Genomic DNA, 144,179 nt, shown 5'->3' with positions numbered 1-144,179 from the left:
GAGTGGACCTGCGCTTCTTATCAGCTCGGGTCTTGGTGCAGACCAACGCCTGAAGCAGAGACTGATGTGTCTATTTCCAGATCGAGTTGAGGTCCTGTACAAATTTTTTCACCGCAGGAACATCCGCAAAAATGGGCAGAGGAAGAGGTGGGCGTGGAATTCGTCCAAAGACAATAAAGAAGGGGGCAGTGCCTGCAGACTCAGTATCCAAGGAGTTCTAATAGAACTCTGCCCATGGTGACAGAGTGGACCAGTCATCCTGACGGGCAGGGACAAAATGACGAAGGTAATAGTCGAGAGTTTGGTTGACTCCCTCTACTTGCCCGTTAGTCTGAGGATGGTTCGCATAGAAGAAGTCCATCTTGACCTACAGTTGATTGCAGAGGGAATACCAGAATCTGGAAACAAACTGGACCCCATGGTCCGAGTCAATGTGCAGAGGGAGCCCATGTAGCCGAAAGATATGGAGGAAGAACAGACTAGCCAGAAAAGGAGCTGACAGCAGACCTGGCAGCGGAACAAAATGTGACATCTTGAAGAACCGATCAGTTGCCACACAGATGACGGAATTCCCAGAGGAAGATGGTAGATCCTTCATAAAGTCGATAGCCACGTGAGTCCATGGGCAAAGGCAAAAGGAGACTAGCAGGTTTTAGGTGAGATGGCTTTGTTACGAGCACAGGAGGTGCAGGAACCCACAAATTCCAGCACATCTTTGACCAGGTCTGGCTACCAATAGTAACGAGAAATGAGGGCTACTGAGCTCTGCACCCTGGAATGCCCAGCCACTTTAGAGCAATGTCCCCAAGTCAATATCTTTTTCCATAGAGCAGGTCGGACATAAGTTTTGCCAGGAGGGAGCTCCCGCATATCCAGTGGAGCAGCGAGAATCAGTCTTTCAGGAGGGATAATATGCCGTGGAGCCAGTTCTTCCCCGACACCATTGGAGTTACGAGTGAGAGCACCGGCCTTGACATTCTTCTCAGCAGAGCAGAAGTGGATCAGGAAATTGAAGCATGAAAAGAAAAGGGATCAGCAAGCCTGTCGTGGGTTGAGGCGCTGAGCAGTTTGGAGATACAAGAGATTCTTGTGGTCCGTATATACACAAACTGGATGATGAGTTTGCACCATTCTTTCAAGGCAAGTTTGATAGCCAGAAGTTCTCGATCTCCAATGGAGTAATTCCTCTTGGCAGCGGAGAAGGTTTTAGAGAAAAACCCACAAGTGAGTGTTCGGCCTTTGGGCCCTTTCTGGGTGAGAACAGCTCCAGCACCTACAGAGGAAGCGTCCACCTCAAATTGGTATGGTTTCTCAGTGTCAGGCCGTGTAAGGACAGGGGCAGAAGCAAAGGCAGACTTAAGCTTGGACTAATCACAGGGAAACAATGCTGGGAGACCAGAGCAGCATCCACGAAATTCCCTGCAGAACTGGAGTCCAGGAAGGCCAAGACCTGAACAGGATCACTAGTTCCAAATCTGAGCAGAACTGGAAGATGCAGGCATGGGGAAGCTTAAATCTCTCCTAGGGATGCTCCTCCTAGGTGTGCATGACTTCCTCGATGCTGGCAAAGCAGATGCAGAGATTTTCCTGTCTACATCTGGAGTGCTCGTGGGGTGTTTGCCGGGTTTTACCCACCTGCATGAGCTTTTCGGTAGCAGACGGAGGAGATGGCAGAGGTGATCTTAGGAAAACTGAAAAACTAGTTCAACCTGCTGCTCTTCCTTGAGTTCAGAGAAGTGGATGTCTGTCCGAGTGGCAAGGAGATTAGACCATTCAGGGTAGACGGCAGGTTCCGTGCAGGACATCTTTGATCTCACTAGACAGTCCCTTTTTAAATGGGGCAACCAAGGCTCCTTCATTCCAGGAAAGTTGAGAAGCGGAATTGCACCATATAGTCACCCACAAAGGAGTTCCCTTGGCACAAGTTTAGAAGGGCAGTCTTAGCAGAAGACGCCCGGGCTGGTTCCTTGAAGACGGTTCATAGTTCAGCAAGGAAAGTGGTGATGTCTGCTGTAACTGGATCTCCCTTGTCCCAGAGGGGAGCGACCCATGCCAGGGCTTTCCCGGAGAGAAGACTGATCACGAAAGCCACTCTCGACTATTCAGTTACGTATTGTGAAGGCATTAGTTCAATATGCAAGGAGCACTGGGTAATAAAGCCTCTGCACAACTTGGCATTCCCATCATATTTGGAAGCCATAGAGAGCCTCAGTGAAAGGTAGACAAACTGGGCTAGCAGGTGGAACCGCAGGAACTTGACATGGCTGCTGAGAGGTCAATAGTTGCTGTAGAATGGCAATGGCTTTTCCTAGCTATTGACCTTGTACGGCAATGCACTGGAATGCTGGGCCAAGATGCTGAAAAGATCAGCCATTTCTGGTAGCTGAACCTTGGCGGGATTTTCACCAGAGCTCACCGCAAGGTGGGATGGACTTGTGGCGGCAGGGTAACAGAAGGTCACTCCACAGGCGGCCAATGCGTGGTATAAAGTCATGAGGAAGAATCGTGGTCGGGGACAGACAGGAGATCGAGACAAGCAGCACGGGATCAACGTCAGGAACAAAGCAGGAGGTCAGGAATGGAACCGGGGTTACAACGGGAAATTAACAGACAGGCACTAGGCAGTGAAACAAGCTTTCTTTAAGGCATATAGCACAGACGCGCCCTAGGAGGCGGGGGTTTCGCACTGGGCTGCAAGTAGCAGAGCAGGACCATGGAAAGGTAAAACAGCAGAGCAGGGAGCTGGGGGCCAGAGAGGGGCACGGGTGTTCCCGCGACCTGAGGCGTGGGTTGCGGGAGCACCCATGCCAGCCCCGTGGCAATTTCTTCATCAGGCAGCCTTCCCTTAAAAAAAAAATGATTTATATATTTGTACACTCACTCATGTTTATACAATCACACACATTTATGCACTCATATGTACACACATTTATATACTTATATATAAACACTATACAAGTACTATAACTTCCTGGTGGTGTGGTGGGTGTATGGAGAGAGCTGACACCCGCCTGTTACTACCTCTGTTGGTGCTGGCACCGATCCGGGAGTTAACCTGTTAAGTGTTGCAGTCAAACCCAAATGCGTCACGTAACTTACCATCCCATGCTCGCCACCATCTTGGATGGCCAATCTTCGCCACCCTTAGCGTCATCAGAGGAAGGTGATTGGTTGCCGTGGCAGCCTACAGTCTCATTGAGACTAGGCTTGCCATGTGTAATGATCTCTAATAGTGAGCAGATGACACACTATTAGAAATCAGCAGTAAAACTACTCAATACTGCAATACAATAGTATTGCAGTATATAGTATTAGCAATCAGGCCCTGCAGGGTTAAAGTACCCCGGAGGGTCTGAAATTATGGTACTTTAAAAAAAAAAAAAAAGTAAAAATGTTAAAAAAAGTAAAAGTTTAAATCACCCCCCTTTCCCTAGAACACATATAAAAAATAAATAAACATAAAAAATCCTAAACATGATAGACATCACTGTGTCCCAAAGTGCCCATTCTATTAAAACATAAAAAAGGTTATTAAACCCCAAAACGGAAAATAGCGCCCAAATATCCGAATCCCCACTTTTCGATCCGTGATTATTTGAATAAAAAATATCAAACAGTCATATAGGTCCCAAATTGATACTAATTAATACACCAGCGCGTACCGCAAAAAAAAAACACCTTGCATAGGTCTGTACACCAAAGTGTGAAAAACTTCTTGGCCTCAGAAATTGGCAAAATGTCAAATATTTATTATGTAGAAAAGATTAACATTGTTTAAAATATATTAAAACCTATATAAATTTGGCATCCCTGTGATTGTAGCGACCCAAAGAATAAAGTCAGGTTGATCAGGTTGCTAGCACTTGCGATTATTTTGCCCTCTCTAGTAAGGGCGTGAAGGGGTGACTTTTCATATGTGAAGCCTCTTGATGTATGCTGATTCAAAAATGCAGCGGCGGGGGTTTTGATGGAGCACGAGCGCCGTATGATAAATATGCCCCAAAGAACAGAATAAAACCTCTAACAACCTGTTTTGTGGGTTACTCATAGTACTGGAGATTGTAGGACCAGGACAAGCTCCAGATATTTGTTCTACAATTCTTGTTTTTTGACTACGATTAAAACTACCTATATATTGTATATATTCTATAAATACACTACATAAGTAGTGTCGCACTTAATGAAGGTATATATTTTGTAATTCTTGTTGTTATATAATGATGTGACATTAGAGATGAGCGAACATACTCGTCCGAGCTTGATGCTCGTTCGAGCATTACCGTACTCGAAACTGCTCGTTGCTCGGACTAATACTGCGCCCGCTCGGGAAAATGGCAGCTCCCAGCGTTTTGCTTTTTGGCGGCCAGAAACAGAGCCAATCACAAGCCAGGAGACTCTGCACTCCACCCAGCATGACGTGGTACCCTTACACGTCGATAGCAGTGGTTGGCTGGCCAGATCAGGTGACCCTGGAATAGACTAGCCCCTGCCTGCGCTGCTCGGATCATTCTGTGTCTGGATGCCGCTAGGGAGAGAGCTGCTGCTGGTCAGGGAAAGCGTTAGGCTGTTCAATTAGAATAGTGTTAGGCAGGAGTGATTCTACAAGAACCCAACAGCCCTTCTTAGGGCTACAATAACGTTATACTTTTTTTTTTTTATTTGCAGCTAGTACCATATTGTGAGGAATTTGCAGGGGGACTTGCTACCGTTGTGTTTAGCTCTTAGTGACACACATATCCACCTCAAACACCAAAGTGGGAAAATTTATTAGGGGTTTGATTTCAATTAGGCACAGTCTGCCATTTACTTTTTATTTTACGTTTATTTTTTCATAACTCAGCGTCATCTCATCTGGCATAGCAGTGTGCTTTCATACTTGGCTAGAAAATAGCCATAGGAGAATCCAAACGGCTTACATACGCCTACAATAGCGTTATATATATTTTATTTCTGGTTGATCTGCTGGTGGCTCTCCTTGCTGCAGTGCATCTACTACCAAATTGTGAGGAATTTGTAGTGAGACTTGCAGCCTTTGTGTTTAGCGCTTAGTGACGCACATATCCATCGCAAAGACCGAAGTGGGAAAATTTATTAGGGGTTTGATTTCAATTAGGCACAGTCTGCCAGTTTCTTTTTGTTTTACGTTTATTTTTTTAATAACTCAGCGTCATCTCATCTGGCATAGCAGTGTGCTTTCATACTTGGCTAGAAAATAGCCATAGGAGAATCCAAACGGCTTACTTACGCCTACAATAGCGTTATATATATTTTATTTCTGGTTGATCTGCTGGTGGCTGTCCTTGCTGCAGTGCATCTACTACCAAATTGTGAGGAATTTGTAGTGAGACTTGCGACCTTTGTGTTTAGCGCTTAGTGACGTACATATCCATCGCAAAGACCGAAGTGGGAAAATTTATTAGGGGTTTGATTTCAATTAGGCACAGTCTGCCATTTACTTTTTATTTTACGTTTATTTTTTCATAACTCAGCGTCATCTCATCTGGCATAGCAGTGTGCTTTCATACTTGGCTAGAAAATAGCCAAAGGAGAATCCAAACGGCTTACTTACGCCTACAATAGCGTTATATATATTTTACTTCTGGTTGATCTGCTGGTGGCTGTCCTTGCTGCAGTGCATCTACTACCAAATTGTGAGGAATTTGTAGTGAGACTTGCGACCGTTGTGTTTAGCGCTTAGTGACGCACATATCCATCGCAAAGACCGAAGTGGGAAAATTTATTAGGGGTTGGATTTCAATTAGGCACAGTCTGCCATTTCCTTTTTATTTTACTTTTATTTTTTCATAACTCAGCGTCATCTCATCTGGCATAGCAGTGTGCTTTCATACTTGGCTAGAAAATAACCATAGGAGAATCCAAACGGCTTACTTACGCCTACAATAGCGTTATATATATTTTATTTCTGGTTGATCTGCTGGTGGCTGTCCTTGCTGCAGTGTATCTACTGCCAAATTGTGAGGAATTTGTAGTGAGACTTGCGACCTTTGTGTTTAGCGCTTAGTGACGCACATATCCATCGCAAAGACCGAAGTGGGAAAATTTATTAGGGGTTGGATTTCAATTAGGCACAGTCTGCCATTTCCTTTTTATTTTACGTTTATTTTTTCATAACTCAGCGTCATCTCATCTGGCATAGCAGTGTGCTTTCATACTTGGCTAGAAAATAGCCATAGCAATAGGATAGCATCGTTTGGTTTTAAAAACAAAAAAACACAAAAAAAAGGTAAAAAAAAAATTAAAGTTATAACTTTCATTTTCAAAATGTTTAACCCGAGGGCTAGGGGTAGAGGACGAGGGCGGGGACGTGGGCGTCCCACTACTGCAGGGGTCAGAGGCCGTGGTCCTGGGCGGGGTGAGACACCACCTGCTGATGAGGGAGCAGGGGAACGCCGCAGAGCTACACTCCCTAGGTTCATGTCTGAAGTTACTGGGACTCGTGGTAGAGCACTGTTGAGGCCAGAACAGTGCGAACAGGTGATGTCATGGATTGCCGACAATGCCTCGAGCAATTTGTCCACCAGTCAGTCTTCCACGCAGTCCACCCATGTCACCGAAATCGGCACTCCTCCAGCTCCTGCACCTCAGCCTCCTCCCCCCCAGTCTGCCCCCTCCCAGGAAAATTTGGCATTTGAACCGGCATACTCTGAGGAACTGTTTTCTGGACCCTTCCCACAGTCACAAACCACTTGTCCGGTTGCTGCTGAGCAATTTTCCGATGCCCAGGTTTTCCACCAGTCGCAGTCTGTGGGTGATGATGACCTTCTTGACGTAGTGGAAGAAGTGTGTAAAGAGGTGTCCGACGATGAGGAGACACGGTTGTCAGACAGTGGTGAAGTTGTTGTCAGGGCAGGAAGTCCGAGGAGGGAGCAGACTGAGGGATCGGAGGATGATGAGGTGACAGACCCAAGCTGGGTTGAGAGGCCGGGTGAACACAGTGCTTCTGAGACGGAGGAGAGTCCTCGACCAGAACAGGTTGGAAGAGGCAGTGGTGGGGCCAGACGGAGAGGCAGGGCCAGAGCAGGTGCATCAGCGCCAAATGTGTCACGTAGTGAAGCTCCCGTGGCGAGGGCTCCCGCGGCGAGGGCTAGATTTTCAGAAGTCTGGAGGTTCTTTAACCGGTTAAGGACTGGGCCCTTTCCTGTTTTTTCATGTCCATTTTTCACTCCCCACCTTCAAAAATCTATAACTTTTTTATTTTTACACGTAAAGAGCTGTGTGACGGCTTGTTTTCTGCGTAACAAATTGCACTTCATAATGATGGTATTAAATATTCCATGCCATGTACTCGGAAGCAGGAAAAAAATTCCAAATGCAATGAAAATGGTGAAAAAACACATTTGCGCCATTTTCTTGTGGGCTTGGATATTACGTCTTTCACTGAGCGCCCCAAATGACATGTCTACTTTATTCTGTGGGTCGGTACAATTAAGGGGATACCAAATTTGTATAGGTTTTATAATGTTTTCATACATTTACAAAAATTAAAACCTCCTGTACAAAAAATTTTTTTTTGATTTTGCCAACTTCTGGCGCTAATAACTTTTTTATACTTTGGTGTACGGAGCTGTGCATGGTGTCATTTTTTGCGAAATTTGATAATATTTTCAATGATATCATTTATAGGACTGTACGACCTTTTGATCACTTTTTATAGATTTTTTAGATTTTTCAAAATGGCAAAAAAGTGCCATTTTCGACTTTGGGCGCTATTTTCCGTTACGGGGTTAAACGCATTGAAAAACCGTTATCATATTTTGATAGATCGGGCATTTTCGGACGCGTCGATACCGGATGTGTTTATGATTTTTACTGTTTATATTTATGTCAGTTCTAGGGAAAGGGGGGTGATTTGAAATTTTAGGTTTTTTTATTATAATTTTTTTTTTTTAAACTTTTTTTTATTTTTATTTATACTATTTTTCAGACTCCCTAGGGTACTTTAACCCTAGGTTGTCTGATCGATCCTATCATATACTGCCATAGCTATCAGCACATTGTAATGAAGGGGTTAAAACGAAATAGCCTCGGGTCTTCGGAAGACCCGAGGCTACCATGGAGACGGATGACGTCACGGGGAGCGGCGATCCCAGGTAAGATGGCGGCGCCCATGCACCGCTATCTGTTTGAGGCTGCCGGCAGCTTTGCCGGCAGCGCACGCTGTAAAAACACCCGCGATCGGTGCTAGCACCAATCGCGGATGTTACCGGTAAGCCTTTGCTGCAATATGCAGCAAAGACTTACCGGCTATGGAGGGGCCTCAGCCCGTGAGCCCTCTCCATGCAGCGCGACGCGACCGCCGCCGTGAATACACGGCGGGCGGTCGCGAACCGGTTAAGGAAACACCGGATGACCGACGGACTGTGGTGTGCAACCTTTGCCAAACCAGGATCAGCAGGGGTTCCACCACTACTAGCTTAACTACCACCAGTATGCGCAGGCATATGAATGCTAAAGACCCCACTCAGTGGCACCAAGCCCGTTCACCTCCGGCCGTGCACACCACTGCTCCTTCCCCTGTGTCAGCTGATAGTCAGCCCCCTGCCCAGGACCCTGGCACACAAACCCCATCGTCGCCTCCACGATCCTCCACAGCATCCACCAGCGTTCAGCTCTCCATACCCCAGACGCTGGAGCGGAAACGGAAATATAATGCAACCCACCCGCACGCCCAAGCCCTTAATGTCCACATCTCCAGATTGCTTAGCCTGGAGATGCTGCCCTATAGGCTAGTAGAGATCGAGGCCTTTCGCAACCTCATGGCGGCGGCCGCCCCTCGGTATTCGGTCCCCAGCCGCCACTACTTTTCCCGATGTGCCGTCCCAGCCCTGCACCAGCACGTGTCAGACAACATCATCCGTGCCCTGACCAACGCCGTTTCTGACAAGGTCCACCTGACCACGGACACGTGGACGAGTGCTGCCGGGCAGGGCCACTATATATTACTGACGGCACATTGGGTTAACTTGGTGGAGGCTGGGACCGAGTCTGACCCTGCGGCTGGTCATATACTGCCGACGCCGAGGATTGCGGGGCCTACCTCGGTCCAGGTCTTTCAGGCCTACTATGCCTCCTTCTCCTCCCACCCCTCCTCCAAGTCCTCCTCTGAACTACCATCCGTGGGCATGGCGCCATCAGTCGCTAGCTCTAGGCACAGCAGCAGTGCCGTCGCTAAGCGACAGCAGGCGGTGCTCAAACTGCTGAGCCTAGGCGATAAAAGGCACACCGCCCAAGAACTATTACAGGGCATCACGGCGCAGACTGATCTGTGGCTGGCACCGCTGAACCTGAAGCCAGGCATGGTTGTGTGTGACAACGGCCGTAACCTGGTGGCGGCTCTGCAACTCGGCAGACTGACACATGGGCCATGCCTGGCCCATGTGTTAAATCTGATAGTTCAGCGTTTCCTCAAGACATACCCCAATCTGTCTGATTTGCTCACGAAGGTGCGCCGCATCTGTGCGCATTTCAGGAAGTCCAGCACAGATGCTGCCACTCTCAGGGCAGCGCCGCCTCCAACTGCCCGCTCACCGACTGTTGTGCGACGTGCCCACGAGGTGGAATTCAACATTAACCATGTTATCCAGAGTTTACCAGCAGCGCAGAGCGATTGTAGACTGCCAGATGTCAACTTCCACCAGAACTGGTAGTCAGGTCAGTCAGCTTCCTCAAGTCTACAATGAGGAGTGGACGTGGATGTCTGATATCTGTCAGGTGCTGAGTAACACAGATGGTCAGTGACGATGCCGCCATCATCAGCCTCACCATCCCGCTGCTTGGCCTGTTGAAAAACTCTCTGATCAGCATGAAGTAGAAAGCTTTGTGCTCGTCACAAGAGACGGGGGAAGAAGATTCCCTTGTTGATAGCCAAAGCACCCTCAGGTCTGTTTCTCAGCGCATATCGGAGGAGGTGGAGGAGGATGAGGAGGAAGAGGAGGAGAATGTTGGCGAGACACAAGAGGGGACCATTGTTCAGTCCTTCACTGTTCAGCGTGTATGGGCAGAAGAAGAGGAGTTGGAGGAGTTGGAGGAGGAGGAAATGGACAGTCAGGCCAGTGAGGGGAGTGAATTCTTACGCGTTGGTACTCTGGCGCATATGGCAGATTTCATGCTAGGCTGCCTATCCCGTGACCCTCGCGTTCAAAGAATTTATTCCAGCACCGATTACTGGGTATTCAGTCTCCTGGACCCACGGTACAAGCAAAATCTTTCCACTCTCATCCCTGGAGAGGAAAGGAGTGTGAGAATGCATGAATACCAGCAGGCCCTGGTGCACAAGCTGAAACACTATTTCCCTTCTGACAGCGCTAGCGGCAGAGTGCGTAGTTCTGCGGGACAAGTAGCGAGGTAGAGTAGGCGAGCAGGCTGCTTGTCCAGCACTGGCAAGGGTACGCTTTACAAGGCTTTTGCCAGCTTTATGTCACCCCAGCAAGACACTGTCACCTGTCCCCAGTCTCGGCAGAGTAGGGCTGATCTTTACAGAAAGATGGTGAGGGAGTACGTAGCTGACCATACCATCGTCCTAAATGATCACACAGCTCCCTACAACTACTGGGTTTCAAAGCTGGACATGTGGCACGAACTGGCGCTGTACGCCTTGGAGGTTCTTGCCTGCCCTGCCGCTAGCATGTTGTCCGAGCGGGTTTTCAGTGCAGCTGGTGGCATCATCACCGATAAGCGTACACGCCTGTCGACTGACAGCGCTGACAGGCTGACGCTTATTAAGATGAATAAAGCCTGGATTTCTCATAATTTCCAATCTCCACAAGGTGAATGAAGCTCAACCTGAATAATTTATGCACTCCTCCTCCTCCTCATTTTCCTCCTTCTCCTCCTCTTTGTACACTAAAGCAGAGGAAACTGGCTATTTTTTGACAGGGCCCACTGGCTCTAGCTATAGTACTTTATGCATTTAATTTTTCTGGAGGGCCACCTACCCGGTCCTCTGTTTTAAACAATTTTTGGGAGTGCCACATACAGGCACACAATCTATTCAATTTTTCTGGAGGGCCACCTACCTGCTCCTCTGGTTTGAAAACTTTTTTGGACTGCCACATACAGGCACTCAATCTATTTCATTTTTCTGGAGGGCCACCTACCTGCTCCTCTGGTTTGAAAACTTTTTTGGACTGCCACATATAGGCACTCAATCTATTTCATTTTTCTGGAGGGCCACCTACCTGCTCCTCTGGTTTGAAAACTTTTTTGGACTGCCACATACAGGCACTCAATCTATTCCATTTTTTTGGAGGGCCACCTACCTGCTCCTCTGGTTTGAAAACTTTTTTGGACTGCCACATACAGGCACTCAATCTATTTCATTTTTCTGGAGGGCCACCTACCTGCTCCTCTGGTTTGAAAACTTTTTTGGACTGCCACATACAGGCACTATCCAAATTAAATTGTCTCCATAGCAGCTTCCACACGTTGTCTCCATTGCTACCTCCAAAAGTCGTCCATATAGCTGCCTCCATACATCGTCCCCTTATCAAAAGAGGTGTGTCAGGCAGAAATTTGTGTTGTTTTCATGGATTCCACATCAAAGTTGTTAACTTTGTCGCCACCCTGCTGTGTTATCCACAAAATATACTGGCAAACTTTTACCATTTACGGATATTATTTCAGCGCTTCTTGCGCATCTGTTTACAATCCCCTCACCCGCCATATCCCAAACTTATAAGAACGCTACTACACTTAACTTGGTGCAGGCTGGGACCGAGTCTGACCCTGGGGCTGGTCATATACTGCCGACGCAGAGGATTGCGGGGCCTACCTCGGTCCAGGTCTCAAAGGCCTACTATACCTCCTCCTCCTCCCACCCCTCCTCCACCTCCTCCTCCTCCGAATTACCATCCGTGGGCATGGCGCCATCAGTCGGTAGCTCTAGGCACAGCAGCAGTGCCGTCGCTAAGCGACAGCAGGCGGTGCTCAAACTGCTGAGCCTAGGCGATAAAAGGCACACCGCCCAAGAGCTATTACAGGGCATTCCACATCAAACTTGTTAACTTTGTCGCCACCCTGCGGTGTAATCCACAAAATATACTGGCAAACTTTTATCATTTACTGATATTATTTCAGCGCTTCTTGCGCATCTGTTTACATTCCCCTCACCCGCCATATCCTAAACTTATAAGAATGCTACTACACTTGATCTTATACAAAAGGTTCTTAGAAGTGCTGTTTGGGGAGTAGCCTAGAGACAGGGGCTTGGATTGGCGAAAGCTCGCCTGGCAGCAGAGCGCCAGCTCCATGCCAAGATCCAACTAACATAGTTTTAACTGCAGCACCTTTAATCTACTACTAGTTCACTGCCTCCATACATGGTCCCCTTATCAAACGAGCTGTGTCAGGCATAATTTTGGGTTGTTTTCATGGCTTCCACATCAAACTTGTTAACTTTGTCGCCACCCTGCTGTGTAATCCACAAAATATACTGGCAAACTTTTATCATTTACCAATATTATTTCAGCGCTTCTTGCGCATCTGTTTACATTCCCCTCACCCGCCATATCCTAAACTTATAAGAACGCTACTACACTTGATCTTATACAAAAGGTTCTTAGAAGTGCTGTTTGGGGAGTAGCCTAGAGACAGGGGCTTGGATTGGCGAAAGCTCGCCTGGCAGCGGAGCGCCAGCTCCATGCCAAGATCCAACTAACATAGTTTTAACTGCAGCACCTTTAATCTACTACTAGTTCACTGCCTCCATACATGGTCCTCTTATCAAACGAGCTGTGTCAGGCAGAATTTTGGGTTGTTTTCATGGCTTCCACATCAAACTTGTTAAATTTGTCGCCACCCTGCTGTGTAATCCACAAAATATACTGGCAAACTTTTATCATTTACCAATATTATTTCAGCGCTTCTTGCGCATCTGTTTACATTCCCCTCACCCGCCATATCCTAAACTTATAAGAACGCTACTACACTTGATCTCATACAAAAGGTTCTTAGAAGTGCTGTTTGGGGAGTAGCCTAGAGACAGGGGCTTGGATTGGCGAAAGCTCGCCTGGCAGCGGAGCGCCAGCTCCATGCCAAGATCCAACTAACATAGTTTTAACTGCAGCACCTTTAATCTACTTGTTGACTTTGTCGCCACCCTGCTGTGTAATCCACAAAATATACTGGCAAACTTTTATCATGTACCGATATTATTTGAGCGCTTCTTGCTCACCTCCTTTGGTTCCTCTCTGCCACCCATTGGTTTGAAGCCTGAGTCCATTTAGGGTATGTCGCCATGCCACTCTCTAGCCTGCCGCTGCTGCCGCTGCCTCTGCATGCCGTCCCCTATAGTGTCAGGGTCAATTATTGGATGTTTTAGATGCTATCTAGCTTCATTCTGTCACTCTGTCATGGCCATGCTGTTGCCCATAATTTTGGCATAATGGTGCATTTAAGCAGCCTCAGAGGCATCCATGCATGCTGCCCCTGCTGTTTCCTGTCCATTTCCGTGGTGTTTCCATCCTTTTCTGAGGTTCCCAGGTGTTTGGCCAAGCTTCCCTGTGCAGAGCCTTGGTCCCCTTGAAAAATGCTCGAGTCTCCCATTGACTTCAATGGGGCTCGTATTTTGAGACGAGCACTCGAGCATCGGGAAAAGTTCGTCTCGAATAACGAGTACCCGAGCATTTTAGTGCTCGCTCATCTCTATGTGGCATGTGTTTTTTATATATATTTAAATACAGAACACTTGAAACTCCGTGCCTGTGTTAACAACATGTAATGTTTTTTCTGAAAAACAGAATAAATTAGGGGAGAGAATATCACATAAAGTAGGTTCATTTCTAGCTGCAAAGCGAAAAACCTATTTTAATAATGTCATACAGGGTGGAAATTTGATATAGAACTGGAAAATTTTATTTTTATTATTTGTATTTCTTTATTGTAATCACTTGTATAATTTGTAGTAAATGCAACTTGATTTGCAATCTCTTTGAATTTATTACGATAAGACATCAGTATGTAAGAGTTGTCCCATGGATTTGTCCCATCCAGAATCTTAAAGGGGTATTCCAGGAATATTCCATAATTCATATACAAATGGGTCCTTAAAATATAAGCTAATGTGTAATTAGTTGTTATTTAAAATTCTGTTCCCCTTAGCTGAAAAATGCTGTTGACATACACTATAATGGAGAAGTAAAATGCTACTGGCCAGTGCATCCAGTATGGCCAGTGTTGTGGTGAGACGCCATCTCAGTGAGGTACTGTGCAGTGATGGCGGTTACACATCATTACTATGGTAAAAAAGCAGGACAGTCTGTCATCATCACTGGCAGCAGAGCATAAGAGGGAGGTGGAGTTAATGAGAACTAAAGGATCATGAGACTTGTAGTTTCCAGTGGCGGCCAACATGGTGATAACTCTACTACAACATTAGAAAGTCCACAATATTTTGTAAATCATAAAATCAAGCTATTTAACCCCTTCCCGATGGGTGCCGTAGTAGTAGGCCCGCTTCAGGTGCAGGTGCATAGAGAGGGCTCATGGGCTGAGCCCTCTCCATAGCCGGTAAGTCTTTGCTGCATATTGCAGATTTACTCGCATGGGCGCCGCCATCTTGGTGACGACCGTCGAGCGTGACGTCATCAGGGAGCAGCAATTTGTTGCCATGACAGCCTCGGGTCTTCCGAAGACCCGTGGCTGTCTCGTTTTAACCCATTCATTACAATCTGCGATTTGCACATTGTAATGAATGAGGTGGAAAAGCCCCATATACTGCCATACTGTAGCATGGCAGTATATGGTAGGATCGATCAGACAACCTAGGGTTTATGTACCGTAGGGGACTGAAAAATAGTAAAAATAAAAAAAAGTTAACAAAAATTATAATAAAAAAACTAAAAATTGTAATCACCCCCCTTTCCCTAGAACTGATATCAATATAAATAAACAGTAAAAATCACACATTAGGTATCACCGCATCAAAAAATGGCAATCTATCAAAATATAATAACAGAAAAATTATCAAAAGGTCGTACAGTCCTAAATATTGTAGCATTTAAAACATTGTCAAATGTTGCACAAAATGACACCACCCGAGGCTCCTTTCATGGAAGTATGAAAAGGTTTTTGGCGAAGATTGCAAAATCAAAAAAAAAATTTTGTACAGGAGGTTTTAATTTTTGTAAATGTATGAAAGCATATACAAACCTATACAAATTTTTTATACCCATGATCTCTCCGACCCACAGAATAAAGTAGACATGTCATTTGGGGTGCAAAGTAAAAGCAGTAAAATCCAATCCCACAAGAAAACGTTGCAAATGTGTTTTTCATCATTTTTACTGCATTCAAAATTTTTCCTGCTTCCCAGTACATGGCATGGAATATTGAATACCATCAGTATGAAGTGCAATTTGTTACACAGAAAACAACCTGTCACACAGCTCTGTACATGGAAAAATAAAAAAGTTATAGATTCTTGAAAGTGTGGAGTGAAAAATGGAAATGAAAAAAAAAATGGCCAGGTCATCAAGGGGTTAAGCTCCATTTTATAACTAATGACATTGATATTTTAATCTTCATTTATTTATAGCATTTTGGGTGTTAGTATCAGACATTCATATTGTGTGAATACATCTTTAAACACTACCGCATGAGATAAGGGAGGCCCCTGTAGGACCACATCATGAAGTATGTAAAGTGGAATGCAGAGATTCTTTATATCAGGATAAGTTAGGGTCCAGTGAGGGGGTCATGTAAGGAGTATAGGGGCCATGAGAAGTTTTTTATGGCATGTATTTCAGATGCAGTTTTTTTTGTTAAGCAGTATTGTGGCTCTGGTCCCAATATGGCCATGAATTGAGGGTTCACTAGCTTACTTAAAAGTGCTGTCATACTTTCTTGAAAACGATTTACAGCCAGTAGAGTGGCAGTCTATTTAGAAAAATGTAGAAGATTTATACATTTAGTTAAAGATCAGATACATTTAAAGCCTCTACATCTTAACAATGATCGGTGCATTTGTTGTTACCTTCCACTAGAGGGAAATGAATACACAGAGATATTTTTCAGCTTTCATTTATTTCAGATGCCGCTGTATTAATTTCACTTAAAATGCAATAAATCTCTGTATGTTGTAGATTTTTCAACGTACTTCTAAAAGTTTTTTTATTTTATAAGTAATGTTTATATAAATAGGGCCCCACATGATAAATAAAGATATATACATAGTGCCTTGAGTCCCATTAGTTCTATAAAACTTATATAGGGCTTTTTTGTGCTGTGTTGGGGATATTTTATATATATGTGGTGTTGTGAAGTGTAAATATTATTTTGGTGAGTACGTAAAGTATTCAGACCCCCTTAAATTTTTTAATCTTTGTTTCATTGCAACCAATTGGTACTATCAAAAAAGTTCTTTGCTTTGCTCATTAACCCCTTCCCATCACAGCCCTTTTAAGTTTTTGTGTTTTCACTTTTCACTCCCCACCTTCAAAAATATATAACTTTTTATTTTCCCATGTACAGAGCTGTGTGATGGCTTGTTTTCTGCGTAACAAATTGCATTTCAAAATGGTGGTATTTATTATTCTGTGTACTGTGAAGCGGGAAAAAAATTCCAAATACAGTGAAACGCATTTGCAACATTTTCTTGTGGGCTTGGATTTTACGGATTTCACCATATGCCCCAAATGCCATGTCTATTTTATTCTTTGGGTCAGTATGATTACGGTGACACCAAATTCTCATAGGTTTTATAATGTTTTCATACATTTACAAAAATAAAACCTCCTGTACAAAAAAGAAATATAATTTTGCTATCTTCTGGCGCTTATAATTTTTTTATACTTTGTGGGTGGTGTCATTTTTTGTGACTTTTGATGATGTTTTCAATGCTACTATTTTTAGAACTATACAACCTTTTGATCAATTTTTATAGAATTTTTTATATTTTTTAAAATAGCAAAAAAGTGGTATTTTCCAGGGTTAAACGAAGTGAAAAACCATTATTATATTTTGATAGATTGGGAATTTTTGGACACGGTGATATCTAATGTGTTTATGATTTTTGCTGTTTATTTATATTTATATCAGTTTCAGGGTGATTATAATTTTTAGGTTTTTTTATTATTATTATTTTTTATTTTTTATTTTTACTATTTTTCAGACTCCCTAGAGTACATTAACCTTAGGTTGTCTGATAGATCCTATCATATACTGCCATACTACAGTATGGCAGTATATGAGGATTTTCCTCCTTTTCATTACAATGTGCTGATTGCACATTGTAATCGAAGGGTTAAAACGAGACACATGGCGACGGAACACTGCTCCCCGATTATCTCAATGGGAGTGGCGATCCTCACCAAGATGGGCGCTACCATTTTTTTTCCCCCATGTACAGAGCTGTGTGATGGCTTGTAGATTTTTTTACTAATTTATTAAACAAGAAAACCTGAAATTTCACATGATCTTAAAGACATCTACCACCAGGATGAAATACTGTATGCAAATGAGTCTGAGGGGCTCCAGGCTCTATTAACATCTATGTAGCATGTAGCCCCGCAGGCTCATTTGCATACAATCCTTCATCCTGGTGGTAGATGCCCTTTAAGTATTCAGACCCTTTGCTGTAACACCTCATTGAAGTCCAGCTGTGTTTATATAAAGGGAACCTGTCACCACATGTGCACATATACAGCCAGTGACATGTTCCTATAGAGCCCTATAAACTGACTGACACCCTTTTTTTAGCAAAAAATTGTTTCGCTTATAGCCACATAAATCACCTTTTATCTTCTATTACCTGGCTTCAGAGGGGGCGTGTCCTGCTCAGCTGGCCCTCTCATCTAATCCTCCCCATGCCACCTTACTGGTCACAGTTCATGTCATGTGACCAGAGTACTTTAGCATCTTAATAATAGCACACTGTCCCCTATGTATCTATCTATGAAGTCTCAGCAGCCTCCATGGACTTCTACTCCTCTCCATCCTCCATGGAGGCTGCTGTGATTTCATGTAATCATATACATGGTGTGCAGTTTGCTATTCTTAGGAGGCTAAAGGACATGCAATGCTGTGACTGGTCGCATGTCATGAAAGTAACACAAGGCACTGTGTGAAAAAATTGACACAATATTTCCCATCTGTACATAGAGCTTTATATGTCTGTAGTTGAATTTTAGCAGACGATCCCTAAGTACAGGGAGGCAGAGCAGGGATTTGAAGAGACACGGAGCTGTCAGTCACAATAATGGGGCGTGATTCACTGTCAGAGATAGAAGAGTCACAGATACCAGACATGAGTCACAAAAGCTAATTTGCATATCAGAAAAACATCTGTAATTAAGATATAGTGCCCCAATGGCAGCTAATTTTAGGTGCTATGGGGAGGACTTGTAACCCTTTATTAAGCAGGCATTGTTTGTTTGGTGGTCAAAGTCTGGTGACAGGTCTGATTGGACTTGATTAAGAATGGCACACACACCTGTCTGTCAGGGCTGTGAGTCTAAGGACCCTCTGGACCACTGCGGGAGATGGTACTAGCCGACACCTGGGACCGGAGTCTAAGTGGCACCTGGTCTTCACCGGGGCACGCTGCAAAGCGGGATGGTCTTGCTGCGGTGGGGTATCACCAGGTCATTCCATAGGTGCAACTAGCCTGCCCTAGGTGGCAGCCAAGGTAGTAATGCAGGAGGCAGTCTGTACCTGGGGAGACAGCAGGAGAACAGCACAGAAAGGCACACTAGGACTCACGTCAGGAATTGCAGGAGCTGGCACACGGATCAGGAACACAGCAACGGACTGGCACACGGATCAGGATACACAGGAACGCAGGATACACAGGAACTCAGGATACATAGGAACTCAGGACACACAGGGGGCTTTCTCTTCAGTGGATGGCTTGAAGATCCGGCAAGGGTCACAGGAAGGGGCAGGAATTTATGGCAGGCGCCATTTTGGCCCTAGGAGACGTGGACGTGCGCAGCAAAATGCGGGAGCCGCAGAGATCCCCGCTGGAGCCTGGAGTGGTGAGTTCTGCTGGGCTCCGGGGGCACACAGAGGGACATAGGTGCGCCCGCGATCCGAGACAGGGATCGTGGGCGCACCCATGACACTGTCTACATGAGAACATGAAAATCATGAGGTCTAAGGAACTGGCCAACGAGTTTAGAGACTGAATCTGGCCAAGGTTACAAAAGAATTTCTGTAGCACTCAACAAGATTACGAGCACAGTGGCCTCAATAATCCTTAAATGAAGAAGTTTGGGACTACCACAACTCTTCGTCGACCTGTCTGTCCAGCCTATCTAAGCAGTCGTGGTAAGAGAGTTAAAGAACCCCAAGATCTCTGCGGATGAGCTCCAGAGTTGCAGTAGGATGTTGTTAGAACTTTCCACAAAGTCAACTATCCCTGCAGCCCTCCACTAGCCCGAGCTTTATGACAGAGTGTGCCAACGGAAGACATATGAAAGCCTTGCATACAGTTTGCAAAAATACCCATGAAGTACTCCCTTACTATGAAAAAATGTAATTCTCTGGTCTGATGAGGCAAAGATTGAATTTGTGGTATTAATTCTAAGCTGTATGTGTGGAGAAAACCAGCAACTGCTCATCACCTGCCAAATACAATCCCAACAGTATCATTTGGTGGCAGCATGGTGGCAGCAATTTGCTCACTACAAGACTTTATATAGCTTGTTACCTGGCAATTGTTACCCTTTCCCCTGAATTAGTGTAATTATTAGTTGTACAAGGGCAAAGTTGTTGGTTCGAGCATATGTTGCCCTATGCCACTAACAGAAAAAATATGATATGGTTACATTGTGAATACAATGTCATGCAGGTTTCTCTTGGCAAGGATGATTAATCACCCCTCTTCATCAGCCTTCTTCTCTCAGGAAAGACTTTAACCGATTTTGTTAGTAATACAATTATTTATTTGGTAAATTATAATATTTTTTATGTATGTCCTTGTGTTGCTACTGGTTACTTCTGGTTATTGATTATTATCATCATTATTATATTAACCTCTAAAGCGAAATTATATATACAAACATCGTATTTTTGACTTAATTAGCACATCCTGACATGCATGTACTATGCACAATGGTGACCTTATTGGCTCAAAAGGTTTGCACATATAATCGCCACATTAGTGTAATTGACATCCTCCAAAGACTCATTTTGATGTTACTACAAAGACATTAAAATAAAAGTTAATGGGGCACATTAGCTTACCTTTCCGACAGAGTTCACCAAAAGTGCATTGTCTGCCGATACTAAGATCGTGCGCCCCATATCGTCCATGTGTCACTTCCCTATTCAGGTCCGACGGAGTGCACCTTCTTCTTCGTGGTGCATGTAAGTGCATTGTCTCACAACACAATTGAAATCCCGTGCCCAGTCCGAATCAGTTGGAACGTCCGACGGCATGCCCCCCAATTTGTGCCACATGAATCCAGCGCAACTACGCCAAAAAACGATTGTGTGTGACATAATCCCAGCACTGACACCTGTTACATACCTTTCCAAGCTGTGCAAATCCCGAAAAAAAGCGGAACAAAAGTGCTATCCGCTACCCTTAGAAAATGAACCCCAATGTTCCGATTCTTGGAACATGAGGATGATAAAAAGTTAAATAATAGTTCTTAAAACCCAAATACGGATGGCTGTAAACATAACAACACGTAACCTCTACAAATATGTTAAACAGAACAAATACAAATAAAAATTCAACCCCTTGAGTGGCGTATCTAGAAAAAGGCTGCTCCTCATAGAAAAAATTTGGCATGGAAAACACTTTAACTCTTTTGCTTTCCAAATAACATTTAAGTTGGGACTGATGGCAAGTTCTGCATTTGTCAAGCCAGCAACAAACGTGCAGTTTCATGTGTGGGTAAAAAAATTATTTATTAATGGCCACTAGATGTCACTGTATTCAAATATAAACCCAAATATCTGGCTTCATTTTTAATGTTTAGTATGATGATGAGTATCTTCCACTGTTTGTTGTCGAACATCAATACACACAACTCTTTCTGCCCATCCTATTTTCAGAAGAAAATTTAATGTCATGGTTCAGATTGCGTGGCCCTTCATCATTGTCTTCATTCAGAATGGTGTTGAAAAAAGAAACTGCTACAGACTGGAATTATATTATCTTTAGTGAAAGGTTCTTTTTGGGATCTGTTAATGCTTCTACCTATGTAGAGAGGCCATGTGGTGAATGTTTTAATCCTGTCTTTGAAGGATTAATTTAGACTTGCAGGTATCTTAATCAGTGTGATGATCTGCAGCACAATAGTGTTTTCCAATAGCAAAATGCTTAATACACATAGTAAAGGATTCCCAGGAATGCCTCTATGGTCACCAGATTTATCAGCAATTTTCTATGGGACCAATTGGTACACAAGCTTAACCAACTTAACAGTGTGCAGGATCTACAGAGCTAGCTTTTACACATGTGGCAATGTACCGCAGGACACTATACAGAACCCCAATGCTCTCCATGCCCAATCATATCTCACCATGTATCAAGGCTAAGGACGACCCAACAAGGTACTAGAGCCTCCATTTAATTCTACAGTTAACTCCAATAAATATTTTAATTTTCTCTAATTTTGTAATGACTAAAGAACGTATATAATCACTGCAGTCATATATAAAGTTTCATTCAATTCCAACTTATTTGTGGTGCAATATTTTTTGACAGAAGTAGCAAATATTGTTACACCAAAAACAATGACATACACTCACCGGCCACTTTATTAGGTACACCTGTCCAACTGCTCGTTAGCACTTAATTTCTAATCAGCCAATCACATGGCAGCAACTCAGTGCATTTAGGCATGTAGACATGGTCAAGACAATCTCCTGCAGTTCAAACCGAGCATCAGTATGGGGAAGAAAGGTGATTTGAGTGCCTTTGAACGTGGCATGGTTGTTGGTGCCAGAAGGGCTGGTCTGAGTTTTTCAGAAACTGCTGATCTACTGGGATTTTCGCGCACAACCATCTCTAGGGTTTACAGAGAATGGTCCGAAAAAGAAAAAACATCCAGTGAGCGGCAGTTCTGTGGGCGGAAATGCCTTGTTGATGCCAGAGGTCAGAGGAGAACGGGCAGACTGGTTCGAGCTGATAGAAAGGCAACAGTGACTCAAATCGCCACCCGTTACAACCAAGGTAGGCAGAAGAGCATCTCTGAACGCACAGTACGTCGAACTTTGAGGCAGATGGGCTACAGCAGCAGAAGACCACACCGGGTGCCACTCCTTTCAGCTAAGAACAGGAAACTGAGGCTACAATTTGCACAAGCTCATTGAAATTGGACAGTAGAAGATTGGAAAAACGTTGCCTGGTCTGATGAGTCTCGATTTCTGCTGCAACATTCGGATGGTATGGTCAGAATTTGGCGTCAACAACATGAAAGCATGGATCCATCCTGCCTTGTATCCACGGTTCAGGCTGGTGATGGTGGTGTCATGGTGTGGGGAATATTTTCTTGGCACTCTTTGGGCCCCTTGGTCCCAATTGAGCATTGTTGCAACCCCACATCCTACCTGAGTATTGTTGCTGACCATGTCCATCTCTTTATGACCACAATGTACCCAACATCTGATGGCTACTTTCAGCAGGATAATGCGCCATGTCATAAAGCTGGAATCATCTCAGACTGGTTTCTTGAACATGACAATGAGTTCACTGTGCTCAAATGGCCTCCACAGTCACCAGATCTCAATCTAATAGAGCATCTTTGGGATGTGGTGGAACGGGAGATTCGCATCATGGATGTGCAGCCAACAAATCTGAGGCAACTGTGTGATGCCATCATGTCAATATGGACCAAAATCTCTGAGGAATGCTTCCAGCACCTTGTTGAATCTATGCCACGAAGAATTGAGACAGTTCTGAAGGCAAAAGGGGGTCCAACCCGTTACTAGCATGGTGCACCTAATAAAGTGGCCGGTAAGTGTAGTTAACTAAGGTAACATATACAAGCTCTCAATAGTTTCTTTCTCTGTTATAAATACATTTATAAATTAGATGTTGTAAAAAGGTTTTGGACCTGCACAGATTACAGAAATTATTACAAACTCTTACATGCCCTGTGATCTGTTTTAGCCATATGATGTTGATGCCAATAACTTGTTTTATATAAACAACATAGGTGCCCAGGCTTCATCACCATTCTCTGACTGTAAAGTAAAGGAGATGATGAACTGCTGAGTGTAAGTTTGTATTTTTTCCTGCACTAGTCTGAACACTGCTTAAATTGATTTCTTCTGTAACTGTCTGTCTTTTGCTGACCTTGCTCTGAGCTGCGGATGGTCAAGCAGTTTTCTGTGTAGTGGCAGAATGTGGCATAGTTTTTGCCTCCATCTGACCAGTATACGTTGCATCCGGTCAAAAAGGCAGGATGGAAAGACGTAGCAAGCTACATCTTTACATCCTGCTTCCTCTTGCTGAGTGACGTATAAGTTCAGCGGAGGCAATAGAAGCCTATGGGGAGCAGAAGCAACATGTTGCATCCCTCCTCCAGGCTCGCTGAGCGGATACTATAAAGTACTTGTTATAAGTCTTCCTTGGAGCTCACTGGCGTTTTCTGTGTTTCCGTATTTTTGATCTTCTGACCTTTGCTTGTCTTCTGATCAGTTTGATACTGTCTTGAATCTGTACTTCTTTATGCTCTTGATTGTGAACCATATTAGTATGACGATTCTTCTGTGTTTGTTTAGTTCTGTTTTTGTCTCCATCTGTTCACTTTGGCCTAGGAAGGGAATTAGATCAGTTTTCATCAACTGTGTGGCACTCCACTACATAGGCAGGGGAATGCCAAGTATGAAACTCTATCTGTAATATACATATGCTCATATAGGGAATGTGGGCAGTGGTTGTCCAAAGGAGAAGATTTTACAGGTAAAATGTGCTTAATATGGTCATTTCACTATGATGCATCATAAGATAAAGGAGGTTGAAACCAAAATGGGTAGTTGTACTTCATTAAAAGTGACTGCAGGTCTGGCTGACCAGTTGCACCCACACTATATATAGGTTTAACTGTATATGTATTTAGGTTGAACGGTATAGTCAGATATAGCATCATCTGTCAATATTAGTTAATTGTGAGGAATGAGAGAAATCACACCTTTTTACAGCTCTACTTGATCTATCCTATTCTCCAAAAGTCATAAATAGGGTGTAGAGGTGGAGTGGTTGGGGTGGTGGAGTGTACAGAGCATCTGCTCCGTTCTATTCACTGTGGATGACACAGACAGAATGTGATGATGTCATGCTTCCTGCGACTCCTCACCGAAGACGCTGCTGGAGAGGGAGAAAAGGGGGAGAAGAAAAGGGGTGAGTATTTATTTTATTATTTTACTTCTGGCAACATATTTCATGTTACATGAAAATTATACTTAAAGGGGTTGACCAGTTTCAGCAAATAATTTATATTGTTTGCGTGAGGAAAAGTCATACATTTTCCAAAATACTTTCTGTATCAATTTCTCATAGTTTTCTATCTCTCTGCTTGCTGTCCTGCAGTAGAAAGCTTCCAGTGGATAGAAATCTGTCCATGGTCATGTGATAGACACGCCGTTACATGGCTCATTATATCAAAGAGAGTAATCAGATTCGTCTGATTTAACGAGCTGTGCACTTTTGGTGCACTTTGATCATGCTACAGAATTGTGACAAAAGTCATTAATAAATGTGGCGCAAACTTGAACTAAGCACCAACAGTGATTTCCAGTGCAAAGTCAGACAGAAACCAGTGCAAACACTTTAATAAATGTGAGCCAATGCGTTTGCTTTGTGTTGTGAGACGCATTGCAAACACATCACACAAAACCCTTCCTAAACAAGTGTTATGTAAGTATTAACTTGTGTTTTGCTTATTTTGTTTTTTTGCCTATTTTGTTATTTATGTATTTGTTGATGAGTTTTGCTTGATAAGTTTACAATGAGTTTCAAAACACAAATTTCTTAAAGCATTTTTGCCAGTTTTCTTCTGTTTTTTCACCGAAAAGAATGTGCAATCTGAATGCACATGTACTTATAAAGGGTCTGCACCAGTATTGTGTCACAACTGCACTGTCGGCCACGCCACCAAACTATGCACAGTGTGAATGTAGCCTTAGGCCCGTTCCACACTTGCGAGTGTGATGCGATGAACTCGCATTACATTCGCAATGCATGCTGCCCGGATCACACGGCCTGAATGCTGCAAACCAGGACTGAACTCAGCATGTCAGTTCACTCCTGGTTTGCAGTGTTCGGGCGGTGCGATCCCGGCAGCTTGCGTTGCGAGTATGACGTGAGTTCATCGCATCACACTCGCAAGTGTGGAACGGGCCTTAGGGGTGTATATTGATTAATTAGTGGAATTTGTATATGATATATGATAAATAATTTATTCTATATACTGTAAGTCACTGTGGTATTTTTAAGGGCACATTGTGGAGATGTTCTGCCAGAAGCAAGTGATCTAGCAGCGAATTCAAAAGTTGTAATAAAGTCTTCTACCTGAATGGAGCACATGATATCCTGTAAGGTAGTAGATGCTGCTTCTGCTTGTGTCACTAACTAAACTATATACTAGTGTGTGAAACAGCATCAGCATGTGTAGTGTCAGTCATGGAGGGCAAGGGAGCCTGTGTTGATGTGTTAATAATTTTGTCAGAAATTTTAGATTAGGATGTTGACGTTTTTCAGTCTAAATCAGCCCTGCATTTACCTATAACAAGCCTACAGACTCTGCTTGCCACTGCTCCCTCCTACTCCATATTGGAAATTACTGTGTTTGGTATTTCAGCTCAGTCTCATTCACTTGAATGTGACAACAATACACTGCCCTCAAAAACCCCCTACAGATGTAGACAGTAAAGAAGCTGTTGTGGAATTTTTAAAAGCAGGAAAAAGCCTAAGTGGGGAAGAGCGGGGACAAAATACTGTGAGCAAGCAAAAATTTCTTGCACACAAAGTTGAGTGCAAGGTAGTAGATTCTGCTTCTGCTTGGGTTCACTAACTACTGAGTTTAATCGCAAGTAACTTAAAAATGAACAGTTTTGCTTTTATTTACAGTATATAAATCTATGCTGAAATCTCATAACTTTTACTCAGGCATAACTTTTTACTCAAGGGATAAGCAGTCATACCTGAAGATGAGAGAAATTAGTGATGGTGAGACCAGCTATCATGTTAGTTTTAGCTAGATGTAGCAGAAAGAGAAAAACAGTAAAGAGTATTTTAGTACAATCCGTAACATATACATATCTTGAAGAGTAGCTGTGTGGAGTTATTAAACTATATGATCCTACAGGGATCATATAGTTTAATAACTCCACACAGCTACTCTTTATGTTAGCTAACATGGAAAATAAATTTTATATACCGTATATACTCGTGTATAAGCCGAGTTTTTCAGCACAAAAAATGTGCTGAAAAACGTCCCCTCGGCTTATACACGAGTCAATACTACCAAAAATGAATTAAAAATGGACTAAAAAAATAATAAACTTATATACTCACCCTCCGGTGACCCCGATGCGCAGCGCTGCTCCCCCGATGTCATCGCGGCTCCTCTTCTGGCTTCCCGGCTGCTCTTCTTGCTTCAGCGTGCTGGGTGCCGCCATGTTCTTCTCGCAGGCCGCCAGAGAAGGAACAATGGCGGCGCAGCATGCCAAAGCCAGAAGAGCAGCCGGGAAGCCAGAAGAGGAGCCGCGATGACATCGGGGGAGCAGCGCTGCGCATCGGGGCCACCGGAGGGTGAGTATATAAGTTTATTTTTTTATTCTGGGCTGTGCTGTATACTACTGGGGGCATGGCTGTATACTACTGGGGGCAGGCTGGGGCAGACTGTATACTACTGGGGGCAGGCTGTATACTACTGGGGGCAGGCTGGGGCAGGCTGTATACTACTGGGGCAGTGCTGTATACTACTGGGGGCAGTGCTGTATACTTCTGGGGGCAGTGATGTATACTACTGGGGGCAGTGCTGTATACTTCTGGGGGCAGTGCTGTATATTATAGGGGGCTGGCTATATACTAGGGGGGGGTCTGTGACCAATGCATTTCCCACCCTCGGCTTATATTCGAGTCAATAGGTTTTCCCAGTTTTTGGTGGTAAAATTAGGGGTCTCGGCCTATACTCGGGTCGGCTTATACTCCAGTATATACGGTATATATATATCTATTAAAAAGTAGCAGCAGCACTCCTGAGTAACATATTTGGGTGCACGTCCCAGAACGCGGACAAACAGTCCCTCCAAGATTTAAATGAACAAAAATGGCAGCACTCCGAGATAACTTGTGAAAACAAGGTACTAATTTATTCCAACATGTGCCAAGCTACGTTTCGGCTCCTATGGCCTGGAGCCTTCTTCAAGCTTGAAAAGGCCCTTGGTTCACAAGTTATCTCGGAGTGCTGCCATTTTTCTTATATATATGAAAATGATTTACTACAATAGCGCAACTACAACCAGACTTGGCCGTACCATCAATGGACAGCAATACACAGAAGAAGAACATGTGTGTCAACAGGCAACAAGTACTGTGTAAATAATGAATACTTTATTAGAAAAGACAAACAATACTATCCTGACAATCACATACATGTTAAAATGACTTAAAAATGTACCAGTACATGTAGACAACACCTAGTTAGATTGGCCAGATAAGCCCAATCAACAAACCCCCTCCTCTATTAGTGGTAATGTAAACAACTACCCCTCCTAGTAAACATAAACCTATAGGTTACAAAAATATAAGTAGTATGCATATACCCTATGCATAATGAGTCAAGACCAACCTACAAACACATGCAAGGGTTAAAAACCCTGTCATACTTTACTTTAGGTCAGGCAATGGTAGGTAATTAATATACAAGTCTAGGTCAATTGGTCAGGTCACGGGAGTAGAGCTAGGTAGTTATCATCATTTCTAGCGTTTTGTTTTGGTAAACACATTATCTTTCTTGTTTATTGCTCGCATTACAGTAGTAGTTAACCACATTGTTTTTTCTTGTTTATGCTTCTTCCTATACAGTGTGTTTTTCACAGAAATGTGTTTAACCCTTTCAGGACCTGGCCCTTTTTTGTTTTTTCATTCATTCATTCATTTTTTACTCCCCATGATCAAAAATCCATTACTTTTATATTTTTCCATGTACAGAGCTGTGTGACGGCTTATTTTCTGCGTAACAAATTGCACTTCATAGAAATGGTATTGAATATTCCATGCCGTGTACTAGGAAGTGGGAAAAAAAATTCCAAATGCAGTGAAATTGGTAAAAAACCGCATTTGTGTCGTCTTCTTGTGGGCTTGGATCTTACGGATTTCACTGTGCTTCCCAAATGACATGTCTACTTTATTCTTTGGGTCTGTGCGATTAAGGGGATACCAAATTTATATAGGTTTTATAATATTTTCATACATTTAAAAAAATTAAAACCTCCTGTACAAAAAATGTTTTTGGGATTTTGCCATCTTCTGGCGCTAATAACTTTTTTATACTTTGTACGGAGATGTGGGTGGTGTCGTTTTTGCGGATTTTGATGTCGTTTACAATGTTATCAATTTTAGGACTGTTAGACCTTGTGATCACTTTTTATAGAATTTTTTTATTTTTTTAAATGACAAAAAAGTGCCATTTTCGACTTTGGGCGCGATTTTCCGTTACGGGATAAAACACAGTGAAAAACCGCTATCATATATTGATAGACCGGGAATTTTCGGACGCGGCGATACCTAATATGTTTACGATTTTTACTGTTTATTTATATTTATATCAGTTCTAGGGAAAGGGGTTTGATTTGAGTTTTTAGGGTTTTTTATTGTAATTTTTTTCTTAAACTTTTTTTTATTTTTAGTATTTTTCAGACTCCCTAGGGTACTTTATTCACTGGAGAGCGTTGTTGGTATAGTATCTCAACCACACTTTAGCACAAAGGGGGTCACTGACGTGGTTTATTGGAGATTATAATTTAAAATGTAACTTTTATTTATTTTTAATAAAAAAGTTATAATTCCCTCCCAAAAATAACAAAAGAATAAAAAAGGTGTATATTACAGGCTAGATATACCCGGTAATGTATAGACTTTAGAGGAGCTTTTTACTCTCAGTCTATTGTAAATGTGTAACCTAGGTAGCAATCCACATTTAGTCATAAGCAGGATCAAGCAGCCATCCAAAGCGGCACATTCGTGCTACCTTGATATATTTGGCCCGACTATCAGTGAAGGGGTTCGGCTGTCATGCATATGTTCATTATACAGCTTTCATACCCATCTGTTCTAGATATTCCCTTCTAGCGTGACTAACAGAGTTTTTTATCCTGCACTGCTACTACAAACATGGACTATCTCGGAACCACGTTCATTCTCACTATCTCTCTCCCAACGCGTTTCACCCACCGTGAATTGGGCTCATCAGGGGAGCGTTATGGAGATAGAGTTTGTCCCTAATCTCTTTCATGCAAACATACAGACAGTGTTTTAGAGAGATGCGCTGGCGTCCTGATGGTGGGCGCCAGCGTTTTAGTCGTAGCTATCGGCGCTATCGAAGGATGACTCCGCCCCTTCCTTCCGAGACCGCGTTTCTATTGGAGGGTGTAGTTTCGTCCCTCCGAACAAAGGAAAACGCCGCTAAACCATACGCCCCTCTCTTCCCATTGGTTCCCATCCCAGGGAGGAGGGTCTAGAGGCTGGGTTACGGCGATCTCTTATCTCTGGTCCTTTCTATAGGCAGGATGAGTTACTCGTAGAGCAGAGGTATAAGGCACATGGACAATGGGGGCTCCACTAGGGAGACCTTATTCAATAAATGGTGCAAAAGATATGGAGTCGTTTAAGCCATCCGGTTTAACGCATTTCATCCGAAAAATCCATTGGGACTCTTTTCTTAGGATGCTGTTGTTCCAGTCCCCTCTTCTCTGGGCTGGACGTATTCTTTCTATGCCCTGAAACCTTAGGGCCTCTAAACTTCCATCATGATGTTGATGGATGTGGTTGGCCAGGGGGGTATCATCCCCTCTCCTCACATTGCCTATATGGTCCAAAATCCTGACCCTAAATTCTTTTATCGTCTTGCCCACATAATTCCTAGGGCACGGACAAGTCACCAGGTAGACTACTCCAGCCGTTCTACAATTAATGAACTCTCTATTATCGTAGATGGTACCCGTAGAAACACTCTGAAAGGTTTTACTTTGGTAAATAAACTTGCAGGCTTTACAGCTGCCACATCTGTAAGTCCCCTTGATGTTACATTTTTTTAACCAATTGTCTTCAGAGATTACTGGTCTAAAGTGACTATGGACAAGACGATCTCCCAAATTTCTTCCCCTTCTATACGTAATGGAGGGGTAGGGTTCAATTCTGTTTTTGAGGTCTCGATCGTGTTTCAAGATTCCCCAAAATTTTTTCAGGAGGTTTTTGACCATTGGTGCTCTATCGTCATAGGTGCCAATGAGACGGATTATATTCTTTCCTTCCTCCCTCGGTTTTGGAACCAACAAAGATGACCTATCCTTTTCCTTTGCAAAGGTTTTTGCCTCTCTTAGCACTTTATCTGAATAACCTCTGTTGAGGAAACGATCTTGTAGTTCCTCAGCCTTGGTTTCGAAGTCTGAATCCAGTGAGCAGTTCCTTCTAATGCGCAGGAACTGTCCCTTTGGAATACCCCTCTTCAGGGGTGGTGGATGGTGACTTTTCCATGATAGGAGGTTATTTGAGGCGGTGGGTTTACGGTAGGCCGTTTTTTTTAGAGTTCCATCGTTCATGATGGAAATAGTGAGATCTAGGAAGGAAATGGTTTCCAATTTAAACTCCGATGTCAATTTTATACCCACATTGTTTTCATTGAGAGTATTTACAAAATCAGCAAAAGTATCCTTTGTATCCGTCCAGAGGATCAGGACATCATCCATAAATCTAAGCCATAGGCTTATTTTGGAGGTCCATAACTCCATGTCTTCTGTAAAGACTAATCGCTCCTCCCACCAAACCAGGAATAAATTTGCGTATGTGGGAGCCGCAGGGCTCCCCATCGCAGTACCCCTGAGCGACCTGAAGCGACCATCGAATAGGAAATAGTTGTGTTCCAGTATGAAAGCCATCAGATCCATAATTAGTTGGTTATGTTCTACAAGGTGAGTACCCCTCATAGAAAGGTAGTGTTTTATACTCTCACATCCTTTACCGTGTGGGATCGAGCTATAAAGAGCCTCCACATCGAGGCTTGCCAAGGATGTACCTTCCGGGACAGAAATGTCTTCCAGCCTCCTGAGCACGTCCATCGTATCTCTCACATACGACGGAAGTGCCAGGACGAAGGGACGGAGTATTTTATCCACATATGTCGAGATACCCTGTGTTAGACTGTTAATCCCCGATACAATTGGGCGGCCCTTCAAAGGGGGGTACCCCTTATGGACCTTGGGGAGACAGTAGAAGGTAGCAATTGTAGGGTATTTCGGCATCAGGAAATCATATTCCTGTTTACTTATCAGGCCCTTCTTCAAAGCAGGTTCCAAGATGTTCAGGAGTTGTATAGCGAATGTTTTTGTGGGGTCCTGATATAACGTTCTGTAACCCTCGGAGTCCCCCAAGATTCTTTTGCACATGATTTTATAATCGTTTCTTTCCATCATAACCAGGTTACCCCCCTTGTCCGACGATTTTATTACTATCGATTTAGCACCACAAAAAATGAAAAATACCCACCAGTGTCCCATCGAAAATGAAAGCCATCCTACTCCCTCTGTCCCCCAAGATCAAAAAACGGAAAATCCGCAGATAATTAATCTTTCCAAACTTGAGTATCAGGTTCTAAGCAAAGGTTTATCCTTTGTCCCCACATCTAAGTTTGATCTCTTCACATGGGTGAAAGACCTTGCCCTATTTACGAGAAAACTACGATGGGCAAAATATATGGCGATAAATGATCGCAAAACATTGAAGAATCAGACCTTACTAATCTTAGAACCTTAGAAGAGCTCTGGGATCAGGGACAAAGAAACCCTGGGGAAGGTCCATTTGCGGACTTAAGGGTAAAAAGTATAACTACCCCTCCTGTGTTTGACACTAGCACTATTGACATCTTTGAGGAATTAGTGATCAGGGAGCTCAAGATCCAATTTGGATGGAAACGAAATACGAGCTCTCCTGACACTAGAAAAAGACCAATTGATAGTAATAAAATCGTCGGACAAGGGGGGTAACCTGGTTATGATGGAAAGAAACGATTATAAAATCATGTGTAAAAGAATCTTGGGGGACTCCAAGGGTTACAGAACGTTATATCAGGACCCCACAAAAACATTCGCTATACAACTCCTGAACATCTTGGAACCTGCTTTGAAGAAGGGCCTGATAAGTAAACAGGAATATGATTTCCTGATGCCAAAATACCCTACAATTGCTACCTTCTACTGTCTCCCCAAGGTCCATAAGGGGTACCCCCCTTTGAAGGGCCGCCCAATTGTATCGGGGATTAACAGTCTAACACAGGGTATCTCGACATATGTGGATAAAATACTCCGTCCCTTCGTCCTGGCACTTCCGTCGTATGTGAGAGATACGATGGACGTGCTCAGGAGGCTGGAAGACATTTCTGTCCCGGAAGGTACATCCTTGGCAAGCCTCGATGTGGAGGCTCTTTATAGCTCGATCCCACACGGTAAAGGATGTGAGAGTATAAAACACTACCTTTCTATGAGGGGTACTCACCTTGTAGAACATAACCAACTAATTATGGATCTGATGGCTTTCATACTGGAACACAACTATTTCCTATTCGATGGTCGCTTCTTCCACCAGCTCAGGGGTACTGCGATGGGGAGCCCTGCGGCTTCCACATACGCAAATTTATTCCTGGGCTGGTGGGAGGAGCGATTAGTCTTTACAGAAGACATGGAGTTATGGACCTCCAAAATAAGCTTATGGCTTAGATATATGGATGATGTCCTGATCCTCTGGACGGATACAGAGGATACTTTTGCTGATTTTGTAAATACTCTCAATGAAAACAATGTGGGTATAAAATTGACATCGGAGTTTAAATTGGAAACCATTTCCTTCCTAGATCTCACTATTTCCATCATGAACGATGGAACTCTAAAAACAACGGCCTACCGTAAACCCACCGCCTCAAATAACCTCCTATCATTGAAAAGTCACCATCCACCACCCCTGAAGAGGGGTATTCCAAAGGGACAGTTCCTGCGCATTAGAAGGAACTGCTCACTGGATTCAGACTTCGAAACCAAGGCTGAGGAACTACAAGATCGTTTCCTCAACAGAGGTTATCCAGATAAAGTGCTAAGAGAGGCAAAAACCTTTGCAAAGGAAAAGGATAGGTCATCTTTGTTGGTTCCAAAACCGAGGGAGGAAGGAAAGAATATAATCCGTCTCATTGGCACCTATGACGATAGAGCACCAATGGTCAAAAACCTCCTGAAAAAATTTTGGGGAATCTTGAAACACGATCGAGACCTCAAAAACAGAATTGAACCCTACCCCTCCATTACATATAGAAGGGGAAGAAATTTGGGAGATCGTCTTGTCCATAGTCACCTTAGACCAGTAATCTCTGAAGACAATTGGTTAAAAAAATGTAACATCAAGGGGACTTACAGATGTGGCAGCTGTAAAGCCTGCAAGTTTATTTACCAAAGTAAAACCTTTCAGAGTGTTTCTACGGGTACCATCTACGATAATAGAGAGTTCATTAATTGTAGAACGGCTGGAGTAGTCTACCTGGTGACTTGTCCGTGCCCTAGGAATTATGTGGGCAAGACGATAAAAGAATTTAGGGTCAGGATTTTGGACCATATAGGCAATGTGAGGAGAGGGGATGATACCCCCCTGGCCAACCACATCCATCAACATCATGATGGAAGTTTAGAGGCCCTAAGGTTTCAGGGCATAGAAAGAATACGTCCAGCCCAGAGAAGAGGGGACTGGAACAACAGCATCCTAAGAAAAGAGTCCCAATGGATTTTTCGGATGAAATGCGTTAAACCGGATGGCTTAAACGACTCCATATCTTTTGCACCATTTATTGAATAAGGTCTCCCTAGTGGAGCCCGCATTGTCCATGTGCCTTATACCTCTGCTCTACGAGTAACTCATCCTGCCTATAGAAAGGACCAGAGATAAGAGAGCATTCTGCAAAATGGTGCAAACTGTGAAGCAAACCAGCCCCCTTTTTATATTAAAATCCCCCTTTTTTATATTAAACTCCTTATCTTTTCAGCGTATATATCTTTGCACACTTCTTTAATATACTCTAGGTCCTACACACTAATCACCGCAGTTCCTATTGTACGGGACTAAAGCTCTTTAGCTTCTCACCTTGAAACATCAATAAATACTGCGGCCTGCGGGAGAACTATCTAAAGCACTAGAACTTCTCCGCAATCCAAATTCTTCTGTTTTAGAGTCTGGAGGCTCCATCTCTAAATCCATATCTGAAAACACATACTTACTCTTTAACACTCCTCCGACATTCAGCATCCGAGGTAGATCGCCGTAACCCCGCCTCTAGACCCTCCTCCCTGGGATGGGAACCAATGGGAAGAGAGGGGCGTAGGGTTTAGCGGCGTTTTCCTTTGTTCAGAGGGACGAAACTACACCCTCCAATAGAAACGCGGTCTCGGAAGGAAGGGGCGGAGTTATCCGCTTAAAAGCCCAGCTGATCAGCAGCGCCGATAGCTACGACTGAAACGCTGGCGCCCACCATCAGGACGCCAGGGCATCTCTCTAAAACACTGTTTGTATGTTTGCATGAAAGAGATTAGGGACAAACTCTATCTCCATAACGCTCCCCTGATGAGCCCAATTCACGGTGGGTGAAACGCGTTGGGAGAGAGATAGTGAGAATGAACGTGGTTCTGAGATAGTCCATGTTTGTAGTAGCAGTGCAGGATAAAAAAAACTCTGTTAGTCACGCTAGAAGGGAATATCTAGAACAGATGGGTATGAAAGCTGTATAATGAACATATGCATGACAGCCGAACCCCTTCACTGATAGTCGGGCCAAATATATCAAGGTAGCACGAATGTGCCGCTTTGGATGGCTGCTTGATCCTGCTTATGACTAAATGTGGATTGCTACCTAGGTTACACATTTACAATAGACTGAGAGTAAAAAGCTCCTCTAAAGTCTATACATTACGGGGTATATCTAGCCTGTAATATACACCTTTTTTATTCTTTTGTTATTTTTGGGAGGGAATTATACCTTTTTTATTAAAAATAAATAAAAGTTACATTTTAAATTATAATCTCCAATAAACCACGTCAGTGACTCCCTAGGGTACTTTAACCCTAGGGTGTCTGCACGATCCTATCATATACTGCCATACTACAGTATGGCAGTATATGTGTATTTTACTACTCATACATTACAATGTGCTGATAGCACATTGTAATGCATGGGTTAACCCGAAGTAGCCTCGGGTCTTCGTGAGACCCGAGGTTACCATGGTGACGGATCGCCGCTCCCCGATGACGTCACGGGGAGCGGCGATCCTCGAAAAGATGCCGGCGCCCATGCAGCTTTGCCGGCAGCGATCAGCGGGAAAACACCCGCGATCGGTGCTGGCACCAATCGCAGTTGTTACCGGTAAGCCTTTGCTGCAATATGCAGCAAAGACTTACCGGCTATGGAGAGGGCTCAGCGCATGAGCCCTCTCCATGCACCCGCGGCCGACCCGTGACGTGCTAATACGTCACGGATCGTTAATGGGTTAAATCCTTTTTATTTACAAGTAATGCCGTTTACAGTTGATTCAGTTGGGCATTGGGAGTCATGAATAATGTACAACATACCTTGTTCCACTCCTACTACAATATACTACGTGGCTACTTTGAAGAACCTAGAATATAAGACCTATTTTCAATTGTTTCACACTTTTTGTGTATATACATGTGTTAATTCATAGTTCTGATGCCTTCAGTGTGAATCTAATTTTTTATGGTAATAAAAATACAGAAAACTCTTTGAATGAGAAAGTGTGTCCAAACTTTTGGCCTGTACTATATGTTCTGTGCATTAATGATTACGAAAAAGGTCTACATAAATATATTTATCTATATCAAAGTTGCAAAAAGTTTCAAAAGTTTCCTACTAGGACTTAAAAAAGAGGAACAAGAAGCAAAGTTGATAATAATGTACTGTATTGAAACAAAGAGTAAAATCACATTTGATAAAAATTTACCTTCAATAAATCTACCTTTCTAACTAAACACTGACTTCTCTATGTGCAGCCCAACAACATTTTATCAGTTTTTTTTCCAAGTTGTATTCTCATCTGAGCCCTAGTAATTGCAATTGAGCTGTTAAAAATTGTTTCACCACCTATTCACCATACCAGTAAATACTACTTTATGGTGCATGTATCTACTTCTTATCATCTTGATTTAAATTAATCATTTTTATTGAAGGGTTGTCCATTCACAAGATGTTATCTCCTATTAATAGGATAGGAGATAACTTGCAGATTAGTAGGGGTCTCAGTGGTGAGACTCCCATGGATCAAAAGAAAGGGGGTTTAATGAAAATGAATGAAAAGGTCTAATGTAAATTAATTGAACTTTCACCGTGCTGGTCCATTCACTGTCTGTGGCACTGGTGGAAGTAGCCAATAGCACTTTGCTATTTCCATCAACACCAAAAAGATAAATAAAGCAGCAGGGCATATTTGCAACCAAGCACTGTATCCTACTGGGTTACAACCGGCCTTGTTCTCATGATCCTTGACAGATAGTGTCAAGTGTTACCATGACCGGGCCTACTGGTAGAGGGTACCCATCGCTGTCATCACCCAGAAAGTGCACAGAGCACATGTCAGTAACAGAAATTGTGATTATTTCCCCTCATATGCCAAATGCACACTAGCTATAACTATATTATATGCCAGCACTGATGGCCACCAAATACATCAGGAAGTTGCGTATGTGATGATACATGTGAGTATATATCGAGGCACATTTACTTACCCGGTCCCTGCACGATCCCCGATCCGGACTATCCCATGAGGATGAACTCTATAAACTCAAGAAGAAAAAGGGATGCACAAATGACCAAAAATGAATAGACAAATCTTTATTGAATATACATAACATACAATGAATAAAACCACTAAAAATGTAACCAATGTGTTACACAGTACACTGAGCTCCTGGATGTACAAAGCAGGGATACAGTAATACTCCGCTCCAAACTGCCTAGGTAAATGCAGACAATGATACAATGGGGGTCATTTACTAAGGGCCCGATTCGCGTTTTCCCGACGTGTTACCCGAATATTTCCGATTTGCGACTATTTTCCCTGAATTGCCCCGGGTTTTTAGCGCACATGATCGGATTGTGGCGCATCGGCGCCGGCATGCACGCGACGGAAATCGGGGGCGTGGCCGAGCGAAAACCCGACGGATTCGGAAAAACCGCCGCATTTAAAACAATAAAAGTGTCGCTTGGGACGCGCTTACCTTCACTTGGTCCGGCTCGGTGAACTTGAGTGCGTTCAGATGCTTTTCAGCACAGCAGCGCCACCTGGTGGACGGCGGAGGAACTACCTTGATGAATCCCGGCCAGACCCGAATCCACCGCAGAGAACGCGCCGCTGGATCGCGAACGGACCGGGTAAGTAAATCTGCCCCAATGACTCAAATAACAAAGAGAATTAAAGGCACTTCAAGAAAAAAAATTTGGGGGTAAATAAGGATCCCCAAAGTACTAAAGTAATGAAGAGAGCATACAAACAAATACACAAATAGCAACGATAGTGTCTAGCAGCAGTGCCAAAATAAACAAAATGCAAAGTGTAGCAGCAATGAATGAGATTCTCTCTGCCGCAATTCATGAACATTGTTCGCCCGATTTCCTGCATGTGTCGCTTCCCCGATCAGGTCCACCGGAGTTCACCTTCTTCTTCCTGGTGGATGTAAGTGCATGGCTTGTGACACAAATTTAAATGTTAAATCCTGCCGTAGTCCGAATCCATCGGATCATGTGACGACCCGCCCCCTGACTTGTGTGGTGTGAAAGCCGGCGCAATTGCGACACAAAACGATCGCGTGCGATACAATCCCCGGAGCAACCCCCAAACCGTTAGGAAAACCGACAAAAATGCGGCCACGGGACCCTTAGTAAATAAGCCCCATTATGTCTGTGGTGGATACATGTGTATGTAATATGTGTATATCTATTTTATGTGTGTGCAGTGCATATATTTTGAAGCGGGGGTTGACCAGCATATGTGGAATAAGGCTATAAGATGGAAATTATTTATTGTTTGAGGCGGATATCACCCACCTTATGACCTCCCCCCCTTCTGTCCCCTGCACAATAAAATGCCCATCTGTATTTCATTATTGGGTAGTAGTAATGGTGGCAAGCATGATTAGAGGGGAGGGGGGCCTAATATAAATATTGCCCCCAGACTCTATTGAGCTCTAGTTACTGCACTATATATATAGAGAGAGAGAACAAAGACATGTGAATCAATGTTGCTTTACTGGCATAAAACAGTAATCTACAATTATGCCAATAAAACTACAGGCCATGTCTTAAAGTTCTGAAATAGCAATGCAAACAACAATATATAAGATTTGTGAAGTAAAATGCAGTAGTCAAAATTTGCATTGTTCTCATGTCAAAGGGGGCTTTGTAATACATTTAGTTTCCCTAACTGGACCAATTCTGGTAACAAGAACAGGATGACCTTTAAACAGTTTACTATTAGTTTCTTTGAAGGAGGTCAAATGTAGCAGTAAATCTTCGTAGATGATTTCATGCATGCACAACTGGTTTCTGAGAAAGAGAATATCAGATGATATATCTGAAACTCATAGTCAAGGGTGGAATAACTAGGTGGCAGACAGTGTCTCTCTTTAGTTATCAATTAGTTCTTCAGAAATGACAATACTGATGAGGCATGTCATTCCACATGCAGATTACTGTATACATGCCTGGAGATCCACTTATCTATTTTAGCTTACCTTGTTTCATTTTTGGTTTAAAAAGGATTTTGCAAGACTATTTTGTAGAACAAAAGAAATAAACTAACTTGTGATTTTATTTAACATTACTGTAGATTTATACAAATTGACTTCTTATCCAACTCTTATGTTTGGTCCAGAGTTGAATGGGATTCTCCCATATTTTACTTATTTGTAAAGACACTTTACAAATATGATATAGTATCCTATGTATAGCTCAGAAAATTTCAAGATCAAAGGGATGCAATAGTGACCCAAATAAAGTCAAAACAACATACAGGTGATAAAAGCATCTAAAAAATGCAACCCAATGTGTTGCATTACACACTGTAGATGACACTGAGGAAGTCACATTGTTGACGAAACGTGTGGGGTCCTGCCTCCCCCCCACCTACCTACTACTTATTGTGAGATTTTGCCACTTTTCATTTTTTCATTTATCATTATCCAATCCATAGCATGTGGAAAGCATCTATTTTCCACACGCTTGACCTCTTTGCTGCTACACTCTTGCACTTTACATTGTTTCCATCTCTTTGTATTGGTCATTGATGTTATTTGTATATTTATGCATTTTGGTCGAGATTACTATAGGAGATATTATTGGATTTGTATAGATTGCTTTATTGTTTTGAGTTGGCTTGCTCTTTTCGTATCTTAGCATTCCTAGGTGGTGTTGAGGGGGATGTCACTGTAGCCCTGCCTTGTACCTTCAGGAGCACAGTGTGTAATGCAACACATTGGGTTGCATTTTTTAGATGCTTTTATCACCTGTATGTTGTTTTGACTTAATAAAGATTTATTTCTTCTATTTATTTGGGTCACTATTGCATCCCTTTGATCTTGAAATTTTCTGAGTTATAGCATTGATGCATGACCATCTTCTTATGATTTATTGTACTCATTAGTGCCTGCCTTGCTCTTGTTGACTAGAGTATCCTATGTATAGGCAAGCCCTGGTTACTTACAAGATACCTTTGATAACTCTTACAGTTGATCATTGCAGCCTGGGCCTAAATTTCAGTAAATTACTTCAGTTATTTACAGTACTTGCGCTACATGTCTTTCACTAAACATTTGAAACATTTTTTAAAGTAAATAGAGCAGGTGATAATAGTAAAAGTTGTAATATACTTCATTCTCTGTGTCTTGTTTCTGCTCTACCTTGCTCAGTGAGCAGTGTATCTAAAAACCTTCAAGGAGATAAGTAGACCAATATTTAAGTTCCATGTCTAGAACATAGTTCCCTTGATTATTTCAACTCTCTGAGGAGATTTGACTATTTAGGGACTGTAACGATTCAAGACATTAGAGACTTTATCAGGTTCCTTATCTGAACATCAATAGAGTACAGAGAGGGAGCTGATTTACACAAACCACTTAAAGAAGATAGAAAGGCAGAGGTACCTATTTATTTAATAATGTATAGTTCAATGTTTACTATTATCATCTTTACTGTTGATTGATAAAAATCTGTAGTTACTTTTTAAATTATTACATTATTGATATCTTATAATGTGAACAGATTATGGCTGCATTGACACTGCCGTTACACGCCATACAGCAGCACGGCGGGCACACGGCAGCGCCGGTGAGAGGAGGAGCGGGTGCGCGCTGCCCCTCTCCATAGATGAACCTGGTGCATGGCGATGTATGCCGAGAAAAGATAGGAAATCTGCACCGTACCGCCCCTGTAGGGCACTGTGTGCCTATTGCTGTCTATGGGGGACGTGTATAGGCCATATATACATATGATTACAACTATACATCAATCTGTTCTATTCATCCTAGTCTGCAAATTGATTCTCATGACAAAGTACAGTACATTAAATAAAACAAAGTTGACTAAGGAAAAAACACAAAAGACAATGTTCTAGTCCCTATTAATAGTTGTATGACTTTTGCAAATAGATGAGGAATCTCTGAAGAGCACTTTACATGCCAGTAGGGAAATAGCGTACATTAGGTTGTACGCCTAGCACTCAGCTCACTTTACTGCATTTTTTGCACAACAATCTACCTCGAGCATGTGGCTTATGTATTGCTTTGTGTGATCTATATTGCAATGTACCCTACCTCTCATTTCCGTCCCACATGTTTTTAACGCTCCTATGTGACAGTCTCATTGTCCCACATGACTTCTCCTGTTGATCAGTCTATGTATTGTGTTGATTTGTTTTATTAAACATGTAATAAAAGTAGTATATTGTTTTCCTAAATTGGCTAAGTGTTTTTCGTTCATGAAGAAAAGACTGTAAAGTTGTTGCAATGTGTAAATCAAAACTTTTATCTATGGTGAAGTATGAAGCAATTCTGAAATCTGCACTTCATATTAGAAAGTAGGGCTTCGAGTAGGTGGCTAGGTGGGAGGGTTCACAGCATGGAATTTAATAAATGTGCCTCACACAGGAGAAAGGGCATTAAAACACACTAAAATGTTAGCCTACATAGGAAAGATCGGATATTGCAAAACATCTTTAGGCAGAGCTCTATGCACCTGAATTAAACTGTATATTTAAAAAAAAATACTTAAAATATTTGATTAAAGTCGAAATTTATAACTTATACCATAAAAGTTTTGTCTTGTTTAGTTTTAAGATAAACATACACAAATTGTGAAATGCATATTATGCAGTTCTATCATCAACATAAGCAGGAGACATGATATTTACAATGTCATAAATTATTTGAAGATTTGAATATTAACTGAAGTCATAAAACTGTGCCAAATCCAATGGACAGTGCAGGGAAGTAATTGAGAATGGCGTTTTAAAGGTTTCCCCGCTGTCGATCTTGCCTTAGTAAATACAAGTGCAAACTCGGCCAGTGTGGACCAGGATTGAACTGGCAGTTTTTTTTGCAAAAGTCTCCATTTTCTGGTCGGTTGTAAAACCCTGAAAACTGGTGGGGAGGGGAAGATTCATGAGATATAATGAATCTCCACCAATATGCATTTTTGACTGCAGCTCCAAATAAAACTGCATATGGAAATTTCAAAATCATTAATTTGTGCCTTTAATATTTCATTGTGGTGACATTTTATAGCAACTCCTATGTCGACTAATGATAAATGGTAAATTATAAATTAAATTGGTGAATAGGATAGATAGGTACTCTTTCAATTTGAAAAATGATTCTGTGCTTTTCTATATTGTGGTCCATTGTGGTCCATTCAAATAAATAATGTTTCCTGTAGAAATAAACATTTAGAAACATAATACGTATGTACTTTCATTACCTAATTCTGTTCAATAAGAGGGTTGAGTAAAGATCTATGAGCAAACCTGTTTGGATTTTATATGGTAAAACATCATAATTAAATCAGTAAATTATTATATTAGTAATCTGAAACTGATACATTCTTAAACAATGAAATTGAAAATCGACCCCTTGCACATTTCTGCATTTCTGGTAAATCTAGTATGAAAAGTATTCAGACCCCAATAAATGTCATTGCAGCCAATTGGCAAGATCAAAAAAGTTCTTTTTTACTCATTATTGTACACTCTGCACCCCATCCTAACATAAATGTAGATATTTTTCCTAATTTAATAAACAAGAAAAACTAAAATATAACATGGCCATAAGTATTCAGACCCATTGCTCAATATTGAGTAGGAGCTCCTTTTGAGCTATTGAAGCCCTAAGTCATCTTGAGAATGATGCAGCAAGGTTTTCACACCTGGATTTGGAGATCCTCTGCCATTCTTCCTTGCAAATCTTCTCCAGTTCCCTCAGGTTGAATGGTGAACATTGGTGGATGGCTATTATTCAAGTATCTCCAGAGATGCTCAAGGGGGTTTAGGTCAGGGCTCTGGCTGTGCCAGTCAAGAGCCACAGCTTACAGTGCACGTCAGAGCACATGAGAATCATGCGGTTTAAGGAACTGACCAAGAAGCTCAAAGACAGAATTGTGGCAAGGCACAGATCTGGGCAAGGTAAAAAAGGAATTTCTGCAGCACTCAAGGTTCGTAAGAACCCATAATCTTTAAATTAAAGAAGTTTGGGGCAACAAAAACTTTTCCTTGACGTGGCTGTACAGCCAAACTAAACAATCATGGGAAAAAAGCATGGGAAGAACCCTAAGACCACTTTGGCTGAGCTCCAGAGATGCGTGAGAGAGATGGGACAAAGTACCACAAAGTAAATTATCACAGCAACCCTCCCTTTATGGCAGTGTGTGCTGCCTGTAGCCTCTCCTCAGTGCAAGACATATGTAAACCCGCTTACAGTTTGCAAAAATAGCACATGAAAGACTCCCAGACTATGAGATATAATAACGTGTGGAGAAAACCAGGCACTGCTGATCACCTGCCAAATACAAACTCAACTGTGAAACATGGTGGTGGCAACATCATGGAAAAGGGTTTTTTAACCCCTTCCCAACGCGCGCCGTACTAGTATGGAGAGGGCTCGCGGGCCGAGCCCTCTCCATAGCCGGTAAGTCTTTGCTGCATATTGCAGCAAAGGCTTACCGGTAACACCCGCGATCGGTGCTAGCACCGATCGCGGGTGTTTTCACCTCGATCGCCGCCGGCAATGCTGTCGGTGGCTTCAAAGAGATGGCGCCGCATGGGCGCCGCCATCTTGTCGTGGATCGCTGCTCCCCGATGACATCACAGGGAGCGGCGATCCGTCGCCATGGTAACCTCGGGTGTTCCGAATACCCGAGGCTACTTCGTTTTAACCCATGCATTACAATGTGCTAATTGCACATTGTAATGCATGGGGAGTAAAATCCACATATACTGCCATACTGTAGTATGGCAGTATATGATAGGATCGATCAGACTACCTAGGGTTAGAGTACCCTAGGGAGTCTGAAAAATAGTAAAAGTAAAAATAAAAAACAGTTTAAAAAAAAAAATTATAATAAAAAAACCTAAAAATTCAAATCACCCCCCTTTCCCTAGAACTGATATAAAAATAAATAAACAGTAAAAATCATAAACACCTTAGGTATCGCCGCGTCCGAAAATGCCCGATCTATCAAAATATGATAATGTTTTTTCACTACGTTTAACCCTGTAACGGAAAATAGCGTCCAAAGTCGAAAATGGCATTTTTTTTGCCATTTTGAAAAATATAAAAAAATTAATAAAAAGTGATCAAAAGGTCGCACAGTCCCAAAAATTATGAAAACGCCATCAAAATTCGCAAAAAATGACACTATCCACAGCTCCATACACCAAAGTATGAAAAAGTTATTGGCCCCAGAAGATGGCAAAATAAAAAAAAAATATTTTGTACAGGAGGTTTTAATTTTTTTAAATGTATGAGAACATTATAAAACCTATACAAATTTGGTATCCACATGATCGTACCGACCCAAAGAATAAAGTAGACATGTCACTTGGGATGCAGAGTGAAAGCCGTAAAATCCAAGCCCACAAGAAAACGTCACAAATGTGTTTTTCACCATTTTCACTGCATTTGGAATTTTTTTCCCGCTTCCCAGTACACGCCATAGAATATTAAATACTGTCACTATGAAGTGCAATTTGTTACGCAGAAAATAAGCCATAACACAGCTCTTTATGTAGAAAAATAAAAAAGTTATAGATTTTTGAAGTTGGTGAGTGAAAAATGGAAGTGAAAAAACTAAAAAAGGCCAAGTCGTTAAGGGGTTAAGCTACAGGGATAGGACAACTGTTATAAGGAATAAGGACCTCTTCCAGAGTGCTCTGGACCTCAGACTGGGCTGAAGGTTCAACTTCCAAGAAGACAATGACACTTCTTTCTTGACAAGCATAGCCAAAGCCCTGACCTTAACCCAATTGAGCATCTCTGGAGAGAATCTGCAAAGAAGAATGGCAGATGATCCCCAAATCCAGGTATGAATAATTTGTTGCATCATTCCCCAAAAAACTCATGGCTGTTCTAGCTCAAAAGGTGCTTCTATTTAATACTGAGCTAAGGGCCTGAATATTTATGTTATTAATAAATTAGTAAAATTATCTACTCTTGTGTTTTATTTGTCAAGATTGGGGGCGGAGGGAACATTAAAAAAAGAACTTTTATGATCTTACAAATTGGCTGCAATAAAACAAAGGGTGAAATATTTAAAGGGTTCTGAATACTTTAAAATCCCACTGTAGAGTGATAGTATATGGTAGTGAAATCACAGAGATAGGCCTAGGGGGTAGGTAATTCATCAACTATAATTGGCATTTTAGTCAGATGTAGATTGCACTAGAAAACACAATGGGGCACAGACGTACGGGATTCACTAAGGTCCGTGCGCCCGATATCCACCAGGTAGCGCTGCTGAGTTCCTGTATTATGCAGTACTACGGAGCCGGTCCCAGACGCTGCGGGTGTCAGCTGTATGTTACAGCTGACACCTGACTGTAACCCCTGCGACCGGAAATTCCTCTGATCGTGGGCTTTAGCCCCATAAACGGCGCAGGCGCGCATGACCGCAGCATACAAATGTGTTCTAACATGGGGTCCGTTGCAGTAATGGCAGCCCCGGGGTCTGGCCAGTGCCCCATGGCTGCATCATGTTGCAGGGATCTGGCCCTTCCTCCTGCGAATGCTTAGTGTATCACATAGCACAGCGTAATACATGTAGGTATGCTGGTGGTTTAGAGACCCCAAATGTAATAACAGTTTCCCTTTAATGGTCCTTATACTGCTTTAGAGAAGAATTTTCAGACATTTATTACCAAGTTTGAGCTGGAGCAATGCAGCGTGCAACAGATAATTGCCAAATAAGAAAATAGCAATGAAAATAGAAAATGGTTGCTGAGGAGATCAAAAGAAATATTCCAGTGAAACTGACACAGTGAAAATATGAAAATTATCTGGTTATTTAGGGAGAACCCCCTTTTTTTTTTTACACATAATGTACATCTGTCACAATTCATATACAGATTTCGGAATTAGTACTTTACAGAAAATGTCAGTATCAATTGATGATAAATTTAGGGATAATCAGATTTTAATGTAAATTAGACATATCTCTCCCTGTTTTAATCCTTCATTGCATCTGATGAGTTTGAAGACTACTTTCACAATACTGAAACTTGGAGTGTTCATCAAGTATCTGACATGGTTTTAACCATCGTGTGAAACTAAATTAACATCAAGTTTCTTTTAAAAAATATACTGTAGTATGTACTCAGTGTCCAACAATAGAAATTAACCTATTCATCCTTTATGTGGTTTATACACAATGAAACAAAAGGTTATTATCATATGATGAACCTCTTATACATTGAATTTGTATTTCACTATATTTCTGTGCACTGAATTCAGTAACAGTAACTGAGGCATACAGCTCCATAGCACAATTGAGCAGAGATGTAAATTTTGTATGCCACCTTTCTTCAACAAGTTGCAATTGATGCCCTTTATTAACGCTTTTAAAGAGGTATTCCCACAAAGACAAGATTCTTAAATATACTAAGGATACCAAAATAACATATTCTCTAATTCATTGTTATGAAATAAAAGGAAGACTTAAGAAAACCAGGATATTATATTGTTGAGGGATGACATGTCCAAAAACCAGGAAAGAGTAAAAGAAACTCAGGTGAAAAGGAAGAAAAAACAATAAAAATAAAAATGTAGTGATTTTTGTAGTTTATTGGGATTTCTGTATGTCTGGCGTATCTTATATTAGGATAAAACAGTTTATTGCTTTTAGGATGGCAGGCTTGCAGTTGTGGATCCTCTGCACTGCAGACGATGACACAAGCCACTCCCTGGGACCGGAGTCTAAGTGGTACCCGGTATTCACCAGAGCCCGCCGCAAGGCGGGTTAGACAAGCTGCGGTGTGGTTCCACCAGGATGTTCCTCAGGCGTGACTTGTCTGCAGTGGCGGCCAAGGTAGAAGTACAGAGACGGCAGACAATCTCGTGGTCGAAGTCCAGGCACAAGGTCAGGGCAGACGGCAGAGGTGCAACGTCAGAGTCCATTCCAGAGTCAGCAACAGGAGGTCCAAGCGGAAGGGTGCGGGAACACAGCACACAGGACAACAGCACAGAGGAACACTGGTACAAGGGAACACGGAGGAGCTTAGGTAACACAGGAACACGGAGGAGTTCAGGTACACAGGAGACACAGGAACGCAGAAGACACAGGAACGCAGGAATCGCAGGCAAATCGCAGAATAGCTTTCTCTCAGGCTGTGAGGCACAAAGATCCGGCAAGAGCTTGCAGGAAGAGGCAGGCTTATATAGAATTGGTGAAATGGGCAGTGCCAATTAATGGCGCACTGGCCCTTTAAATCCTAACGAGCCAGCGCGCGTGCCCTAGGAGATGGGGACGAGCGCGCCAAGCCGCGGGAGCTGCGGAGGAAGCCGCTGGAGCCGGGGAAGGTAAGTGGAGCCGGCCCCCCGACCCAGGATAGGCAAGAGTGCACCCGCGATCCGAGACAGGGATCGCGGGAGTCCCCGTGACAGTACCCCCCCTTTGGCCTCCCCCTCTTCTTCTTGGTCCCCCCTTCCAGTCTACAAGAAAGAACCGCTTACCCCTCGTGATCTTTATGTCCAGAACCTCCTTAACTTCATAGACGTCAGGGGAAACCGCTTCAGGAGCAGGAGGAGGGGATTGTTAGGAGAAGCGGTTCAAGATGACTGGCTTCAGAAGGGAGACATGGAAGGAGTTTGGGATGCGCATGGATGGAGGAAGGCGGATCTTGTAGGCCACGGGGTTGATACGCTTCAGCACCTCAAATGGACCCAGATAGCACGGGCCAAGCTTGTAGCTGGGAATCTTCAACCGAACATATTTTGAGGACAGCCACGCTTTATCCCCTGGAGAGAAGATGGGAGGAGGCCTGCGTTTCTTGTCAGCCTGGAGCTTGGTAGGGGCGGAAGCCTGCCGCAATGAAAGACGAGTCTGCTCCCAGATGGTCTTCAGATCGCGTATCAACTCATCAACTGCAGGAACATCCGTGGCCACAGGCAGAGGAAGAGGAGGATGTGGATATTGTCCATAAACGATGAAGAAGGCAGAACCACCAGAAGTTTCAGAGTTCAGAGAATTGTATGAGAACTCCGCCCATGGCAATAAAGCGGACCAGTCATCTTGGCGGGCCGAGACGAAATGGCGAAGGTAGCAGCCTAGAGTTTGGTTGACTCTCTCTACCTGTCCATTAGACTGCGGATGGTACGCAGAAGAGAAGTCCAGTTTCACCTGTAGCTGATTACACAGAGATCGCCAGAAGCGAAAGACAAACTGAACCCCTCGATCCGAAACGATGTGCAACAGAAGTCCATGCAGCCGAAAGATGTGGATGAAGAATAGGCTGGCAAGGCGCGGAGCAGACGGCAGACCAGGCAATGGAACAAAATGGGACACCCAGATGACAGTATTCCCAGTGGATGGTGGAAGGTCTGTAATAAAGTCCATGGCCACGTGAGTCCACGGGCGGCTTGGTATCGGCAACGGTATCAGGAGACTAGCAGGTTTGAGGCGTGATGGCTTGTTACGAGCACAGGAAATGCAGGAGCCCACGAAATCCCGCACATCTTTGGCCAGGTCTGGCCACCAATAGTAACGGGAAATGAGGGCTATAGAACGCTGTACTCCAGGGTGTCCAGCCACATGAGAGCAATGTCCCCAAGTCAGAATTCTCCTACGTAGGGCAAGTCGAACATACATCTTCCCTTGTGGAAGCTGCCGGAGGTCCACTGGAGCAGCAAGAACCAGCCGTTCCAGAGGAACAATATGACTTGGAGCAGGATCTTCACCAACAACATCTGAAGCACGAGAAAGAGCATCGGCTTTAATGTTCTTCTCTGCAGGGCGGAAATGTATGAGAAAATCATATCGGGAGAAGAAAAGAGACCAACGAGCCTGACGAGGATTAAGACACTGAGCAGTCTGGAGATACAGGAGATTCTTGTGGTCAGTATAAATATGGACTGGATGACGAGCTCCTTCCAGAAGATAGCGCCATTCCTTCAGAGCTAGCTTTATGGCCAAGAGTTCCCAATCTCCAATAGAATAGTTCCTTTCGGCAGGTGTGAATGTCTTTGAGAAGAAACCGCAGGTGTAGGTACGACCCTTGGGCCCCTTCTGGGTAAGGACGGACCCGGCACCAACGGATGAAGTGTCAACCTCTAACTGGAAAGACTTTTCCGTGTCAGGCCTTGTGAGTACAGGCGCAGAGGCAAAAGCAGACTTCAACCTAGTCAAGGCATCTTCAGCAGCCAGAGGCCATTGTCTCGGATAGCATTCTTCTTAGTCAATGCCACAATAGGAGCCACAAGGCAGGAGAAGTGGGGAATAAATTGTCGATAATAGTTGGCAAAGCCCAAAAATCTCTGTATGGCACGTAATCCCACTGGGCAAGGCCACTGAAGTACAGCTTCCATCTTGGAAGGATCCATTCTAAGGCCTTTATCAGAAATGACATATCCCAGAAACGGAAGACTACTCTGGTGAAATAAGCATTTCTCGAATTTGGCATATAAACGGTTGGACCTTAAGTGCCTGAGGACATAGGACATCAACAAACTTCTGTTGGGAAAACTGTGGGCATCACAAACTCTGTGGAGGAGGCTGTGATTTTAATAATTCCAAATAATGATAAGGACTTGTCAGATATTTGTTCATTTGTCCAGGGGTGTACAATCTGCCATCCGCAGAAACTCAGGTTTCAGCTCAGACCCGCTGCTTAGCAGAGACAAATGAGAACTTCCTTCAGTGACTGCAGGTTACAGGGGGTCAGGTCAGGTACTTGTATGTAGCACTCCCAAAAATTATTTAAAACAGAGTAGCGGGTAGTTGGCCCTCCAGAAAAATTAAATACATAGAGTACCTGTATGTGGCACTTCCAAAAATTGTTTAAAAGAGAGGACCGGGTAGGTGGCTGGCCCTCCAGAAAAATTTAATAGATATAGTACTATAGCTAGAGCCAGTTGGCCCTGGCAAAAAATAGCCAGTTGCCTCTGCTTTAGTGTACAAAGAGGAAGAGAAGGAGGAGAATTAGGATGAGGAGTGCATGAGAATTATTCAGGTTGAGCTGCTTTCACCTGCTGGAGAATGGAAATCATGAGAAATCCATGCTTGATGCATTTTGATAAGCGTCAGCCTGTCAGAGCTGTCAGTCAACAGGCGTGTACGCTTATCTGTGATGATGCCACCAGCTGCACTGAAAACCCGCTCTAACAACACGCTAGCGGCAGGGCAGGCAAGAAACTCCAAGGCGTACAGAGCCAGTTCGGGCCACATGTCCAGCTTTGAAACCCAGTAGTTGTAGGGAGCTGTGTGATCATTTAGGACAATGGTATGGTCAGCTACGTACTCCCTCACCATCTTTCTGTAAAGATCAGCCCTACCCTGCGGAGTCTGAGGACAGGTGACAGTGTCTTGCTGGGGTGACATAAAACTGGCAAAGGACTTGTAAAGCGTACCCCTGCCAGTGCTGGACAAGCTGCCTGCTTGCCTACTCTCTCTCGTTACTTGTCCCGCATAAGTACGCCCTCTGCCGCTAGCACTGTCAGAAGGGAAATACTGTTTCAGCTTGTGCACCAGGGCCTGCTGGTATTCATGCATTCTCACGCTCCTTTCCTCTACAGGGATGAGAGTGGAAAGATTTTGCTTGTACTGTGGGGGTCCAGAAGAGGCAATACCCAGTAATCGGTGCTGAAATAAATTCTTTGAACGCGAAGGTCACAGGATAGGCAGCCATATGCGCCAGAGTCTCAACGCGCAAGAATTCACTCCCCTCAATGGCCTCACTCTCCATTTCCTCCTCCTCCTCCAACTCTTCTTCTTCTGCCCATACACGCTGTACAGTTAAGGACTGAGCAATGCTCCCCTCTTCTGTCTCGCCAACATTCTCCTCCTCTTCCTCCTCATCCTCCTCCACCTCCTCCAATACGCGCTGAGAAACAGACCGGAGGGTGCTCTGGGTATCAACAAGGGAATCTTCTTCCCCCATCTCTTGTGACAAGCGCAAAGCTTCCGACTTCATGCTGACCAGAGAGTTTTTCAACAGACCAAGCAGCAGGATGGTGAGGCTGATGATGGCGGCATCGCCACTGACCATCTGTGTTGACTCCTCAAAGTTACTCAGCACATGATAGATCAGACATCCACGTCCACTCCTCATTGTAGACTTGAGGAAGCTGACTGGCCTGACTACCAGTTCTGGTGGAAGTTGACATCTGGCAGTCTACAATCGCTCTGCGCTGCTGGTAAACTCTGGATAACATGGTTAATGTTGAATTCCACCTCATGGGCACGTCGCACAACAGTCGGTGAGCTGGCAGTTGGAGGCGGCACTGTGCTGCCCTGAGAGTGGCAGCATCTGTGGTCAACTTTCTGAAATGCGCACAGATGCGACGCACCTTCGTGAGCAAGTCAGACAGATTGGGGTATGTCTTGAGGAACCGCTGAACTATGAGATTTAACACGTGGGCCAGGCATGGCACATGTGTCAGTCTGCCGAGTTGAAGAGCCGCCACCAGGTTACGGCCGTTGTCACACACAACCATGCCTGGCTTCAGGTTCTCAGCCACAGCCACAGATCGGAGGATGAGGTTGAGGAGGGGTGGGAGGAGGAGGAGGCATAGTAGGCCTGAGAGATTGTGAACGAAGTAGGCCCCACAATCCTCGGCATCGGCAGTATATGAGCGGCCCCAGGGTCAGACTCAGTCTCAGCCTCCACCAAGTTAACCCAACGTGCCGTCAGCGGTATATATTGGCCCTGCCTGGCAGCCCTTGTCCACGTGTCCATGGTTAGGTGGACCTTGTCAGAAACGGTGTTGGTTAGGGCACGGATGATGTTTTCTGACACGTGCTGGTGCAGGGCTGGGACGGCACATCGGGAAAAGTAGTGGCAGCTGGGGACCGAATACCGAGGTTGCGAAAGGGCTCAGTCTCTACCAGCCTATAGGGCAGCATCTCCAGGCTGAGTAATTTGGAGATATGGACATTGAGGGCTTGGGCGTGTGGGTGGGTGGAACTGTATTTCCTCTTGCGCTCCAGCGTCTGGGGTATAGACAGCTGAACACTGCGCATGGAGACATTGGTGGACGCTGTGGAGGATCGTGGAGGCGAAGGTATGGTTTTTGAGGTGAACGGCCTTGGTTCCATTGAGTGGGGTGTTTAGTAGAGATGAGCGAACATGCTCGTCCGAGCTTGATGCTCGGTCGAGCATTAGGGTACTCGAAACTGCTCGTTACTCGGACGAATACTTCGCCCGCTCGAGAAAATGGCAGCTCCCGCCGTTTTGCTTTTTGGCGGCCAGAAACAGAGCCAATCACAAGCCAGGAGACTCTGCACTCCACCCAGCATGACGTGGTACCCTTACACGTCGATAGCAGTGGTTGGCTGGCCAGATCAGGTGACCCTGGGATAGACTAGCCGCTGGCCGCGCTGCTCGGATCATTCTGTCTCTGGATGCCGCTAGGGAGAGAGCTGCTGCTGCTCAGGGAAAGCGTTAGGGTGTTCTATTAGCTTACTGTTAGGCAGGAGTGATTCTCAAAGAACCCAACAGCCCTTCTTAGGGCTACAATAACGTTCTACTTTTTTTATTTTAATTTGCATATTTTACCATTTTGTGAGGAATTAGCAGGGGGACTTGCTACCGTTGTGTTTAGCTCTTAGTGGCACACATATCCATAGCAAAGACCGAAGTGGGAAAATTCAGTAGGGGTTGGATTTCTATTAGGCAATAACTCAGTGTCATCTCATCTGGCATAGTACTGTGCTTCCTTTGATACTTGGCTAGAAAATAGCCATAGGAGAATACAAACAGCTTCTTGAAGCCTACAGTAGCGTTCTATATATTTGATTTCTGGTTGATCTGCTGGTGGCTGTAGTTTCTGCAGTGCATGTACTTGCCAATTCTGAGCAATTTGTAGTGAGACTTGCGACCGCTGTGTTCTGCGCTTAGTGGCGCACATATCCATAGCAAAGGCTGAAGTGGCAAAATTCAGTAGGGGTTGGATTTCTATTAGGCAATAACTCAGTGTCATCTCATCTGGCATAGTACTGTGCTTCCTTTGATACTTGGCTAGAAAATAGCCATAGGAGAATACAAACAGCTTCTTGAAGCCTACAGTAGCGTTCTATATATTTGATTTCTGGTTGATCTGCTGGTGGCTGTAGTTTCTGCAGTGCATGTACTTGCCAATTCTGAGCAATTTGTAGTGAGACTTGCGACCGCTGTGTTCTGCGCTTAGTGGCGCACATATCCATAGCAAAGGCTGAAGTGGCAAAATTCAGTAGGGGTTGGATTTCTATTAGGCAATAACTCAGTGTCATCTCATCTGGCATAGTACTGTGCTTCCTTTGATACTTGGCTAGAAAATAGCCATAGGAGAATACAAACAGCTTCTTGAAGCCTACAGTAGCGTTCTATATATTTGATTTCTGGTTGATCTGCTGGTGGCTGTAGTTTCTGCAGTGCATGTACTTGCCAATTCTGAGCAATTTGTAGTGAGACTTGCGACCGCTGTGTTCTGCGCTTAGTGGCGCACATATCCATAGCAAAGGCTGAAGTGGCAAAATTCAGTAGGGGTTGGATTTCTATTAGGCAATAACTCAGTGTCATCTCATCCGGCATAGTACTGTGCTTCCTTTGATACTTGGCTAGAAAATAGCCATAGGAGAATACAAACAGCTTCTTGATCTTGAAGCCTACAGTAGCGTTCTATATATTTGATTTCTGGTTGATCTGCTGGTGGCTGTAGTTTCTGCAGTGCATGTACTTGCCAATTCTGAGCAATTTGTAGTGGGACTTGCGACCGCTGTGTTCTGCGCTTAGTGGCGCACATATCCATAGCAAAGGCCGAAGTGGCAAAATTCAGTAGGGGTTGGATTTCTATTAGGCAATAACTCAGTGTCATCTCATCCGGCATAGTACTGTGCTTCCTTTGATACTTGGCTAGAAAATAGCCATAGGAGAATACAAACAGCTTCTTGAAGCCTACAGTAGCGTTCTATATATTTGATTTCTGGTTGATCTGCTGGTGGCTGTAGTTTCTGCAGTGCATGTACTTGCCAATTCTGAGCAATTTGTAGTGAGACTTGCGACCGCTGTGTTCTGCGCTTAGTGGCGCACATATCCATAGCAAAGGCTGAAGTGGCAAAATTCAGTAGGGGTTGGATTTCTATTAGGCAATAACTCAGTGTCATCTCATCCGGCATAGTACTGTGCTTCCTTTGATACTTGGCTAGAAAATAGCCATAGGAGAATACAAACAGCTTCTTGATCTTGAAGCCTACAGTAGCGTTCTATATATTTGATTTCTGGTTGATCTGCTGGTGGCTGTAGTTTCTGCAGTGCATGTACTTGCCAATTCTGAGCAATTTGTAGTGGGACTTGCGACCGCTGTGTTCTGCGCTTAGTGGCGCACATATCCATAGCAAAGGCCGAAGTGGCAAAATTCAGTAGGGGTTGGATTTCTATTAGGCAATAACTCAGTGTCATCTCATCCGGCATAGTACTGTGCTTCCTTTGATACTTGGCTAGAAAATAGCCATAGGAGAATACAAACAGCTTCTTGAAGCCTACAGTAGCGTTCTATATATTTGATTTCTGGTTGATCTGCTGGTGGCTGTAGTTTCTGCAGTGCATGTACTTGCCAATTCTGAGCAATTTGTAGTGAGACTTGCGACCGCTGTGTTCTGCGCTTAGTGGCGCACATATCCATAGCAAAGGCTGAAGTGGCAAAATTCAGTAGGGGTTGGATTTCTATTAGGCAATAACTCAGTGTCATCTCATCCGGCATAGTACTGTGCTTCCTTTGATACTTGGCTAGAAAATAGCCATAGGAGAATACAAACAGCTTCTTGATCTTGAAGCCTACAGTAGCGTTCTATATATTTGATTTCTGGTTGATCTGCTGGTGGCTGTAGTTTCTGCAGTGCATGTACTTGCCAATTCTGAGCAATTTGTAGTGGGACTTGCGACCGCTGTGTTCTGCGCTTAGTGGCGCACATATCCATAGCAAAGGCCGAAGTGGCAAAATTCAGTAGGGGTTGGATTTCTATTAGGCAATAACTCAGTGTCATCTCATCCGGCATAGTACTGTGCTTCCTTTGATACTTGGCTAGAAAATAGCCATAGGAGAATACAAACAGCTTCTTGAAGCCTACAGTAGCGTTCTATATATTTGATTTCTGGTTGATCTGCTGGTGGCTGTAGTTTCTGCAGTGCATGTACTTGCCAATTCTGAGCAATTTGTAGTGGGACTTGCGACCGCTGTGTTCTGCGCTTAGTGGCGCACATATCTATAGCAAAGGCCGAAGTGGCAAAATTCAGTAGGGGTTGGATTTCTATTAGGCAATAACTCAGTGTCATCTCATCTGGCATAGTACTGTGCTTCCTTTGATACTTGGCTAGAAAATAGCCATAGCAATAGGATAGCATTGTTTGGTTTTAAAAACTCAAAAAAAAACAAAAAACACAAAAAAAAAAAAAACACAAAAAAAAACAAAAAAAAGTAAAAAAAAAAATAAAGTTATAACTCTCCTTTTAAAAATGTTTAACCCGAGGGCTAGGGGTAGAGGACGAGGGCGGGGACGTGGGCGTCCAACTACTGCAGGGGTCAGAGGCCGTGGTCCTGGGCGGGGTGAGACACCACCTGCTGATGAGGGAGCAGGGGAACGCCGCAGAGCTACACTCCCTAGGTTCATGTCTGAAGTTACTGGGACTCGTGGTAGAGCACTGTTGAGGCCAGAACAGTGCGAACAGGTGATGTCGTGGATTGCTGACAATGCTTCGAGCAATTTGTCCACCACCAGTCAGTCTTCCACGCAGTCCACCCATGTCACCGAAATCGCCACTCCTCCAGCTCCTGCACCTCAGCCTCCTCCCCCCCAGTCTGCCCCCTCCCAGGAAAATTTGGCATTTGAACCGGCATACTCTGAGGAACTGTTTTCTGGACCCTTCCCACAGTCACAAACCACTTGTCCGGTTGCTGCTGAGCAATTTTCCGATGCCCAGGTTTTCCACCAGTCACAGTCTGTGGGTGATGATGACCTTCTTGACGTAGTGGAAGTGTGTAAAGAGGTGTCCGACGATGAGGAGACACGGTTGTCAGACAGTGGGGAAGTTGTTGTCAGGGCAGGAAGTCCGAGGGGGGAGCAGACTGAGGGATCGGAGGATGATGAGGTGACAGACCCAAGCTGGGTTGAGAGGCCGGGTGAACACAGTGCTTCTGAGACGGAGGAGAGTCCTCGACCTGAACAGGTTGGAAGAGGCAGTGGTGGGGCCAGACGGAGAGGCAGGGCCAGAGCTGGTGCATCAGCGCCACTGTCAACTAGTGAAGCTCCCGTGGTGAGGGCTCTTGCGGCGAGGGCTAGATCTTCAGAAGTGTGGAGGTTCTTTAAGGAAACACCGGATGACCGACGGACTGTGGTGTGCAACATTTGCCAAACCAGGCTCAGCAGGGGTTCCACCACTACTAGCTTAACTACCACCAGTATGCGCAGGCATATGAATGCTAAGCACCCCACTCAGTGGCAACAAGCCCGTTCACCTCCGGCCGTGCACACCACTGCTCCTTCCCCTGTGTCAGCTGCTAGTCAGCCCCCTGCCCAGGACCCTGGCACAAAAACCCCATCGTCGCCTCCACGATCCTCCACAGCATCCACCAGCGTTCAGCTCTCCATACCCCAGACGCTGGAGCGGAAACGCAAATATAGTGCAACCCACCCGCACGCCCAAGCCCTTAATGTGCACATCTCCAGATTGCTTAGCCTGGAGATGCTGCCCTATAGGCTAGTAGAGACCGAGGCCTTTCGCAACCTCATGGCGGCGGCCGCCCCTCGGTATTCGGTCCCCAGCCGCCACTACTTTTCCCGATGTGCCGTCCCAGCCCTGCACCAGCACGTGTCAGACAACATCATCCGTGCCCTGACCAACGCCGTTTCTGACAAGGTCCACCTGACCACGGACACGTGGACGAGTGCTGCCGGGCAGGGCCACTATATATCGCTGACGGCACATTGGGTTAACTTGGTGGAGGCTGGGACCGAGTCTGACCCTGGGGCTGCTCATATACTGCCGACGCCGAGGATTGCGGGGCCTACCTCGGTCCAGGTGTTTCAGGCCTACTATGCCTCCTCCTCCTCCCACCCCTCCTCCACCTCCTCCTCCGAACTACCATCCGTGGGCACGGCGCCATCAGTCGGTAGCTCTAGGCACAGCAGCAGTGCCGTCGCTAAGCGACAGCAGGCGGTGCTCAAACTGCTGAGCCTAGGCGACAAAAGGCACACCGCCCAAGAGCTATTACAGGGCATCACGGCGCAGACTGATCTGTGGCTGGCACCGCTGAACCTCAAGCCGGGAATGGTTGTGTGTGACAACGGCCGTAACCTGGTGGCGGCTCTGCAACTCGGCAGACTGACACATGTGCCATGCCTGGCCCATGTGTTAAATCTGATAGTGCAGCGTTTCCTCAAGACATACCCCAATCTGTCTGATTTGCTCACGAAGGTGCGCCGCATCTGTGCGCATTTCAGGAAGTCCAGCCCAGATGCTGCCACTCTCAGGGCAGTGCAGCGCCGCCTCCAACTGCCCGCTCACCGACTGTTGTGCGACGTGCCCACGAGGTGGAATTCAACACTGACCATGTTATCCAGAGTTTACCAGCAGCGCAGAGCGATTGTAGACTGCCAGATGTCAACTTCCACCAGAACTGGTAGTCAGGTCAGTCAGCTTCCTCAAGTCTACAATGAGGAGTGGACGTGGATGTCTGATATCTGTCAGGTGCTGAGTAACTTTGAGGAGTCAACACAGATGGTCAGTGGCGATGCCGCCATCATCAGCCTCACCATCCCGCTGCTTGGCCTGTTGAAAAACTCTCTGGTCAGCATGAAGTCGGAAGCTTTGCGCTCGTCACAAGAGACGGGGGAAGAATATTCCCTTGTTGATAGCCAAAGCACCCTGAGGTCTGTTTCTCAGCGCATATCGGAGGAGGTGGAGGTGGAGGAGGATGAGGAGGAAGAGGAGGAGAATGTTGGCGAGACACAAGAGGGGACCATTGTTGAGTCCTTCACTGTTCAGCGTGTATGGGCAGAAGAAGAGGAGTTGGAGGAGTTGGAGGAGGAGGAAATGGACAGTCAGGCCAGTGAGGGGAGTGAATTCTTACGCGTTGGTACTCTGGCGCATATGGCAGATTTCATGCTAGGCTGCCTATCCCGTGACCCTCGCGTTCAAAGAATTTATTCCAGCACCGATTACTGGGTGTTCACTCTCCTGGACCCACGGTACAAGCAAAATCTTCCCACTCTCATCCCTGGAGAGGAAAGGAGTGTGAGAATGCATGAATACCAGCAGGCCCTGGTGCACAAGCTGAAACAGTATTTCCCTTCTGACAGCGCTAGCGGCAGAGTGCGTAGTTCTGCGGGACAAGTAGCGAGGGAGAGTAGGCGAGCAGGCAGCTTGTCCAGCACTGGCAAGGGTACGCTTTACAAGGCTTTTGCCAGCTTTATGTCACCCCAGCAAGACACTGTCACCTGTCCCCAGTCTCGGCAGAGTAGGGCTGATCTTTACAGAAAGATGGTGAGGGAGTACGTAGCTGACCATACCATCGTCCTAAATGATCACACAGCTCCCTACAACTACTGGGTTTCAAAGCTGGACATGTGGCACGAACTGGCGCTGTACGCCTTGGAGGTTCTTGCCTGCCCTGCCGCTAGCGTCTTGTCCGAGCGGGTTTTCAGTGCAGCTGGTGGCATCATCACCGATAAGCGTACACGCCTGTCGACTGACAGCGCTGACAGGCTGACGCTTATTAAAATGAATAAAGGCTGGATTTCTCAGAATTTCCAATCTCCACCAGGTGAAGGAAGCTCAACCTGAATAATTGATCCACTCCTCCTCCTCCTCCTCATTTTCCTCCTTCTCCTCCTCTTTGTACAGTAAAGCAGAGGAAAATGGCTATTTTTTGACAGGGCCCACTGGCTCTTGCTATAGTACTTCATGCATTTAATTTTTCTGGAGGGCCACCTACCCGGTCCTCTGTTTGAAACAATTTTTGTGAGTGCCACATACAGGCACTCAATCTATTCCATTTTTCTGGAGGGCCACCTACCCGGTCCTCTGGTTTGAACAATTTTTGGGACTGCCACATACAGGCACTCAATCTATTCCATTTTACTGGAGGGCCACCTACCTGCTCCTCTGGTTTGAAACATTTTTGGGACTGCCACATACAGGCACTCAATCTATTCCATTTTACTGCAGGGCCACCTACCTGCTCCTCTGGTTTGAACAATTTTTGGGACTGCCACATACAGGCACTCAATCTATTCCATTTTACTGGAGGGCCACCTACCTGCTCCTCTGGTTTGAAACATTTTTGGGACTGCCACATACAGGCACTCAATCTATTCCATTTTACTGCAGGGCCACCTACCTGCTCCTCTGGTTTGAACAATTTTTGGGACTGCCACATACAGGCACTCAATCTATTCCATTTTACTGGAGGGCCACCTACCTGCTCCTCTGGTTTGAAACATTTTTGGGACTGCCACATACAGGCACTCAATCTATTCCATTTTACTGCAGGGCCACCTACCTGCTCCTCTGGTTTGAACAATTTTTGGGACTGCCACATACAGGCACTCAATCTATTCCATTTTACTGCAGGGCCACCTACCTGCTCCTCTGGTTTGAACAATTTTTGGGACTGCCACATACAGGCACTCAATCTATTCCATTTTACTGCAGGGCCACCTACCTGCTCCTCTGGTTTGAACAATTTTTGGGACTGCCACATACAGGCACTCAATCTATTCCATTTTACTGCAGGGCCACCTACCTGCTCCTCTGGTTTGAACAATTTTTGGGACTGCCACATACAGGCACTCAATCTATTCCATTTTACTGCAGGGCCACCTACCTGCTCCTCTGGTTTGAACAATTTTTGGGACTGCCACATACAGGCACTCAATCTATTCCATTTTACTGGAGGGCCACCTACCTGCTCCTCTGGTTTGAAACATTTTTGGGACTGCCACATACAGGCACTCAATCTATCCCATTTTACTGGAGGGCCACCTACCTGCTCCTCTGGTTTGAAAAATGTTTGGGACTGCCACATACAGGCACTATCCAAATTAAATTGTCTCCATAGCAGCCTCCACACGTTGTCTCCATTGCTACCTCCAAAAGTCGTCCATATAGCTGCCTCCATACATCGTCCCTTTATCAAACGAGGTGTGTCAGGCAGAAATTTGGGTTGTTTTCATGGATTCCACATCAAAGTTGTTAACTTTGTCACCACCCTGCTGTGTAATCCCCAAAATATACTGGCAAACTTTTACCATTTAGGGATATTATTTCAGCGCTTCTTGCGCATCTGTTTACATTCCCCTCACCCGGCATATCCTAAACTTATAAGAACGCTACTACACTTGATCTTATACAAAAGGTTCTTAGAAGTGCTGTTTGGGGAGTAGCCTAGAGACAGGGGCTTGGATTGGCGAAAGCTCGCCTGGCAGCGGAACGCCAGCTCCATGCGCATCATGCGCTTCTTGCGCATCTGTTTACATTCCCCTCACCCGCCATATCCCAAACTTATAAGAACGCTACTACACTTAACTTGGTGCAGGCTGGGACCGAGTCTGACCCTGGGGCTGGTCATATACTGCCGACGCAGAGAATTGCGGGGCCTACCTCGGTCCAGGTCTCAAAGGCCTACTATACCTCCTCCCACCCCTCCTCCACCTCCTCCTCCTCCGAATTACCATCCGTGGGCATGGCGCCATCAGTCGGTAGCTCTAGGCACAGCAGCAGTGCCGTCGCTAAGCGACAGCAGGCGGTGCTGAAACTGCTGAGCCTAGGCGATAAAAGGCACACCGCCCAAGAGCTATTACAGGGCATTCCACATCAAAGTTGTTAACTTTGTCGCCACCCTGCTGTGTAATCCCCAAAATATACTTGCAAACTTTTACCATTTAGGGATATTATTTCAGCGCTTCTTGCGCATCTGTTTACATTCCCCTCACCCGGCATATCCTAAACTTATAAGAACGCTACTACACTTGATCTTATACAAAAGGTTCTTAGAAGTGCTGTTTGGGGAGTAGCCTAGAGACAGGGGCTTGGATTGGCGAAAGCTCGCCTGGCAGCGGAGCGCCAGCTCCATGCCAAGATCCAACTAACATAGTTTTAACTGCAGCACCTTTAATCTACTACTAGTTCACTGCCTCCATACATGGTCCCCTTATCAAACGAGCTGTGTCAGGCAGAATTTTGGGTTGTTTTCATGGCTTCCATGTTAACTTTGTCGCCACCCTGCTGTGTAATCCACAAAATATACTGGCAAACTTTTATCATGTACCGATATTATTTGAGCGCTTCTTGCTCACCTCCTTTGGTTCCTCTCTGCCACCCATTGGTTTGAAGCCTGAGTCCATTTAGGGTATGTCGCCATGCCACTCTCTAGCCTGCTGCCGCTGCCTCTGCATGCCGTCCCCTATAGTGTCAGGGTCAATTATTGGATGTTTTAGATGCTATCTAGCTTCATTCTGTCACTCTGTCATGGCCATGCTGTTGCCCATAATTTTGGCATAATGGTGCGATTATGCAGCCTCAGAGGCATCCATGCATGCTGCCCCTGCTGTTTCCTGTCCATTTCCGTGGTGTTTCCATCCTTTTCTGAGGTTCCCAGGTGTTTGGCCAAGCTTCCCTGTGCAGAGCCTTGGTCCCCTTGAAAAATGCTCGAGTCTCCCATTGACTTCAATGGGGTTCGTTATTCGAGACGAGCACTCGAGCATCGGGAAAAGTTCGTCTCGAATAACGAGTACCCGAGCATTTTAGTGTTCGCTCATCTCTAGTGTTTAGCAATCATATGCCTGCGCATACTGGTGGTGGTTAAGCTAGTAGTGGTGGAACCCCTGCTGATCCTGGTGTGGCACAGGTTGCACACCACAGTCCATCGGTCATCCGCTGTTTCTTTAAAGAACCTCCAGACTTCAGAAAATCTAGCCCGCAAGTAGTGAGGTAAAAATAAGTATAAACATTTGTCCATAACTAGGAGGAAGGTAACAAACAGTGAGAGAGATATATACAAGCATCTTTACATAATAACAAGTTGGTGCGATAATCTAAAGGTAAAAAATGAAGGTACATGCAATGTAGTCTCAGGGAAAATCTGGATTTTCTTTGTGTAGTGTTAATATTACAATGTGTCAATTTACATAATCATTAATGAGCAGAGATATTGTGGAAGGTAGTATTAAGTTCAGTGGTAGTGAAGCTTGGCATAGTAGGTTGAGCAGTAGATGGTACCTGTGGAGAGGAAAACATAAAACAGTGCTTACCAGTTTGCAAGTATACAAGGCATAAGGAGCTGCTTTGCAGGCAGGTGGCGCTTAGGAGGAGAGCGGGGGTCCGCTTGCTAGAGTAGAAGCGCTGTAGTGGTAAGCGCTGTAGAGGTTTAAATAGGAATTGAGCACTCCCGCGCCCAGACGCGTCACTTCCGGTCTGGACATTCATTGTAAAGCGCTGACATAATTCATAGTATATACTGTAAGGTTCTGGCTTAATTAATAGTGTCGATTGGAAAGTGCTGGTATAATTAATAGTATGAGCTGTAAAGCGCTAACATAGTTAGTTGTATATACTGTAGAGCGCTAGCATAGTTGATAGATACAGAGTGGGATGTAGAAATAGGGCTATAGTATATGCTATAGGGAAGGTAGCAATAGAACAGGAGAAACATAGGATATGGAGGCAACATGTCATATATGAGTATGCATTGTAATAGCATAATTCTAACATATTTCTACTACTGTATATACAGTACCATAGCGTTGATGATATGTATGTTTTCAGCGTCTCAGTAAAGAAAATAGAATTGTTCATATTAATATCAAATCAGCAGAAACTTTGGATATTATAATCCCTGTTCATTCCTTTCAGTGACAGCGTTTGTAGTGTATAGATCCAAAAGGATTCCCGTTTTTTCAGAATTGATACTCGGTCCCCATTAAGTCTCGGGGTCCCTACTTGTTCAATGACCTGGAATTTTAATTGGTTTATGGAATCTTTTTGGATCCTTTTGGATCCACACACTACAATCGCTGTCACCGAAAGGAATGAACAGGGATTATAATATCAAAAAAACAAAAAAAAACTAAAATTTACAGTTTATATCTCTGTTTTGTCTATATAATAGACTTTAATTTTGAAAATGTTGAACCCGAGGGCTAGGGGTAGAGGACGAGGGCGTGGGCGTGCTAGAGTAGAAGCGCTGTAGTGGTAAGCGCTGTAGAGGTTTAAATAGGAATTGAGCGCTCCCGCGCCCAGACACGTCACTTCCGGTCTGGACGTTCATTGTAAAGCGCTGACATAATTCATAGTATATACACTGTAAGGGTCTGGTTTAATTAATAGTGTCGATTGGAAAGCGCTGTTATAATTAATAGTATGAGCTGTAAAGCACTCACATAGTTAGTTGTATATACTGTAGAGCGCTAGCATAGTTGATAGATACAGAGTGGGATGTAGAAATAGGGCTATAGAATATGCTATAGTAGTGGTGGCGAACCGATGGCACGGGTGCCAGAGGTGGCACTTGGAGCCCATTCTGTGGGCACTCAGGCCATTGCCCCAATTTCATCAAACAGGTCCACATCCATCTAATCTTCCTGCAGTCCCAAGCAACTTAAGAGATGCTACTCTCAGTGCTATTTTAAAGCAACACTTCACTGGCTGTTTGAAACTGCAGGAAAAGTGAGAAGATGTTGACTGAACTGCATTGTCTTTGGAGTTCATCCAGCTGGACCCACCATTCTTCCTGGAACGAAGCTACAACGATGGTCTGAATTTGCCCACCTTCTTTCAACTACATTGGAGAGCCAATACAATTGGAACATGTGGAAGAACAGATAGCAATAAGTTACTGCTTGAAATGCCACATTGGCACTTCATGGTAAATAAGTGGATTTTGGTTGTAGTTTGGGCACTCAGTCTCTGAAAGATTCGCCATCACTATGCTATAGGGAAGGTAGTAATAGAACAGGAGAAACATCATAGGATATGGAGGCAACATGTCATATATGAGTATACATTGTAATAGCATAATTCTAACATATTTCTACAATGTTGTATATACAATACCATAGTGTTGATGATATGTATGTTTTCAGCGTCTCTGTAAAGAAAATAGAATTGTTCAAATTAACAATATGCAGCAAACACCCACCTTGTTTTGACAGGGCTCAGCCCATGAGCCCTCTCCATACACCTGCAGCCGACGTGTGACGTACTAATTTAGGCTGTATTTGGTAGATGCAATTTTTTTTTAGCTGTAGTTTTTGAAGCTTAAAGCAGGGGTGGATCATAATGTGGTCTAAAATATCATAAAGAGAAGCTTTTTCTCCTCTTTTTTCACTCCGCTCAGGGTTTGGATATCATAAACTGCATCTGGAAAACTAAACGTATGAAGGATCTCCACAGGCCTCAGTGGTAACCTTTAAAAGCACACGGCACACCAGTGACTGACCTCAGCAGTGATGTGCCATGTATAGATGTCACTGCTGAGGTCAGTGATTGGCTGATTGAATGTTATTGAACATGCCCTCAAAAAGCATGTCATCTGGAAAAAGCTGAAAGGGAGCGGCAGGAGTTGGCACAAGGCTGCTGGTGCTGGAATGCAGTTATATCATTTAATTTCACTTGTCTTGTAACGGAGTGGTTGTAACTGTGGCGCACACTAGTAGTCAAAGGGATTCGAAATAATCTTAACAAAATACTTTTTATTGGTGTCTCGGTTACACAACGAGTTTCGGAATCTCTAAAGATTCCTTTTTGATAGATTTGATAAACTCTGTGTAGCCCTGCATAATCTGTGTGCGCTATATAAATATTATTATTATTATTATTAATTTTTTCAAGTGAGAAGAGACAAAAAAAAAAATATATATATATATATATATATACATATTTTGTTCATATTATTTTCTTGCACAACCATCTCTCGGGTTTACAGAGAATGGTCCGAAAAAGAAAAAACATCCAGTGAGCGGCAGTTCTGTGGGCGGAAATGCCTTGTTGATGCCAGAGGTCAGAGGAGAATGGGCAGACTGGTTTGAGCTGATAGAAAGGCAACAGTGACTCAAATCGCCACCCGTTACAACCAAGGTAGGCAGAAGAGCATCTCTGAACGCACAGTACGTCGAACTTTGAGGCAGATGGGCTACAGCAGCAGAAGACCACACCGGGTGCCACTCCTTTCAGCTAAGAACAGGAAACTGAGGCTACAATTTGCACAAGCTCATCGAAAATGGACTGGAGAAGATTGGAAAAACGTTGCCTGGTCTGATGAGTCTCGATTTCTGCTGCGATATTCGGATGGTAGGGTCAGAATGTGGCGTCAACAACATGAAAGCATGGATCCATCCTGCCTTATATCAACGGTTCAGGCTGGTGGTGGTGGTGTCATGGTGTGGGGAATATTTTGTTGGCACTCTTTGGGCCCCTTGGTACCAATCGAGCATTGTTGCAACGCCATAGCCTACCTGAGTATTGTTGCTGACCATGTCCATCCCTTTATGACCACAATGTACCCAACATCTGAAGGCTACTTTCAGCAGGATAATGCGCCATGTCATAAAGCTGGAATCATCTCAGACTGGTTTCTTGAACATGACAATGAGTTCACTATACTCAAATGGCCTCCACAGTCACCAGATCTCAATCCAATAGAGCATCTTTGGGATGTGGTGGAACAGAAGATTCGCATCATGGATGTGCAGCCGACAAATCTGCGGCAACTGTGTGATGCCATCATGTCAATATGGACCAAAATCTGTGAGGAATGCTTCCAGCACCTTGTTGAATCTATGCCACGAAGAATTGAGGCAGTTCTGAAGGCAAAAGGGGGTCCAACCCATTACTAGCATGGTGTACCTAATAAAGTGGCCGGTGAGTATATATATATATATATATATATATATATATATATATATATATATATATTACACACAAAAGGGTAAAGATATGTATGAAAATTAGCACTGTTAAAAAATATATATATAAAAATAGCACAGTGAAAAATTGGCGGAGTAAATAAATATGCATGCGGTACATGAGCTTTATACTCAGTATACCTATATGATGATAAATAAATAAGTCAATGGGTATTAAAATGTAAATGAATAAGAGAATCTTTATAAGAAAAGTATATGTAAATTAATATGAAAATCGGTATATAGTTAGTTATTATAGTGGGGTGTATATAGTTATTACGGGGGTTTGCATATACAGGCAGTCCCCGGGTTACATGCAAGATAGGGTCTGTAGGTTTGTTCTTAAGTTGAATTTGTATGTAAGTCAGAACTGTATGTTTTATCATTGTAATCCCAGCCAGAACCTTTTTGGTCTCTGTGACAATTGGATTTTTAAAATGTTGGGTTGTCATAAGAATCAATATTAACACTAAAGCTTCATTACAGACATATTTGATAACTGTTACAGCTGATCACTGTAGCCTAGGTCTAAAGTACAATAAATTACCAATATCCAGAGGTCCGTAACTAGGGGTCGTATGTAAGTCAAGTGTTCTTAAGTAGGAGACCGCCTGTAGTTAATGTTGTGTGACTGTATATAGGTAATGTTGGTGGGCTGTATATAGTTAATGCTGGGGAGGAACTATATATAGTTAATGCTGGCGGTGCATATAGTGATTACTGGGGGGCTGTTTATAGTTATTGATGTGGGGGCTGTTTATAGTGATTACCAGGGGCTGTATACAGTTATTGATAGGGGCTTTATATAGTTGTTACTGGGGACTGTATATATTTATTGCTGGGGGCTGTATATAGTAAATACTGGGGGGTTGTATACAGTGATTACTTTGTGCTGTATACAGTGATTACTGGGGGCTGTATATAGTGATTACTATGTGCTGTATACAGTGATTACTGGGGGCTGCTTATAGTTATTACTGGGGGCTGTATATATTTAATGCTGGGGGCTGTATATAGTGATTACTGGGGGATGTATACAGTGACTACTGGGGGCTGTATATAGGGATTACTGGGGGATGTATATAGTGATTACTGGCGGCTGTATATAGTTATTGCTGGGGGCTGTATATATTTATTGCTGGGGGCTGTGTGTAGTGATTACTGGGGGCTTTATACAATGACTACTGGAGGCTGTATACAGTGATTACCAAGGAGCTGTATATAGTGATTACTGGGGGCTATATGCAGTGATTACTGGGGGGCTGAACATATTTATTGCTGAGGGGCTGGATATACTGATTACTGGGAGCGGTACATAGTTACTGCTGGCAGGTTATATACTACATGGGGGCAGGTTGGCTATATATTACAGGGGGTCAGGATGGTTATATACTACATGGGGGTCAGGGTGGTTATATACTACATAGGGGCAGGATGGTTATATACTACATGGGGGTCAGGATGGTTATATACTACAGAGAGGCAGGATGGCTATATACTACATGGGGTCGGGATGGCTATATACTTCAGGGGGGCTGTTTTTTACTACGGGGCATGATGGCTATATACTACATAGGGCTCGATATATACTACATGAGGGAAGGATTGCTATATACCAGTGATGGCTAACCTATGGCACTGGTGCCAGAAGTGGCACTCGGAGCCCTTTCTGTGGGCACTCAGGCCATCACCAGAGATGACTCCAGGTATCTTCCTGCAGTCCCAGACAGCACAAGACTTGCTGTGCAAAGAGGTATTTTAAAGTGACAGCTCTACCTGGGACTATTTTCTGCTATATTGGTGCCTGAGGGTGCTGGTATCAATGAAAACTGTGACAGTGAAGGGAGTATAAATCACAAATTAAATTTCTGTGTTGGCACTTTGCGATAAATAAGTGGGTCTTTGTTGATGTTTGGGCACTCGGTCTCTAAAAGGTTTGCCATCACTGCTATATACTATATGGTGGCAGGACGGTTATAAACTACATGGGGCTTGCTGGGTATATACTACAGGGGGCAGGATGGCTATACACTACATGGGGCTGACTATATGCTACAGGGATCAGGATTGCTATATACTACATGGGGGCAGGGTGGCTATATACTACATTGGGGCAGGATGTCTATATATTACAAGGGTCTGGCTGCCTATATATTACAGTGGGCAGACTGGTGATATACTACTGGAATGCATGCTGGCTATATACTGGGGAGGCAGAGGACTGGCTATATACTATGGGGCTGGCTGGATATATATTGGCTGGCTATATACTGAAGACATGGACTACCTAGAGTATATACTGGGGAAGTCTGCTGGGGCTACTAGATTAATGAGGGGGGAATTATGGTAGTATATACTATAGTATATTGATGGGTCATAGTATATAATCTGTATATGCAGGGGGCACTTAGCTGTTATCTAGGGAACATTATATTGACTGTGATTTTTTTAGGTGCGGAGTGTGTAGATGTTCTCCAGAGGCCACAGTCACCAAGGTGGCAAATTCTACAGAGATAAGACATGACTGGGAGAAGTTTCCATGATATTCTCTACTTAATGGAGAAGGATTGACAGCAATGAGGAGACTACAGGAGGAAGAGCGGAATGGACCGGACCAACACATATTATTAGTATATTGATGTGTGTAGTAAAATAATTTTTGGTAAATGCAGAGTATTATTATGTGCTGTTTATTCATTGCTGGTGAATATTTATATGTGCGTCCTCATCATTGGCTTCGATGTGTTTGGTAAATTCATTGTTGGGATATATTTATATGTTTTCTACATTCTTTTTGGTATAAGCTTCCCAGGTATTTTCACTGGAGAAATATATTTTTCTATTTTACACTATATTTACGGCTGGGAGGCCTTATTGTAGGCCTTATTATTTTCAATGGGGGGGGGGGGGGTATTTCATTTTTCCAGTTAGGATCGGCCCTAATTTGGTCGCATAGGGGAGGGTGCAATGCAATATGTTCTGCCCATATTCTGCTCATATTCTTTATAAACATAGTGGAATTATAAAGGTTTTGTGGTCAACCATAACAAGTTTGGTAATGAGCATTCATGTTTGATGAGAACTCAATTCTAACTGTACTAAATGTAATTTTTTGTTAAACTTTAAGCACCAGTAAAGACAAGCAAATGGATGTGCTCAGTGCATAATATCAGTTTTTTGTATGCAGCAGTGATGTAAGTTTCAAAATGTTCCTAAAAGCCAATTTCACCAAACTGTTGATGCATTTTTCTCTTTTGGTTTATGTTAGTGTTCCCTAGTCATAGCCCCATGACGCAGCAAAGGGTTTTTACAAGATGAGTGTGGGCATGCACTGTACAGTAATATATGTAAATACTTTGTTAATGAGCAAGTTGCTTTCTTGGAAATCAGGCATGAAGTGTGTACAAGCTATAGGAAGTGTGTGTATTCATCACTATTGTTTGGAAGGCTATAAATAATGTCTAAAAATATTATGAATTCGATGAACAAGATATATGCACAAAATTATTCATTGAAAAATCAATTAAGTTTAAAAGACATCTTCCGTCAGTTTTACTGACTTGTCCTATTAAGAATTTTTTGAGGAATTATGCTTCATAGTACTTTTTCTATTATACCTCTATATGTACAAAGAAAGATGTTTGCGGCACTCACCCATTAGAAGTATTCTTTATTGCGATCTCACATAAAATCAGTCCGACATGATACAGCCAAAGTGGGGCAGAGGTAGGAGCGGGGGATCAAGCAAGGCGACAGCCGTTTCGCGCCGTCTGGCGCTTTCTCTAGCCCGTGGAGTGCGACGTCCTCACCTGATTCTTAATGCAACCGGTGAGACGTCACGCCTCCTGTAACTTGGCAACCTAGACGCTGTTGTGCATAGCGGAAGTGGATTAACCGGGCAATTCACAAGAGCGCTGTACGGACAAAAAAATAATACACATACAGGATAAAAGACACATAACAGGACAATATGGACGGCAAACATAATTTTGCTTCTCATTGACAAGGTATTGTTAAATGTATATATGTATTGGAAAGCTTAGTAAAATAGCCATTAACAGTGACATGATACAAGAGATTAAATGGACGAGTGAGCTAATGGGCGGGACGAATTAGTCATTTTTATTTTTTCAGTCCCAGGGGGCCCATTGCATTGGTTTTTAGGATCCATCTTGCTTCCTTTCTCAAAAGTTCCCTGTGGCGATCCCCGCCGTTAGGTGGTACCGGAACATGTTCGATGCCACCAAAACGGAGGACAAAAGTATTACCTCCGTGTGTCTTGTTGACATGCTCTATTAGTCTGGGAGCACCTTTTTCCATTTTGCCATTTCTCACTGACTGACAATGCTCGCTAAATCTAACATGCAAAGGGCGAATAGTCTTGCCAATATAAAAATGGCCACAGGGACAGAGGATCACATATACTATGTATTGCGATTTGCAAGAAATAAACTGACGTAGGGAAACTCTAACTCCTCCTATATACATCTCACGTTTTTGAATATTTTGGGGGCAGAACTTGCAGTGGCCGCAGCAGAAATTCCCAGGTGGGATCATTCTGTCGAGCCAGTTCTTCTGTGTGGGAGGTAAACGACTACGTACTAAGAGATCTTTAATGCTTTTAGTTTTTCTAAAAGAAATCAAGGGGGTGAGTTAGTTAAATCTTTAAGTATCGGATCCTCTGCCAACATGGCCATAGAACTGTAATTGAATGTGAAGGTGAAACGTTTATGTTCATTATACCTATGTTTAGTGTGCTTGGGATGTAAAAGATCCTCGCGTTTGAGGGCTGCTGCTTTTTGAAACGCTTCGTTAATGGTCTGAAGAGGGTAGCCTCTCTTAGATAGCCTTATTTTTAGATCGTCTGCTTGAGACAAAAAAGTAGTTTCATCGCTATTGACCCGTTTGAGGCGTACAAACTGTCTGTACGGGACAGCTGTTTTAACATGCTGAGGGTGATAGCTATCATGGTGCAGGAGGCTATTAGTTGCTGTGTTTTTTCTAAAGACAGTGGTAGCTAACTCAGAGTCTTGTACTTTAACCAAAACGTCAAGAAATTCACATTGTGTACTAGAGGTTTTAAAAGTAAAAAGCATATTCATGTTGTTGGTATTAATGTAAGTCATAAATTCATTAAATTGTGCCTCTGTCCCTGACCATATGACGAAAATGTCGTCCACATATCTCAAAAATGAATGTATGTACTTGGCAAAGTGATTCTCCTTCAAAAAATGTATTTGTCTTCCAGAACAGCTAGAAATATGTTGGCATATGTGCAGGCCATGGGCGTACCCATGGCCGTTTCGTCCTTCTGCTTATACCAGGTATCCTCAAATTTGAAGGTATTGTTGGTAAAAAATTAAATGAATCGCATCAGAAATAAAATTCACAAAATTTATGTCCCTGTTAGAGTTAGCCAGAGCTTTACGTACAGCTTCTATTCCTAATTGGTGGGGGATACGCGTATACAAGTTTTCCACGTCTATGGTTGCTAGTGTGAACCCATCCTGCCAGGGAGCGTTTTTTAGATTGCACAAAAAATCATTAGTGTCTTTCAGATGTGTAGGGATCTCTTGCAAAATAGGTTGCAGGATCCAATCCACATATCTAGAAAGAGACTCGGTGATGGAGCCGACACCTGCCACTATGGGGCGTCCTGGGGGGGATTCCAGGGTTTTATGGATTTTTGGCAAAAAAATACCATGCTGGTTTTTGGGGGAATGGGAGTAATAATTTTTCGGCCATGGATTTACTTAAGAAGTCTTTTTCCACCCCTGTTCTAAAGAAAGAGCAGAGTTGTTTTTAATTTTTATGGTCGGGTCGGAGGTTAATTTTGTGTAGACATCCGAATTATCTAGTTGTCTGTGTGCCTCTTTTATGTAATATTCTCGGGTCATTACCACCGCATTGCCCCCTTTGTCTGCTCTTTTTACAACTAGAGTATCATTACTCCTAAGCCACCTCAGGGCTACCTTTTCCTCCTTAGTAATGTTGCCGGGGTTACTCTCATAAACCAATGCTTTAAGGCTCTGTGAAACTCTTTTTTGAAATTGATCAAGGGCTCCACCTGGAACTAGTGGGGGATTGAATGTAGACCTATTCACTCCTCTAAAATTTGTCCTTATTTCGGACCTGACCTGCAGGGTCTGCGGGTCATCAAGATCCATTAAGGCTAACAAACATTCTCGATCCTGCGGTTCTGGGGGGTCGTGTACCATAAAACCCAAGGGGCCTATGTGAATAGGTGTTTCGCCCTCTTTTTTAAGGGGCTGTATGGTACTACATGTACTTTTGGATGCATTTATTGAGAAGAACCTTTTTAAATTAATATTGCGTACCCCTTTAAAGAGGTCGATTTCAAAGTCTACAAAATTAAAGTTATCAGGTAAGCAGAAGCCTAAGCCTTTGGCTAGAAACGATGGACAGGCCGGGCTCAGTTCAGTGTCAGTCAAGTTAATTACTAGGAGGCTGTCGTTATTTCCTCTGGCTCCATCTGTATTTTCTTCGGTCAGTTTATCCAGGACACTTGTTTCCGTTTTTTGCTTTGTCCTTTTTCTGCCTCCTCATCCTTTTCCTAAAGGGATACTTCTGTCGATGGTCTGGGAAGTCCCAGGTTGTGGCTGTTGAGATTGGTTACTTGAAACGTCGTCAGATGCGCTGGAGTCGGAATCGGTAGTCCAATAATCATTGGTTTTCTTTTTGTTAAGGTATCTCTTGCGCATCCTTAGTTGTTTCTGACTCCCCCAATCAAACACATTTCCGTTGTCAAAGTCGTTCTTATCTCTTATAAACTTGTCTTTTTTCTTTTCCTTTACCTCGGCTTGTATAGGTACTAAGCGTTTCTCCAGTTTTTTAGTGAAGACTGTAAATTGTTGTTCTGTCAATCTAGTTCTTAACTCTGTTTTAGTTTTACAGAGTTCTTCTGTAACTGTTAGGCCCCTTCCACACTAGCGAGTGTGATGCGATGAACTCGCATCACACTCGCAACACAAGCTGCCGGGAACGCACGGCCCGAACGCTGCACCGCGGGAGTGAACTCAGCATGTCAGTTCACTCCCGCGGTGCAGCGTTCGGGCCGTGCGTTCCCGGCAGCTTGCGTTGCGAGTGTGATGCGAGTTCATCGCATCACACTCGCTAGTGTGGAAGGGGCCTTATATACTCTTTTTCATTTCTAGACAACACCAGTCGCATTAGTTTCAATGAGTGTTCTAAATGGATATGTTTCCATTCAGACAGGAAGACAGGATCATCCTTAAATTGTGAGGCATCTTGAGACCCGATTACTGGCATTGTATGAGCGTAGAGAGTTTACAGTCCAAAAAATCCTGACCTCGTGTTCAGCGAGGTTAAAAATCCTCTGCTCGAGGACTCGAGTGCTCAAGACCTGCAGCTCATCCTTTTGGTTGCACTGAGCAAAGAAGACCCCCGCATCCTCTCTGCCCGACTGTAAGGCAATGTCTTCGCCCATCTCTATATTTGAAGACTCTGCTGTAGCATCATCCATTGTAGTGGAGTGGTAAGAAAACGCGGTGTTCTCTTCCTCAACAATGTGAATAGAGACACGTGAAAAGACAAGAAACTGAGAACTTGAAACAACAGGGGCACTACTGCAGCTCCTCATAAGCCAGCAGTTAATGTATGTCTTCAGAGGTGGTATATAATTCAACAGCTTCCATAAAGGTGGTGCTCAGCATAAAGAGTGTAGACGTTGATAACAGTACAAAGAAAGCTGTTTGCGGCACTCACCCATTAGAAGTATTCTTTATTGCGATCTCACATAAAATCAGTCCGACATGATACAGCCAAAGTGGGGCAGAGGTAGGAGCGGGGGATCAAGCAAGGCGACAGCAGTTTCGCGCTGTCTGGCGCTTTCTCGAAGGAGAATCACTTTGCCAAGTACATTCATTCATTTTTGAGATATGTGAACGACATTTTCGTCATATGGTCAGGGACAGAGGCACAATTTAATGAATTTATGACTTACATTAATACCAACAACATGAATATGCTTTTTACTTTTAAAACCTCTAGTACACAATGTGAATTTCTTGACGTTTTGGTTAAAGTACAAGACTCTGAGTTAGCTACCACTGTCTTTAGAAAAAACACAGCAACTAATAGCCTCCTGCACCATGATAGCTATCACCCTCAGCATGTTAAAACAGCTGTCAAAAAGCAGCAGCCCTCAAACGCAAGGATCTTTTACATCCCAAGCACACTAAACATAGGCATAATGAACATAAACGTTTCACCTTCCCATTCAATTACAGTCCTATGACCCAAAAGATTAAAAACATAATACATAAAAATTGGTATATGTTGGCAGAGGATCCGATACTTAAAGATTTAACTAACTCACCCCCCTTGATTTCTTTTAGAAAAACTAAAAGCATTAAAGATCTCTTGGTATGTAGTTGTTTACCTCCCACGCAGAAGAACTGTCTCGACAGAATGATCCCACCTGGGAATTTCTGCTGCGGCCACTGCAAGTTCTGCCCCCAAAATATTCAAAAACGTGAGATGTATATAGGAGGAGTTAGAGTTTCCCTACGTCAGTTTATTTCTTGCAAATCGCAATACATAGTATATGTGATCCTCTGTCCCTGTGGCCATTTCTATATTGGCAAGACTATTCGCCCTTTGCATGTTAGATTTAGCGAGCATTGTCAGTCAGTGAGAAATGGCAAAGGTGCTCCCAGACTAATCGAGCATGTCAACAAGATACACGGAGGTAATACTTTTGTCCTCCGTTTTGGTGGCATCAAACATGTTCCGGTACCACCTAATGGCGGGGATCGCCACAGGGAACTTTTGAGAAAGGAAGCAAGATGGATCCTAAAAACCAGTGCAATGGGCCCCCTGGGACTGAACGATAAAAATGACATGGGGGTATTTTTATAACTCCAGCTCCTTTTCTCGCTCCCCCCCCCCCCTTTCCTTCTTTCCTCCCCTCCGTAACTTCACTAATTCGTCCCTCCCATTAGCTCACTCGTCCATTTAATCTCTTGTATCATGTCACTGTTAATGGCTATTTTACTAAGCTTTCCAATACATATATACATTTAACAATACCTTGTCAATGAGAAGCGAAATTATGTTTGCCGTCCATATTGTCCTGTTATGTGTCTTTTATCCTGTATGTGTATTATTTTTTTGTCCGTACAGCGCTCTTGTGAATTGCCCGGTTAATCCACTTCCGTTATGCACAACAGCGTCTAGGTTGCCAAGTTACAGGAGGCATGACGTCTCACCGGTTGCATTAAGAATCAGGTGAGGACGTCGCACTCCACAGGCTAGAGAAAGCGCCAGACAGCGTGAAACGGCTGTCGCCTTGCTTGATCCCCCGCTCCTACCTCTGCCCCACTTTGGCTGTATCATGTCGGACTGATTTTATGTGAGATCGCAATAAAGAATACAAAGTACAAAAAATACAATAAAGTACAAAGAATCTTTCTTTGTACTGTTATCAACGTCTACACTCTTTATGCTGAGCACCACCTCTATGGAAGCTGTTGAATTATATACCACCTCTGAAGACATACATTAACTGCTGGTTTACGAGGAGCTGCGGTAGTGCCCCTGTTGTTTCAAGTTCTCCGTTTCATACCTCTATATGTATTGCATATGTATTGTGGCAATACAGAGTTATAAAAATTATGCTAATAAGTCTGGGGAGCTCTGGCTACGTCACCTGAGCACCTCAGAATGACTTGACTTATAACTTAAGTCCCAGCATAGATAGGCCATAAAGTAAGTAAAAGAGGTACTCACCCGTTTCTTACTAGTCATTTAAAATCTTTCCTTTATTCATGATTCTTGTAAAAGATACATACCATGCGGACAACAAAACAACATGCGTTGCGCATGTTTAGCACTTCATCTGGCTGTTGCTATACATAAAATTCCCGTGTGGTCCCTGCTCTATGCACTGGATGGGACAAGGCGGGACTTCTATTGCGTGGGAGAATAAATACATTATAGCACAAGGCCTAAATTAATATATCAGTGAAAAAAATAATTTTTCAAAATTTTACTTCTATTTTGCTTTAATGCCTGTGAAACACCGAAATGGTTAACAAACTTTCTAAAAGTGGTTTTGAAAAGCTGGTTGGGGGGGAGTCATTTGTGATAGTTTCTTATTGCAAAGTCTTTTAAAAAGCTCTTTTTGAATTGCAATAGTCCATAAACACGGTTTCTATTGTAAGTCTGCTAACATCCTAGAAAAATTTAAGAATGTTTACAAAGTTATTACACTATAATGCAGAGCTATGGCAAATGCTATTTATTAAGTTATTTGGATGGTAAGATTGTGTGTCTGAAAAAAAAACATTTTAAATTAGGAAAATAGCTGATTTCCGAATCCATCGGGTTTTTCGTACGGCCAAGTCCCCCGATTTCCGTTGCGTGCATGCTGGCGCGATGCGGCACAATCCGATCGCGTGCGCCGAAATCCCGGGGCAATATAGGGAAAATCGGCCCCTTAGTACATGACCCTCAGTGTGTCATAAAAAACAATCTCAAAATAACATAGATAAGTTAATGTGTTCTGAAGTTATGAAAAATAGGCTTGTGTCCTGAAGGCCATTTTAGGCTGTGTCCTTAACCCCTTCCCGACATTTGACGTAATAATACTGCATGGCGGGAGGTGCGTTCCCGCAAAATGCAGTATTATTACGTCATGCTTCTGGCGCCGGCTCCTGAATGGAGCCGGCGCCAGAAGCTGCGGGTGTCGGCTATATATTATAGCCGACACCTGCCTCTAACACCCGCGATCGGAGATTTCTCCGATCGCGGGTGTTAACCCCTAACACGCCACGGTCGCGCTGACCGTGGCGTGTCAGAGGCATTTAAATGCAAGCTGAAGGGAATCGGACCCCCCCCGCGGCGCTTACCGGGGGGGGGTCCGCTGCTCCGATCGCAGCCCCGGGACTGCCGGTGCCCGGGGCTGCGAGATCTTCATCCGGAAGCCGGGTCCTGCCTTCTGGCAGGACCCGGCTGTAAGACACTGGGCATGCGCAGCATGCTCAGTGTCTTACATTACACAGTGCAATACTTCTGTATTGCACTGTGTAACCTGTAAAATAGCTTGAACAAGTGATCAGAAGATCACTTGTTCAAGCTTAGATGTCATTACCTGTAAAAAAAAGTTAAAACAATAAATAAAGGTTTTTAAAAATAAAAATAAATAATAAAAGAAAGTGAAAGTCCCCCCAAACACCACATTTCCCTTTACACAAGTAATAAAGTATAAAATACACTAAATCACAAAAAAAACCCACTTATTTGGTATCGCCGCATCCGTAACAATCTGTACAATAAATCCTAATCATAATTGGACCCGCTCGGTGAACGTGGTAAAAAAAAAACCCCAAAAACTTGCCAAAAATTAAAACTTTTTATCAAATTGCTTTACAAAAAATGTTCTAAAAAGTGATCCGAAAAAGTTACAAGCGCCAAAATGATACCACTGAAAAGAACAACTTGTCACGCAAAAAATAAGCTCACAACCAGCTCCGTCAACCAAAAAATACTATAGTTATGCCGCTATAAAGATGGCAATACTAAAACAAATTCAATTTTTTCTATTCTAGTTTTCCTTCAATAAAATTGGACAAATATAAATAAAACTATATAAATGAGGTATCACCGTAATCGTAGTGATCCGTAGAATAAAGATAATATATTATTGTTATGCTACAGCGAACCCCCCCCTCAAAAATGCTAAAAATCCAAAACAAGAATTGATGATTTTATTTTCCTCCACACGAAAAAAGTTAATAAAATTGCTTCAATAAGCTAAACACCCTCTAAAATAAAGTTTTTTTTACAGTGCATCGCGTCTCGCAAAAAATAAGCCCTTATTTGTCTAAATTGCTTAAAAAATAAAGATTGTATAGCCTATTCCCAACTCGCGTTGTAATAGAACGGTGCGGCGGGTAGTGACTTGCCAACACGGTTCAGACACAGTGATCGGGGCAAGATGGCAGCTGATCCTAACAGCCATCCATCCTGCCCCATGGACCAGAAGGGTTATGTCCCCCCCACACACCCCCAGTTTATTATCGCTGCTATTGGCTCATCAATTCAGACGAGCCAATAGCAGCGAATTTACTTATGACGTCAGTAATACCGGTCACCATGTCTGTAGACACGGTGATCGGGGCAGAGTGGCGGCTGTTCCTGACAGCCACCAATTGTGCCTTGTGGTTCAGAGGGGTTTTGTTGCCACCCTCTGTCCATGTTTGCCGCTATTGGCTGGTCGATTTGGTCCAGCCAAAAGCAGCAATATTCGTCACAATGGGCATCGCTAGGGTGAATAAGAGCAACACTTGGCGATAATTTCCCTACTAAAACGAAGATATGGTACAAAAGCGCTGGCCGTGTACATTGTACAGATTACGCTGTACAACTCTTACGAGCTGTTCCAATGTGCAGGTCCTGCCGTATCATTTCTCCGTTTTCAAGAGGAAGATATTAGGAAACTAATATTGGGACAAGAAGGACGGGGCCCCTGTACCTCTGGTTTAGATGTTCCTGTATTTTGCCAGGACAGCATTTTCCCAGTGAATTCTGCTGCTTCTAATGGTAAGACTCAATAAAGAGTCTGTTCCAAAAGAGGAGTTAGGATGGACACTATATACTAAGGATGCACACTATATACTACTAAGAGACCTGCGACAACTCCAAGTGTGACAAAAGTTTAGATGGTCCCCTGGTCTATTCTACCTCCTTATACGCAACACATTCAAAATTCACGCCCAACCTGTTGTGAATTCAGTAAAATGAATAATTGTAACAACTGGTAAGTCACGTTGCTCCCTATACCCCTCCACATTATTTCATAAGGGGAGCCACATAACGGGCACTGAACGTTCCAGAAATAATTGCAATTTCCATCTTGGACTCCATCGCACATCGTATTTGGAAACCACCTGTATGTTCAAATGCTCATTTCACCACGTGTATTACACTACACCACATATTACACCTTGCTAAATTCCCCAAGGGGTGTACATTCAACAATTAGGGTCACTTTTCGGGTTTTCCTCTGTTTTGGTACCACTACGGCTCTCCAAATGTATCCTGACACATGTGAAGGATTTCTTGCAAATTTGGCCTCTAAAAGACAAACACCCCTCTTTTCCTCTACTGTGCGCCCATAAAGCATTTTATATGCACATGTGGGGTACTTCTACACTCAGGAGAAATAGTTTTACACCTTTTTCGGGGTTATTTAATATATTATCCCTTGTGGCTTACATAAATTAGGGGTAAAGTGACATTTATAGGAAAATTTTCACCTTTTTAATGTTTAGGGCCTAATTGGATCATTCACCTGTAGGGGCAAATACATATATTGCACATTGCAAAATTCTCTAAGGGGTGTGTGTTCAAAAATTAGGATCACTTTTTGGATTCTTATCTGTTTTATACCACTAGGGCTCTCCAAATGCATGTCAAACATTTCTGTCAAATTTGGCTTCTAAAAGGCAAACCTCCCCCTTTCCTTTTACTGTGCGCCCATACAACATTTTATATACACATGTGGGGTACTTCTACACTCAAGAGAAATAGGTTTACACATTTTGGGGGGTTATTACATTTTTTTTATCCCTTGTGGCTACAAAAAATTAGGGGTACAATGACCTTTATAAGAAAATGTTCACCTTTGTCCTATTTAAGCCTTAATTAAATCAAACACCTATATGGACAAATACTCATATTACACCTTACTAAATTCTATAAGGGGTGTGCTTTCCAAAATGGTGTCACTTGTTGGGGTTCCGCTCTGTTTTGGTACCACTACGGCTCTCTAAATGCATCCTGACACATGTAAAGGATGTTTGTCAAATTTGGCTTCTAAAAGGCCAATGCCCCTCTTTCCCTTCTGAGCTTCACTGCGTACCCATACAATATTTTATTTGCATGTGTGGGGCAATTTTATACTCGGGAGAAATGCTAGTACACATTTTTTGGGGTTGTTTCATCTTTAATGCCTTATGGGATACAAAAATTAGCCGTAAAAGTGACTTTTTTGGGAAAATGTCCATCTTTTTCCTTTTAGGGACCTAATTGAAGCAAACACCTGTGGGGGAAAATACACATATTACACCTTGCTAAATTCTCTAAAGGGTGCACTTTCCAAAATAGTGACACTTGTTGGGGTTCCCCTCTGTTTTGGTACCACTAGGGCTCTCCAAATGCATCCTGACACATGTAATGGATGATTGTCAAATCTGGCTTCTAAAAGGCCAAAGCTCCTCCTTCCCTTCTGAGCCCCACTGTGTACCCATACAACACTTTATATGCAAAAGTGGTGCAGTTCTGTGCTTAGGAGAAATAGTTTTACACATTTATGGGAGTTGTTTCATCTTTTATCCCTTGTGGCTTACAAAAATTTGGGGTAAAAGTGACTTTTTTGAGAACATTTTCACCTTTTTTCCCTTTTGGGGCCTAATTGAATCAAACACCTGTTTGGGCAAATACACAAATTACACCTTGCTAAACTCTCCAAGGGGTGTACTTTCCAGAATGGTGTCTCTTGTTGGGGCTTTCCTCTGTTTTGGTACCACTATGGCTCTCCAAATGCATCCTGACACATGAAAACTTTTTCAGCCATATTTGCCCTGCAAAAACGAAACAACGCTCTTTCCATTCCAAGTGCCCCCCTGTGCCCGTACAGAAGGGTACAGTGACAAAATGGGCATTGGCATGCTCAGGAGGAATTTCCTTAAACATGGTAAAATGCATTTTCCTTTTTAACCCATTGTGAAGGTGCAAATTTTAGTGTTCAATGAATCTATTGTAAGATAAAATTACATTTCTGTAATTTCACTTTCATTTATCTTTCACCCTCATGAAACGCTCAAAGGGTTAACAAAATTCCCAAAGGTTGTTTTGAATATTTTGAGGGGTGTAGTTTCTAAAATGGTGTCATTTGTGGGGGTTTTCTATCATGTAGGCCTTATAAAGTCACTTCTAACTAAACTGACCCTCCAAAAGTAGGTTTTGATGATTTTCGTGAAAATCAGAAAAATTGCACCTAAAGTTATAAGCCTCCTAACATCCTAAAAAAAAGGAAAAGATCTTTGAAAAATGATGCCAAGTTAAAGCAGACATATGGAAAATGTTAGTTATCAAGTTATTTTAGTGATATGACTAACTTTCCAAAAAGTAGAAAATTTTGAATTTTGAAAACATAGTTTTTTTCAAAATTTTTGGCAAATTTCCATTTATTTCATAAATAAATACTAAATATATTGATTAAATTTCTTGACCAACATGAAGTACAATGTGTCACGAAAAAACAATCTCAAAATCAACTGGATATGTTAAAGTGTTCCAAAGTTATAACCACTTAAATAGACACATGTCAGATTTTAAAAAATGGGCCGTGTCAGGAAGGTGAAAAGTGGCTTCAGCGTTAAGGGGTTAAGGTAGACCCCCTTAATGACCTGGCCTTTTTTAGTTTTTCACTTCCATTTTTCACTTTTTAAACATAAAGAGCTGTGTGATGGCTTATTTTTTGCATAACAAATTGCACTTCAAATTGACGGTACTGTATTTAATATTCCAACACGTGTACTGGGAAGCGGGAAAAAAATTCCAAATGCAGTGAAAATGGTGAAACGTTTTCTTGTGGGCTTGGATTTTACAGCTTTTACCGTGCACCACAAATGACATGTCTACTTTATTCTTTGGGTTGTTGTGATTACGGAGATACCAATTTTGTATAGATTTTATAATGTTTTCATACATTTACAAAAATTAAAACCTACTGTACAAATTTTTTTTTTTTTAATTTTGCCATCTTCTGGCGCCAAAAACTTTTCCAAACTTTGGTGTACGGAGCTGTGAGTGGTGTCTTTTTTTGCGACTTTTGATGGTGTTTTCATTGCTATAATTTTTAGGACTGTGCAATATTTTGATCACTTTTTATTGATTTTTTTATATATTTTTCAAAATGGATTTTGGGCGCTATTTTCTGCTACGGAGTAAAACACAGTGAAAAAACTTTATTATTTTTTGATAGATCAGGCATTTTCAGATGCGCCATACCTACTGTGTTTATGATTTTTACTGTTTATTTATATTTATATCAGTTCTAGGGAAAGGGGGGTGATTTTTAGGGTTTTTTTATTATATATATTTTTTTTTTCCTTTTTTTTTCTTTTGACTATTTTTCAGACTCCCTAGGGTACATTAACCCTAGGATGTCTGATCGATCCTATCATATACTGCCATACTACAGTATGGCAACATATGTGGATTTTACTCCCAATTCATTACAATGTGTTGATAGCACATTGTAATCAATGAGTTAAAACGAAGTAGCCTCGGGTCTTCGGGAAACCCGAGGCTACCATAGCAATGAACCGCCGCTCCCCAATGACCATTGCCGGCGGCGATCATCGGGAAAACACCCACGATCGGTGCTGCAATATGTAGCAAAGACTTACCGGCTATGGAGAGGGCTTGGCCCACGAGCACTCCCCAAGCACCGGGACCCGGGAAGGGGTGTAAGAACTGTTTAGTAACTTGTGATTCAAAAATAGTATTTTTATGCATGTAGTGGCATAAATTGCATCGGGACCCTCCACAACAAAAACTGCCCTGATGATGGAGCCAAGGGTGTTTAATTGGGAGACAAATGGAATTATTTTGTGGAATAAATGTGAATGTAAGATTCAATGGGTTATTGTTTATATAATGTATATTGGGGAGTGGGAAACAAAAAAGCATGTGTCAAGTAGCAAAAGAAAATAATCTTTATTGGACAATAAATGAATACCGAAAAAACACTAATCGGACAGAAACATGTCTAAAATAATTTAAAATGTAGGGAAATACAAACCAAATTGTACCCCCAACAGAAAAGCAGACAACAGGGAGACAGTGGCACCTGATAATGCGAACAACCTGTCACCCCAAAAAGACCCTGCTCTAAACACTGTCCAGGAACCATGTAAATGCAGATATATGGAAACTCACACAGACAGGGCAAAGGTGGGTAACAACTGATCTGGGCACTCAGGAAATAGAAAACCAGTGATGTGGCATGAATCATGAATCAACAGACACAATGCAGTGTCTAGAACCATATATGTGACACCCAGAGCAAGAATGCCCACCGGTAATGTGCTAAGCAGTCACTCTGCTAAAAGAGCCTCAAGCAGAGGGAGCAAGAAAAAAGAGCCCCTAACAATGAGCCTGCTGCGAATGAAAACAATATTTACCATTTGGTCCGTACAGTGCAAGGAAACAGGACGAGCAAGATGCCCCACGCGTATCGCCATGAACCGCGGCTTTCTCAGGGGTGCCCGACCAATGTTAAATGATTTTAAATGATTTTTTACATGTTTCTGTTGTGTTTTTTTGTGTATTCATTTATTGTCCAATAAAGATTATTTTCTTTCTCTACTTGACACATGCTTTTTTGTGTTTGCAATATTGTTTATATAATGGACAACATTGTCAGTTGCCTTCTGCCCAAAACGCCAGACCAGGAGACAGTTGTCAATGTACCTGCCGTACAATAGAGCGTACACACGGATGCTGTCAGCCTGCCTCTTGATGTTTCAGGGGGGCTGTCTGCACATAATTTATTTCTGCTCCAGGTCCTACCTGGTATAGAAATATTCTGTAGCATGTGAACTGTCACTAAGTGCCTAAGTGGTATACAGCTTGTGATCAATGGGGTCTGTCAGGTAGGGTTCAAATGGATTCGAGACTGATGATTGTTCAGACCATGATTAAGCTCTCATAGCGAAACACGTAGGTCGGTGGACCTGTGTCCGAGTTTGGCTGACTTTCCTACAACGATGTATGCTCTATGCTTTTAATCAAATAAAGCTTTGGATTAACTCGTTTTTTTTTTTTTACTACTAAATTAGTAGGAAATATTTATTTATATTTTATTTGGGATTAATCATTTTATATAAAAGACCCCTGGGAAAGCTTTTCAGTCTTTTTTTAATCTATTTATAAGAACCACAGTTACAAGGGGAGGCAGTCATGATCAGAGCTGTAGTGGGTATTATAAGACCCAGCACCTTCTTTACATACAGTAAACATGTGATCCCCGGGTCTTTACAGCTGCCTACATAGCGTTTGTTTAATATGTATGTAGTGACTATGTAGTGAAAAAAGTAATAAGTACTAAATTATCTCTTTGACAAAGGAGACCCGTTCTGCTCCTTTGATGGAGAAGGAGAAACTGCAATGACGCCAAAGGATGTTGCTCCAGACTAGGGACCTGCACCAACCACCATCATAAGACAGTGGGTGGTCAGTATCTAAATAGCATAATTTTGTTTATTAGTCTGTTTTCCAAAACTATATATCTGTATTGTCACATCAATAATGAGGACAAACATCAATGAGAACACTGACAAGACACAGCTTCTTAAAACTTCCACCTATTTTTTTGTAAATTATAAATGATCAATTTCAATACTGTTTAAATATAAAATATTCAAAATGTATAATAATCTCCAGCCACAACTTTCCTGTTACTTGAGCCTCCTTCCTAGCTTGCTAATTATGTAAATTTGATCTGAAGGTTATACAATACGATAAAATACAATAATGAAATTAAAAAGGGTAAGTTTTATGGGAAATGTAATATTGATACTATAGTTTAGTGATGGCTAACCTATGACACGCGTGTCAGTGCTGACACACGTAGCCATTTTCACTGACACGCGGCGGCTTGAGAGTTAAGTTTCATCCTACATGATCAGGTGCAGTAGCCTGGGGGCTGATAGATTGCACTGAGCTTCCAGCACTCCTCCTCCTCCCCATGTGTGAGCTGTGCCTAGTGTCTCCAGTCAGCACAGGTATCAGCACAGGGCACAGCAGGAGAGGTGACCCGGTCATACACCCAGGAGGCTTCTCTGCAGCTCCTGATAGTTGTGGTGGGGGTAGGATGACAACAGAGTCAGAGGTCACATCGCTGCTGCCTTGTGTGATGTCCCAGCAGCTGCCACCTCTACACTGACCAGCTCCAGAGCAGGGATGAGGGAGGACAACCACTCCAATCATACAGTGAGTAAGGTCAGTGCACTGTATGATAGAAGACAGTCATCAGGTCTTGTGTGTCAGTTTTGTGACGTACAAGCTCTGAAATAATCGCAACGCCTTGCAAATCGCCAGACATTGCGATTATTTTGCTCCGCACACCTTCTCCATGCCAAGAGGGCATGAAGGAAATGCGGACAGCGGCGCCTGCGCCCTCGCTATAACCTGTGAACTTTCATGACTGAAAGTTCACAGGTTACTAAGCAATTCCACACCTGTCTGATTGTATGTCAGTACATGGTAGGATCAATCAGACAATCCACGGTTAAAGTACCCTAGAAGTTAAATAGTATACATATTTGTTATTTAAACTATAAATATCACAAAAAATGTTTTTGTCAAGGTGACCCACCACCCGAGTTATGCTCGGTTTTTTGGCGAATTTTGACACACCAAGCTCAAAAGGTTGCCCATCACTGCTATAGTTGATATAAGATTTAGATGGAGATTAGTCATACTATTAAATATATATTGGGTCTCTGATCCCCTGATGATGCTGGGGCTCCAGGGAAAAATTTCTTTCTTTGACTGTTTGGAAATAAGCAGAAATGCTTATCTCTATTCATGATATATCCTGCTCTATATACACTGCTCTAGTCTGTCATTGGAGTCTTTAATGGCCTGTTACGGTAACTATTTTTTTCTATGAGCAAACAAAAACCCAGAACAAAAGTAATACCTGTCTTCAGCTCAAAATTAACTATTCATTTCCAGCCATGTTAAACAACTAGAATGTAATATGCGACCTTCTGGCAAAGAAATAGTTAACTGTGAAATAGTAAATTGCATGTTTGCAATTTAGTGTTCTTATATTATGGTTTTACAGGAAGATATGCAAAAAAACGCAACAAAACTGAGTCATATTGTGATCACCTGACTCACACATTTACCGCACTCACGCATTTCCTGAGAGGGTAAGCAAAGGAGCTCCAGGGTGGGGGCATGGAAGTGTCAGAGGATAGACAGATTTTATGGTAATTTTAAAAAGTTTCTTTTGCAAAATATGAATATGGGATCTACATGTAAAACGTCACATACAAAATAATCTGCTCATCTTTTAGATGTTTTACTCAATACAGTCATTTGTTTATGACTATAGGACTCATTATCGAAATGAAAATGTACAATATTTTTGTAGTTTTTTTAGGTATACAATCATATACTAAGGTTTCATTTTTATTATCACACTATTCTTTACCATGTTTTGAGGAATTTTTCAGAATAAAACTTAATTCTTGTGATATGTTGTACCTGGTGATAGGGTTTGACTGGTTTGTAGAGGCAATAAAATATGTGCTAATGCAAAATATAAATCAGTTAGTATAGGTTATAGCCACCGAAGAGGCTGTACACAATTAGAAAAACTGGCGCAGTTCTCTTAAAGGGGGATTCAAGGAATCAGCATAACTCATATACAAGTGGGCACTCAAAATATAAGCTAATGTGTAATTAGTTGTTATTTAAAATTTTGCTCCCCTTAGCAGAAAATGCTGATGACATACACTGTAATGAAGAATTAAAATGCTACTGGCCCTTTAATCAGTCCATTAATTTCCTCCGCGCGGTCCGTTGCATGACAGAAGATGGCTGCTGGTCACATGTCCACATCACATGTCCTGCACCTGCCTGGGCAGGTCATGTGATCACCACTATGTTAAGCTGTAGTCGGTTGGTTGCAGTGCATCCAGTATGGCCAGTGTTGTGGTGATGGCAGTTACACATCATTACTATGGTAACAGAGCAAGAAAACCTGTTACATCATCACTGGGAGCAGAGCATAAGAGGGAGGAGGAGTTACTGAGAACTAAAGGATCATGGAACTTGTAGTTTTCAGTGGCGGCCATCTTAGTGATAACTCCACCTTCTTTAGGGAGGCCATAAACTTTGTAAATCATAAAATCAAATTATTTAAGTTCCGTTTTGTGACTAATGACATGGAGTATTGTTGGAGTATTCATTTATTTATATCATCATGGGTTTTTGTGTCAGACGTTCATATTCCCGGAATACCCCTTTAAGTGTTGCAAGCATATCCCTTGGCCTACATGTATCAAAAACAGTGCAGACACTTTATAAATACATGTGCAAGCAGTTTGCACTTAACAAAGTCAAAGTCAGACAAAAAACTGGCGCAGGGGTTTTAATAAATGTAGGCCATTGTATATCAATTTTATAACTTTCCTTGTTAGGATAAGTTTGTCTCATAGACACCATACCCAGACTTTTTAACTTCATACAGTCTCACATGGGGTACACTGAGATACTTTGATGTCTTTGTAGGAAAAACCTGTTAAACAAATGTTTATGTGAAATGTCTTTCACCTGCTAAATTAAGAAATGAGTGGAGTTGTGCATTAGGGAGGGAGTGAAAAATTTTAAATGTGCTCGGGGTCCCTAAAAAGCCAAACCTACACATGACAGTAACTAGTGAATCTCAGCACTCTCGTCATCCTACCCCTTAGCAGTCCACAGATTTCTGCACAATCTATTAAAAACTGCACCACCCAGCCAAGTCTCAGGCCTCAAGGCAAATATTCTTCCCATTGTTTAACCAGTTTGGCAACAAGGATTCTCCTAATCCCACACAGACCTCAATGGACAATTTTTCCAGTAGCATTTACATTGCCAACCTGCTTTGTTAGATTTCCAAAGCTTTAGTGGAACCACAAAGTTACATAGCCACATATAGCCACATTCCATATATATGGACAACATCATTAATCATGTGATCATATTTAAAGTTAAAAAAGGATTACATTTTTGAGGGGAATTTATTTTTTTTAAATATCAAGCTAAGCTAGATTACTTGAGTTTCTTTCCCTAAATGATTTTATCTGAAGAAACACTGAAATAAAATGTGGATACATAGAACTTTATCAAGAGATCTGCATTTAAAATTACATTCATACATTTGGGCTACAGTCAATTATTAAAAAGTGTAACAATATTGAAATTCACTCAGAAAAGTAAATAAAATCCACACACCTAAACATTTCTCATAGTGACTGTGGTTAATCAGCTGTTGATGCTCCCACGTGTGGTTGGTACAATCTCAAACCTTATGACCACAGAGCTCTATTAACTGAAGCAGTGGAACTTGAAGTGGATATGCAAGGTGATTAATCTTTACTTTTTAAAGTGTAGACGCATACATAGATGACTATCTAATAATTTCTATTTCATCAAAGTATGTTACCGCCTAATACACCACAAAGTGGAGAACAGTATGAGTGCGATCATAGTTACGGGAAACGTACACAATTCTTGTTATGGCTTTCTATTCTTTGCTGTAAATGTTCATGCAGTGTTCTGAACTTCTGTTTAGATAGATTGATAGATAGATAGATAGATAGATTACAGCACTACAAAATGTACAAAAAGCTAATTTGCTTATGTTCAATTGTTCAAATTTGCTTATGTCAAATAGTTTATTTATTATTGAGAAACTTAAAATGCTGCACTTTTAACATAATCGGATATAAAAAAAACGTTTATTCTTAACATTCGTTTATTGGCAACATTTGCCGGTTGGGCAATTCCACATGATGAGGAAAATCTGCTCATCCAAGGATAAATTTGAAGAACAATCCCAGGACTTGAAGCTACCTTTCCAAGATAGGAGATGCAGTCAACAGAACATCAAATATGCATACATAAGGTCAAGGAGTATCACACAATACTCTATTAAAGGGCATCAACCAGAGCAAGAGATAATGCTCAAATTAGATTTCTGTCTACATCCAACAGCCAGTGGGAAAATATGTGATGGCTCTTCAGTAATCATTGGGTTGTCTTAAGAAAGGAACCCACACTATGACATTTCATATGCCAATTGTGATAAATTTACTATTGGTGGTGACTCAGCTGAATGTTGGTTGGGGGATTATCCTAACTCTTTCTATATCTATAATATTTATTGTACCTTGGTGTGAAGGTCTTTTGAATAATTATATTATAATAAATATTCATTTGAAATGGGAGGTGTTACTAATACAACCCTGCAGGGGTGAATAGTATTTCTGTTATTTAAATTAGTGCTTGTGAATGCTTTATGTATTACTGTATATATGTAGGTTTCTTTTCTCTACTAATAAGATTATTAGCATATGCTTGTGCTTGAAATATTTTTTCCCCTATTCTCAGCAAAAAAAAAAATAAAAAGCTCATGACTAATGCTTGAGGTTTTCCAATTTACTTCACACCTAATAATATATACATGAGCCAACAAGTTGTAAGTGTGATATACCAATTTCTTTTTGTCAAATGCATCTAGATAATTTCCAGCAAGTTGGGGCATGGATTATTTTTATTCTATTTATATACTCTTCTATTCTATTTATAAGAGCTCTATCTCATCATTATTGTAACACCAGTGGTCCAGTGGCTGTTCACAGTCTCCAGCTATTACCCCTAGGTCCCCTCTGCTCCTGCTTGTGACTTCCTCCTACTCAGGGTACTAAAATACCTATAAAATCACCTCCAAAGTCATAAGTAAAAGAGCTGAAAAAGGACTGAGATGAGTTACAGTGATATCTCATGATATCTTATTAACCATTTTCTTACGGATTTATGACTTACTAGTTCATTGGAGGTAAAGGGAAAGCCCTGTCATAAAAGGCTATTTTGCACATTTACTTACCCGGTCCAGTTGCGATCCCACGGCCCGTTGTCCAACGAGGATTCGGGTCAGCCGGGATTCACTAAGTTCGTGCGTCCGACATCCAGCAGGTGTCGCTGCTGCGCCCAGGTCCGCCGGAGTTCACCTTCTTCTTCCTGGTGCATGTAAGTGCATGATCTTGCGACACAAATCGTTTTTTAAATTCCGCAGTTTTTCCGAATCCGTCAGGTTGTCCAACGGCCACGCCCCCCAATTTCTGTTGCGTGAAAGCCGGTGCTGATGCACCACAATCCGATCGCATGCACCAAAATCCTGGGGCAATTCGGCGCAAAACACAAATATTCGGGAAACCCGACGAAAGTGCGGGGTTCGGACACTTAGTAAATGAGCCCCTATGTCTTCTCTAAAACCCCAGAAATTATCTCAGTAGTTAACTTGTTAACTGCAGCACCTAAACACCAGCAGCATATGGACACCACTGTATTGCAATCAATTTGTACATCCCTTCCCATGACATCATTGAAGACACTGATTTGTTGCCACGACAGCTGGGGGCCTATGGTTATCATTTAACATATCCCAGAACCACGTGGGAAAGGAACCAATACCCCTTAGTAGCAGTGGCATAACAAGACACCAGTGGGCCCCGGTGCAAACTTAGAAACGGGGCCCCCATACACCTAAACCCTCGCTGCCAGCCCCATACCGCATGTTATTCTTCCAAATACACATATTTCATATATACCCTGCACAGACATAACCACCCATATACTACATATGCATAACCCACAGAGGCGTAACCTGCAGAGACTGGGACCCATAACAGACCTTTGAACGGACTCCCCTTCCTCATTAAAAATATACACATTTATACAATCACAATCATTTTTACACTCATACACGTGTCTACACATTCATACATTTATACACACATACAGTATATACATATCAAATTTACAACATACACACAGATATAGAGCATATATATACATATAGACACCCGCGAGGTGAGGGAACGGGCCGCCGGTGAGGTGAGGGAACAGGACGTGCCGCTGGCGAGGTGAGGGGATGGGCTGCTGGCGAGGTAAGGGGACGGGAGGGGCCACCGGCGAGGTGAGGTGAGGGGCTGCAGGCGAGGTGCATAGACGGGCCAAACAGGGCCGCATGTGGGACGGGCTGGGCTGCATGTGGGGCGGGGCAGGTCACATGTCGGATGGGGTGGGCCCAGCCTGGCCGCATGTCCCCCTTCCCCGGCAGCTATCGCCGGGCAGTCTAGCTTTTACAGAAGGGCCCGGGCCGCGAATGTGACTGCTGCAGTCGCAGTCGCACCCCCTGTGACCGCGATCATTATGCCCCTGCTAAGTAGATATAAAGATAAGCAAAATAGAGATTCGGGAAGTAGCCAGTATAACAGTAAAAACACCTCTGTCACCCTTCTGCATGTTATTGCACAACAGAAATATGTTCTTCTACAGTTTCATCAGTCTAGAGGTATAATGCTGCAAGGCTCTAAATATATCAGAAAGGATATGCCCAGTGCCCTCCATCTCTCACCAGGCTATGAATCTGTTATAGCCCTATCTGTCAAATCCATATCCCCATCAAGTTGCACGTCCATTTCAGCATCTACCTCCCCCATCACCTCTTCACCACTGTGCATTTTCCCTTCAAGCACTGAAACCAGGGCCCAAATGAGCTCCCACTTTGGCGTGAAGTGAAAGTCTCAGGTTTCTACCTTGATTAGTGCACCAGAACTGCTGAAAGCCTCCAGACTAGCTGACATCTTTGCCTTTAGACCTGCATTGATTCAACTACTTCCAGTGTAGGGCGTTGCAATTTCTATCCTGTGAGCAGCTCTTTGCTTCCTTGGGATTATTGTAACCACTGGAAATAAGCAATAGGCTGTGCACACAGTCCTGTACCACATGACGGCACAGGCCGAAGATATTATTATCGGGTACAGGCTGAAGTACTGTAACAGGATATTGGTTTTGCCCCCGAAATTCTTAGTTTTAACATGATACAAACAGCATGGTACTAGGAACTATAGAACCCAAGATAGGGATGTCTTGCAGTGAACCCCCAGTCTTTAAAAGTGCTAACAAATAACTTCATAAACTGCATATGTCAGCTGCAGCTTCTTCTGGATGGATTGCCTATTAACCGTGCTCTTTATTTAGCCATTTACCATATTATAATTAATATAAGCATTTTAGATGCTTAGTTAACTTTCTCTTTTGACTTTTACAGCACTTTAATACAATGACCTAGTTTTTATCTGCAACTTAAAACCCTTAGGAAGATATGGAGGTTAAGAGGGGTCAGATAACTCATATTTAAAAGTGTCAATTTAGTATTTTGATACATAAAAAGTAGAAAAAGAATTTAGTTTTTAGCCTAGGACTAAAGTAACGCATTCAAAGAGCATCACAAGAGGTCACAGTGGGCAGAGGTCAGTCTGTAACTATGGGTTCTAGCAGGCTCTGATGGTCAAATATCCCCTTGAGGGAATGTATATATTATACCTCATGTTTTAATTAATTGGAATGAATAGTGTGTAAAAATAGTGTGAAACTACCCCCTCTTATTACCTATTCAAACCAAACTTTATTTTAAATAAAACTTCTTACCGAGACATGCATTTAACTCTTTTTGAATCTGAAATAGGTATTCACTGTAGACCATGTATTTTATGAATTTTTTAAACAAGGTCTGCAACTTCCATATGGATACATTTTGTATAGAGTTTTGTGGCCATCTGAACCAACAACTTCAGATCACCTGAACCCTGAAGAAGAGGAGCCAGGAACATCCACAAGATAGCAATCTATTTTTCATATAAATGCTGATTTGGTGTTGTGTACTGCTAGACAATTATGTGTTATTGTTTCTTCTCTTTTTATCTACTGTATATACTGGCGTATAAGACTACTTTCTAACCCCTTAAAATAATGGCTACAGTGGGGGGTCGTCTTATACGCCGGATATACGGGGGCCGCACTGTGTGAGGTGTTTTTTTTCCCCGTCAGCGCGCAGAGAGCCGCTTCCTGGGACCACCGCGCATGCGCGGCAGTTCGCCTCTCACAGTCATTAGAAGAGGCTTAGTATGCGCTGACGGGGCGGCGCGCTGTATGCTAATGCAGCCGCCCTGTCACAGCGGTCGGCGTCACAGAGCTGGGGGTCACAGGCGGCACTTACAGAAGCATGTCGGATCTTCATTAATATCGCAGCTTACAGTTATGATCACCAGGCACTTGCTCTCTTGTTTGTTTTGCAAAGTTTTAAGCAGATTTTTTTTCATTTGGGAGAGGGGTAGTCTTATACAGTGAGTATATACCAAATTCTATATTTTTAGGGCAGAAGTTGGGGGTCGTCTTATACGCCCAGTCGTCTTATACGCCGGCATATACGGTATATCCATACCAAATTAAGGGGGTGATTTATCTTTAGCAAGGTGCATCTCTTTTTTTAAACTTTTTGTCGCCTTAGATCGAAAGCATGCTGTATTTTGGTAACTATTTGGAGTGTTTTTGCATTTTTTATGACTTTTAAGGCACTCTACCATATGGAAGACTACACAACTAAAATTAATAAGGCACAAACCAGGATAACCAGCGAGCAGCGAACTGAAGAGTCTGCCTAAAAAAGTCGCAAATCCATCCTTGCACCAAAAAAAATTACAAGATGAGAAAAAAAGAAAGGAAAACTTTTTTATACTTTATCTACATGTGTAATAATTCATTCAATGTCGTATATTGCATGTGTAATATTTCATATTTAATATTTTTTAGGGTCCCCCTCTTATAATCTCTTCTACAATATTATATACTCTAATGCATTAGATCTATCAAAGGAAATCTAACATCAAAATCAAGCATGTTAAACCAAGGGGAACTCATAGATTCAGGCACAGTGACTGTAGAAATCTTCTGATATTTGTTGTCCATGGTTTCCTTCCTTCAAAAAGCAACTCTTGAAATTATGCTAATGAAGGGATCTGGTGGTCTTAAATAGAGACTCTCTGTTTTTCAGAATCACAGGCTGTGACATTTTGCAGAGCACTTCCCCACTCAGGCAGGCAGAGGGACAAGGGAATGCTGATGGAGCAGGGGAGAGGGTGAGACAGTGTAACAGCCTGTTACAACTCAGAGCCAATCAGGTTCTCTGAACACCCATCGGTCAACCTTTTTAAATGCCTTGTCCATTCTGCCATTTTCCCTTGGATCATTACTCCTGATTGGGAAGCAATGGTCCCAGGAAAAATAGTGGTGCACATTTGAAGTAATTTAAAGGTTTGGGTGTTAATGGTAGTGGTACCCCGAACCCGAACATTGCAGTTCAGGTCTACTCGTCCCTACACAGGCTGTCACAGGAAGTCCCAAATGCCTCTGGCTGGTCACAAACCGAAACATTGCGTTTTGGCTCTGCTCATCCCTACAGCGACTAAATCATAGACCAGCATTTGATAAACTCGAACCGATTTTTGAGTTTGCCTTTAATGTCTATAGCACTAAAGATTAAGTTAATTTATTTCATTTATCTTTTTATATAAATAACATTACTGCTGTAACTCTGGCTCACTAATATTTTACCCTCCTCCCCATATGTAATTACTGTATCTCAAACTCTAATGAAAAATGTGTCACATAATGGGGCACATTTACTAAGGGTCCGCACACCGCATTTCCGTCGGGTTCCCCGACTATTTCTGATTTGCGCTGCATTTAACAGGGGTTTTTGGCGCACGTGATCAGATTTTGGCGCAATTGCGCTGACTTTCATATAACACAAATTGGGGGGTGTGGCTGTCGGACAACGCGACTGATTCAGACTAAGCGCAGGATTTAAAATTCAAATTGTGTCGCAAGACATGCAGGATATCGGGTGCACGATCTTAGTGAATCGTGCCGGACTTCATCCTCTCCAGACAACGGACCTCGGGGATCGCGACAGGACCGGGTAAGTAAATGTGCCCCAATAAGTCAGCTTGCAAGGGGACAGTGTTGGTTTAGTTTAGATAAACAAACCCGCGTGCAGTTTTCACTATATTACAGGTTTTTTTTTCACTGTGACTGATTATTACAGCAATGATATGAAAATGTTAGCCAGTATCAAGATGGAGCCATTAAATACAGCTCCTGGCATTTTTCCCTTTCTTCTCTTTTAAATGTGTTTAATTTTCTCAATAATTGTGGAGGGTCACTGATGCTGCAATCTGAACTGCCAAGTGACCCACCATGAATTCCAGAGTTGAGAGAGGCAGCCAAGCCTATAGTGCTACCAGCCATCAGCTGTTCAGACCATCTTCAGTGGAGATGGAGAGGAGTCCACTGAGTAAGGATCTAGTCCTTGCATCTGAAATGATTTAGAAAGGTTAAATATTTGAAGATTTTATCTCATGGTGTATGAAGCCCTGGGGAACAAGGTTTATAAATAAATGTACATTCAGTAGTGAGTCATTTGCCCTTGTAATTTGTCTGTAAATGCTATGGTTGTAATGTACAAATCAATTAACTACCAGATCAATAAAGTTGTATTGTTTTGTATTTTTTGCAGGTGATTAGCAATTGTAACTGTGTACTTGCAGCTCTGCTCACTGGGTCTACATGGTACCAGTTGTGGTTCCTTTTAAACCTTTAGTGAGTTTTGACAGAGATGGGATTAGCAGAGGTCTAGCTATGGACAAAGAGACTCACTGGAAAAGGTGCAGTCTTGCAAGTGAAGTTAGGTTCATTTGGTGGTTTTACTATAGCTAAGAGACTCTAAACGTGTTTAAACTTTTGCTCTAAATAACGGCCAACTCATGTACCTTTTACCATGTAGATTGGTGTCAATTATGTCGATAGCAACAATGCTTTGTGAAATGTACTGTAACCATGAAGAACTTGAGCCTCCAGCTGTACTAAGGTTGTGATCAAGAACTGCCACTCTCAATGTGGGTCCACACATAGGGCAAAGAGTTACACACAGATATTGGCCTTCCTACAAGCTACATGCACAGTATACTGTGTGTCTAATCCAATGCTAACAGCTTGCTTTATTTTAATACATTTGTAGTGTAACAAATTCTCTGCTGCTGCATGTTATTGCAAAAATACTGCTTATAAAGTATCTGCACTGTATACTGCATATAATATGAGCTGTTTGACACATTAAAAAAATCCTTTGTATCCTCCACAAATATCATTGAAAATACTTCATATATGCTGACCTTAAGTTACCTTAAAGGATCTGAGGAAATTACATTTAATTGCACAATATCAACATTCAGCTGTGCTTGCTGACTCACAACTTTATTCTTTCTGCAGCTATTTTTAATTAATGGTGTGGGATTACATAAAAGAATAACATCCACATGAAACAAAAGAAATTGATGGCATAGCTTTGTCTAAAAATATTTGTGAAACAGAATTACCAGTCATGTAACAGAAACTGATGATTCAGAATTTATGAAAAAGCATAAGACTGTACTTGAAAATAGTAAATATTGTCACAACCTCCTCCACAATCACAGTTTAGTGTAATCGCTCTTCATTTCCCAATTAAATATATACTGTACAATATGAGGCTTTGTAAAAGAGAAGCAAACATATCCAGCTCTACAGTCTACTTTCTCTTTACAAAGGAAACTAGTATTGAAAGAAATTTCAGTGGAGACCATTCTGCCTGTAGGAAATGCTACATAAATAATAAAAGCATATATAATATAAATACATAAATGCTACAATAAAATAATGTTTTCTTTTCATTTAGGAGATTGACTATTCTTAATATAAGGAGTAAATCTTAGCTTTACATGCAGCAGACTAGTATGGGGTGCCATTTTAGAGTTTACTATTGAAATACTTCCATAATCATTCTTTGCTGTAGGTTTATCTGAAAGCAATGCATTATTCTTCAGGGTTTGAAAAATATTTTTACCACAAAATCAAGTATATATACGACATAGCCTTTCGTCATTAGAAAATACAGATATACTGCTGCAAAAGACAAATTTTGTACAAATTAGAAACATGATAAATATAAACCCAATCCCTATGTTTACAGTGCAGGCTAAATATTACCCATTTATGATCAATTCCAAAATTATTCCTCCAAAGATCATTCAAATGAGAGCTTTGTCCTCATCTAGGGACGCTCTCCCAAGAACCCTAGGTGCGTGCATTTCCCGGATGCTGAGGGCGGAGTGGACAAGCCTGAAGGAAGTGCTCCGGGCTGGCACAGTAGAGACATAGGTTCTACTGAAGTCACCTAGATCGTTCCTGGGAAGACAGCTAATCTGTGTCCACCTGCATAAGCTCCTCTGCAAACAGTATGACCGAAGGCTGGAGCGGCCTTTAGAAAGCAGGAGCCAAGCGAGGTAGACGTCACGGATGGACTTGGGGTTACTTGTAACGTAACTCCTCGAAACGTTCCTTAAACCGCACGGCAATCCGAGTGGCCAAGGTGATGAGACCACTCAGGGTAGACGGCAGATCACAAGCGGCCAATGCCTCCTTGAGGAGAGAGCCCTTTCCGAAACGTTGCAGACAGGGCTGCATCATTCCAGGAGAGCTCTGAGGCCAGGGTCCGGGACTGAACAGCATATTCTCCCACGGAAGAGTTCCCTGGACGACGATTCAGCAGCGCTGTCTCAGCAGAGGAGAACCGAGCAGGTTCTTCGAACACGGACCGGAATTCTGTCAGAAATGCCGTATGAGTAGCCGTGACCGGGTCGTCTCTGTCCCAAAGAGGAGTAGCCCAGGCCAGGGCCTTCCCGGAGACGAGACTCACTTCACATGCTGATGGTGAAATTCCTATCTAGCTCTGTTCACACTTGCTGTTGTTGTTCTGATTATCATGCAGTATCTGGTCTCTGGCCTTTATTATTAAATTATTTTTTTAATTGCAATTCTTTTATTGTTTGCCCTCTCAGTTTTTGACCCTGTTTGTTCACTATGCCTTATTGTGTTTGTTTGGCTGTCTGTCTCATTCTATGTCTGCACATGGACCTAAGAAGGGATTGTCTTCTAGTTGTCCCGGGTCATTAGGATTCGCTGACACAATAGGTAGATGTCAGTTTTAGGGGACTTAGCGTAAGGTTCAATGACCTGTTTCTCTTCCTGAGCCTCAGTCCCTCTTAAAGATACATTAAAATAATTTACCATCAAAATCAAACATAGATAAACCTGGGGCACTTAACGGGGCACATTTACTTACCCAGTCACCGGAGTTCACATAAAGTGCATATGAATATTAGCAGTTCTCCTATATGAAAGGTGAGGAAGAGTTTGCATTTAGGAGAACTGCTAATATTCATGACAAATTGGTCAAAAGCGACATAGGTCCCATAAGAAAGAGCCTAGCTTCCTCTATTAAAACTGGTAGTTATTCATGTCTGAATTGTGATAACTGTAGAACATATGATTAAAGGGAGAAAATTTACACACCCCATTACTGGGAAGACCTTTGATATTAGACATTATGTGACATGGAGGACTGATTGTGTGATCTATGAATTGATGTGCTCGTGCCCGAAACTTTACGTAGGAGAGACTACTACAGAATGCCAACTCAGACCAAATAATCATCGTTCCTCTATTAATACTCACAAAATCGAATTACCTGTCCCCAGACAATTGGCTAAGTATTGCCATAGTATTACGAACTGAAATTCTGCATCATTGATCATGTCCCCCAGCTATGACGTGGGGGGACTTATGAAGCGGAAGATTGAATGGATCGATTAAAAACATTACAGCCAAACGGTCTAAATGTTGACTTTAATGTAAACATCTATTTAACATGGGCATAACCTCTTGGGATGTGATCTCTTTGGTTCCTTAGTATCTGGATGTCTGTTACAAATACATTTTGGAACTAATTATTTTTTCTTTTTCTTTTATTTAGGTATAAACCCTTAAGACATTGATGCATTACCCTGGGACGTCTACATTAAATTAATGACTTTTGATACCACATTATTTATACTTTTCAGACTCTTCAAATTGACCTGTTCAGTATAAATATTATAAGGATGTTATGTACTGCAGCCCATTTTAAAAGTGTCTGTATTGTTCTTTTGGTTTAGAATTAACTTACCTCAAGTTTAACATATCCAAGGCTATTTAGCATTACATACTCTGATCTGTAGATCATTTGTAGAATATGGGTATGGATTCCCTTAATAAAAATGGTGGTTTTATATAGATAATATATAAGATTTGATGTATATCCAATGTAATGATGTCATTCATGATGTAATTTTCTGTGGACATAAATATCCAGCTTGTAACACATGATTGTATGCTTGATAATGGCTCTATGGATGAGCTGAAACATTGCACCTTATTTTGCCATGTGTGAATAAAAATCACCTTTATACTTACCAGAGTGCTGCCACATTGCATTTTTTGGATAAATGACCTCACAAACTGGTGGATCGCGTTTGTTGGAGGCGTGCACCCACCATAGGACTTGATCCATTATTTTCGCTGTGCTGCTCCACAATCAGACTGTTCACAATTTAACCCCAAAAACAGTTCACGGTCCAACAAAAGTGCATGCACGACCCTTAGTAAATGAGCCCCATTGTGGCTGTGGTCATCTTTTTATATGCGTTATCCATTGCCTCCTTCCTACTAAAATGAACTCTTAAATTATGGTAAGGGGGTGTTGGGGTGGTTACCAGAGCCCCTGCAGTCTTGAGATACACAGGATGCAAGAAGAACTTCCTCCCCCCACTATGTGCTGAAACTTCTTGTGCTGCAGTAAGACACATCAGGCAGCAAGGAGGAAATGCTGAGGGTCAGGGTGAGACAGTCTCACAGCCTGTAGCATAAATGGGATTTAAGAACTGCCCCTGTAGCCTTTCAGGCTCATTATCATAATATTAAAAGTTGATTTTATAAGGAAGGAGGCCATGGATAACTAATATAAGAAGATTACCACAGTCTTGGTGCCTAGATCTATGAGTAAATGATAGAGTCATTGCTGACCAGCTTTGTTGAACACCTCAAAAACAACATCTGGGGTCTTCACTTCATAAAGTTAAGTACTCCACCTCCACCTATCTTTTATATATAAAAAAAAATTCCAACCAAAAACCTATTTTAAAAAGTAGACGTTATAGTTACTTTTTGCTAATAAATTTTACTGTTATGGAATTATACACTTAAAATATTACTATTACAGGCGGTCCCCTACTTAAGAACACTCGACTTACATACGACCCCTAGTTACAAACAGACCTCTGGATATTGGTAATTTATTATACTTTAGTCCTAGGCTACAATAAACAGCTGTAACAGTTATCACAGGTGTCTGTAATGAAGCTTTAGTGTTAATCCTGATTCTTATGACAACCCAACATTTTTAAAATCCAATTGTCACAGAGACCGCATGTACTCAGAGTCAAACACCAGTTCTTGTTGCCTGACAGGGTACGCCATCTTTTTGGATCCAATTACCAATATAGACATGTGCGATCCACACCACATACATCCCTCCATTGATAACGTCACTATATAAGCCTCCCGCTCTACACTTTCCTCCACCACAACTGAAGCAAAAGCCAATAATTAAGGTATGGCCTCCCTAACAGGGCCGACGCTATGGGTAGGCAAAGTGGGTAGTTGCCCAGGGCCTGAAAGAGGAGAATCTCTTCTTTCAAATGAATTTAGAATTAGGTGCACAGAGCTTTGTCAGGTGTCATTTTTTGCAAAATGAGCCAATGTTTTCATTGCTACCATTTTGAAGTCTGTGCGACATTTTGATCATTTTTTATTCCATTTTTTATGTGATGTAAAAAGGTGTAAAAGTCGCATTTCGGACATTTGGGCGCCATTTCCCGTCTCGGAGGTCACCGCCGGCCGTAACCGTTTTTATATTTTGATAGATCGGGCATTTTGGGATGCTGCGATACCTAATGTGTCTGTGATATTTACTGTTTATTATGTTTTATATCAGTTCTAGCGAAAGGGGGGTGATTTGAATTTTTAATATTTTATTAATTTTTTTTATTTTTTAAACTTTTTTTTTTCACTATATCTTAGACCATCTAGGGTACATTAACCCTAGATAGTCAGATCGTTCCTACCATATACTGCAATACTTCTGTATTGCAATATATGGCATTTTTGCAGCTCATTCATTACAATGAGCCACTGGTTCATTGTAACAAATCTGCAGAAGCTATTAAGCCTCGGGTCAAACGAAGACCCGAGGCTACCATGGCAACCGCGCGCCGCCGTCTTTTAAATGCCTCCGGCGGCAACGGACGGGTTAATAGCCGCGATCGGTGCAAGCACCGACCGGGGGTTTGCTGCAATATGCATCAACCCCCACCTTTGTATGAAGAGGACCCCGTGAGCCCTCTTCATACATTCCCTATACCTCTGCTCCGTAGAGCTACGGCGCAGAGCGTTAAGGGGTTAATGCAATTTTGAAAATGGGGCAAGTGTCTGCTTTCAGAAAATACGTGGTTTGTTGCGGTTCAGTTAAATTGTTTTTGCTGTAATTTAAATTTTATTCTTAAACGTCAAAATTGCGAAAATTGCACTGGTCAATAACGCTACAAAATATCCATAAATGCCAGGAGGTGCAAGGGTTAAAATCCCTTGGTTGAATTCCCGGTGAAGATGCTTATCATCCATCTCCTGTCTATATATCTATCACCTCTCTTTTTTTCTCTATTTATTTATCAATCAATCTTCTATTTCTCTTCTACTGTATTTATCTATCATATCCATCTACTCTATATATCATCTACTCTATAGTTCTGCATCTAGAAATCTCTATCATCTTTCATATTTATCTTTTATTATAATAATTATAAATAATCTTTATTTATATAGGGCACACAGATTACTGCACAGAGCTAACCCCAGTGGGGCTCACAATCTAATCAACCTACCTGTATGCTCTGGAGTGTGAGGGGAAACCGGAAGACCCAGAGAAAACCCACGCACACACAAAGAAAACACACTCTTTGCAAATGTTGACCAGCACTGCAATGCTGTAGCGCTAACCATTGAGCCACAGTGCTGCCCATCAATCTCCCTATCATTTATCTAACTCTTATAAAATTCTCCCATATTACAGTTTGTTTTACCATACTAAAGGGTGCCGCTTACTGACTGTGACTGGTCTAAAAATAGTTTTATTTTGGGGCCCCACTATTAATTTTGCCCAGGGCCCCACTTTGTCTAGAACCTTGCTGTATGACACAATTTTTGCCATAGATACAATTAAGCACTCAATAACTTATTTAGCTTTTGGCTACGTTTTCTATGCTTTCAAAGCCTTTTATATCTAATATATTTATTCACTTTATGAGTTACTTAACCCATTGCTGGACTGGGTCTGATTCTTTAAGTTTGTTCTTAAGTTGAATTTGGATGTAAGTCGGAAATGGTATATTTTATAATTGTGGCTCCAGAGAAAACATTTTTTTGTCTCAGTTACAATTGGATTTTCAGAGTTTTTTTGCTGTAATGGGAACTAGGATGATCAATAAAACTTATTTACAGACATCTTACAGCTGATCATTGCAGCCTGGGACACAATTAAAGAATCCAGAGAGCTTCAACAGAGGTTACAGGGGGCAGAGAGGTCTCTCTGAAACTAGGGGTCGTCTGTAAGTCGGGTGTTCTTAAGTAGGGGACTGCCTGTAGTATTTTTCAAATTCTCTTTATTGTTAATTGTTTATGGTCAATGTTAACAAAACTAAACATTCATACATGCAGTACCTTATTAGGGTATACAAATTTTAAAACCAGATGTAAAATGTACAGGAGAGCTGTAAGGAGGGGTTGGCTTGGAGCACACGAAAAGACAGGAGCCCTAAACTGAGCCCCCAAAGCTGTTAATTGCCTACTTATTGGTCGACCGGTGAGCAGTAACTGAGCATGGGCCCTCCAACAACACAGAAAGCAAGGTCAGGGGTCCGTATCACAATAATAGCAAGTATATTCTGAAGGGGATAATTGATAGTACAAAGCCAAGATCAGATAGCCAGAGGATGCAATAGAATAACAATAAAAAGCACAGGCGAGAAATAATATGAGATATGCAGTATAACCAACCAGGTCGGATGGGACTCAGCAGGAATATAAAGCAGCATCTGGACACGCTTTCAGCAGTAGACTGGAGCAGCTGTCCATCAATCTAGTATCCCTTGCTGGACAGGGCTGAACTACATTGCGCAGGGTGCAGCTCAATCAATTCAAACAAAGGCCTAAGCCGTAGTTCACAAACAGGAAACACAAAACAAATTAATGCCCCCTTGTCTGCCAACTGCAGATAGAGGAACATTTTGGCAAGGAAGGAGAGTTCAAGAAGAAAAAGTTAAAAAAAATCCCGAATAACCCATACCCCATCAAGTCCCATGGAATGATGATTAGGGGATGACATTCCGTAGAGAACAGGAATACAAAACCATATCAAATTGTACAGAAAATTAATTAAAAAGATTATAAGGCAATGAAAAAAGTAACTTAGACTTATAAGTTAGTCGATAATATACCCTGTTTCCTCGAAAATAAGACAGTGTCTTATATTAATATTTGCTCCTTAACAGGCGCTAGGTCATATTTTCAAGGGATTCTTATATTTCCATTAAAAATAATGAACATTTATTGTTGGACAAAAAATCAACTTCTCTAACATCCTTATAACTCTCCAAACTTATTTTATGCAGATTTTCTTGTGACTCCATTCTACTGCAATCATTGCCCCCAATCTCTCATGTTTAGCAATAGCACTTTCCTTAAATGATCCCCTTCTTGTCAGCCCTTCTTGTCTGGATAGCTGCTTGTATCACATTTGCAGCGCAACAGTCAGAGATTTTATCCCATGATTTCTTCCCGCATGTCACAACCTCTTGTGGGATCTAAATGATCTACTAATACTAATGTACAACACGGGGGGAGCTGCTGCAATTGCTGCCGCTAGGTCTTATTTTCAGGGGAGGCCTTATATTTCTAAGCTTGAACAAAATTCTACTAGGTCTTATTTTCCGGGTATGTCCTATTTTAGGGGAAAAGGGGTATCAGTTAGTTGAAATGTTTATAAATAATAGATCTAGGTCAGATTTACAAGTTTCTACAATTCCTATACAGAATGAGGACAGTCATAGTCCAGTCCTCCAGCTGGATAATGCCAAGGAGGCATAAATTGGGAGAGCCAAATATAACTTTGTTCAGCATGCAAGATAAGAAAAACACTACTTCTCTCCAAAAAGATGAGATGAATTCTCAGGCATCTGTCAGGCTTCAGGGGTAGAGGACCCACTGGACGATGATGTAAGCTGACACCTGGGACCAGAATCTAAATGGTACCAAGTTTTCACTAGAGCCCGCTGCAAAGCGGGTTGTACTTGCTGCGGTGTGGCACCACCAGGTCGTTCCACAGGTGCAACTTTGTCCGTGGTGGCAGCCAAGGTTGAGGTACAGTGACCTTGAGCCGAATTGTAGTCGGGGACAGACAGGACGTCTGGACGGGCAGCACGGTATCAGAGTCGGGACGTAGCAATAGGTCAAGGCAGGCAGCAGAGGAGCGTAGTCAAGAAAGGAACCGGGGTGACAACAGGAAATCACAATAACAGCGCTGGGTAAAAGACAAAGCTTTCTCTAAGGCACAAGACACGAAGATCCCATAGGGTGCACAGGGAGAGGCAGGTTTATATAAAATTCTGGGAAATGGCCAGCGCCATTTAACGGTGCGCTGGCCATTTAAATTTTCTGAAGCCGGCGCACACCCTAGGAGACGGGGACGCGCACGCATGGCCCAAAGAACAGATCAGGAGCGGAGACAGGTAGGAAGCGTGTGCGCCGTGCCAGCATGTACAGAGGGGCACGGGTGAGCCTGCGACCCAAAATATGGGTTGTGGGAGCAACCGTGACAGCATCTATGCAAACAGGGCTAGTATAGCATTTTTTTATTATAAATAATTGAATTATTTTGTTGTAGGGTGCTGGGAAAATCCACGTGTATGACTCCTGCTCTGCCCCCTCACCACCATCCTCATCAAGCAATGTAGTTGTAAGTACCTCTCACAAAATCCTAATAGGAAGATGGGAACCTATCGATTTGCTCTATAATAAGTTGAGAATAAATAACAGACACAATACCGCTGGTTCGCTAAGAGCTTAGCACTACAATAAACTAGATAATCACTTCAAAACTGAATATTGTTTTTTACTGTAAAACAAGCTTGTAGATTATTATCTTTCTACACTATCCCAAAGTAAAATATTACAGCAGCACTCATTGTTCTAAGGAAGTAGGATATAATTCATTCGGTGATGGAAAGGAATGTCAACCCCCCCCCCCCCCAGAAACAAAAGCATTTAAGTGCAGATAAGAAATTTTAAAATTTTCCCAGATTATTTAGAGATCATGACAAGTCCTTCCTTTGGATTCATGGGTTAGCATTTAAATGTTTTGCAAGATTGAAAGAATAAGTCTTTTCATTCTAACAATACTGCTGTTGACTTTTATTAATACTAAAAATGAACATAACTCCATTATCTGCCTCATGTGACAGCACCAGGAACTTACAGCAAACAATACCAAGCAACAATTACAAAGTATTATCAATAAATATTCCTTCCTCTTTCTTTAAAGTAAGAGCTGGCTGTCCTTCAAACTAGCTACCAATAAAACGTACTTGTGCAATTCAATCTAACTACAGCTTTATTACCTAGGTATGTTCCTGGTGGACATCTATATTTACACAAGAATACAAGTCTGATGTGTAGTTATTTTAGCCTGTCAGGTTCATTAGCATAATTTTAAACATTGATTTTATGTAGGAAGGAGGCCATGTAAATTACAATTAAATTGTAAGTAAATTACAACAGTCACAGTGCCTGGATCTATGAGTAAGTGTCCCTGGTTTATCATGCTTGATTTTTATTTTCTTTAATGTAATTCTTGTTTATTACCCCATACAAATTTAGACATTTGGGAGTGAAACTAATTTAATTGTTTTTCTCATCATACAAATCACTGTTGTTCAATAAATTATGTTAGGAGGTATTAGCGTTTTTACACTAAGATATTTCACATTTGCCAACGCTTTCTAGTTCCTTTGCTGCGGAAAAGGACAAAATTATATTTTGTTATCAGACCTGACATATTAAATCCTCGAAATCTTAGAGTAACCCTTGAATTAGCAATACTCATAGTGGATATTGAAATAATTACACAACTATCGAACCAAACAAACATATTATATATGAAAACAATAATTTAAAAGGGATGTCTGGGATTTTAAAAAATGTTATACAAGAAAACAATAAACTACATATACCCCCCTCCTCCGGCAATCCAATTTACCCAAGGAGCCATCCAATAAGTGGGCCATATGGTGTACATGGAAACAAAAGAAATCATCCAAATCTCTTTTTTGCCACTTTGCCAATCATAATAATTTGAATAAAATTGCATGCACACCCACCGTCTCAGGCTGGATCGTCACCAACTGTGGTCATTATAGCCAGGCTTGTCTCTTCCCATGATCTGTAACAGATTAGCAGTTTATTCACTATATATATATATATATATATATATATATATATATATATATATATATATATATATATAAATAAAATATGACAGTGCACACCCAAGAAGCATGTTAAAATCGTTACCTCTAAGTCAATTTCTTCGGGTAAAAAGAATTTCCAGTGACGACAATAAGTGTATGTCCAACATGGAGAAAATGTCAAAAAATTCTTGGAAAGGGGTTACCCTAAAAAAATTATTGACAAAAATAGGAATCTTGCCAACACTTACAATAGGAAGGATTTACTTAGACCTAAAAACAAAAGGCACAACTCCAGTCGAATTCCATTTATTTCTACCTTTTCCGATGAAAGTGACCGAATATCTTACATAATAAAAAAACACTGGAATACAATAGTGAAGGAATCCACCGGTGTGTCTGAATTCCGTAATCCCCCCCTCTTCTCATACAGGCGGGCCAAGAATATTGGTGACCGTATTGTGAGGTCAGATGTGGGACCATTAAGATCGTCTATACAAACGGGTCAGATGGGAATTACACGCACTGGGAGTTTCCCATGCAGATCATGCATCAACTGCTCACTGATGCAAAAAGGCAAGTCTTTTACACATGAAGGAGTTTCTTACAAAATACGACATTATTTAACGTGTACTAGTGACCATGTAATTTACATGTTGATATGTCCATGTGGACTAAAATACATTGGTGAAACCACGAACGAATTCAAGGTCAGGATTACACAGCATAAATATACGATACATAAAAAAAAACGGGATCTTCCCGTTAGTCGACACTTTTTTGAAAAAGGACATAACGATTCACAATTGCGCTTTATCCTCATTGACCACATTCCTCCATTGAGAAGAGGTGGTGACAGGGCACAACTTCTCAGAAAATGTGAATTAAAATGGATCCATCGATTAAACACACTCCATCCATATGGTTTGAATATTGATTTTAATATAAATAGCATAATCTAACACAGGAGCAGACATGGTGGAGTGTTGGTACCTTGGCATGAATGTATTCTTTGTCCCTACCATCTCTTGTATTATGTAACGCTAGATTGTTCTTTACATCCAACTAATACCTATGTCTTTATGTATACAGAGTTCAAGACATACATTAAAAACCCCCATCGGATGGACGGTTTTTCCCACGTCTCCCATTCAAATTCAATTGGCCCGGCATAACCCTCTAACAACTCCCCAGACCTTCATCCACGACTCTATAAGGTGGGATTGTCATCCCAATTGGCGATTACACGTTCGGGACAATGGTACTATATGCCCATCTTGCTTCAGGTCTGTCGTCCGATGGATCCTGCGGCACTAGGGAGGTACTTGGCACGAATGAGTCCTCTGTACACTGGGGATGAACAATATGTGCTGATCCACATAACGTGCGCTAAAAATAATGGTATTTAAATACTTATCTCTTGTCATATTGGTGTTGGTCTAATAAGAAGAGGGCTGCCCTTATCCAAGATGGCCGCCATCAACTAAATACCTTCAATACACATGCACTATCCAAGTGCACTATGCACTATCTTCTTCATGTCTTTTTTTTTTTTTTTTGCGACACCCGTGAACCAAAACCACACAAAAAAGTAACACCCGGGTGGGAATACCAGGTGCCGTCGTGACTTGAGGAAACAACATTACCGGTAAGAGTAATTAATTGTTTTCCCCTTCATCACGACGGCACCACTAGAGAGAATTGCAGAGAAAATACAAACAATTAGGGGGGGATAATAGAGGATAAGACTTTCCTTCCAAATGAAAGAGAGGAAGAACCCATCACATCCACCCTATAGTGTTTCAGGAAAGTGTGCGGGGTAGACCAGGTGGCCGCCTGGCAAATTTGTTCAAGCGTAGCATCCCTACACTCAGCCCATGATGTAGCTAATGATCTAGTTGAATGAGCACGGATGCCGACCGGGACAGGAACTTCCACAATCTCATAGGCCATCTGAATAGTCACTTTAATCCATATAGAGATGGCTGTGGAAGATGCTTTATTCCCCTTATTCTTTCCTGAAAAGAAAATGAACAAGCTATCTGATTTCCTCCACCTAGAAGTGGCATCCAAATACTGTACAATACTCCTTCTAACATCAAGACAATGAAAAGCCCTCTCTTTCTCTGTCTTGGGGTTACTACAGAATGATGGAAGTATGATGTCCTGAGATCTATGGAAATCGGATACTACCTTAGGCAGGAATCCTGGGTCTGGTCTAAGGATAACCCTGTCATCCAAGACTCTACAATATGGCTGTTTATAAGACAAAGCTGCCATTTCGCCTACCCTTCTGGCTGAGGTGATGGCTGTAAGAAAAACCGTCTTAAAAGTGAGAAGCTTTATAGAAATACTATCTAATGGCTCAAAGGGAGGGCCTGACAAAATCTTGAGGACCATAGACAAATCCCAGGGAGGCCACTTACTCCTAATTGTGGGCCAAATTCTACCTGCTGCCCTAATAAATCTGGAAATCCAGGGATGTTTGGCTAACTCCTGATCAAATAAGGCTCCTAGAGCTGATACCTGAACCTTAAGAGTAGCTGGCTTGAGACCCTTCTCTAGGCCTTTCTGCAGGAACTCAAGAATCTTACTAACATTAGGCTGAGCCAACCGCTCTGGGTCCTGACCAGAGAAGGAAAAGTAAGCCTTCCAAATTCTATGATAGATCTTATATGTTACTGGTTTCCTACTCTTCTGTAGAGTGGAAATCACCTCACGAGACAAACCTTGCTTTTGGAGAATCATCCTCTCAATAGCCATGCCGTCAGATGCAGGGCTTTTATCTCTGGATGGAGGATCGGGCCCTGCGACAACAATTTCCTGGATTCCGGAAGCACCCAGGGATCGGCTACTGACAGCTCCCTTAGACTTGAGAACCATGCCCGACGAGGCCAAAAGGGAGCTATCAATATTACTTTTGCCCTGTCCTGTCTTATCTTCCTGATAGTCCTGGGAAGGAGGATTATGGGGGGGGGGGAGGCATAAAGAAGAGGACTATCCCACTTTTGAGAAAAGTCGTCCACAGCTAAAGGAAGGTCTGCCCTGTTGAGAGAAAAAAATCTTTCTACCTTGCGATTTCTCCTTGTGGCGAAAAGATCTATCAGTGGCATCCCCCAGAGCCTGACTATCTTCTGAAATACTGACTGATTCAGTTCCCATTCCCCTTGATATAGGGTAAAAGGTAATAGATGTAAAAAAGGTCTCTGCCAAGGTTAGGATCTGAGTGGCTATGAGCATGAGGCCTGAACTTCTTGTGCCGCCCTGTCTGTTGATATAGGCAACGGTTGTAGTGTTGTCCGACATCACGGCCACCCCATGTCCCTGTAACAGAGGAAGTGCTTGCATCAGGGCTTTTAAGACTGCTAATAGTTCTTTTTTGTTTGATGACAGGTCCCTTTCTGTCACCTCCCAAGTGCCCTGAAAATACTGATTCTCCATGTGGGCCCCCCACCCCCACGGACTGGCATCCTTGGTGATTAGCCTGTCCTGACAGGGGTTCCAGGGAAGACCAACCTCTAGATATCTTACGTTTAACCACCAATCTAGGGAGTTTAAGATTTTTTTGGGGAGGAGAACTTTTACTTCTAAGGAGTTCTGATCCCTGTCCCACTTCTCTAGAAGAAAATTCTGTAGACTCCTTGAGTGGAACTGAGCCCAAGGAACAGCAGGGATGGCAGCTGAAAAAAGACCCAGAAGAGACATACCCTTTCTTAAGGAAATCAGGGGATTTTGTTTTACCTCTAGCACTAGTGAAGAAAGGTCCTCTGTCTCTGGGAATCTAACCATGTCCCTAAAAAGAGCTTTCTTGTTGTGGGAACCATAGATGATTTTTCTTTGTTTATCAGCCACCCTAATTTCTTTAATATCTGAAGAATCCTGGACAGTTGAGTTTGTACTTCCTGACTTGATGACCCTACTAGTAGGAAATCGTCCAGATATGGAATGAACAACCCCTGTGTTTCTCGTATGTGGGCGGCCATTTCTGACACTATCTTTGTAAAGATTCTTGGGGCAATAGCAATTCCGAATGGTAGTGCTCTGTATTGAAAATGATGAACCTCCGAGTCTACCTGAATGACCACCCTTAAGTATCTCTGAAAGTCCTGATGTATGGGGATGTGGTAATACGCATCGGCTAGGTCTATCGAGGCCATGAAGCAATCGGGGAACAACAGGTTTACCGCTGATTTCAGGGTTTCCATCTTGACCTTTGGAACAACCAGGAATTTGTTTAGGGGCTTTAGATTTAAAATGACTCTTAATGAACACCCCGGTTACTTTACCAGAAACAGATTTGAATAAAATCCCTGACCCTGTTCGGCAAGAGGAACTTGACACAGTACCTTTTTCTGGACCAGGGTCCGGACTTCTGTAAACATTGCTTCTCTGTTTTCTCTGGAAGCGGGATACGTGATGACTAATCGAGAGGGAGGAGGAGAGAGAAAATCCATCGAGACGCCCTTTTGAACTGTCTGTAGCACCCACTTGCTCCATGATATCTCCGACCAGGCTTCGAAGAAGTGGGCTAGTCTTCCCCCAACGGGGAGCCTGGCGTCATAAAGCATTTGGTCTCTGACGCTTTGGGTCTCTGGACTGATTGAACAGGAGTCCTCTGTTTTTTTGAAAGGGTCTGAAATTCTGATTCCTTTCTGCCCCCCTTCTTTGAGATCTCGGCCTCCGAAAGGGATGAAAGGAACTACCTTGGGTAGAAGGAAAAGATTTTACCCTACTCCCCGCATTCTCCAACTTCTAACACCTTCCAGAATAACAATTTTTCCGTCACAAGGGATTCCACATAGTCTGTTCCTTGACCCTATATCCCCTGGCCAGTTTTTTAGCCTGTGGGCTCTTCTAGCTGAATTGGACAATGCTGATGACCGAGCAGTAAGTCTAAGGGCATCGACAGAGGCGTCTGCTAAAAAGGCGGCTCCCTTCCGTACATTAGAAACTGACAAGGCTAAGGCATCCCTTGGCACCTTATTTTGAATATCTGTTTCTAGCTGATTTAACCAAAACAACATAGAACGGGAAACACAAGCGGCTGCAATATTAGGCTTAAAGGCCGAGGTAGCCGAATCCCAAGACCTTTTAAGAAAACTTTCAATTTTCTTATCCATAGGATCTCTTAGGGAACCTAAATCTTCAAACGGGAGAGAAGACCTGCGACTGACCTTTGCAACAGACGCATCCACTTTAGGAGCAGAGCCCCATGCATTGGATACCTCTGAGTCAAAGGGATACTTCCTCTTCACTGATCTAGGAATATACGACTTCCTATCTGGCTTCTCCGATTCCTTCTGTATCAGAGATGACACTGTCTCATGAAGGGGAAAAGACAATTTACGTCTTTCTTTAAGGCCTTCGAACATAATATCCTGAACGGACTTAGGTTGCTTCTTGTCCTCAATGTCCATAGTCATCCTGACTAATTTAAGAAGATGATCCGAGTCGTCAACATTAAACAGAGGACGCCCTGCATGTTCTGCTTCAGAGGCCAGGGAACCTGAATCGCTAACTGAGGCTACACCTTCTTCCTCTGATCCTGACCCCTCTGCAACATATACCGCCGCGGAGGTGCCTGGCTGATCCTGAGTGAGTGGGGGTGGGTTAGGATTTGACAACTCTCTGGCCCTTTGGACTTCCTCTCTAACCACGCTCCTTAATGATTCCATCCAAACGGCAGATTCCTCAGTTAAGATTTTGCCAATACAGGTGTTACAGGTGGCTTTTTCATAACTGGAAGTGAGTTTATGGGCGCAAATTTTACACTCTCTATGGTGCGTCTTACAGGTAGCCTTTTTAGGCCCCTCTTCTCCCTAAGATAGACAAACAATAACACCCGTTATAAGATCAGTACAAAGAAGTGAAAACACTCACCGCCCTGCAGTATAGTTACCGGGGCTGGAGTCCTGGGTGTTTCTGCAAGATCACGTTTGTCTGCCATGCTGCACTGCTGACCTGTAACCAGCACTCAGCACTCCCACCTTTTTCCATTTAAACCTCCCGCCAAGTCGGCGTGGCTCCTGACCTTACTCCCAGTCAGGCTGCCAGCGGCGAGAAAAACACAAAAAAGTGACCAAAAACAGAAAGAAACACACTTTCCTTTTGAATAACAAAAAATGTGAGCCTCACCGCTCTTGAAGACATGCGGCCCGCTCTATTCCTGTTCCTAGTCGAAACCGGAAGTGACTACGCGTCAATTCCGGTGCGCGCTAATCACTCACCCCCGGTGCCGGCAGCCGCAGGTTCCTACCAGCCCAGTTCCGACCGCGGTCCTGCACGGCCGGAGGGAGGAAAACGCCACAACCTCATCCCCACACCGGAGGATAGAACTGACGGCGTCCCACACTCCTTTCATGGAGAAGGGTAAGTGAGATACCGCAGGGACACCTTCATCACGGCGTGCTCAGGTCTCCTTCCAAGGACAGGAAACCAAAACTGAGGTGGAGTAGGAGGAGCCTCTTTTTATGCTCAGGTTTCCTGTCCTTGGAGGGCGGATCCCTCTCTCTCTGGTGGTGCCGTCGTGATGAAGGGGAAACAATTTGTTTTTCATGAATGAGTAGGAGGAGACATGGAGGAGGTCTACAAACCGATGGGCGTGTTTTACTGTGTTTACTTTTGCACTATGTCACTTCATGATGATGGGACACTTCATAATAATATATTGGCACTACTGGTCACTTTATAACATGTATATGAATAATGTTATTACTTGTTTGTCACTTTTCTGTATGATGTTCACTGAATTACTGTCACTCACCATTGACCAATCAGCAGGTCTGTTAGTCCTTAAATAGTTGGCTGTTTGTTACTCACACTATGCTTGATAAAGGTGTAACGGTACACCGAAACGTCACTTTTTATGGAATAAAGCTTCACCCCTTTCACTACTACAAGGAGTGCTGCCTCTTCACTGAACATATATATATATATATATATATATATATGCTGCAACAAGGTGGTACTGCAGAATATGGTATTTGCAATCAGTCCCCTTAGAGTTACCCTAGCAAGCCTAGGAGGCGTGTCTAGCAAAATAGTAAACAACATTTTTGTAAAAGTTAGAAAAGAATGTAAAACTTTTTTTGAAAAGTTCACAATATAAAACTATTACTTCGGAAAGTTCACTCCGTAATGGAAAATTGCATCCAAATCTCCACTTTTTTGCTATTTCGCAACATAACATTTTTTAAATAAAAAATTACCAGGGACATAACGATCACGGTTGTGACCACAACTGAGCCCCTTGGAAGAAAGGGACCGCGGTTGTCAAAACTCAGTATCAGCCATGGGCGCTTCTGACAAGCTGTGCACTAGCAGCTGCCGGCACTTTCTATCTCTGGGCTCCGTGTGCTTTCATCTGTATCTATTCCCTACGATAGAGTGGAAAACAGCGACAGACCAAGGACTATGCAGTCCTTGTTCTGCAACTACCTGCAGCACTGCAATGGATGCGGACAAGGCGAGAATTTGTTCTGCGACCTGGCTCCCCTGCCCCTTCTCTACTATAGGAACAGAGGCTCTGCACAGCAGTGAGGGGAGGATGGTCAGTGTTACCATATCCTTTGTGTCTGGCAGTCCTCTCCTCTTTTGTAGTTCTGCCCCTCCTTCTTGGAGCTGTCAGAGCAGAGGGGAGGGGTCCAGCGTGAAGGCAGAAGAGCACATGGAATGGGAGCTTTGCTCACCGTTCTGTTTCTTAGCCATAAAAATTTAGAGCATGCTCACAGTAGTATAAAGCCTGCCCCCAGTAGTATACAGTCAGCCCAGCCTGCCCCCAGTAGTATATAGCCACCCCAGCCTGCCCCAAGTAGTATGCAGCCACCCCAGTCTGCCCCCAGTAATATACAGCTATTCTATCCTGCCCCAAGTAGTATACAGCCAGCCCAGCCTGCCCCAGTACTATACAGCCTGCCCCCAGTAGTATACAGCCACCCCAGCCTGCCCCCAGTAGTATACAGCCACCCCAGTCTGCCCCCAGTAATATACAGCTATTCTATCCTGCCCCCAGTAGTATACAGCCAGCCCAGCCTGCCCCCAGTAGTATACAGCCTGCCCCCAGTAGTATACAGCCACCCCAGCCTGCCCCCAGTAATATACAGCTATTCTATCCTGCCCCCAGTAGTATACAGCCAGCCCAGCCTGCCCCCAGTAGTATACAGCCTGCCCCCAGTAGTATACAGCCACCCCAGCCTGCCCCAAGTAGTATACAGCCACCCCAGCCTGCCCCCAGTAGTATACAGCCACCCCAGCCTGCCCCCAGTAGTATACAGCCTGCCCCCGTAGTACAGAGCCACCCCAGCCTTCTCCTAGTAGTATACAGCCACCTCAGACTGCCCCCAGTAGTATACAGCCAGCCCAGCATTGAAAAAAAAAAACTTATACAGGCAGTCCCCGGGTTATAAACAAGATAGGGTCTGTAGGTTTGTTCTTTAGTTGAATTTGTATGTAAATCCGAACTGTATATGTTATCATTGTAATCCCAGCCAGAACTTTTTGGTCTCTATGACAATTGAAATGTTGGGTTGTCATAAGAACCAGGATTAACAATAAAGCTTCATTACAGATAACTTATAACTGTTGCAGCTGTTTATTGTAGACTAGGACTAGAGTACAATAAATTACCAATATCCAGTGGTCCGTTTGTAAGTAGGGGTCGTATCTAAGTCCAGTGTTCTTAAGTAAGGGACCGCCTGTATACTCACCCTCCAGTGGCCCCGATGCGCAGCGCTGCTCCCCCGATGTCACCGCGGCTCGTCTTCTGGCTTCCGCACCTATCTTCTTTCTTCTGTAACATCCTGCAGGGCGCCGCCATCGATCTCTCCCGGCCGGCAGGTGCATAGTATGACGTGCCCCTACTGACGTTATACTATGCGACGCCCAGGAGAAAAACATGGCGCATTTTCCTCATCATGTCAACTAACAGAATTGCTCTTCAGGAACTTTTGAGCACATGAAATGCTTTCCAAAAGAAGTTTTATTACTGGATTGTTACACAACCATAACATAAGGACTTGCACAGGAACACATTACACAATTTTTCAGACATTCTTCAAAAATACACACAAATGGAGTTGAGGCACTGCTCGGTCAACTAGGGAAAGGCACCCTAAAATCTATTTCTTCCAGTATTGCTCAAAACGTTGGTAGGCCTGACTAATGTTAGATAATTATGAGGTTGTAAATTTGGTAACTGGATGTGTCACTATAATTAAAAGGTCAAATAATTAGCATGATTAATAAGGGAAATTTATAAAGTTTTGCAACAAAAATATGCACTGTAACGTTATTAGTTGCTCTTGTGGCCATTTGCCTTCACTATAATGTTGTATATCATTATTTTGTAGATTTCATATTAGTTTTACTAGCAACATTATTAGTATTTTTGGTTATTTTCCTCTCCAATTATAGACAACACAAATAATGTAGATGTAACAGAGTCTTACTGATAAATATTTACTGATATTATTGCTGTGGTACAAATAGATATATATTTCTTATTCACAAGTAAATGATGGAGGGGTATCTTTCAATTACGACCTCCTGTTATGATCCAAATTGGAGTCAAAGTAGTTTCAATTGAAGTGAGATCCCAAGCTTTGGTTTGTTACTGGTGGATCTGAACAGAAAAGGGACCCATTGCAAAGTATTGGGGGCTCCTAAGGGTTTTTGGAGCTACCACTTGGCTTAGCTGGGTACACGGATCTTGACCTCATTGTAGTGAAACCACCAAATTGCTGCCTCCTGAAATACTCTCTTTTTGCTGACAGCTGCACTCTTAAAAATGTCTCCATTCAGTTACAACTGACCCAGCCAGGTGAAGAGGCATTGATATGCAGGACCAAAGAAATAATCTTAGATGTGGCCAGCAAACAATCCTAGGTTAAAGCAGAGTGAAATTGTTTAATCCTGTATATAGATGATCAGACAGCCTAGTGGAACAGGTCCAGATAGAAGATGGACAAGGAAAAAACTGCAAAGTTTACAGCTTTTTATAGGGCCAGCACACCCAGCAGCCACAGACCTCAGCCTATGCATCCAGTCAAATGAAGCATAATTGGCATAGAGAGGGCACTGGTAGCTGCAGATCAGAAGTGTTATGGGTTTCGTGGAATATATAATTTCAATTACAGGCAGTCCCCGGGTTACCTACAAGATAGATTCTTAAGTTGAATATGTATGCAAGTCAAACCTGTATATTTTATAATTGTAGTTCCAGACAAAAAATGTTTTTGTCCCAGTGGCAATTGGAGTTTCAAAATTTTTTGCTTTAACGGGACCAAGGATAATCAATAAAGCTTCATTTACAGACTCGTCTTTCACCAAAGATCACAGTGATCGGAGGGGTCTGTCTTTAACTAGGGGTCATCTGTAAGTCAGGTGTCCTTAAGTAGGGGAACACCTGTACAAGAGTAAAACATTTTTACTTTAGTTTTCTGGTTTCAAAGTATTCTGGTCCACAGCAAATGTTCAGTTTTGTTCAAATGGCAAAAGCATTTTGTTCTTGAAAAGCTAGGCATCTAATTTCCATTGTTTCAGAACATTAAAAGTTAGGTGATTAGTTAGAGGGAACAGCTCTAATTAAGACTGAGATTTATATGGGCATATTGATATGAAAGAGTGAGTTAATCCGCTAACTGATTGTTGTACTGGAATCCTTTTTTTTGTATGTGTAATTGAGTTATCTATTTACATGTCTTATTTTATAAGTAGTAATCAAAGTATCAAATATTTTTATTGTTGGATATGCATGGATTGCTTTTTTTGAATATAAAAATATAGTACAGCCATAATTTAGATATTAAACTTAAACGTTTACAGAGTATATATCGTGAAAGATTGAGAAACATTTGGATATTGATTAATTCCTGACCCAGTTCTATTTACCTATTTTAGAGAAACCTTTAAGATGTAACAAACAGTAAAATGTTAGAAGCTTTACATAGGAAAACTCTCCAACTCAAAATATAAACAAACTTTATAAGTTTGAGGAGGAAATTGATTTCTCATTTTCCTTATTGACATTATTGATGCATTGCAATAATGGACTATTCTAAAAAGAATAGTTTAATTACTTGGAATTTCCAATGACTATTATGTGTGGTAGAACTGACTGTGGAATTAATCTTTCCTGTAAGTGTACATTATAATTATCCCATTGTTTGACTTTTCCTGTTTCCTTAAAAGAGTAGATTTTTCTATTTCTGACTTTCTCCTTCTGTAGAATTTTTTTTATTTTTAATAGACATAGGACAAACTGTCAACTGTTTCTAACAAAGTCAAACCTTAAAAAGTTACGGTATTTAATAACACTGAAAACTTGATACCCAAATAGTACCTAATGGCCCTACAAAATATGTACATAAAAAATAAAGTATGTAAAAAGTGATTTACTTTATAATCCAAGGTAATTTAATTTAAAGTTTAATACGAGCTTTGCTCCTGTACTTACAGAGGACCTATCAGGGCGATTTGGAACACTAAACCACCCACAGGTGGTTTATAGAATGGTGGTTTAATAAATTGCCTTTCTTAAGTCCCTCTGTGGCTGCTCATAAAATGATTTTAAAAAAAATTATATTTACCTCGGACCGGTGCACCATGCTCCTGTGCAATTGCACAGTGAAACCAGCATTAAGTTATACAATTAACTTTTATATTTATGTAAATGAAGCATGAGAACTTTAAGTAACAGTGTGTACTTACGTAAAAATGACAAATTGCTGCTAGAAATTATAAATAAATAATTCTTCAGTGTACCAGAAAAGCAAATTGGTGCTACCCTTTTACTACAAAATACAGCAGTGACATCAAATATTAAGACTTTGGTAAACTATTACCTGTTTCCTTTGGATCCTGAATTGAATCTGGAAAAAAAGGTGGGGAAGAAAAAATTCCAGTTCCTCACATCATGCCCTGGAGATTTCAATATAATTCAATATATCAAAGTAATATGGAATATATCCATTACCACAAATCCCTACAAAAAGAAACTTTCTTTCACACTACAACATCACAAAATAACAATTACTGAGGCACATATTACTATTATGCCTAAATACTAGATATAGATATCTAACATACAGTACCCTACATATAAGAGGTGAATTGGGCAAATTCACATAAAAACCTAAATACCACAATATACAAATATATATTCCTTTAGTTAAATCAATGTACAACAGAAGTTGAATATTTTACAATAATATATACTGCAACTCTAAATTTTGTAATAATATGCTGTATATAATCACATGTTCACGTGTGTCATTAGAGAATTTTTAGGTAAGGGAAATCCTTTGCCCCAGTTTATGCATGTATTTTAGGAAGTAACGCTTTGTTAGTATTATGGGTTTTATTAATCTTATTATAAGCCTGTTTGTCCTAATAATGATGTTTTATTGGTATATAGCTGTAGAATACTAATACTTATGAAGCAAATAATTGCCAAGTGACTGGCTCCTTAAACGCGATTATAGCTGGATGATCTGGTTGGATCAATTGTGGCACAACAAGTGGTGTTCTTACCCAGGGTCCTGAGAAAAAAAATATATATAAGACACCTCTATGAGAAAACTACCCAAAATTGCAAAGCATAGTAGTATTTAAGAGAGTAATTTCAAAGAAGATGACCAGTTTTCATAATGTATGCAGATGCTGAAACCAAAGGAAATCTGTTTATGAGAAGTGGGAGGTCTTCCCTATGAAGACTTTTTGAGAATTTTGACTATATATGGCTTTTTACAGGTTTGTATTATTTTGTTGCAGTGTTGGGGTCCTATGGTAGAAAGCGGCCAAATGCAACAATTGCACAAGTTTGTAACATACATTGCAACCCATGTTCGTATAAAGACTGTTGTGAATGATGATCATGCCTCTGCAAGCCATTTAATGTGTACAAACCTATTTATATACATATGTGGTATACAGTAATGAGAATCAAAACATCTGGTACCTTGAAGATAATAATAATCATAACCTTAGGTAAATAAAACCTATCATAAATAAAAACACTCAACAAACTCAAGCGGTTCATTTGTGTTTAACATAAATTTTAAAAATCGAAGTCAAGTCTGAAAAACTAAATCCCCCATATGGATCAATCACTTGTAGCAGAGCCTATACCTGCAAGAATTTCAAATAATAATTTCCTGTATGACTTGATGCCATCAGTCTCTTAAATAATTCTTTAACATGTTCCTGGGTGATGTGTGGGCCTTTACAACACAATGGGGGGTTATCACATTGCCTGGTTTCTTGTACAAATTTTTGCAACTTTTTGTTGCATGTGTCAATATGAGACTTGTGTGTGCCATTTAGGGTTGCTGTGTAACTTTTAAGGCATTAAATGTAGCAACATAGATTCTTTTTGTTCTAAATTAAACCAGAGGGCAAAAAGTCGCAATATACTTCATAGCTGAAACATTTGGCATATCCAACAAAAAAAATCTCAACTTGATAAAAAATGTTTTATATATATATATATATATATATATATATATATATATATATATATATATATTACTTAATTATATATAATTATGATAATACATAAACCACATACCACAAATATTTGCCTACCCCCCCAAAAATTCTTGAAGATGATGACATTGGGGGCGGAAACAGGAAATACGATGACAATATATATCAGGACAATGGACTAGCATTGTGTAGCATTTTTGCCTTCACACAGAAAAAAAATATCTGTTAAAGGATGAAGCGTTTTATCTTCCTGCTGCTGGTGATTTTCTTTTCCTGCAAGGTGAAGAGTCAAAGTGGAGATGCAGAATTAAGCTGTCAACGTGTCATGAACATATTCCCTGCAAAGCTCAGAGATCTAAGATCCACATTCCAGAAAGTCAAAGACTATTTTGTAAGTATGTTACTGCAACAATAAATCTAACACTTATGCTCTCACCATCACAGCATAATTCTGTTTCTTGTCATACGTCATATTCGTCTATTGTATTGTATTTTTACTTTTGTACACTTTTCTTCGCTTGCATGGGAAAGTGCATTATTTCCTTTTTATATGTGTCTTACACCTATGTTTCTTTTACGTAGCATGCATATTAATAGAATTATTAAAAAATCCTATAGACATTCTTTTGGTTTGATCAAAGTATACATAGATAATATCAGAAACATTAGAAATATCTCTTATATTTCTACTAATTTTTTTTTTCTACACAGCATAAAAACTTTGCCCTTCTTTACTAACTTTACTATAACAGGGGACTAGTCTTCTGGAGCCCGAAATAAAAGAAAAACTAGTAATGCACATGCAGACAGCTACAATATGTGGATGTAATGCTGCTCTTGTCTTACCTCTGTGTACATATACTACAGCTATACTATAGTATACATATAGTATATGTACACTATTCATATACTATAGCTGTATCTAGGTATATACACCATAGCTATGTGGATGCAATGGTGAACTTGCTTGCCTCTATGTACATGTAGACATTTATGGAGGTGTAATGCTACTCTTGTCTTACCTCTATGCACCAATACACAGCTACAGTATGTGTAAATGTAATGCTACTCTTGACTTATATGACCTCTGGGTATATGTAGACAGCTATACGTCTATGTGCATATACACAGCTATGTGGATGTTAATGTTATATAAGGTTATAATGTTACCATTACCTCAATATATATGTAGGAAGCTGTGTGGATGTAATGCTACTATTATCTTACCTTTTTGTACACGTTATATGGATGAAATGCGTCTCCTCTCTAACATGAGAACTTCATTTAACATTCAGCATGATACAAAATGGGGAGGTAGTGATAGTACAATATGCAGAAAATACTAATGTGGTCAGCTGCCACCGATTTGTTTATCTATTTCTTAACAATAAAATTCTCCCACAGCCCGTGAGTCATAAGCCCAGAGAACGTGTTACATAAATGATGCAACATTCTCATAAATTTTAGCTAATGAATTTGCATGTTGCTATTTCTTTTTCTAAATGATTACAAAACACACCCTCCACCTCGATACTACAAAGACACCACAAGATGAAGTCACTCACAAAGGTTTTTGTAGCAATGCAAGCTATATTGCTTCCTTACCTCAGCATGTCCTATCGACATGTCTTATAGAGCCAGTAGATCATGTCTTCACATGTTTTATAATTCTACTCTGTTTAGTAAAGCTCCCGCTAGACATAAAGTGAAGCCAATGCTGTTAATTATACAAGCTACAAGCGTGACAGCGAGTACTAGTAGAGGAAATACTCGCTTTTTCACTATTAGAGTACCTCGCCCATAAAAGAGCACTGTTCTTGTATGATCCTCAAAGTGACTCATAGTTCACACAAACAGAGAACATGTTATAGATTCACTGTTGATAATTCTGCCACATAATACTCGAATACCATGTGGCTCTTCCCACAAAAAGGTCTGTACTGTTGTTTTTCATACAAGGATATAACCAAAATCTGTGGGCTCTTTAGAGGAAATGATTTGGAAAGTCTTCACTTCAATTAGGCAGAACATGTAAATGTTCACTTTTTGTTGCATTTCAAAATGTATTTTTATCTTCGTATACATAGGGCATCATTAGTAATGTCTACTCAATCAAACAATAATTATAGAAAGCTAAATCCTCAGTGCCAAAAAGGACAGAAAGCACATGATTACAAATACCGAAATTAAAGATTCCGGGTTATGCTCAGTTGTAGATATTGGAGATTCTTTTTCTGATAAAGTTGTAAATAGAATGAATTAAACAATTATGAAACAACCTTATAGCCACCTAATTCAGTGTTTTTCTACTTTTCAGCAAATGAAGGATAATGTCCTAGACACAATATTACTTGAAAAAGATTTGTTGGATGACTTTAAGGTAAAGTATTTTTAATTATTAGCATCACTGCATCATTTTAGAGTTGTAAAGATTTGGGCATATGCTAATTTATTAACATTGCTCTTATAAATTTTATAAACATTGATTACTTCTCACCATGTCTTCACACCAGGAGGTTAAGAGAATTAATGCTGGGGTGCTTCACTGTACATAGACCACAGTCAAAATAAAAGTGAACAGCAAAATAGAGAAGGAACTTCATAACCCTTTATTTCAGCATATAAGTGAATGCTGGTCACGTCCATGGATGACGTTGACTCATGTGTCCACTGTGCTCAAATAAAGGTTTATGAAGTTCCTTCTCTGGTAAATGCCACCTCCTTCCTATTCACTTGAATTATACCTGGACTGTTGTTTATGAATAGGAAAGCAACCACCCCCCTTCTATTAACCTCCTGGCTCCAAAACGTATACCTCTTTTGGTGTGACTCATCCTCACTTCTTGTCCTGGTTTAAACAGCACATGATGGAGATTTATTAATATGTTTTGTTTTTGTTAACATCCCTTTCCTGTTTTACAGAGTTCAATTGGTTGCCAGACTGTATCTGAAATGATTCGATTCTACCTGGATGATGTCTTACCACTTGCAAATGTAGACAAAAATGATGTAAAATCAAATGTTTATTTCATGAAGGACAAGCTCTTTGACCTTAAACAGACAATTAAACGCTGTGTAAGTACACAGAAAATGTACAAATATATATGGTATCTACTAAATATATTAGGATTAATTACTACAATTTTGTTACATATGAGTATTATTGAGTGTACAGTTGGTCTTGATGTCACATAGAACAGATATGCATTTATTCCTTTATCCATAAATTAAGAGTATTTATTTATGTATATTTCTTTTTTATGATGAATGTTGACTATACATTTTTTTTTTGATGCCTTGCTTTTATTCTTCAGTGTAGGAGTTAAAGGGCTTATTGTGCACCTAAAGGGAATCTGTCAGCAGTCTTGACCATATAAAGCTGCAGAAAGGGTTAGTTAGCAGACATGGAGAAATATGTAACCTCGCCATTATGTATGTTGTCAGTAAAATATTCCTGTATTGCAGCAAGATTAGGAGCTTTCTGTTGCACTGGTGGGTGAGATCCCTTCAATGTAGTGATGGTTCTGTCTGAATCCTACAACAGTTGCTCAGCAGGAGTGGCAATACAGTGTTTAATAAGGAGATATATCACACCAGAGTTCTTCAAATTCAGTTACAGCCCTGGAATATAAATGCATTTTTCACAGTTCTGCTGCTACTAACACACACAATGGTATAGTTACAGTAGCTCTACATAATGAAATTCTACAGAAGAATCCAATTGCCTAATTAGATATATCTGAGTTTAATTGTATACAGTGATGGTCTTCTAATATTTGAAATAACATTAAGCGATACCAATGTGGCACAAGTTCCTTGTATAATTATTTCCTTCAGTATTCCTTAAAATATCAGTAGTTGGAGATCATGAAATTGTTAGATCTTTTCATGTGTATCTTTGACATGTCAAACGATTCATTCACAGTGATGCTTACAGTATGTATTGCTTCTTTTCTTTACAGCAACATTTTCTTCCATGTGACAAAAAAAGCAGAGCAGTACAACAAATAAAGAAAAAGTATAGCACGGTATGTGTCTGTGTTTCCTATTTCCTAAGATTGAAAAACTAAAAATTAAATGCATGTTTCAGCCAATAGGGCTTATGTTTTTTTATGAAGACACCTGTGTGACCACCACATATCCAAGACTGCATTTAGAAATAAACAATAAAGGTTCCTAATTCAAGACAACAAGCAAATATCTCTAGAATTATGTGCTAATAAAATGTATAAAAACAGAAAAAAACTAAAAAAAACCTTTAAAGTATCCCAATACTACAGCTGACCCATTCATAAATAGAGAGAGCTGTATTTCCTGCTTGAATAACAATGATAGATGTCAATGTATCTTAAGCAATATATGTTTCCTGTCTGACCATCTGCCAACATCTGTAATGAAGAAGCTCGTTGAGCCTCTGAAAGCACCAACCACACAGTATTATGTAAATGATGTGTATAGATGACATTCTTACGTTAGTAAGTTACGCAAGGAATTTATGAATCTGTTATGGAGAATACCATTTGTGCAATGATGAATTTATGACATATACTATTATGCATCATGAAATATTCAGGTCATTTCACATGTACCTAAGATTTATTACGGTGGTTTAAACTTAACACTTTACAATTCTAATTCTACTACATGTAACCCTAATAGTAATACGTACAAATCTTCTGACCCAGTTTTTTTAAACCTATTTTGAAAACTATTTCGGTAATTAATTTATAAGCATAAAGGTCAATAACTGAGATAAAAAAACATTTGTTACGATTTCATTTTTGGGTTAAGATTAAGAAATATATATCATGGTAAAATTTTAAAATACATATATATAAATATGCTACAGTCATTTGACATTTGACATGAACACTGCATGATGAATCATATTATATGGTAAATGACAACATTATCCTTTACTATTTAAGATACAAGTCTATGATATTAACTGTTTTAATTGAAATTGTGAAATAAATTTATGACAAGACGTCTGTGATGGACTTAAGCTTAGACCTAGATTTTTTTTATCCCAGTTTAACATCAAAGATGTTCAGTGTGAATATATTTCAACATATTTCATTAATATTCTCAAACTATAACATAGTTAAAGTTGTAATAGTATTTTTAGTTTTAGGTTATTTGTACAGTAGTTAAATATATGTGTATCTAAGAATTCTGCTATATTCTCAAGATGCTTTTCTTACCCTTTATTTCTCTTCAATTTCATTTCCAGTTAAAGGATCAAGGGATCTACAAAGCAGTTGGAGAATTTGACATCTTTATTGATTATATTGAAGAATACCTGATGACTAGGAAGAAGTAATACAGCTTACTTTGCAGGATGTGTACTTTTAAGTAGTTTACATATTTTTCACTCCTAAAAATTGTAGAGATGTTCTTCCCCTTTTTTAATTTTAAACTGTGAATATTTTTGAACTGTGTACATATTTGTTAGAGTATATCAAAGGGGAACTTTAAAAATGTCACCTGGTGTATACTCTCTGTTATTAAATGTTTTGCTGTTATAATATGAACACAAAGGTGAAGCCCAAATTGACTTTTAGCTTGAGAGGGACAAATGAAGAACATTCTGTTGAATGTAAAATATAATTTGGGATGCTGATAATAATCATGTTGATTAGTGTCATGATGCTGAATGCTGCAAATCCCCAATTCTACATATATTGGAGGATTTTATGTTTGTATAAACTGCATGTTTTAGTGCTAACTTAGGTATTATTGATACATGGGAAATGCTCAAATGAAGCCATTTTATGACTATGTGTTCTACTTTTAAGTGTTAGCTTGCTTAGATCTTGCAAAAGGATTCAAGTCTTTATAGCAAAGCTTCCCTAAGAAACATCTGTATTACAAAAGGAAGACAAGGAAAACCATGCCTCTTTTAGCTACCTTGTAAGGCAGCTCCCTTGACATCAAGAATGACCTACAAGAAGCCTTATTGGATGTCTGTGTTGCCCTATGTTGATACAGGGTAGGGTTGACATTCTGCACACTTTTGCATAGGAGCATTTTCTTAAAGACTGATAACACTGACGACACAAAGAGACTTATATCTTTCATGAAGATGTTCTACCAGAATCTCACACAACCAACCAGAACCTAACTTTGCTGCTGTTGAGGAGCCAAAAATGACACAGTACAGTAGTAATGTTCATGAGATACGTGTCTATGGTTGGAATACTGCGTCACATTGGTAACGTTATACATTTATAGTTGTTGCATTAGAGACAACTTCTTCCTTTTACACTGTATTTGAATTGCTAGAGGCCACTTATCTTTTAATCTGTTATTAATGGCTATTTTTTGTAATTTTATAATTTAAGGTTGTCAGCTGACACCATTACTGTACTTATGATATGAAGCAGTCCCATAAAATTCCTTGATCATTTAATTCTATCATAATTTTACCTAACCATATGCATCCTTTTTAATAATGGGATGCTAAGATGTGCTATATTAATAGTAATATGCACATAATATTGTTGAAAGTGTATCCTCAAAGAGGACTTGCTACCTATATTGAAAATAAAAAGAGTAATACAAAAATAATAGTTATTAAAAAGCTGTGGTCATTTCTATTGATGTTTACAACCATACACTGGACAAATGTGTTGAATGCTCGCTTTTGTAGTATTTTCTGTCCTAAAGGATGACTAAGAACTCATACATTTCTTTGAAAAATAAATATACGTCTGTTTAAGTTATGTCGATAAAATAGATTTGTTGTTTTTTTAATGTAATGATATATTTTTAATAAAAAAAACATTTTTTAAAAGAGCCGTGCTGGTCTTGCTTTTAAACTACTTACCTTTTTTTCATCATCCATGACATTACCAGGGCATGTTCTCCGTGGATTAATAAACCTTTAGTTGTCCAAGTAATATCCTGGGGTTGGGATAAGCAACTATAACAATAATTCTGTTCTCTAGTACTTTGTTGTGTGGTGGCGGAAATGTTTTTTGGTCCAGCCTATTGCACAGACTTAATGTGCACTAGTCCCTGCTGCTTGCGTATGCTCAAGTTAAAGTCTACCAATAAGAGACAAAAGTTCATAGTTAAATATTGCTATCCTTAGCCTCAGGAAACCGAAACCTAGACATAGAACAGCTGTATGTGTTTGACCATAAAACAACACATTAAGGTAATGTTAACTTTTTGGTGTACAATTATCTTGAAATCTGTGGATTTGAGCAAAAACATGTAAAAACCTAATCCATTTCTCACTTCAAACATTTTACTGCAGACTTCTTAAATGAACTCACATGTTGAATCCAGATTCTGAAAATTTAGGCACAAAAACTTTCCAGTTCTCTACGCAAGACACAAATAACATAAAAGTTAAAGAGTTATTCCAACATATGTAATTAAAAAGCTTACTAAGCTATCTTGTAAAATTTTACACAGAAAATACACCAAAGGAGCTACAAACACAATTCAATTCAGGGGCTAATTTTTAAACAAATCCAGGGAATAACTAAATATATAGATGGAACATTAACATATAATCACCAACAGACTTTGAAAATTTCTATAAGTCTTATAGTTAAAAGACTCCCCCATTGAGTCTCTGTGTCTGAGAGCAGAACAGTTCTAGTTTCCCATGGTAACCATAAAGAGGTAAGACTTCATTTTCCCAAAGGTGTTTACAAAATTAAAGCTGTGCTCTAATTGGTTGTCATGATCATCTAGAACTGTTCAGCTTTCAGACACTAGAGCAGGCTCTCAGATAAATCTCCCAAATATTGTGTGGGATGGCTCTTAAGAGGCTGCTTTGAAAAGTAACTTGTACCCTACATACTGTATGTACGTGTACATCGTACACATGTACATAGGGGTGAAACTTTTTTTTTTACTCTTTATTACGAAATTGCAGTCATATAGAAAGAAAAGGAACACAAGTTTGTTTTTTTCAAAGAAAGACATTCATATTTCCTATATTCCTTTTCATGTCTTTCACCTTCCATTTCCATTAAATCTCTGTAAACCTGTTTTACTCTAATGCTGTTAATGTATGGGTATTTTTATCTACTTGTCTTTATAGTTAAATAATCACAGTCAAGTCTCCTTTCTATTTTTTTCATAATCTCCCTTTATTCTTACTAAGTATATCAATGTGGAAAAAAATGGGTCAGAGCAGTTTGGACCTGTATATTTTTGAAAATGGGTCATTGGTGACTGGAGACAATGAGAAGGCGAAGATGTGAAATGTGTTTCTTAGCTCAGTTTATACAATAGAAGAAGGAACTCCTGACGTGGGTGATACCAGTGTGGGTCATGCATCCTGTAATATACTAAACTGGCTGAATGTAGACATGATCCAGTGCTTAAATAACTCAGTTCTGTTATTGCTGTGCTGCTGTCTAAAATCTTCAGAGATTCTCTAATGACTGGAATGATGTGCCAAGTGACTGGCGAAAGGTAAATGTGGTGCCAATATTTTAAAAAGGCTCTAGAACCTTGCCAGGCACTAAACTGCAATTGTGGGGAAAATATTGGAAGGGTTACTAAAAGACTGCATACAGGAGTATATGACATCAAATAGTATAATAAGTGACAGCCAGCATGGGTTTACTAAGAATAGAAGTTGTCAGACTAACCTGATCTGCTTCTATGAAAAGGAGAGCAGATGCCTGGATGGAAAAGCTGCTGTGGATATTGTGTTCTTGGATTATGTTTTTGAAAAGTCCCTTGTTGAGAAGGACCTGTGTGTACTAGTCATAAATTAAATAACAGCATGCAATGTCAATCAGCTGCCTTCTAAAGCCAGCAAGATCTTGTCATGTATCAAAAGTGATATGGACTCTTGTTATAGGGATGTAATATTACCACTGTACAAGGCATTGGTTCGGCCTCACCTGGAATATGTCCTCCAGTTCTGGGCACTGGTCCATAAAAAGGATGCCCTGGAGCTGGAGAAATGCTACAAAAAAGATAATGGGTATGGAGGGTCTCAGTTATGAGGAAAGATTAAAACAACTAGATTTATTTAGTCTGGAAAAGAGACGACTACGAGGGGACATGATTCATTTATATAAATATATGAATGGTCCATACAAAAATTATGGTGGAAAGTTGTTCCAGATTCAATTCAATCAAAAGGCTAGGCACCACTGTCTCAGTGGTGACAGGGCTTCTTTACTATGAGAACGGTCAAACCCTGGAATAGCTTTCCTCAGGCGCTGGTTTAAGCAGGGACAGCAGAAAGCTTCAAGAAGGGTCTAGCCGCCTTTTTACACCTAAATAACATTGACAGTTATGTTATATAATTGCTTCCCCTAAATCCCTTCCTCGTCCAATCGCTTCCCTTCCTTGGTTGAACTTGATGGACATGTGTCTTTTTTCAACTGTATAAGCTATGGTGCTATGAAAATGCTTAGCAATGTCAGTAAATTAGATTAATTTAATTAATGAACTCTGGGGCTAGAGGAACTTATATACATTGTCCAGTCTTACTCAGATCTCCCCTGTTATTGCGATTTCCCGCATACCAATCAAGATGGATAGTCGGGAAGAAACAAATTGATCTTTTTCCACAAATCTGCACAAGCATGGCTCTCCTGCTAGCTACACACAAAGGGCATCACATTACCCACCCAGAGTAAGCAGGGAGCAGCAGACCTTTGCTCCAGAAGTTAGTGTGTAGAATTTACTGTCTAAGCAAAGCATGTTTTCACAGACAAGAGAAAAGCAGCACAGCCATTGGAGACAGCTGCAAAGAGCCATTCTGCTCACCAATACAGTAACTCTTCCAAATGCTAATAATCGCTGCCACCAATCATTACATCCTACAGGATGCCTTCTCCAAGAACTTTAAACATACATCCAAACACACTTTTTTGGCATGATACAAGTTCACCCAAACAAACACTGCTTACAGTAGAACACAAGCTTAAGCCTAGCAAGCAAACATTCAAAGAGTAAATTGCCTCTCTGAATTTATCATAGTTTTACAGTATATGAGGCTGGAAAAAGACGCAAGTCCATCAAGTCCAACCTTTAAGAATGAAACAAATGTTTTTTCCCAATAACCCGTGATATTTTTGCTCTCCAGAAAGGCATCCAGGCCTCTCTTGAACATGTACATAGAGTCCGCCATAACAACCTCTTGCGGCAGAGAGTTCCATAGTTTCACTGCTCTTACTGTAAAGAATTATTATCATTTATGGCGATGGTAGAACCACCTCTCCTCTAGAGTAGAAGATGTCCCCTCATCCTGGTCACAGGCCTAGTTATAAAAAGATTTTTGGAGAGATCCTTGTGTTGCCTGTTCAGGTATTTGTACATTGTAATGAGGTCTCCCCTCAGCCGTCTTTTTTTCTAAACTGAATAATCCCAAATATAGTAATCTGTCATTCTATTCTAGTCTCCCCATTTCCCTAATAATCTTGGTTGCTCTCCTCTGCACCCGTTCAAGTTCTACTATGTTCTTTTATACACTAGTGCCCAAAACTGCACACAATATTCCAAGTGTGGTCTGAACAGTGATAAGGGCAAGACTATGGGGCACATTTACTTACCCGGCCCATTCGCGATCCAGCGGCGCGTTCTCTGCACAGGATTCGGGTCCGGCTGGGATTTAAGATGGTAGTTCCTCCGCCGTCCACCAGGTGGCGCTGCAGCGCCGAAAATAATCTTAACGCCCCGGAATGCACCATCCCATAGAAGGTGAAGGTGAGCGCTCCCCAAGCGACACATTTTCGGTTTTTAAATGCGGCGGTTTTTCCGAATACGTCGGGTTTTCGTTCGGCCACGCCCCCCGATTTCTGTCGCGCGCATGCCGGCCCCGATGCGCCACAATCCGATCGCGTGCGCCAAAAACCCGGGGCAATTCATGTACAAGCGGCGCAAATCGGAAATATTCGGGTAACACGTCGGGAAAACGCGAATCGGGCCCTTAGTAAATGACCCCCTATGTCTCTATCATGAGAATTTATTCCTCTCTTGATACATTCCATAATTTTATTTGCTTAAGCAGCAGATCCTTGGCTTTGGTCACTAAAATTAAGTTTACCATCCACCAATATCCCCAAGTCTTTTTCAACTGCAGTTTTAATTAGAAATTGACTATTTAGAACATAATTGTACTTTTTGTTTCAATGGCCCATGAGCATAACTTTATATTTATCTACATTAAACCTCATCAACCATTTCTTCGCTCATTCGTCCAGAAATCCCTCTGTAAAACCACCATTAACCTAATATATCCTGTCAAATGAAGGGGCCAACTGAATGCCCAATATCTTTACGCCACTGCTTCATAGTGGCATTGGATAATGAAACATTAAGAGCTTCTGACTTATTATGATTGAGCCCAAGTCCCAAAATAGCAGCAAATAAATCCATGGTTCTGTACAGATTAGGAAGCGAGACCATAGATATAGTTACCAACATCAATATATCATCTACAAATAAAGGACATTTATGTCCGATACCTCTGTTATACCAAATTGCCAAAGCCAAAGGCTCAATGGCCAATAAAAACAATTACAGGGACAAGGGACACCCTTGTCTGGTGCCTCTTTGGATCAAAATTTTTGGAGAGTAAAACCCCCTAATCTGCACAGAAGCTATTGGAGCCGCATACAGGCTCCTTAAAGTAGTGAGAAAATTATTCCCGCGGACCCACTTTTCTAAGCTTACAATTACTAGACATTGGAAGGACCCTCTTTGCCCACAGACAGAAGAAGCAATTAGACAAATTAACTCAACATGCGCCTATGAAAAGGCAATAGCACTGCAGAATAACAGAATATCCCAAAACGATTCCCATTGGAAAACCTGGACCACCTCCAATTTCTACACAGAGTAACTGTCTGAAGAAACAGAAAAAAACATAAAAATGCAATAATAAGGAAAACATGCAGTTTAAATGTATGATTCCCATTTATTTCAGTTTGTTTTTAATTTAAATTTAAATATACTTTTGACTATTTACTGGTCTGGATCTCACAGAGTTAACTCAGACTAGAGATAGTCTGTTCAATATTAGTTAGGAAAACTAAACAATATAGATTACATGTCAATAACCATACTAACTCAAGAATGTTTGATGTACATCATAAAAGAGACAAGTATAAGTTGCATGTAATGTCTACACAGGAGGTAGATTGAAAATGTAAACCTGCAAATGACATGATTAATCTATTCAATAACATCTGTATGTTAAGAAATTTTGGAAAAATTAATAAAAACTTTATAAAAAAAAAAAAAAAAAGATATTCACAGGTAACCAAATCAAAAGCTTTATGTAGTTCTAAATACAAAAGTAGTCCAGGAGTCCCCCCTGCATCCCTATTAGAGTGCATGACTAAAATAAGATCAAAATCTCTTCTAGTGAGATGGGAGGCCTGATGCCCCAGAACAAAGCCCACCTGGTCTGGATGGATATACTCAGCAATAAACCTTTTTAGTCTCATAGATAAAATCTTTGTAAATAGTTTCAAATCAGTATTAATGAGTGATATGGGGCGCTAATTTAAACACTCTAAGTGATCTTTACACAGCTTCGGGATAACCAAATTACATGCCCTCGACATTTCCCAAGGCATGAACCCACCCTCCCCTATGTAATTAAACAACTGGGACAGGAGTGCTGCCAAAATATCAGCAAACTTATTATAATATAAATAGGGAAATCCATCCGGACCAGGGGCTGAGGAAGTTTTAACTATCTTAAGGATGAGGAGAAGGGTGCTTCCAAAGAGTTAGCATGTTCTTGGGAGAAGGACTTAATACAAAATTTAGAAAAAAAGGAGTTAGCTTTCATTTCATCTAATTTCGGAGGATCCGAATATAGGGAGGAATAAAAGCTATGAAACTCCCCCAAGACAGCCTGTGGGGATTGGATAAATGGTCATTAGATAGTCTAAACTTGGGAAGAACCCCAGGATAATCCCACAGAAAAAGCTTACAGGCCAAAAGCACTCCTAGCTTATCTCCATTGCAGAAAAAATGTATGCTTCATCCAACGTAGCCTCTTCTCCACCCTAGTTGTCAAGCACAAGTTTAGGTCTAGCCGTGGGTCATCTATTTCTTTTCTCAAGTCCAGAGATGGATTCTGTTTGTGACGATCCATCGCTGACTTAAGTAGGGCTTACTTTTGGGCCTATTGGGCCTTCTTAGCCTTAGTTAATCTAGAAGTGAGCTCAATAAAGCACCCCTGTATCATTGACTTATGCATAACCCAATCCAAAGCCGTGATCGTGTTGTCTGCTACTATGTCCCTACAAAAACTTTGTAATTCAGCTTCTATCTCTTTACATATTGTGGGGTCCGAGAGAATAGAAACATTCATTCTCCATTTAAACCCTCACAGTTTATGCCAGGTACTATCATGATCTGACCACTGTTGACAAAATGTTTGCCTCAGAATCTGGGAGAGGGTAACAGACAAGACAAAGACACTGGGACGTTTTATTACGCCCAGCTTCTGGCACTGGCTCACGAGCGGAGCCGACACCAGAAGCAGAGGGTGTCAGCTGTGTATTACAGCTGACACCACGCTCTGACACTCGCGATCAGAGCTGGCTCTGAGAAATTACTTTTTATTCTGTAAAATTGGGGGAAAAAAATAAAAATCTTTATAAACTAGGTATTTTCGCAATCGTTGTGACACAGATAATAAAAATTACACGCTACTTTTATGGTATGGTGAATGGCCAAAAAAAAACATATTTCCAAAACAAAGAGATAAATATATAAAAATATAAAATCTTAGCAATTAGCTATAGATGCCCCAAAATTATGTACCAGAAAAGTGCATCTCATGTGGCAAAAAATTTGACAATGCAAATCTGCTCTGAATGGCACCCCTTCCATTTTATACTCAGCCGTGTGCCAATACAGCCGTTTACCACTACCTATGGGGTATCAGTGTACTCAGGAGAAAATGGGTATAAAACTTTGTGGAGTCATTTATTATTTATTCCATTGCGAATGTTTAATTTTCCAGCCAAAATGAATGTATTGTCCAAAAATATTACAATTTGTAGACCACACCTCCATTTTGTTTCAACCCCTATAGAACACCTAAAGGGTTAACAAACTTCTTAAAACAGTTTTTCTTATATGTTGAGGTGTGTAGTTTCCATAATGGGGTAATATACGAGTCTTTCTATTATTTATGCCTCTCACAGTCAAATGAAAGCTGAGCTGCTATATTTAAAAATAGGTTTTGTCAATTTCCCAAAAAATTTTAAAAACGGCACCCAAATTCTGAGCCTCATTTATTTGGGTGCTATGACAATCTGCTTCAAAAGCAGATAATTTTGAACTTTTTTTCAACGACTTAACACAAAACATATCATCCAAATTTGAAAACTAATTTGAAGTACAATGTGTCACGAGAAAACAATCTCAAAATCACCTGGATATGTTAAAGCGATCCAAAGCTATAACTACTTATTGTGACACAGGACAGATTTGAAAAATGGGGCTGTATCCTAGATGCCAAAATAGGCTAAGTCCTGAAGGGGTTAATATGTTAGATATTAGCAAAATAAACTGTTGATTTCACGGCAACAAAGATCCGGCTGCAAAACCCAATGTTTACAAGGAAAATATTATATTATCATTCTCTGTGTTGATTATTTTACAGTGCTAACTGTAATTTCCAAATAAATTCTACTTCTAGATTCTACTCTAGAGGTCTCCTATGCAGGGCTGTGGAGTCGGAGTTATGATAAAATGGACCAAATCCACATACATATAATAAATTATAAAAATGTTGAAATTTCCTTTAACCGGTTCGCGACCGCCCGCCGTGTATTCACTGCGGCGGTCGCGTCGCGCTGCATGGAGAGGGCTCACGGGCTGAGCCCTCTCCATAGCCGGTAAGTCTTTGCTGCATATTGCAGCAAAGGCTTACCAGTAATATCCGCGATCGGTGCTAGCACCGATCGCGGGTGTCTTTACAGCGTGGGCTGCCGGCAGCCTCAAACAGATAGCGGCGCATGGGCGCCGCCATCTTACCTGGGATCGCCGCTCCCCGTGACGTCATCGGGGGGCGGCGATCCGTCTCCATGGTAGCCTCGGGTCTTCCAAAGACCCGAGGCTATTTCGTATTAACCCCTTCATTACAATGTGCTGAGTTAGAAAATCCCCATATACTGCCATACTGTAGTATGGCAGTATATGATAGGATCGATCAGACAACCTAGGGTTAAAGTACCCTAGGGAGTCTGAAAAATAGTATAAATAAAAAAAAGTTTAAAAAAAAAAAATTATAATAAAAAAACCTAAAATTTCAAATCACCCCCCTTTCCCTAGAACTGACATAAATATAAATAAACAGTAAAAATCATAAACACATCAGGTATCGAAGCGTCCAAAAATGCCCGATCTATCAAAATATGATAACGGTTTTTCAATGCGTTTAACCCCGTAACGGAAAATAGCGCCCAAAGTCAAAAATGGCACTTTTTTGCCATTTTGAAAAATCTAAAAAAATCTATAAAAAGTGATCAAAAGGTCGTACAGTCCTTAAAATGATATCATTGAAAATATTATCAAATTTCGCAAAAATGACACCACCCACAGCTCCGTACACCAAAGTATAAAAAAGTTATTAGCGCCAGAAGTTGGCAAAATCAAAAAAATTATTTTTGTACAGGAGGTTTTAATTTTTGTAAATGTATGAAAACATTATAAAACCTATACAAATTTGGTATCCCCTTAATCGTACCGACCCAAAGAATAAAGTAGACATGTCATTTGGGGCGCTCAGTGAAAGACGTAATATCCAAGCCCACAAGAAAATGGCGCAAATGCGTTTTTTCACCATTTTCATTGCATTTGGAATTTTTTTCCCGCTTCCGAGTACATGGCATGGAATATTTAATACCATCATTATGAAGTGCAATTTGTTATGCAGAAAACAAGCCGTCACACAGCTCTTTACGTGTAAAAATAAAAAAGTTATAGATTTTTGAAGGTGGGGAGTGAAAAATGGACATGAAAAAACAGGAAAGGGCCCGGTCCTTAACCGGTTAAATGTCTGTTCTATTCCTGATCTTCGGGTTCAGGCAAAGGGGCGAGAAACAGTTATTGGCCCACGGGCTTCATTGTCATACTGCTCAACTTTAAGTACCAGTACTCTAGCTACACCAACAACCACAACACAGCACAAAATGCCAACCCAGAAATTATAAATGCCACAGTACAGCAATAAATCCCACCTACCCCAACCAAATGCTACATTCAGAGCAGACAATAATAGTGTGGATCACTGATAATACTAGTTCTGGAGACCACAGGCTTAAAATGATAGCATCCCCCAGAACATAAAACTACTAATACTGGAGACCCCCAGAGTAAACAAGTTCTCGAGCCCTCCCATAGCAGTTAATAATGCTGAAGAGCTCATAGGAGATAATATGGAGACCCCCAGAGGAGACTAACAATACGGGAGACTCTTAGATCATAAAAGTAATAATATTGGACATCCCCAGAGTAGACAAAAAAAAAATAAATCCTCTCCTTTCCTGGCCCTTCTTCTCCCCTCCACATGCCGCTCTGTGCCCTGTGCTGGTTTTATGCGGATCAGGACCCAAAGCAGCACTGCTCCAGGAGTAGGGAGTGCCCGGAAATAGTACAGTAGATGAGTACTTGTCACTTCTGGGTCCTCTCCTGCAGGCACTTTGCTCTCGGCCTTGACCTACACCACTGTCAGCACACAGAGTGGAGTGCCAGGTGAAAACACAGGAGCAGAGAGAAATTCTGCACTAACTGCTACATGGCCTCCTGCACCAATGAATGCTTCAATCACTTATGTTACATCATTTATTGGGCAGTCAGCAGTTTTCGTACCACAGCTCATGGCTTATCAGACTGCATGAGGCCAGTTGGCACGGCTTGTGCACCCCTGATCCCCCTTTTAGATGAGATGAATGTGGCTGCACTTTATGTACACACTTGGGAGTGCAGCTCCTCTGCTACAGATTTGTGGAATAAGGCATAGGGAAGGAATGCTGAATTTATCTCGAGCACTGCTAAAGTAAACAGGAAAACAGGACTGTGGAGTCGGAGTTGGAGTGGGTACCATTTTAGTGAAGCAGGAGGCAGAGTTCAGGAAATTGAGGAGTCAGAGGTTTGGTTAAACGACTCCACAGCTCTGCTTCTATGAGGTCATTAATTAAAAAAATTAAAAATGAGAAGGCACCGCATCCACAACCTCTCCATAACATTTATAACATGAAAAAAAAATGTTGCCAAGGCTCCAGGTTTCCCAAATCAGAATCCAATAAAGCATACATGGGATGTAAAAGAAAAAAAAAGTCCTCACCTAGAAATTTTACATTGAAAACTGAATAAAGGAAGGGACTCCCATAAAGCTTATGTAGCATAAAATTCATCTAAAATATGTGAGTCACTTCAGTCAGCCAGCCTGAAGTAAGGGAACTTACATGCACAAGAAGCATGATTAGAGACTATTGGAGGTACTATATAGTGTATACTTCCGACCTCTAAGCAAGGGCAGAGATTGAATCCGTGGCTCCAACCGGCTTACCTAAAGATTGCTGTATGTTCTGTTTCTCTTTGTAACATTCAATAAGTAACTACCGTAAACACTTTTCATATGTAGCTATGTAGCTATAATCAATTCCCCTCCTTAGGTGAATCATAGGGCGTTGCAGCACAGTATTGAATAATAATATGGTTATATTCATAAAACACCCATAGAGATAAAGAACAGCACAGAACAACCCTGCTGCACATTACCTTATACTATTACTTCCTCTTTCTCCTTGAATTCTTTGTGTAGTTCTTTTGAAGGTCAAATTCAGGGCACGTGCATATTAGCTGACCAATATCATGTGTAGTATCTTTTCTTAACTGAATAGCTCGCTATAACTCACTTGGATCACAAGACATCTGAAGCCCAAAGAAAGAATCCTGAAGGCTGGAAGATTTGGACTACCTTAACATTTGGAAAAATTGAAAAATATCGAAGAATCTTCAGAAAAAGAAGGAGGGAGAAACCCAGGTCCCACTAGCACCTTTAAATATAATGCTACCTCCTCCAGGCAGAATAAGTTACCATCAAGAAAACTATCCAGTAGCTCCCAAAGCTCTCACACTACATAAGTTACACAGAGTTCATTAATCTCCTTCACGCCTGTTTCCCTTTCACTCTCTTGCCATTATCTGTTACAGTAGGGATAGTTAGGCATAAGGATAATTACGTGTGTGCGTTTGTACAGTATTCAGGGGCGTAACTAGGAGAGGCAGGGCCCTATAGCGATTTCGGCATGGGGCCCCTACTACCCCAATAAAATGTATACATGTTTGTAAAATTAGACATATTTATATACTCCAATACACACTCATACTCACACATTTATATACTTATACATACATTATATACTTACTCATAGGGGCTTATTTATCAGGGGTTCTGTGCCAGAACATTAGCATAGAAGCCCTGAAATAATCGCAAATGCTAGCGTATCACCAGCTCTTCAGATTATTTCTCCCTTTCCACCACCTCCACAGCAGGGAGGCGTGGAGAGGCGAGTAGGGGGTGCGACCAGCGGGGGAATGATCAGGCAGGGGGACAGGAAGCCACACTCGCTGCAGGCAGCGACTTTTCACACAAACACAAGCCAACCTCGTATGCTTTTGCACAAAAACCTGCGGTCATGCCTCTCTATGGCCACATGGCATGAAGGTGGGGTAGGCGCATAATAATCACAAATTCTTGCAGTGCTCAAGAATTTGTGATTATTTCACTGTTTCTATACCAGAAAACTGGAATAGAAGCAGTGATGAATTCCCCCACAGTATACACATAGTATACATACATTCTGTATAGTGCATGTACCTTGTAAACACATAATATACATAGACATACAGTATGTAAGCACCCTATATACACACATAAATACAGTATAAACACACCATATAAACACATACTGCATATACATACAAATAGAATATACACACATACTTACAGTATATAGATATCATACAGTATATACACACCATGCATCATATACATGAATATACAGAACATATTCACATACATAGAGTATATTTACATCATACACAAATATATAAAGCATATACACACCATACATTGTATACACACACATACAGCATATACACAACAGATACACACCATTAACACACACATATGTACATATATATCTTACCAAACTTGGCACTATTCGTCTACACCATGCTCCACTCCTCCTCGTAGATGTAAACTAATTCAGTATCATTAAATATTCTGCCCCCCCCCCCCCCTTTGTCATGATATCAGTCATTCCTGGCAGCTCCTGCTACACTTACAGTTTCCACAGAAATTACCTGTATACTTTCTCTGCTCTCCAGTCGGACATGTGCAGTCAGCTCCTTGTTCCCTGCTGTGGGGTTGTGGCTGCAGGTTCCTCTGTGTGAAGAAGCTTTGCTGATCAGGGGGATTGTGGGAGTTGGGGTTGGGGCAGCCATCTTGAAGTGATGCAACTGCAGCAGTGAGATATGAATTGACAAGTGCAAGAAAACAAAGTATACAGCCCAGGGGGGTGAGGTAAGGGTGTGCAACTATAATAAATGCAAAAGAACTGACCAGTTAAAAAAAAAAGTACATATAGTGACTGGAGAACCCCTTTCATAAAGATTTTTGGTATCTACATTGAGTGTGGTAAATAACAGTGTACAACACAGGGCAACTAGAAAAAAGAGATACATAATATTGCAAACAGTAAAGCAAGCAAATTTGTGATATTAATTGTTATACCGCATAATAACTGATATCACTACAGCGTCCTTTTACATAGGCGAGCCAGGTAGGAGCAGTGGCGTAACTACCGCCGTAGCAGCCATAGCGGTTGTTACGGGGCCCGTGAACTTAAGGGGCCCGGGGACACACGGCCGCATGTGCCTAACCCGCCTACTCCCTCCCAAACAGGCTCCCATACGCCGGCCGGCAAAGGTGACTGACCACCCACGCCGTGACTGACATAGTGCATTGCCCGCCCGAATACTGAACTTCCCTCCCAGCCGCCGGTACAAGGAACCTCCGACCACACTGCGCGCCCGCCCACCGCACTTAGCCGCCCGCTGCACTTGCTGCCCTCTCCCCGCACTTGCCATCCGCCCGCCCACCGCACTGCCTCAATTCTTCGTGGCATAGATTCAACAAGGTGCTGGAAGCATTCCTCAGAGATTTTGGTCCATATTGACATGATGGCATCACACAGTTGCCGCAGATTTGTCGGCTGCACATCCATGTTGCGAATCTCCCGTTCCACCACATCCCAAAGATGCTCTATTGGATTGAGATCTGGTGACTGTGGAGGCCATTCAAGTCCAGTGAACTCATTGTCATGTTCAAGAAACCAGTCTGAGATGATTCCAGCTTTATGACATGGCGCATTATCCTGCTGAAAGTAGCCATCAGATGTTGGGTACATTGTGGTCATAAAGGGATGGACATGGTCAGCAACAATACTCAGGTAGGCTGTGGCATTGCAACGATGCTCAATTGGTACCAAGGGGCCCAAAGAGTGCCAAGAAAATATTCCCCATACCATGACGCCAGCACCACCAGCCTGAACCGTAGATACAAGGCAGGATGGATCCATGCTTTCATGTTGTTGACGCCAAATTCTGACCCTACCATCCGAATGTTGCAGCAGAAATCGAGACTCATCAGACCAGGCAACGTTTTTCCAATCTTCTACTGTCCAATTTCGATGAGCTTGTGCAAATTGTAGCCTCAGTTTCCTGTTCTTAGCTGAAAGGAGTGGCACCCGGTGTGGTCTTCTGCTGCTGTAGCGCATCTGCCTTAAAGTTCGACGTACTGTGCGTTCAGAGATGCTCTTCTGCCTACCTTGGTTGTAACGGGTGGCGATTTGAGTCACTGTTGCCTTTCTATCAGCTCGAACCAGTCTGCCCATTCTCCTCTGACCTCTGGCATCAACAAGGCATTTCCGCCCACAGAACTGCCGCTCACTGGATGTTTTTTCTTTTTCGGGCCATTCTCTGTAAACCCTAGAGATGGTTGTGTGTGAAAATCCCAGTAGATCAGCAGTTTCTGAAATACTCAGACCAGCCCTTCTGGTACGAACAACCATGCCACGTTCAAAGGCACTAAAATCATCTTTCTTCCCCATACTGATGCTCAGTTTGAACTGCAGGAGATTGTCTTGACCATGTCTATATGACTAAATGCACTAAGTTGCCGCCATGTGATTGGGTGATTAGAAATTAAGTGTTAATGAGCAGTTGGACAGGTGTACCTAATAAAGTGGCCGGTGAGTGTATATGCTTTATATATATATACTTGGGTATGTGTGTATGTATATATATGCTTATGCTTAGGTATGTGTGTGTGTGTGTGTATATATAAGCTTATGCTTATGTATGTGTGTGTGTGTGTGTATATATATGCTTATGTATGTGTGTGTATGTGTATATATGCTTATGCTTTATGCTTATGTGTGTGTGTATATATATATAATATATAAATGCTGTATGTGTGTTTTTGTGTATGGTGCGAATGTGAATGTATGTGAATGTATGCATGTGCTGTATGTGTGTACATGCTATACATGTGTGTATATGCTATATATACTAAATGTATGTGTGTAAATGCTGTATGTACTGTATGTAAACACTGTATGTATATGTTGTGTTTATACTGTATGTATAAGTATACATATACATACTATATGTATATAATGTATATGTACTATACAGTAAGTGTGCAAATTTGATGTGTATATACTGCATGAGTTTGTATATATGTGTATAAATGTATTTGAGTACATAAATGTATGGATATGAGTGTATACATGTATGTATGTGGATGCGAGTATAGGATAGTGAATGTATGAGTGTAGAACTTTATGTGTGTGTAGATGTCTGTATAAATTTGCATATATCTTTTAAAGGGGAAGGGGGGCCCCATGCAGAAATCTACTAGTTATGCCACTGGGTAGGAGACTTCTCCTGCAAGGTGCGCAAACTAATAGCCCCTTTTACATTGGCGAGCCAACCAGGAGAGATTATGTTTTCTGTGGGAATAGGATATTGGGTGATCACAATTGTGTCCCTCTCTCACATTTCTTTCCCCTGGCATAGGCTTATCAAAGGATAGACTCATCAAGGGCATTGTGGTTGAGGATGAGGGAGTAAGGATTATTATATATGCATATGTGTTTGTATACATTGTTGTGGGGTTGTTCTGTGGGTAATGTGGGTACTGTTTTAGCTTTGTATACCGTTAGTATGTTAATAAAGATTTATGGTACACTAAGTGTGGTAAATGACAACACAAGGCAACTAGAAACAGTAGATGATCTTGTAAACAGTACAGAAAGGATGGTAGAGATACTAGTTGTTATACGGCATAATAACTGACACCACCACAGCGTCCTTTTACATTGGCGAGCCCACCAGGAGACTTACTTTGCCTGTAATGAGCTCAAACCGATAACCCCCCTTGACATTGGTGAGCCAGCCAGGAGACTTACTTTGCCTGTAATATGCGCAAACCAATAATCCCTTTTACATTGGCAAGCCAGCCAGGAGACTTACTTCTCCTGAAACGTGTGCAAATCAATAACCCCTTTTACAAAAAACCTCAGCAATGGATACCCCTCTGATGGTGATGAGCTGCTCTCTGCCACTAAACTACTAAACAATAAAACACCTCTATTTACTCCTCCTCCTCAGTACCTCACTGTTGGTGGGCAGAACATGCAAAATACATTGACAGTAAACATATTAGCAGAACATATATAACAACATCACATCCCTTCCCTCCTCACAAAAATAAAAAAAAAACATAAACATGGCACTTATATTGACCATGAATCCAACAGCTCAATTCTGAAAGAATGTTTAGAGTTCTTTGTGGTTAGAAGGTTCACTAAAGAATATAGTCCATGAGATGGTGGCCGGCGATTTTCCCATCTAGGATAGCGTTGAGCCATGCCATTGTAAGGGCTACTTTGAGAGTTTTCTGAGTCAGCTGTTGGTGGAGTTTTTGAAGCAGGAACCAATATCAGCATATCTCTTCAAACTTTCTTTTGATAAGGAATCCTTGAGAGCCATTAGGGACTGAAGGGCCACTTGGGAGTTTGATGCATAAAGTCCTGTTAAAAAGTGCAGTTGCTGGCGGTGTGCCCATAGAGGAGTGTGGTGTGGCTCTGTACTGTCTAAGGAATTTGTACAATTGTTGTTGCAGATCCCTATGTTCTATGGTGGCAATCCTGTGAGTTTTGTTGATAGATTGCATGAAACGTTCCACTTCGCCATTGACCTGAGGCCAGTATGGAGTTATTTTCCTGTGTGCGAACCCAAGATAAGTAGCAAAAGATGTGAAGTCTGCACTATTGAAGGGTGGCCCATTATCAGTTTTTACTGTTTCTGGTATGCCATATGCAGAAAAGACCTTGTCCAAATTAGAGGTTGCGGAGGCTGTGGACACAGGCTCAACAACTGGAAATCTAGAAAAATCATCCATGACCACTAGAAGGTAAGAATGATCAGGCAATGAACAGAAATCAATGCTTACTGTGGTCCATGGACTTTCAGGCAGGGGTGTAATTTGTGGTGCAGCTTGTCTACAGACCCCTGTCGCTGCTTGACAAGGAATGCATGCTTTGACGAAGGACTCCACCTCGTTGTCAATTCCTGGAAACCATACTTTCTCTCTAAATAACTCCTTGATGAGCCTCGTCAGCCACATCAAAAGTACTCTGTCCTGTAGCTTCTGAGGTGTCACGAGGCAATTGTCACTCAGAGGTAGATTTGAGTCTGACTCAGAAAGTGAATGTCTTGCTTTGAAGAATTTTTGCAGGTATGCTGCTTGTTCAGGTGGTTGAAGATGAGCCTCAGTATTGAATGAATTCCAATTTTTGGACCGTACAGTTTCAATAACCACCTGAAGTGGTTGCTAGAACAGTTGCTGGTGTGTCATCCTTGGCAGAGTATGGTGAGGGATGGCTTGAAAAATAATCTGCAGAATTTCCAACTCCTGCCTCGTACCTGAAAAATTGTAGCCAGAGAACCCAGCATTCAATTCTTGGGAGAGGTTTTGAGGAATGTTTTTTTTTAAAAGATTTTATTTATGAATTTTCCATTTTTAAAATTCAACAATAACACCTTAAAACATTAGACTACGGCGCAGCGTAGTAATACTTGAGGATAGCAGGACAGCATAGTCAGATATTGCAATCGGTCAAATAGCATTCTAATATCAGAAATAGATGACCATATCAGTACATATACAGCATGTAAACGCCGCAGTTGGAACTTAATGAACACACATTCAAGCACCCATTCATGCAGACATACAAAGACATAACACTAACTACACAACACTCCACCCTCTTCACCAGGGGTTCGAGCCAGACAAAAGAATACGTTTATGATATCTACTTTACACCGCAGTGTTAGAGTTCATGTTCCATCTAGACCAAATAAGTTCAAATTTTTGAGGGCATTGTCTATTATTGTATACCGAGTAATACATAGGGATAACCTTGTTGACCAGCGATATCCATTTCTGCAGGGGAGGGGGATCCTTCCAGGACATAATCACCACCTTACGAGCATAGTACAGAACGAGTCTAAA

The 144,179-nt window shown here is 41.8% G+C and overlaps 1 protein-coding gene and 1 long non-coding RNA gene across 2 annotated transcripts; one reads left to right on the top strand and one right to left on the bottom strand.

Moving 5' to 3' along the window:
- Nucleotides 1-61,899: 61,899 nt before the first annotated feature.
- Nucleotides 61,900-139,006, bottom strand: LOC140116661 (uncharacterized). Its single transcript, XR_011852890.1, has 4 exons — nucleotides 138,902-139,006; nucleotides 106,004-106,065; nucleotides 64,015-64,048; nucleotides 61,900-62,181 (listed from the first exon to the last, which is right to left on the bottom strand). It is a non-coding gene; the product is annotated as an uncharacterized lncRNA (long non-coding RNA).
- IL10 (interleukin 10) lies at nucleotides 119,747-126,237 on the top strand. Its single transcript, XM_072133122.1, has 5 exons — nucleotides 119,747-119,963; nucleotides 121,890-121,952; nucleotides 122,495-122,647; nucleotides 123,535-123,600; nucleotides 124,806-126,237. The coding sequence occupies exons 1-5, from the start codon at nucleotides 119,805-119,807 to the stop codon at nucleotides 124,893-124,895; spliced, it is 531 nt and encodes a 176-aa protein (XP_071989223.1). The 5' UTR covers nucleotides 119,747-119,804; the 3' UTR covers nucleotides 124,896-126,237.
- Nucleotides 139,007-144,179: the final 5,173 nt, after the last annotated feature.

The sequence above is a fragment of the Engystomops pustulosus genome, chromosome 2 (genome assembly GCF_040894005.1).
Source record: "Engystomops pustulosus chromosome 2, aEngPut4.maternal, whole genome shotgun sequence".
Taxonomy (NCBI): Eukaryota; Metazoa; Chordata; class Amphibia; order Anura; family Leptodactylidae; genus Engystomops; species Engystomops pustulosus.
Note: the sequence above shows the minus strand (reverse complement) of the source record. Positions and strands in the feature narration are given on the sequence as shown.

What these genes read in the sequence shown, in the direction of transcription:
- IL10 (XM_072133122.1), top strand. Translation starts at nt 119,805, where the DNA reads ATGAAGCGTTTTATCTTCCTGCTGCTGGTGATTTTCTTTTCCTGCAAG. An exon ending in AGAAAGTCAAAGACTATTTT is followed by an intron (nt 119,964 to 121,889) that starts GTAAGTATGTTA and finishes TCTACTTTTCAG; the next exon opens with CAAATGAAGGATAATGTCCT. An exon ending in AACAGACAATTAAACGCTGT is followed by an intron (nt 122,648 to 123,534) that starts GTAAGTACACAG and finishes TTTTCTTTACAG; the next exon opens with CAACATTTTCTTCCATGTGA.